This window comes from Sylvia atricapilla, chromosome 3 (assembly GCF_009819655.1).
Source record: "Sylvia atricapilla isolate bSylAtr1 chromosome 3, bSylAtr1.pri, whole genome shotgun sequence".
Lineage (NCBI taxonomy): Eukaryota > Metazoa > Chordata > Aves > Passeriformes > Sylviidae > Sylvia > Sylvia atricapilla.
In genome coordinates this window covers 60,778,933-60,923,111 of record NC_089142.1, presented here as the reverse complement: position 1 = coordinate 60,923,111, position 144,179 = coordinate 60,778,933, and the positions used below count along the sequence as shown (strand labels likewise).

Below are 144,179 nucleotides of genomic sequence, written 5' to 3'. Positions count from 1 at the left end.
TGACACTCCTACTGTACCTTCTCTGTGCAACCAAAGTCAGCAAAGAAATTTCTTACTACTTAGCTTAGAAACAAATTGCTTACCTTCTGACTCATAGTCCAAACTTGAGAAGTCAAAATTTTCTTCCAGAAGATGGGAGTTTGCCGTGGGGGACATGGGGACAACACTGTCTCGTTTTCGAGCAATTTCCTCTTGGAGGCCCTTTAGCCAGTCCTTAGTCTTGGGCTGGATCTTCACTGTTCTGCCTCTAACCTAAGCACAGAAAGAATTGTTTCCCTTTGCAAAGCACCTTCACAAAACAAGAATGCTTGAACAGAATAAGCAAGTGGTGCCAGCCTGTTCAGAATCACAGAGATCACAGATTCTGAGTTGGAAGGGACCCAGAAGGATCATCAAGTCTAACTATTAAGAGGATGGCCCATGCAGGCATTGAACCGAGGACCCTGATGCTATTAGCACCATGCTCTGACCAAGCTGTACAACTGCTTCACTTCAGAAAAAAAGCTTCACTTCGGAAGCTAAATGGAAAGTAAACACTCTTACTACCCCCATAACCATGTTTGCAGACTGTAACAATATTCTTGAAAGAAAATGAGCTTCAAAGCTCAAAAGCACTGCTGCTGCATTTGGAAAATACTGGAGAAATAGCTGAAACATCAAATATCATCAAAATGACACTGGAATAGCAATATTGGCAAGGGAGGGTGCCATTTTTGAGTCAGCAGTTTAAAAAACACAAGAGTTTTGTACCTGCTGCCACCTGTAAGGAGACTCTGACCAGATAATCTCATGTATGATGTACATGGAAAGTGTATTTTCAAAAAGATTAGGACTTCAGCAGCTTATGTGTGTTGTTCTATGACATTTGGGGTGAAATGCAGACAAGCCAGCAGCTTTGACTGGAAAATCAGTTTGAAAAGTTCCCAACTCAGATTCCCAGCACCTTCACATACTGTGCGCATAGAACAGTGTTTCGGTCTGTGCTATAAATTACATCAATGGCAGGAGTCAGATTAGAAAATAAAACTGCAAATATGAAAGAAGAATGGGAGTTAAATCCATTACTCCAGTATTAAGTTTACAGGGCAGCCCCACAAACAATTTTTTCCACAGGGGGCTGATGATTTGTAGAGTATGTGTGTGGGAAGGAAAGCAGGGGACGGGAAGGTAAACGCCTACTGCTAATGCTGGATTTGCCATGGAAGCCAATGAATCATGTTGTTAACAGCTCAGCACCAGGAGCCTATTTGATACACTGGAGAAACAAAAAATCTCCAAACCACAATCAGGAGAATGCTTTGGCAACAGTATAAAGTCACACAGAATGTCAGGGGGACTACTTCAAGTAGCCGCAACAGATGAACAAGTCCATCTGTTCTGCAGTGGCATCAGAGGCCAGATCCACAAAAAGCCAACTCATGCCATCCCGAAACTAAAATATTTCATTAATAGCCTCAGCAGATGTGAAAGTTAAGGACTTCATGAGTACTGACTTCTTTTGAAATAATGCTACTTGATTTAGGTAGAAACTCAAGTACCTCATTCTAAGCAACCACTTTCGAGAAATTTGTTATGAAATTATTATTATTAATATATGTTTGAGAAATTCTTACTTTGGCACCATCTATATCCATAACACGAAGAGCTGACCTGCTGTCGGCAAATGTCACCAGCATTTGACCTCCACAGATCCTAGTGAAAAAAACGAGAGGAGAAAAACCATTTTATTTCACCATTGAATGAAAACCCTTTGAAGGCTAGCATGATAGAAAACTACCATGTAGATCTACATATAGGATACATATGCAGTGCTATGTATTTGGTTTTAGTTGTATTTTCCTTCACAATTCTGTTTTTTTGAGGATGAGCAGGTGATCTATAAATCTCAGCTGGGCTCCTCTTCTCTCTAATCCTCCCTTGTGTGACCTCAGTGCCCTGGTCTTTTCTGGATCACCCCTGGAACAGCAGGACAACATCTCAGGGGCTGTTGACAGGATACCCAGTCCAGTATCTACACTGCCTCTGGACTAACTTCCATGGTTATGCATATCCTTCACCTCAGAGGACATGTGATGTTCCCAAAGATTAGTATTCCACCAAGATCCAAAGCAATTAAAAACAAAATAAACCAAGAACTATCCACCAAAAGATGTTCTTTTCTTGCTCCTTTTCTTCACAAGCAAGGTTGTGCCACTTTTCCTGCACGGCTGCTTTTGAACTCTCCGTTTATATTGGTGCTTCATAAAACTATACAACAGGTCATCAGCTTTCTCCACTAATGAATAATCAAATAAACATGAAGCAGTTTTTGGTAGTGTTTCTCAGAGGTCAACTTTTAGGTCTTTTGCCTGTATTTCTCAAAACAGAAGTCTCACAGCTGTGCTGGAGTCCTGTAGAGAATCAATCAGAATGAAATTAAGCTGCTCTGCCAGAAGGTATCACACTCTCCCTCTCAAACCCAGCGGGTGATAGCTCTGTGAGAAGCTGTACTGTTAACAAACAAGCAAAATGACCCCCAACAGGAAGGGGAACCAGCCAGGAAATCCAGCCAAGTGTGAAAGAGTGGTGGAAGAGAGCAGACCTCACCCCAGAGGAGGTGAAGCAGGGCCCGAGGATCCACCAGAAGCAGCAAATGCTTGGAAGTGAGGCCTGAATCTAAAGATGATGGTTTGCATCAAAGTCTCTTGCTTTATGATGTTGCACTGAATAAAATTCTCTTCCACTCTGATAAGAGAGCTGTTTGATTATTTCTTTAGAAGGCTGTTGAAAGGTATAAGATATTCAAAACACTTGCATTCAATTTCTAATGAAGATCTGAAAGTGCAGTAAAGGAATTTTACACACTTCCTTCCAATACAAAGTTAACTCCGTTAGGACAAAAGGGATCTTCTAGTCTGTGGTTTTTAACAGATGGCATGCCATTTCAGATCCCAAACTCACCTGACCAGAACAACAGTGCCATAATCCTCGAACATCTGCATAAGCTCTGTACGCAAGTCTTCAGGAAATTCATTTTTCTCTTCAGCTGTTGGTGATAGCAGATTTACCACTACTGTGGCATCCAGTGGTCCCTGGAAAGATGACACTTCTCGGAAAACACTGTCACGGGCAGCTTCATTAACCTCCTGAACTTCCACTTCTACAATAGCTAACACTGGCCTACACAAAACACAGGAAAAATAGTTTTAAAAAAAGAAATGCTTATATAAAATTAAAATCTATAAAAAGAAGGAGGACAGATAAGCTTCATTTTTTCTGCAGTGGTCAACATTATTCCTTGAGCACTATTAATTATATTTCCCAGTCCTGCATTAGCTGAATATAACAGTGAAGACACAACATAAGTGAATTGAAATAATTGTATGTAGCACTTACAGCTAACCTACAGACTGAAAATATCAGGATACTTCACTCATTATCAAACAGCTGTTTGATAATGAGTGAGCATCTATAAATCAGGATGGAAATATAGTATTTTCTGTTAGACAAGGCCACATTTCTTCTTCCAAAAACTAAGGACAAAGTATTTTAAATATGCAATGTTGTCATGTAGCAAATATGTGCCAATCCATTACGTGACAAGCAGCCAACACTGCAAACTTGCCTCTTGAGCCATTTCTTACAAATTACTTCTCTGTCTGTTAGATATGAGAGAGCTGCCCGAAAGAGCAAAACTCATCTCATCTCAGTGGGTGCAATACACAATCTCAGATTTTCACCTGCACATACACACAGAGCTGGGACAGCTGCTCTTACAACTGGGTCAAAATTGCTGCCTTCTACTTGCAATAGACCTGGCTCTTGGATACACATTATCAGAACATACGAAAACAACAACAGCAGGGCTAGAAAGGGATAATAAAAGGGGAAAATGTATGGGAAGCATTAACTATTTCCATAAGCATTGTGAATAATAATGCATTTCCATGTCACAAACATACAGCTATGCCCTTTTTCTAGCACAAACCTTGGGAAAGCAAACCTGCTGACTGTAATTAAAAAGTAGCTTTTGGAGTCAAGTTTGCTGAAGTAGAAAACCATGTATAACAGTCATGTTTCACAGATTGCATCCTCAGGGTCCTATATAATGAGAGCAGCAGCTCCACTGTGCTTTGCAGAACACAGCAATGTCAGAGCCTTGACACAGAGAAATTGATTGCAAGAGGCATGTTCTTCCATTACTATAGAGGAATACAGAACAGTCCTGGCATGCAAGAGCACCACCAGGAGCACAGACAGCTACTGGGGGTCACTGAGCACTGCTAGGAGGAGCTATACTGTAGCATTTCTACAAAGCATGAAAGGGGTGAGACAAATATTCTGAATATAAGAGACCTTTCAAAGTGTATTTATTACAGAATTTGTTTCTCAGAAGTGAAGCAGAGAACAAGTTCATTAAAGATAGGTCATTCATATCACTAAAGAGAAGTTAATGATACAGACCAACCAGAAGCACTGGCCTTTGATTTCTCTGCCTTCTCCCATTTCCATTTTAAAGGAGGCACAGAAGCCCCACACTTGAGCGCTGTGAAGAGGCCAAACTTGTCCCTGTGTGGCCTGACTTACACCTCTTCAGGCCACACAATCCCAATCTCCTCTTCTCCTGCAGCAAGCTGAGTGGAAATCCATCAGAGCACCTTCTTTAGGTATCAGGGCTTTTCCAAAACCAAGCAACAGAAAGCTCTGTTTTCTATACCTCTTGCTGCAACTTATCTAACCCCTGCTGCAACCACTGTGCAGGAAAAAGAAATACATGACTGTAGATACTTGCCACTCCGGTATGAAACTCACCATGAGAGGAAAAAACCCATCAAGCAGATACTGAACAATAAATAAGGATGTAATTCCTCTTTTAATCAGACTTGGTCCCTCACTCTGAAGGTGTAATTCAGCATGACACATTTTCACCTGGCACATTTTAAGCTCTCTCTGATTGGTTAGTTACCTGTGGTCAGATGCTTGCAGCTCTGCTCTTCCATAGTACATCAAAGCTCCAGGGGTCCAAGTGTGCCTGACTTTAGTATCAGCACTCAGGTCACTGTCCAGAAGATTGATCTCTCCAGCTATGCAGCACAAAACATGATTTAAAACTCACTCAAATCTAGTTTTACTAACAGTTAAACACTATTTTATTAGGAAGCTAATAAAGACCTAGTAGTGGGAGGTTTTCTGTTCTTGTGTATATATAATTCAAAGAAGAGCTTGTATCCTACAAGATTTACAAATTAGGGAGTAAAAGGAAAAAAAAAAAGAGAAAGGACTGGGAGTGCCACTGAGACAGCTGTTCAGTAGAGTAAGAAACCTGCAAAATTGTTGGCCTGAATGTCACCCAATAATCTGTACAACACGGGTTAATAGAGTATTTTTAGTATTTTAATATTAGTATTTTGCCTTCTACCTGAATATTACACAGGATTGGAGAAATAATACACAAGAGATAGGACAAACCAAACCCATCCAAATCCAACCTCCAAATAATTCCATTGCAATCCATTAAGGTGACAGAAAGTGCTCCAGACATTATGCTAGTGACATACTCTACTGTTGTTAGTAACAAGGAAGTGTTTAGGTCACTGTTTGAATAAATGGATAATGCTGTCCCTCTTTCCTGTGAAGCTGAAAATTAGTTAATATGGAATATGGCATTTCTTCCTAATCACTCACACTGAGGCTACACTTTCTTCTCATAAAGCGTATAACAGCAATAAGAAAAAGTCATTAAGCCTTTAACAGCAATAAGAAGCAACATAATAAGAGCTGGGAGGCAGAAGAGCCTTGCCAGCAGTAAAGGAGAGGAACTCTGGCAGCAAACTAAGAAAGCTTAGCAGGGCTGGGAACATATGAGTCAGTTATGGACCCATGTGAGCCAGCTGTGGGAGGCCTACAAACTCTAGAGAAAGGGGCCTGCCTTGACTCTTGGACACCAGCTAGTTAGGTCCTATGTGCTGTATGTATGTACTCCAGCTGCTAAAGATCCCCAGGGGCAGGTTTTGCCGTGCAAAATAAGGAATATGCATCAGAAATGCTGAAGGGTGTTCTTTCTCCTAATGAAAACAGCACAAGAGGGCTGTTTTAATTTCATTATTATGTCTCATACAGCTTTTCTTTCCTGGACTGTATCTCTCAATGGTTTAAGCTCCTCATTTTACTTTGTTTTTCATTCCTTAGATAAAAGTGAATAACTGTATCATGATGGCATGTACTCCCTAATAGCCCTGGTTTTGCTGTGTAGTTTTTACACTTAACATAGTCATGGTATGACTTAGATTCCAAGCAGAAATTTCCAGGCATGTGAAAAACCACATCTGCCGGCACAGACCAAATTATTTCTCCAGCAATTACAATTTTAACATGAATTTATTCAAATTTTAGAAATTTTATACTGATGTTCTTGCAGACTGAGAGAATGATTATGAAAACTATCCCTGGATATGAAAATAAATACTTCTTATTTCTTAACTGTAACTTCTGAATAACAAGTGAAAACAACCTTTCTGTTGTGTTGGCCACTCATGAATTCAAAGTACTTTATAAGCACTAATTAATGAGACCTGTCCCAATTCTATAAACTAGCAGAAATAGTCCTAAGAATTACCAGTACAGAAGAAATTACGGAAAAATGTTTCTATATTTACTGAGAAAGCAGTTTTAACAACCTAGCCATTATAACACAGAAACTTTATGTGGACTAATAATTCTGTTGAAAAACGACAGAATTATTTCTGTATTACTACAGCTGAGCTGTTTTCAGTTCCTCAGTGAGCTCCCAGCACCTTTTCGATCTGTAGCATGAAGCCTTTGTTCACACAACAAGAAGAAAGGGGCTTCTTTATCTCTGACACTTAATCCAGTGAAGCTGAAAGAACATCTGCTTGAGTAAAGCCCCATTCAATACAGTAAATCCCCATAAGTGGGTTCTAGATGAATTCTAAAACAACTTCCAGATAAGGGAGGATCCTACGCACCTGTTTTTTCAAAGGGCAGTTTCTTTCTCCACCAAAGCACTCTGTCAGTCCACGCTGGGGTTCTGCACTTATCACTTGTATCGTAAGCCTCCGAGCCAACGTCGTATTTATATGTTGGTCCAAAATTAATAGTCCCTTCATGGAAGTCTTTAAAAATCTAATTAAATAAAGAGCATCTCTTTAAGTTACAGATGAGGAAGGCACCACTGTGACATACCAACTTCCTCACAAACAATGTTCGGATTTTTAAACCAATTGCTACATTCAAGTGCTACAAACAAGGGTCAGAAAACACAACTTCTTCACTCTCTCAAGGAACAAGAAAGACACATCCAACAGGCAGTTATTCAAGAAAATGCCTTACTTTTCCACTGGATTTTTGCTGCTGCAGTTGATCAAATTCCAAAAGTGTCTTCCAGTCTTGACGTTTGAGAAAATAAAAGACTTCTTCATATGTTAGATCAATGCGATAGTTAAAATCACCACACCAGAAGACATAGTCATGGGAGAACATGTTCTGCCCCTAGTTTTGAGGTACAGAATACTGTTAATGTTAAATCACATTCATGAAAACACCTTTAAAATGCACTGAAATGTAGCATTCAGTCTCTCTGAATTACCAAAATACTGGACCTACTCATCACAATTTATTTATCAAAAGTAATTTTGTGCTAAAATAGAATAGTTCCTTCACTGTCTTCAGCACCCCACCGAGCAGAATTTTGTAAACAAGAATGTCAGACTCTGACCCCTCTTTCCTGAAGGTATGTCTAAGCTGGAACCTAGCTTTATATTCACAACTTGTCTGTCATGAATATTCAAAATACATATTTGTTTCTCTAACACATTTCACATGCATATATTTGCATATTCTAAATATAACACAAAATGTGCTTCTGGTACCAAGGCAAATTTAGCAACAAGCTCCTGAGTAAGAACAAGCTCCAAATTCGACCTTGTGTGCACGTCACAGTTTTGTAAAGGTATTGAAATCAAACGTCAATGAAAATCCACTCCAGTTCTAAATTTAGCATCCTACCCTCTAAACAGTCTTTTTTTTTCCAGTTCAGCTATAAACGTCTAAACCCCAGAGATTCCGAAGGGAAAGGTTCCAGACTGTGGCTGTCACAGCGCTAGAGGGCACTCTTTATATGCATTATACACACAAGGTACCTTCAACTGTTCTAAGTGTAAAGGACATCAAATACTTAACGAGGAATTAGAGGGAAAAACTACCATAAGCACAACTTTATGACCATTTGGAATAGATCTCCTTTGCAGGACGTCCAGTCTGTCAGCATTAGCTCCCACATAAACCAACTGATTGATAAGCTGCATGTGCCAAGCCTCAAAACCTTACAAACAACAGGAACGTAAAATTTTATGCTTTGCAACCTAAATGCCATTTTTTGCTGACTAACTAGAATACACAAACTGGCCCAATCCTTTCCTGGCTTAGGGCCTTTCCAGAGAGGTCCAAGAAACAAGGTATTGTGTAAATTAAAGCAATCAACATTAAGAGAAACAAAGGAGCCCTGCTACCAAATCCCATGGGTTGTCTACTGGCCTGAGAAGAGCTGGAATTAAAACACTAGGGTGATTGATTTGACACAATTTAGGGGAAAAGTTATTCATGCAGACTGGTGGTGCCTACTTGCCATGCTCTGAGGGAAGCCGGCAGTTCCTTGATAGTGACACATTCCCGAGGACAAAACTAAGGGAACAGAGGGTACCGTGTCAGTGCCCAAGAACGTATCTATCACACCCGACCAGAAGCAGCCAAGGCACAGCTGCACTGAATGGCATGGATGGTCTTTCAGGAATTCTCACTAACTAGAGCCAGCAAGAGCTATCAATATCATGCCCTCCAGTTCTAACAACAGTCATCTAGAGATTAACTGCATAAAGCCAAGGACTTTTCAAGCACTGGGGCAACTCTATTTTTGAAAGGATTAGTACTTTTGTAAAGAAAGTGCTATACTGGGTGGCATCTAGTCTTCTGTGAAACATGCTTCCCTATTTTTTATTTATTTATTTGCTAACATTTTCTTTAACATTTTCTTTCATGGTATTGAGATTCCTTCTTTGATGACCTGTCATCAAAGGCAGCCCGAGAGCAGCTTTCATGATGTAAAGATACCACCTTTATCTCCAATGTTTTTAGCACACATACATCTACACTTACCATTGGGAAGCTGAGTTTCTGTGTGATTTCTTTATAATCTTCATTCCTCTCTTTCACCTGAGTCTGCCCAGCAGTCAAGTGACTGCAAATAAAGCAGAAACTGGTACTATAGAACTGAAAACGAATGCTCACTGCCCCTTTATTCCCAGCTTTTCCTCCCATTCCTGTCTTCACGGTGTCTATTGCTACATCCCTGCATTAAAAAGAAAAAAAAAATAGAAAGAGAACAGAGTAAAGGGCTTCAGGGACAAATATTCAATTAACTTTGACTGCAACATAAAGGGAAAAGCCAGTTTACAATGCCACACCTTCTCCCCTCTAGAAAGTTTGCTGCTTTTAGACACATCTTTTAGTTTCTAGATGTTCATGTACTTGTGTTTCAAATTAAGTATAGTACAACAATACAGAAAAAAAAAAAAACTATCTGAAAATATTTTTCTCATTTTCTTGTCCCTTCCAAGCAGACCAGCAAGAACTTATTTCTGAAATACTGGGAATTTCTGTAGAATAGACTTTCCAAGTTCACCTCTACCATGATCCTTAAAATAGTGACAATAACTAAATTTACTATTATGCTTCCTTTTTCTTTTGAACATATGGGAATCTGCTTTTCAGACAGTTAACAATTTATAAATATGAATTTACTGTTCATATGTGTTGAAACCCAACTTCACAACTCATGATGGATTTTCCATTTAATTAAAGAGCAATAGATCATAACCCATAATTCATTAAATCAGATGTGATAAAATCAGAGATGATTTGATACAACTATTTATATGTAACTTCTCAAATGAATTCTGTGACTGATGACAAATTGCTTAAGGTCTCCATGTTGCTAATTACTTAGTATTTCAATGTGATGATTAGCACTTACTTCACTACAGAGAGATAACTTGATAAAGCAGACCACCTGCTCTCAGGGTAATTTCTCCCTGAAAATAGCCAGGCTACTCCAAGAACAAAGCACGGCTGTCTGATCAGATAAGTAAATGATGAGATCATTGTTGTAGCCAACCCCAGCACCATGCAAGTCTTTCCCAGTGAGAATGTTTTACTTTCCAGAGAAAACATCAAGCAGATCTGACTAGAATATTACTGATTTTCAGAAGGGATGTGCAGAAAACTGCTAAGTCTTATTTGAGTTATTCTCAGAAATTCGTGATCTAAATGATATAAGATGTTACAGGTCTCCTTTCCTCATCCCCTTAATTTTCTTCTCTCTTCCTCCCCCATCTTTTGTGCCTCCCTCTTTAATTTCCTGTCTTTTCCAGACAGCAGCACACCACTAGGAGACACCCTCGGGGAAGCAAAGGAGGAACATCAAAGTTTTCTATGAAACAATGAGTTTCAAGCACTTCTACAGAAGCACGTGTTTTCACTCTAAAGTTCTCCCTTCCTGCTGCCTGCCTACCCACCTCCTGACTGGTATTTAACTGATTTTCGTTCATGGCAAAGGTTATGTGAGATAACTCACTGTAAATTTAAGTGCTTGTATTTCATCAATCCTTTCACTGATCTATAAATCTCATTATTTATTTATTCTTGATCTTTTGTCTAAACCTCTTCAGTATCTGTGAGCACGGAAGCTTTTTTTTTGGTACTTCTGATAATTTTTTCCTTTCCTTATCCAGACATGGGAAAAAATGCAAGCATACCGGTTGGGTTTGATTATGCTCACATAGCAACACATTTGCATTAAATGATGAAACTTGGTCACTAAAATCAAACCCTTCCCTTTTTCTCTTGCGTTTCAAAGGGCTACATCCAATTTCTGGCAGTTTGACAATTGCAACAGAACCACTTTGCTGTTCTGCTTCTGATTTCCATGAATTTCCTACTGGATTACCCAAATATTTTGTAAGCTGGGTGAAAAGTCAAAAACTGAGAGAAACACTTTCCTTTGGACTGCTTCATAGCAGCAAAAGAAGTATTATTTAAAATCATTTTGAGGAAAGATTACTGGAAAGCAGCAATGCAAGACCATCAGAGTTAGCTGGATTGCATTGCTCTGTCGGGCCTACAGCACCGGATGTTGCACAAGCTCTGTTCTGAGGTTTTCAGTGGATATGAGATCACAGGGAAGAAAGAGGCAGCTTTTGATATTTTAATCACAAAATGCAGTGGGCCAGTCAGTGTCCTAATATGGGGCAGAGAGGAGTGTTTAGATCTCAGGGCTTTAAGGTAATACAGACCCAAAGATAGTTTTGGCTAATCATTCACTTCCTAATCATTTACATTTAGCCTGCAGAATTCTTTTACACTTAGCCTGCATAATCCTTGTCTATAGCAAAGGCATTTTAATGCAAGTATTTCCAAGAGTTGGCAATCCTCTAGGAGGAGTTTGGTCACTCTCTAGGGACAGCTGAGCTAGTAAGCAGAGGACACACAGCTCTGCACCCTCCTGACTGGGCACACAGTTCTGGTTCTCATGACTTCCAGGAAAGACAAACACTTCATAGGTTCTCTTACATCTCATTTCTATAAAATCTCAGAGGTCAAAATTAAGTCTCTTTCCACTATTATTTTCAGGTCTAGAACTACCCCTGTTTCCATAAGGAAACATCATGGACGGAGCTAGAAATAAAACCTGCTCTTCAGGCAGAGGTGGCACTTGCCTTTATTTGCTGCAGACACTCTTGGACTTACTAGCCCAGGTCATTCACAGAAAGATAGTACCCAAACAAGGTGCTGCACCCTGCCTGCTCACCTGGAGCATGCCTGGCTTTTCAGCTCCCTGGAGGAAAGCACTGAGGCTGCCTGGCCTTTGTGCTACCCAGGGAAACGGACCCCAGCCTATTGTTGTCTGGAAGCATGCTTCCTCTCCATGCTGAGCAGAGACCAGAACCCAGGTACGCACGACTCCCACCAAGATAAGCAATCTCCCGCCATGTTCTCTGGCCACACTCTAACACCAGATGTTACTGAAGACACAGGTTGGGTTTCAGGGGTTTGGGGTTTTTTTTTGTTTGGTGGTTTTGGGGTTTGTTGTTAGATTAGTTTTATTTTGAGGGTGATTTTTTGGGGGTTTTTGGTTTGGTTTACTGGTTTTTTTGGGTGTGGAGGTTTTTTTTGGTTGGTTGGTTTGGTGTTTTTTTTACCTGATGAAGGGGACATGATATGGTCGCACAAAGATGAAAAGACAAACACCAACAAGCTGTGCTGATGTCAGTTGAATGTAGCGATGAGTCCTGGAAATAGCTTTTTGAAGCTGCTCTCCCCACATTTTTCTATTCGTTGTACTGGAACAAACATAAAATCACTTAATGGAATCAAAACAAACCACATACAGTCAATAAAATGAACAGACTAACTGTGCCTTAGGTTTACAGACATCCCATTAGGCTGTAGAACTTGAAGTGCTGTAGAATGCATGGCAGAGACCAATAATACCTCCTTGTAAGCCATCCTCGAGTCAGCAGGGTCAGTGAGCCCAGGTACAGCACACAAATACAGTTATTCTGCTTATGGATGTGTGAGGGATTTTGTCTACTACACTTATAAACATCCACACTCACATGACACTGGATACACCCATTCACTGGGGATAACTGGAAGCTGATTACTGCAATCATAATGATAAAAATAAATTTCCATGTCAATCTCATGACTTGTAAGATTTCCTATGCTCACAGCAGAGAGAGCTCAGGATTTCCTGAGGGGAAGGTGACTGGCTACTCACAGCTGTTGGCTGTTCTCAGCTAAGGTTTGTGAATAGCTGCATATACCTTCACTTCAGCGGATCTAACGTTTTCCTTTCTCCAAAGTCAACATATCCATGCACATATACTGCCAGCCCAGCAGCCACACTAAGCACTGCTGTAACTTGTCATTCCCAAAACAGACAACTAACTGGCCAGCCTGATGAATCAGCATGGGAAACATGATCTTCAGCGCTCCACCTCCATTCAGATTCACAAGGACCAGTAAACACAACACACCCTACTGCACATGCTGACATGCCAACCTTAGGCTTTGCATTTAACTTCTTCTCTAGCCACAATTCTCACAAATACAATTAGCCACAGAGACATTTATAGACAATTTTAGAATTCCCACATGAATGTTAATTAAGTTTGTGGTCATTGAGCACATTTTTCCAACATCAAAAAGGGCTTTAAGGACAAGTGTTAAATCAATCACAACCATCAGAATTCTTCTCTGCCAACATAAAGATTTAAAAGACTTAGCAAACAGTGTATTTTACTGTACAGAGGTTGCCAGAGAAACAGCACTTTCAACACCATCCCAGTGACATTTGGCGGTGGGAAACATATTTCCAGCTATGGTTGCAAGCAACAGATCTGGAAGGGAGTATTCAGTACCAGTCACCATAGAAATTACTACGGCCAGTTCCTTTTGGGGAAGATATGTTCTTTGTGTTGGGGTTTTGTTTGTTTGTTTGGTTTGGTTTGTTTACAGTTGTAGGGTTTTTTTGGTTGGTTGCGTTTTTAGGTTGGTTGATTAGGGGGTTTTGTTGGTGGTGTTTTGTTTGTTTGGAGGGTTTTTTACATACCTGGCATTCACAATATTCCCTGCACTTAACTCAACCATCTCTTCAAATCCCACTGCAAATATGTCAGGAGGGCAGCTATCATCATCTGTTGGCAGGAAGGAAAAGTCATAACAGAATTACTATTTTGTTTTTTCTTCTAATGACTTGTATTCCAATTTCTGTCAGAGATCCTTCCTGTAGTTCTATCTTGTGTATCCCCTACCAAGCTATACATATTCATAGCTCCTTTAATCCAATCTCATAAAACATCCCCTGCAGTTCCTCTGAATTTTTTCCTGCTTTTCTCCCACCAGTTGGTCTCCATCTTTCTTGCAGGAAGCAGTTCAGAACAGAACATTATATTGTAGCAGTGTTAAGATCTCACTCCCGCACCCCACTCATCACTAAAGCCACAACATCTCACTACTCACCATCTCTTTTCTGCTTGTCATTTTACCCAGCGTGCTCTTCCTTTCTGACACAGATTCCTATGTAACTGAACTTAACTGTCCTTAATTGTGTATGTGTCACATACACACCAGTATGTCACCTCCATCCCAATGCCTTTAGTAAATTTATCTAGTTTAAGGACGCTTTTGAAGTTTTTCCTTGCCTTCTTTCTTCCAAGTCCTTCTTAGATCACCTCTATTTAAGGTTAGATCACCCTAGTGCACAGTGACCCCCACCCTCCCTTTCCTGGCTATGTGAATATTACTCTAAGGAAATACCAAAGATCAGATGCTCTCATAAAATAGCGTGAAGCAAATCTGTTGACTCATTAGGTCTGTCCATTGCCTAAAGAGTCGGGTTTGGTTTTTTTTTAAAGTATCATATGACCATAGTGACAGTAACTTAATTCAACATGAAGATCTAAATATAGACAAACACAGGAACCTAAATAAGATCTCACTCAGAAATCACAAATAAAAAGTAAAATATGCAGCAACTCTGCGCAGACACAAGGGTGAAACTAGCATGACAGCTAGCCTCCTTTACTGGTTTAACCAGACAGGCACTGTCACATCTATTTCCCATTAATAATATTGGAAATCTGTCTTTGAACACTTGTCCATTTGTGTAGGCACCACACTGACATTAACATGGATACAGATATTTGCATGGTCACACCCTAGCCCTGCCCACTCACATAACTCAGCTCTCTTCCAGAGCTGCTCAGACCTACCATGTCACAGCTGTCTGTTCCATGTAGCCCTGCTCCTCTGGTTCTCTCAGGGGACGGTCTGGCAAGGCTAACACATGACAGGCTCTCAACAAATTTTAGTATTATGGGCACAGTCATGTACTAACACATCTGAAGTGTTTCTGAAGCAGACTAGACTGGACTAATCACGTACCTAGGCTGCTTGGGATACACTGGTCTCCACCTAACCACATACCACTCAGGAACTAGGGGTTCAAATAAGACAACTTGTATAGGGAGCCAAGGACTTGAGGAATATATTCCTGAGCTACAAAGTTAGGTACAGGACTATGCTTGCGATGCCTGCAGGAAACTAAATGTTCCACTGTAACAACAAAATCATGGATTTTGCTGTAGTTTTGCAACCACTCAATTTTTAAATGACAGAATGTTCCTTTTTCATTTACCTTAATAATAAAAAAAGAAATCTATAAATCAATTACAATACCTGACCTTGTTCCCTAAATAAGAAATTCAGCAGCCAATTTCATCAAGCCACAAGCATGAGTTTTTTATACTGCTAAAGAAAGGAAACATCACCTACAACAAAGTAAATATTTTTGTCTGAAGGCTTTGATAGTAACATTTCCAGAGAAACTCATAGTCCAGATTGTATAGATACGTTTAACTCCAGATGAAAGACCAAGGAGATGGTTTGATGGCACCTAAGCATGTAGCTCCTACTCATGATAAAGAACAAAGAACAGAGATATGGAAGAAAAAAATTACATACAGGGTGCAGAATAGGCAGATACATCCCACAATGGCATGAAAGAGAGCTCCAAATTCTGACCTGCTGGAGGTTTGAAACAGTCACGTGGACTGTTCAAAGAACTCTGACTGTCAGGAGCTACTCATGCACCATTCCATTTCTGCAGGGCAGCAGCAAAAGCATGGAGGGGCTGAACACACCCCTAAGAACTGACAGAAAATGCCCTCCAAAATGTGCTGCCTTTGAAAGGCTGATCAAGTCTTGTGTCCTGACTCACTGTCTCTAGAGATGCCAGCAAATACTGCTTACACATTTTGACTGTGAAGTCTTACCTTGAAATTCTGAAACTCCTGAGAGCTTGGGAGAATCCAGAAGCCAGTCTGTCAGCTCACTGGTACCAAGGATGTTGCTTCGAAACTGCTTTCCCCCATTCACATTCCAGGTCCCCGTGGCAATACGAACACGCTTGGAGCTTGTGAATTCAAACTGACGCTCTGACATGGCCTTCAAAATACTTGGAGTTACTGACAGAAGAGGGGAGAGAGAAAGATGATGTGTAAAAGAAGAATGTGCTGTAAAAGGACAGAAATCATCCACACTGCAGCAGCACAGTCACTCCGAAACAATAACAATATCTCAGCACCAATGATACAAAAACATTATCCCAGCAACAATGATACAAAAGGCAGGGAATAACTCCTATGGAAATGGCAATAGCTACAAGGTAACTGGGGTTGATGTCAGCAATTTCTCTTCCAGAAACCAGGCACCCTTTGGAAGCTAGGAAATGGCTGGTCACTCGCTTTCAACTTATATCTTTCTGTACTTCTTCAGGTAATAAGCAAAAAATTCTTTTATCTCCCGTAATCTTTTCAGTTTAGTCTACAGCAGTGTCATGGTTTAACCCCAATGGGCAATTAGTGCTTAGTAGTGCTTATCCCAACCACTCACTCACTCCCTGCCCCCACAGTGAAATGCAGGAGTGAATCACAAGAGTAAAAGTGAGAAAACTCATGGATTGAGATAAAGACAGTTTAATGTGACAGAAAAGGAAAAAAAAATAAAAAGGATAATAGAATTAGAATATACAAGTGTGGCAGAGTGCCCAGCCAGTTCCAAAGGAGCAGCTCTCAATCAGCTTTCCCCCCTTCCAATTTATATACCAAGCATGGCATCATTTAGTATGGAATATTCCTGTGGCCATTTGGAGCCAACTGTCCTGGCTGCTTTCCCTCCCAGCTTCTTGCAGCTCTCCAGCCTTCTGAATGGGAGAGCATGAGAAGCTGGAAAGTTCTTGACTTAGCACAAACACTATACAGCAACAACTAAAACCCTCAGCATGTTACCAACCTGCTGTGGTTTAAACTCAGCTGGCAACCAAGTACAACACACAAGTACTCACTTGTTCACTAGTCTCATACTAAATCCAAAACACAACACTATACCACACCACATTCCTGGGACCAGGGCAAGCAATCAAGCATGTCAGAAGTTACAACTTAAACTAAAGCCCTTAGAAGTTTGGAATGTGGAAGGAAAGATGGAGAGCAGCACAGTCTCACACCAGTACAAATCTAGCACTGCCATGGCTCTCTAGCCTGGTAGGAACTCCTCAGAAAAACCCTGCTATAGTCACTTATTTTGCTGAGTACAGAAAATAAGCAGCGTGCTTTTGCTGTCTAAGCAAATGAGGCAGAGTTAATCTTTAACTACTCAACTTGCATTGGCAGTCAGGCATAGAGAAGTAATCTATATTTTCCTTGTGATCAACATCAGGCAACAAGCCCAAGACTGAAGTGGTGCTGAATGGTTCTCTGGAGTAAACTGACCACCAATACTTGTTGTGGGTGAAATTATCCAATATTTTGCACATAAATATCTTCTCAGAGAGAGGTGAGTTTATTCTAGATGGGTGCAAACAAATGTGTCTATGCTATGGACTATACGGGGCCCAGAATAAAGCAAGAAATGAACTAGAATAGCAGAGATGTGCCTTTAAAGATCAAAATGGCTGAAAGTATGTGCAAACAGCAAAGACATGACCAAAGAGATAAAAAGGCTGGGCTGAAGAGACTTCCTCAAGACAAAGTCAGATAGGACAGACTGGGAGTATGGCCCTAAAATCCTTCCCTCTGGTCCAACTCTAAACTGTCAGACAATATCACTATCAAAGAGCAGAAAAACATAGTCAAAAGTTCAAAACAAAATATGAGAAATAAGCACAACAGTTGTGCTGTGGTCACTTGAAAGTGGTGCTTTAAACAACAGATTTGTGCAAAAGCAGCTTATTTATTGATTTATTGGTCAAAAGGGTACAATTCTGACAGCTAAAAGCAGATACAAAAGCAAAGGGAAGAGTTTAGACTGGCATTACCCAGCAGTGCAGTCTGGTCCATGAGCATCTTGCCTTTGTCTGCATATTCCTCACGGTAGAAGTCACCCATGAGCAGCAACTCAATAGCTTCCTGCTTTACTGTATCAAAGAAATTTGACTGGATGGTACGAGACACAGAGCGGGCACCATCCTTGAGCTTCCCAACCTACAGCAGACAGGAATTATGAATGCAAGTGACACTGACACATAAACAGGACCTTTTTTTTTTCTTGCAAATAAAGAGTTTTGCCATTTTTCTTTACCTTGTTCTTCCCCTCAACGGCACGACTGCCACTAAATACTCTGCTCAGATTTTGACCATTGAGAGTCCACATCTCCTTGTAAGATTCCACAAAGCGCTCAATTATAGGTTTAGAGTTCAAATCAAGGCTCTCTAATTGAGCAAACAGTATCTGGATTAGGTGCAGAAGGAGAAAAAAAAACACAAAAAAGAAACCAACATTGTTTTAAAACATGTTTTTGCTTTTTATCCTCAGTATTCCAGCCAGCACCATTCCGTACTATAGAACTGGCAAGACAGACCCACGTAACTGAAACTGACAGCCTCTTTCCTGTCTTTCCCATGGAACAGCCAATGTAGGTACTACAGGCGTCCCACAGAAGGCCCTCTGACAAACTCACCTCCTGTGCAACGAAAGACTGGACACTATTAGAACGATCCAGGCAGTCCAAGCAATTCATTCGAAAAGTACCTGTCTGCAGACTTTGGTAATCAAACACAAGAGGAGGGAGGAGAAAATGGTACATTTTAAAATAACATCTAATCATGAGTTGATTGAACAAGATCATGAAATGTTCAGCCTGAATATACCCACCCACATTTTGACGGTGCAAGCACACTGTGCACAATATATTCCATTAACACATCTAATTACTTGACTACATCTGGAACACTATATTAGCAAATCCATGCACCAGTACATTTGCAGATTTGAAACCATGGAGATGCAATTAAGTCAAATCATTGATTTAGCACCAAGACTACACTTTCTCTCAAAATTTTATTTCAAGACAGTCAATTTACGGCCATGGTCCAAGCACTGCAAGAAACCCGGGAAGGCCAGGACAAGCAATGCCTGGCTACACTGGGACAGAGGGGCAAGACACTCACCGTGGACTTACATGCTCACGCTTTACGAAGATTCCAAAGTCTTCCCAGTGCAACTTCAGCTGAGGCCTCAGCAAATTTTCCAGTTTCTCAGTTTTCCCACCTTTTGCAAATTGGTGATAGTCAAAGTTTATCATGGGACTGTCTTCCGCATGGGAAGAGGCCCATAGCAGTTTCTGTTCAGATAAGAGAATGAAGGAAAACAAAACCTGCTCAAGCCACATGTAAGGATTGATACCACCATGTTTTTATAATTAATAAGCCTTGACTGTTAATCACATAGTTCGTAGGGAAATTTGAAAGGCCAGACATGAAAAAAGCAACTGAAGTTCCCCGTTTGTTTTCTTCACAGAAGTAAACCTGACTGTAATAACCCAATTTTCCTGCAGGGGAACTCAAACTGTAACTGCAAAGTATACATCAGAATTGTGCCTTGGCTAGTGGGTGGGAGCCCTGCAGCAAGGAGCTGCTGCTACCTCTGTGCATGAGGTGGACAGCACTAGCAATGCTCTAGGCGGGCTCAGGGGGAGGAAGTAAGTAAGCAATTACATCCCAGGAAATGTACTATGAAGTGTTTGTGGTAAACTGTAGAAGTGAAAGAAGAGGCACAAATAGCCTCGCTATTTCATCTCCTATTTCAATGACCTCACACGCATTTCCGTAATCACCGCAAATTTCATTAAGGTATCTGCAACAGATACAACAGTAATACATCCTGTCTCCAGAAGAAAGGCAGAGAGGACTATTACATCAACTCAAACTATGCAAGCCTTTGTCTATTCCCTGCTGCACATTCTCATCCCAAGAGTTGGACACTTTTCTCCACTTACATTGTGACACATACTGGACAAAACAAATCTGATAATACATTAAAAGTGTACATGTAGCAGTTACACCAGCATAATTGTATTGAGTAAGCCATTAAGCCTTTCCTGCAGAAAGAAATTTAAAGGTAGTGCTTGGAAAGAGACCTGTAAAATGTATTTCATTAGATTGTTACTGTTGACACCCCAATCTGCCCTGACAGATGTTGGCACTAGTAATGCACTTGAGGATGACATTTACCCACTGCCACAGTGTAAATTATTGTCAGAGTATTTGCAACTCTACACTATGGCCCTGCTTTTACTGTAAACATAATTACATCTGTTATAGGGAATGCTTATGGAAGGAACAGCATTTCCTAGGAGCAGTATTGATTTTTGGTCTGGTCTGATTCAGGTAATGCATAATGAACAGTAAATGAATGGTAACCATGACATTCTGATTAAGAGAGCCCAGGAGCAATAATTACAAGAATAATTTGAACCAATGCCGATTAGAATTACTAAGGTTGAAGCAAGAATGGAGAGAAGAGAAAGAAATAAAAGCAAAAAAAAGATGGAGAAACTAATGACAGGAGACAAGCTTGCAGCCCTAATCACACTCCTATGAATTACTTTATTTTTAATTCAAGCCCTTTAAAATCATCAAAGTAAAATTGACTCTCTATTCTTTCCTAACAGCTGTTTCTTAAAAACACAAAGGTAAAGAAATGACCAAGGAGTCATTCTGAATTAATAGAAACCTTTGGTTTTCAGTGACTTCAGTATAAACTCTTTGTGCTCACAGGATATTTTTAGAGTTTATTTACCTTTAGAATAGACAAAAATGTAACAATTTAAGCAAAACAAAAGTAAATTAATCAATGCAAGGTCTTTATTCTAGAGCTGCCCGGTTTCCAACTTAATGTCTCGTTGCATGATATTGGCTAGAACATGATCTTCAAGAACGTGAGAGTTTGAGAAAATATCAGTATCAAATTATCAACAAATGCCATATTTTTATCTACGTAAGTTATTTTAGCATTTCATAACCGGTTATCTTTTACCTTTAAATCTCAGTGGGGTTTACAAAACAAACTAGAAAAACTATTTTAAAGAGAGGGAAACTAAAAGTTTAGAGAGGCTTAGCCGTGTCATGCAGAAATCCAGTCAGAAGCTGAAAAGAGAAACCAGGACCAGACTTCACACGTGTGCCTTCCTCTGCCTTGCAATTGTGCCTTCAACTGCCTTGCAAGTTCAAGTCATTAAACACTTTCTTTGGCCACATCCTGTGTACAAGGGGAGATCTTCACTTCAGCATTTTATGCTGGGGAAGTAGACAGTCCTTCCCAGCTCCTTTGCAGGAGGAGGAAATGGTCACACAGAAAAACTGACAAAAAACTTGACACTCCCTGTAATAGTTTACTATTGCAACAAAGAGGGATAGAAATTACGCACTATTATTTAACCACAATTTTTATTTTGCTTAGTTTCACATAGTAAATGTTTCAGCTCAGAACTGCTCATATAATTCTTTACCAATGATATATACATGGCACTTACTACAGGTGTGTACTTAAATCATCTGATCATCAGTTTTAGGAACATAATCTCTGAAGTATCTATATCAGTTTGCTAAAGCAACAGGGACTTAAGGAGGCAGACTTCCATCAACCCCTAGCCAGATTCAGGCAATTATAGCAAAATCTCACTCAGTGCTAATCTGTGGCTTTAAGTTCACACTAGTTTTAAAAAGAATACCACACTAGAAAGCAGCACAGCTTTAGTTCTACAATGCCTGACACCCTTGCTTTCAGCTTGTGAAAAGTTACATTAATTGTGCCTGGGAACACTTAGGGGCCAGTAAAATTTCTCTTCATATACCAAACTGCCATCTGGTGCTCAGGCAGCCAATTCCCAACACAATCAGTGCTAGATAGCTATTTCCCATTACTATCACAGCTTAGTGATGCTAAGTCACCGTGCTTAGTGACCGAGGCTCAGCGCCTGGCCCCCAGCCAGCTCTGGCAATCCCAGGGGGCCCCTGACTCCATAGCTGGCTACATACAATGTCAAAACTGGCTATGATTCACTTTTGCAAATGTGAACTATCCTTAGGAGTATTCAGGCAATTCCTTTTTAAGTTTGGTTAAAGAGAATGTATGCAAATGTATGAAGAAGTAAGCAGAAAGGAAGAGCTGGAAACTAAGCCATGAAACCAAGAAACACTACTCTCAGTATGTGACATGGTAAAGAAATACTATTCATCACTTCCTCAGCCAGAAGGAAAACGGAAGAACATGGAGGCTCAAGGGAAATCAGCAGTTAAAATGAAAATTATTGCTTTTACCTTAAAAGCTCTGTTGAGCACCTCCTCTCCTCCTCTGCTTCCCAATAGGTTAACGATCACTTGTTTTCCATACTGCTCTTTCAGAAGCATCATATGCCTACAGCAAAAGTAACCATAATAGGTACTAAACAAAACTAAGTTATGTAGCCTACTGCCATTTTCAAAATACAAAGTAGAGATCACTGGTTGTTTCATCCAGCAGGAAGTCTTAGCCACACCACCTGCAGACATCTTTCTCTGTTTCCTTGCAATCAATTATTAAAGTAAAAATGTTGAAAGTATGCAATTGACAGATACGGTATTCTGTATTGAACTTAAAGAAAGAAGTGTCTTAGGAAATAAGCCCCAAATATTTTATGTCACTGTTAGCTTGAACATTGCCCTTTACACTCCTACCTCTTGGCTGCTAGCCTGGGAACTACACAGAAAAGACAAGAAGAGAGGAAATGTATTGCACTTCAACAGGAATTGCCAGGCATCTTGCAGAGCTGAGACTACTAAGTGTGAGAGGCAGCAATGGGGCCTATGACTCCAGTGCCAAGGCCAGAGAGGTCCAAACACACATCACAGGTGACAGGGTTCAAATATCTCCGAGCTACTGCAACATGGAGACATTCACTCTGAACTCAAATCAAGCAGGAAGATGAGTAATCATAAGAACTGCTGCACTGGATCAGAACAAAGGTCCTTTTAGCCAAGCTGTCTGGCCCAGATTCTGCAGGAAAAGCACAAAATAGGACAAATAAAGTGGGCTGGATTTTTTGTTCTATGCCATGAAAATCTTGAAGCTTGACATTTAGGGACTCTCAAGTTAAGAGTTTTTAGCCAGATGCTGACACACCCATTCTCCCCTCAATACATCTTTTTCAAGTTAGCATGCATGGTCTGCAGAAGCTGTGCTGGCTCATCAAGAAAGAATTAGATCTTAAAAGTTGATTTCCATCATGTACAGACAATGCTGTAGTAGTATTTAAGAGGAAGCTGGATGGAAACAGATAAGAAAAATAAACACTCACAAAAATGAGAAGTTACTACATGCTGCAAAGTAGTGTGTACTGGCAAAGTGTGAGAAAAACAGCAAGCACACATCTTCTGGCATTACTCTTCAAATCCTTCAACCAGAAATAAATTACACAGAAAACCATGGAAGGGGAGAAAAGAAAAGTCACCAGCATAGCCTTCAGGTAACACAGCTAAATATATTTTCTGGTGCATTCTTGATTCTGCAACCAGTTCTCTGTATGCCAGCTCATCCCATATAGTTGCACCCCTCTGATCCCAGCATCAACACTCTCTGCCAGTGTTATTTCCTTACAGCTACTGAAGCTCAAGTCACCTGTTTGGATACTGTAAGCAAAGCTCCCTGTGGATTTCTCAGGGAGAGAGACAGAGGATGAAGAAATATCTAACAAGATTACCATCCATTTCTCACAACATGGTTAAATGTAACAGGCGAAATGAACGTGTCAGAAAAACTGTAGCAGGTTGTTAAATTCCAGTGTACTTCTCCATATAAGCAGCCACTTATTCCTTACCCATTTTCAAGGGAGTGCCTTTTGCAGATCAGTAAGCAGAGAGATCACTAAGTTCATATAACTTACAGGCACAAGGGAAAGAAGTAATAATGCAAGTTTATCCTTATGTTCACCTTTCTTAGGAGAAAGCTATTCACCAGTTGTATCAGGGTCAGGGCTAAAAAGTCTTACAAAGTTGCTCCTTCCTGAGGTACTCCCAATTTCATGGGCAGTACAAGAAGATGCTAAATAAGTTACCACTTTCTTCTTACATGAAATACCTCTGTTGTGGAATGCAAACCTCTAAGGATGGAGCTTCAGGGACACTGGGAGGGCAAGTTATCACAGCACCAGATGGCCATGAGACCAAGAGTCTCAAAGGCACTTGAATTCAGCAGGATTTAAGAGCCTTAAAAGCTTGGAGACTGTAGGCCAGGAACCTCTGGAGCAGAAACTGCTCTGGTGCACAGCCCCTTTAGATTCTAATCCCTGTTTGGGGTCTCCAGTGTTGCAAAACCATTAACAGTCAATAATGTCCTGTGCTAACAGTTACGGTAATAAAGAGGCCTGACTCAAAATCAACATACAACCTGATTTATCAAAACCAAACCAAAACAGAAATTAATCACTTGACCAGCACTTAAAAGGGGAAAATTTCCCACAGACCAAATTCTTCATGTGCTTTTCAGGCACTGTTCCCATGAATATCAGTAGAAATACACCCTTAGAGATAGCATTTCCTAGTCAGACATTCAAAGGAATCAAGCTGATGCATGTCTTTTTCTAGTTTCCAGGTGACAAACAGAGTCTTCATGGTTTAAAAATGTTTACAAGCCAGTATTTGCATAAAATAGAAAACATCAGCATAACAGCATCATAGAATACTGGTCACAGAATAAGGCACTGCTATTTCTGTGTAGGAGTAAAACAATGAAGAGAAGACCAGATCTAGAACAGACGGAAAGCAGTGGTTACTCTTTAACTACTTCTGTTAGAGTGGTAAAGCACACATATTCTGTGTGCCATAAGTGTAAACTCACATCTGTTTGCTGGCAAAGGTTTGCACAAACCTTTCTTTTGCATATCACTCTGTATTTCTAAACTTTTACAGAAACAAGCTGGAAGACCAAATTATTTCAATTACCACTGAAAACAAGGAAAAACCACCCAAAATTAAGTAAAAATTTAAATTAAGTAAATTTAAATAAATTAAGTAAACAAATTTAATAATCTGCCACACCTGGGGTTTTGCCATATCATCTGAGAGATGTTTCACATATCAAGATTTTCTAGGAAGACAAAGCTGTGGAACCTTGGATACATGCCAGGCTGCTGTGTTGATGCCAAAGTGGAATGAAACTTACCTGTCAAAGGCAGGTGCATTGGCTTCCAGACCTCTGTTAAGCCTTAAATGGCGGGAACCAACCTAAAATAAAATATTAGAAGACCAAGAAAGAGAAAAAACTTCTTAAACAGCTAGAGTCCTAAGTCACTAGATGTCTCCCTTTTTCCTTCTGAGAAAAACATTTTTTTAACAGCACCAGACATCTCTAACAGACTCCAACCACCCCCACACATAATATCCTTAACACAAAAGCCCCAGCTTTTATCAGACAACATTTACAATTACAAGTGAAAACACAATTACCATTAAGCAAAGGGATACCTACACATCTTTTTATGGCCAAACAAATCACATCTCTTTGCCAGCTTCTTGCAAACAGCACACACTGCCTCACATGAGTATGCTGCAAGCCTAGCATTTTCACTGCCCTTGCCTTGGTAGAGAGGGCTGCATTTATGCCAGTTCCATGGGTTATTTATTCTGACTTCTTTCAAAAGTGCCAGAACAGTGACTCAAAAATATGAAAGACGAAATTCCATACTATCAAACTAACAGGTCTTCTGATATGGATGTCAACAACAGTAGCCTCAAGTTCCTTTTGAATTGTAGCTACTGTTACCACATTATTACAGAGAACTTCTTTCCTCTCCAAAAACCACTCTCCTAAATATGTATAGGATCATGCATTGTTTCCCATACTTCATCACCTTTACTTGTTTTTCATGAGGTTGGTTTCTGCAATTCTTTCTAACGCTAGTGCCAGTACATTTATAGCCAAGGAGTAAGAGTACATAATCTAATCCAGATTAGGCAAAAAAACCAGGCCAACTAAAAAATGGAAAATTCCATTTAACTAGAGATATTACCCACTACCCAAAAATACTTGAGGGAATGCTCGATGGCTCTGTAACATACAGAACAACAGTGCTGGACACAGCTACACTATGGGCAGGACATGCACAATCATAAGGACAAACTTGCTTTATTAAAAGGAGGAAGCATTGCACTGGATGATGTTAACAGACAACAGCGATCCTTTAGTCATTTCCTTTTGTGCTAAATCCAGTGCCTCTGAATAAGTAAATCGGTTCTAGTTTAATGATAAAAAAAAATCACATAGCCTTTTGAGTATCTTAAAAAAACAGTTATGTGATGTACTTTCTCTACTAACACACACAAATATTAGTGCATACTCATTTCAGTAGCTTATCCCACTGTTAAAAGAATGCAAAGTGTGCTAGGAAGATTATTACTTGGGCTTACAACTGTATATAAACTGCAAGTCATAGACCATATGTAACCCACAGAATTTGATGCAATAATCTCATGATGAAATGCTACATCTCTGCCTCACAAAAGATCAGATTAGATTATTATCACCCTTTTGACTTAAATCTCAAAAACACATCATCCAGACATTTCACTTCGTTTCAAGGTACCATGCTCCTATAGTGCACTGGTATCCCTAGATACTCCAATTGTATTGTGGAGGTGAATATCATCAAGCCAACCAGGCCATTTCAGAGGAATAAATTATTCCAAATGAAACTGAAAATGTTACAAAGATATAGCTGTAAGCTTCAGTTTATAACATTAGGTCCCTTACAAACAGGCCCCTTTAGAGGCATTCAAACACACAAAAGTGTTAAACTTCAATCACCTATAGCCATTTGTCTGGTATAGTTCTGTTTATCTAAACCCACAAAATTTCCTACAAGATAAACCTAAAATGAAAGAGCTCAGCACTTTCACAGAATAAGTTTTGAAGCTCATTAAAAAAAAACCCACCAGAATTATGTTAATTCAAAATTCTAAGTAGAAAGAGAGAGAAGCAAGGTAGACTTTCTGATTGTTTACCTGAAGCCCCGTTTGCTCCCAAAACAGTGGAACAGAACCTCTGAGCTGCACAAAGGAGGAGACATCATCATCCAAGTAAATTGTCTGCAAAAACAAAATAAAGGAAAGGAGTTCTGCAGTTAGATCTATCAGCCTGTGGCCCCTTCATCAGCTGACAGTTAAAGACACTGAACTCAAAGGGTAAAAAAAGTAAACCATGTATCTCCCGGTATCCACTTACCACTCAGCCTCTTTTCCATGGTCTCACAGGCAGCGGAACAAAGCACAACGTATTTGCTTTCATGTCATCACAACAGATTCAATTCACTTCTCAACAGAAACAAGAGAAAACTTAAAGCACCACCACATCTTTCACCTACAATCAAGACAGATTTGATCTACTGGTGGAGACACCCGAAAAGACCAGGCAAATACTCTCCTGCTGTCCCTCTCACAAAATTTAACTGTGCAAAATGTCATTGCTCCTTGTGACTGATGATGGGTAACGTCAGGTGGGGGATAAGCTTATCTCCTGCTGTATTTACCATTTCTTATTTCACTGCGTGCTGTGCCTTGTCAGAGAATCCAAATAAAACTCTGTGAAACCAGCAGCTTTGCCACTCCCATCCTGAGATACAGTGAACAGCAATGTGATCTACCTCCTTCCCAGGGGGCTTACAGCAAGAGGTTCCAAATTCTCCACTTCCTTTCCCAACCAGACCTCAAACTCTCCCTTTATGTGTTCTTATGATCACTTAACAAGCTGATTTTGGGTCAAACCTATATGAAGTAAAAAGAGTGATTTCCCCATTTGCCTACCCCCATCCACAGCCCCAAATCGAAGTGTTACATTATGTCAACTGAGCATAAAAGGTACTATCTTCAGATTCAGTATGACCACAGAGCAACTGTGCAAAGCCAGGCTCACTCCTCTGGCCTATACTTAGCAGTGGAATCCTGGCTGCTCTCCACAGGGGATACATGATACACATGATACACATCTCCGTTATCTCATGCATGACAATGACTGTTCTGCAGCCCTGGGGAGGAATGGTATCCAGGTTATCCAGGTAGCTGCACTCACCACATCATATCATTTGGCACAGCTGCTGCCAGCTGGCTAGTAGCTCTGAAAATAGAATAGAACATGAAAATGGATTTCTCTACAGCTTTAGAGGTGTTTTGTCTTTTTGGACTTGCCAGTAGATGTAGCCAATGGCTAGCTCAGGGAAAGTGTCTGAACTTGACCTCTCCTCTTCATAAGCATTATCAATTTACAGTTTTTAGAGCTACATGTGTGAAAAAAAGAAGAGGTATTTAGATAAAATTGGTGACAAAACATTTATCTAATATTTACCATATTTTTGCAGAGCACTTAAAACTGTCTCCATTTCACTAAGATGAAAGATCTAAGTGGCATCATCATGGACACAACATCAGTGCTAGAAGGATAGCCAGCCCAGATGTAGTGCAAAACTATGTTTTGATATTTTAACCTCTCACCAAAGCATTAAGAACCCTTTTCTCTGTTACATTCCATCCTAGCACCCTGCTAGCATCCTAACCTAACATTCCATCCTAGCATCCTAACCCCCTGCAAGAGACAGGCTGCTCAGAGAAGCTTTCTTGCAAGGCCTGTGTCACAGTTTGAGTAATGTGGCTCTAAAACATGCTCTCCCAGTAAAGTTTTCTGAACGTTATTGGCAACTGAGTGCAGTAGCTAATTACCATGGCAACACACTGGTGTGTCTTTTCTTTGTACATTTGTGCTCAGAAGAGTTCATTCCTCCTGCAGCTGGACTACGAGAGGAATAAGTAGCCCCATCTTCTTCTTCTTTATCCCATTCTCCCTGAGATTGGTCGTGCCAAGATGAGCAGAGACCTCTATACACTTGAATCATCTTTTCACTCACAGCCATGGACCCATATAAGCTCATTCCAATGTAAGGCAAATTAATAGCACTACTACAGCCCCAGCATTAGCCTGGCTAATACTAAATGATGATGAGGACATGAATCTGTGCAAAAAAGAGATTCAGGACTGGCCTGGTTAAAATTTTGACAACAATCATCACCTTAGCAATTAATGAGCAGAAATTAAACATCTAATGATGACAAATACAGGCAAAGCTTTACCTCAAGTACAAGGCAGCCACTCAAACACCTTGCTATACAGAGGATCAATTTTCTTTACAGTGTTCTGGGAAGTCCCTGTTTTCACACCTCAATGCAAAACTGACAGCTCAAGTACTATTTTGACCAGCTCTTTTAGACATCCAGCTGCAAATCTCTAGACCCACTGATTAACAGACAGTAATTCTAATTCAGTACCTGCAGTTAAACATCCTTCTGAGTTACAGTTTAAATGGAAAGCATTTCCACAGTTACAGACCATGAACATATAACCTACTTTCTTCTTGCCAAATACAGAAGAAAAATACTGACCAAACATTTATTTCTGCGTTAACAGATGCTCTATTTCCACTTACTAGTGAGTTAACAGATGTTTGTCACCAGTATCACTCATATTTTCTGTTCACTAGTTTTGACCCATTATCTCTTCTGTTTTCTGCTCCATTGAGCTGTCCACTTGGAGAACTGAACAACAACCAAAATACTGAAACTATTCAATCATTCCTGTAACCTAAACAGGATGCCTAAACCTTGATGTGATGAGCTGGGACACCCTCTGTCAATAGGGTCTAATACAGGACTCTCCCCTCTGATGGCAGAGCACTTTAAAGAAACAGGCATTTTTAATGTATGTTGCCATGTAGCCTTTAGAAATTACATGAAGTTTTTGAACTGGGAGCACAGCTTCTCCAACATAGTCATTCACAAGAAAGTACTTTTTTTTTCCTGTTCTCCTACAGGGCTCATCATTCTGTTTGCTGAAGCAATCCTCTGGTCTTTCACAATCTTTTCACCTCATTCCCATGACCCAGATGAATCCAAAATTATTTTCTTCCAAGCTGCCAGCAAGTTGGAAAAAGACCTAATACTTTTTTAATGAGTGGGAGACTCATTAAAATTACTTTTGGGCCAGTCATTCCTTCCTAAACAGAGTCTAACCATTTCATTAAGCATTGTAACTGTGCAAATCTTCCCTCAATTTCAGTAATGCCCACTGTTCTTCATTTACCACTCCAAGAAACATGACCCTTGATCCTTACACTGCCGTTTAGTGCACATGTCCCTTGATCTTACAATATCAGTGGCAACAGATTTCCTACCAGCAGACTTGTTAAGCGAGCAGTTTTAAAGATTTAAGACAACTTTCCAGATCAGGAATGGATATAATCTTAGCAGTCACACACACTATTTGCTAAAATCTTAAATAAGCACTGATCATACATTTAGATTGACATTACACTCATAAATAAAAGATTCCAACTTTGTTGCTTATGCATGGACAAGTGCAGTTTCTTTCCTCATATTCTTCACAGCCTTGATCAGTTTTTGTGCACAATGTCATGTTTTCTACAAGCACATATCTGTTCCACTTTTTGTTTTTCTAGTTTTGACTTTATTACCCTGTCCTCTGGCAGAGCCATTTCCCTTATTCTAAGGCAGTAGACAAAAGATGAACAGTTCTTTAAGAAAAAAAACTTAAAGAAATGTGAAATGCCTTTTGTCCCGAATTTTCCTGTCCCCTGCTTTTCTTTTCTCATTGGCAAGAAGATCATACTGGTTTTTCTCTAGAAGTTCAACAACAATCCGTTACTTTTGAGACAACACTTGGTCATTAAGATTCACACATACTGCTAAATCTCCATCTTTGTGGAGTCTTATCTCTTAAATCCAAAATGACAGCAAGTTGGTGCCTATGTACCCCAAGGAAAATGTTCATTCCTATCAAATCCTCAAAGCACTTGAGGACTACTTCATTAATCTCAAGGGTTCTGGCTCATACTACAATCCAATCCAGTCAGCTGCATGAACTTTCAGACCAGTCTCCCATCAGACAGCACTGTAGCAACTGGATAGTAAACCCATTTGGAAGACCTATTTGCCTTAACAATAGATCACTTGGCCTCTGACCTCTGGTGTTAGAATTTGCCATGTTTTTCTTTCAGCTTCTGTGGTCTTAGACTCTCTTTGTGGTCTCTTTCTCCAATTCAGGATCAAGGGTGATAGTACTGACAGTTAAACTGGACATCTTTCAGTCATTTTCCTCTGTTACATAGGGCCAGACCTTGCCCATGTGATCCAGGGATCTTTCCTGGTAAAAAAGCTTCATGCACAGGTACTGCTAGAAAGCTTCTGCGCAAGAATCTGTGCCAACCCACTGGTGTTCTAATCCCAGCATGATGTGCCCATTTATTGCTTGGAATAATTTATTCACTAATCTCCATCATTCAGTTTCATTAGAAACAAATTATCATCTGGTCACAACTTTAAACAGCAGAATTCATTGCAGACTGAAGGGGTACACAGAGACACAGTCCCTGATGAAATGAGTACTCAGATGGCTTATTTGGGGATTCCCAGCTCTGCCTCACAAAGAGTATGTACAGCAGATGGCCTAAACATACCTCTCTGTGAGTCCCTTTTGCTCAGACCATGGGACTCAAGGATATATTTGCCAAAATATTCCTTTCTGCCGTGCCTGAGGTCATACTAAAACTTGATCCAGAAATTAAATCAACCACATGATTGCATCCATTCCTCTCCTGGAGAGCTATCCAACACAGTCTAGGAGGTATTGTGAAATAGCGATAATTTTCCTTAATCCATGCCTGACATCTTTTTCTGAAATTGGAACAAAGGGAAGGTTAATTCAAATTCACGGTATTTCCTTTTAATGGTTTCTCAAGGCTTCAATTTTCTTTACTGAACAATTCCATGAAAGGGAAAAAACTGAAAACATTTATTTGTCTTTGGTTAGTTAAAATTGTTCCATGTAATCCACATACTAAGATTTTAGCATAACTCTTTGGAGGAAAACTGGGAGAAGAGATGAAATATAAACAGTAAGAGGCACACAAACTAAATGAAGAAAGCATTTTTAGTTCCTCAAAGCTATCAGAAGAAAAGAATTACAAAAATGCAACACAGTCTCAACTTCAAAGGATTACTGGGGAGGAAGAAAAGGTGAAGGGAAACATTTAAGCTACAACTGAGAAACAGAGACTGATTTAAAAGTTACTTGAGAATTATCTGCAATACTGCAAACACTGCAAGTAGAAAGGGTTACCATCCCATCACAAAATATTTGTCAGCACATCTGAAAGTATACATTGAAGGGATTACCCTCCTTTCCCTTCATTTTGTTTTTCCTTAGTGTTTCCTATAATATTTTCTTTCTTCTTTCTTTATAAAGACACAAGCCAAACGATCAAAAAAGCTTAAAGATAAACTAGAATGTCTTCCTTTTTTGTTTTTTTTAATAGAAAAAGTGAAGATATTTTATTTTTCTCCCTTCTCAAACACTGAGTCACAGCTAAGTGAGCCCACAAAAAAATGACTCATTGCAGAGCTGAAATGCCACAAGGCTAACTCAGTGGGAGACAAAAGCATACCATCTATGCATAAAAGAGCTGCCTGGAGATAAGATTAATTGTTTCTCTCTCTTCTAAAAACAGAAAAATGTTTGAAGCAATTCCTACAAAGAGGAGGAAAGTCCTTGGGTTTTTTCAGAATCCTAGGGTGCTATTTATCCACGCAAGCACATAGCCAGCATGCCATTATACTGTACAGGCTGCAGCAAATGGAAATATAATGTTATTCAGCCAAGATATTACCTCATAGGAGATTAGTCAGTCTTTTACTATGGAAGTAGGAGAGAGTTTATTCTTGGATTCTTCCTTCCTAGTGGCAAGGGGATGCCAGCTTGAACTGGATCTCAGGCATCCTAGTGGTTAGTCCAACTTGGCTTTCTTAGGACATGCAGCTTGGTATAAAACAAGTGTTTAGCACTATTAGTAATAACAGCAACCTTCTTTTTCTTGTTTTCTTTGGTTTTAGAAATCAAACAAAAACACACAACCCTTTCAAACTGCAAAGTCTTGCTATAATTTTGAACCCACTCAAACCTTTCACCCTAAAACCATTTCACTCTTGCACTTTTGCTTGCCCAGTTGAAAAAACACTCAAAAGCCTCCCACTTCAGCATCTGGCTGAATGGGAACAAAGCACAGCAATTTCCATGAAGAGCCTGACCCAAACCCAGCTAAGGGAAGCATTAGCAGTCAAGTACTGTTTTGCCACTCACCAGGAGCCAATCCTCAGGGTTTTGCTGGAATGCAAAGGCCACCTTATTTTTCATGCTAATCATTTGTAACATGATGTACTCCAGGAATACAACAAAATAAAATGAGTTACTTCTGACCCACCCAGTATGCAGGATAGCCAAAGTATTTCCCATAATAAGTCAAATGCTAAGTGCAGCACCACAAATGTGAGACTCACCGAAAAAAAGCTGACAACCCTTTCTAACATTTTCTTTCCCCTGCATTTTAGCAAGAGAACATTCTTCAAATCCTGAGCAACAGGATTAACGCTTTGCACTAATATTCATAAGAAGATACTCAACTAAAATAGCAGAATGCACCAGGTATCACTTAAAATGGCAGATCTCCTGTCCTCTGTTCCCAGGTTCCAGGCGAAAATTCCCCTCTTCAGTAAGCAGACATAGCTGTATCTCCCAATGCACAGACAGACTTTCTAGAAAGGTCTAGATGTTGCAAGACTTAACTTGCAATTGCTTTGGAGCAGTGGCACACAAGAGAATTATTAGCAGAGAATTTGGAGGCTGACATTAGAGACTGAAGCACTGCAGGGGAAGAACTTCACATTCAACAAGCAGAATTTGTGGGAGCCTGGAAACTGAGTGGAAAGCTGTCAGCCTCACTGAAAATGCAGGCAAACCAGGAAAAGGAGGGACATGAGCAAAAAGTCACCCACATCCCCAAAGAGAACTCTCACCACTGGACAGAAACTCACAAGTGTAACATTGTGCATGCTTTGAGCATGTCTTGGGAATCAAACCTCATCAGCAGGCTGGGGAATACCAGTCTGCAACTCCTTCAGGCATCCTCCTGAGGATCAAAGCACTGTCAAATCTAAGGCAGCTTTACAGGGGTCTTTAGGCAGAACCAGGTGAAAAGGTTAAAGCTGTCTTAAGAAAGCAACATCTCGGAGGAAATCTGGAAAGCACTCAAACATGGCTGGATTTCGGTGAAACAGGTGCCTGAAGGCATGCCTGGCTCATGCAGTGGGTTAACAGGAATGAGCTCACTGGGTGAGAGCTGTTACATTCACACATCCCTGTGAGGAAATACTAGTGGTACCAGCCCACAAAAGTGCGGGCTCCTTTGGGAGAGGGTGCTTACCTCAGCCACCAGGCACAGGCGTTCAATGACACAGCTCAAGTATCTCTATGCTGCCCTCACTGTTTCATGCTCCCCTTATGAGCATCACATAAGGAATCTACTTTCATTGTATATACACCTACATATACAGACACATACACATGTAATCTATGCCACATAGCAGCTTTGTAGATATGCCCAGAAGATGCAAACCCAATTTTAGGAGCAAATCCCTGTTCTTCGTTGAAAACTACCAGGCATTTGTCTATTCCGTTTAAACAGCGATCCATTTCTATATGATGGATCTGACTGCTAGTAATTACTACTTCAGTTCAAAAAGGAAAAGGTGATTGTACTTGAGTAAGAAAGCACTCACTTCAGCTGGCACAGAAGACTCCACATTCTCCATGGTCCAGTGCTTTTTACTGACTTTCGAGGCAGCAAGCTAAACTATGCGCAATAAAACCAAGTGACTCTGTTGTTTTGTTTGGCTGTGCCAATCAAGGGAACCTGCTGAATGCATCTCACACACATAATTTGTCTCAGCATCAGCTGGAAATGAGGCTTTTACCATGTACGTACAAAAACTGTCATACCACTTCACACTGGAGAGAATTCCCCACAAACCACTGGGGAATATAATAACAGTCTCCTCCAAAATTAGTTGAACTGGAATTTGCCTGACTCTGAGGAGCTGTTATTTTTTCAACATTTTCTTTACTAGAGAAAGATGATCTGACAGGGAACTTTACTATGCGAAGATGAGGTCCCAGCACCTATACTAGACACCTTCCGGAATGGTGTAAAACCCCATGTCTACATTTCACTACAGTATCAAATGGCCAGACTTTCATACTCAGGAAAAAAATTAAAAGCATTAGTAAAAACCATATGAATGAAAAAGTCAGAAACAGAGAAAAAGAGCAGATTGCAAGGAAATCCTTAATGGACAAGAACAGATCTGCCATGCAATAACATTTTAAATATTCTTTAAAAAGTACACTTGCTGAGCTCCTTCAATTCTCGTTGAAAATTCTGCCCCAATTAAACACAAGTGGACTAAATTATGCAAAGCCATTGGATACATGCACTCACCTGCTCTGTCTCAACAAAGTTGGACACGTGTCCATCATCGTTGACCCCTCGGACATGGAAGCGGACCCCAGCCCGCTCACAGCTGATGCGGGAGATGAGGCAGGCTTTTGCCTTCTTGTGGGAAGCATAAACAGTGCGAATGTCCACGATCCCACAGACCACTTTCAGCAGCCAGTCAGAGCAGTTCACCTGGTAGTGTTTGAAGGGTACATGCAATAGCTGGTTCCTGAAAGGTTCAATAACATACAGACACATTACTGAGTAAAACAAACTGACGGGCATGTGTGCCACCTGACAACAATCACTAATTTAATCAATTAATGTTTTATGACTCTTTTTCTGCTGTACCTTATCTCTATCCAAACCGAGGAAATATCAGGAAGAACCCCTTGTGAATTACTACACTGAACTGAACATGGCAAATTTTAACCACAGAGCTACCACCAAGGTGCTCTCTTTATATCTTGGACCTGTCTTATAAATTCAGATGCAAATCTCACCTCTTTCAGCTCCAGAAATTTATACCTAGCAATCTTTTTCATAAATTACAGTGCTGGCAAGCTAATTACGTTTTTTGGAAAAGTACTGCCTGGACCTTAGCATTCTCTACAGAATGAAGAACTGGTTCAAAATCCACCAGGATTTTCAGAAAAAAAAATTCCAAGCAGAAACTGGATCTGTGAGTCACTGGAGACATTGCAAAAAGTACTACTAAAATGAAGCGGAACATTTGTTCTAACCTTCAAGGTCAACAACTCAAGAAACCTGCAATATCTAGTTAACAATGATGCTAGTCTCTTCTCTTATGATGGTTTTCTTTATTTCATGTTTCAAAATGTGCCTGTAGTCACATGAGAGGGCCAGAAAAATATCTTTTATGACCATGCAGGGCTCAATAGAAGATCTGTAAAGAGAGTGAAATCTCTGAAGAATTGTTCTTCTAGAGTACAGCATTTACCTGAAAAAGGTGCAAGCCATTATTACACTTTTAATCTAAATATGTAATGGAAAAAGCAACTCTAAAACAATTTTTGCTGTCTGTTCCACCTCTTTCTGACAGTTCTACTTGCAAAGAAGTCCTCACTCAGGCAAATTCCAGCAGAATTTTTCTGTTGTTGCTGCAGCTCAGCGGAAAAGCAGTTTGTGCTGCCTACAACTAAGGTCATCTTACACTTTTCATTGTACAACTATTTATCTCATTGCTTACTTTCCTCAAGCATCTGTTGTTTGGTCTGAAATTTCCCATATCACCTAACTACCTCAAGATAAATTTTCTTTAGAACATTAAAGTACTTTTGCCCTTAATGTAATGTTGTCACCATTTTTCCCTGTTCTACAACACACTGGAGAATGAAAACTCTTCAGAACTTACTTCTAGATTAGCCAGAAGCGGCAGAGAAGGAAGTTTCAAATATACCTTTCTTCCAAGAGAAAAAGTTACAAAAAGACAGTAGAGGGATAAAGAGTTGCCTTAAATGTTTTTCATTATGGGATATTGCCATCTTAGCAGTCTCATCACTGGAACACAACCCATTTCTGCCATGTGCCTGACTTGAGAATGCTCAGTGAGCTTTCGGAGAGGGATGCATCATTAGCACAGTTGAAAGCAAGTATTTATTATGTATCTTTCTTCAGTTTTAAACTCAAACCACTAGATCTTACCAGTCAAAATCACATCATAGCTGGAAAGATTATTTAGCCTAACTGAACTGCTCTCTCATGTTAATTTATCACCCATTATGGACTTTTTTGCTTATTTATTATTCAGATACTTTGGGCCACAAGCCTCACTGCACATTCTTGCAGCACATCCACATTTAACCCTGCCAGTTATTTTCCACCTACACCAAACCCTCATTTACTTTCAGAACAGCTATGCTTGCTGTGTGACTATCTTTTTGTTTAAAAAGAAGGGAGCAGGGGGTGGGGTGGGTATAGAAATGCAAGCATTATGCCAAAAATCGCAAAGCAAACAAACTGAATAACATCAACCCAGCATTGTGTTTTCTCCTTTCCCCTCAACCAATACTCAGTACAACATGATATAATTTTTCTTTGCTTTATAAGCACAAGAAAGTAAAAATCACAGAACAGTGCATCACGGGAGGTTTTTTTTGTGCAACTTATGTTTGCACTGAGCTGTAAACATATTAATATTGATGTTTTCAACATAAAAAACTAGGGCACATTACAGAAACAATGAACTACAGACTTTAAACACATACTTTTAAAAAATAACAGATACTTCAGTGCAAATGATGGGATTTATGAACAGTTCAAGCACAGGTTTCTATTAGATAACTTTAAAGAAAACTATTAAAAAGGACAGCAGGGGAACTATTCATGACATATAGAGACATGTTTCAGTAGTGTGAGCAAGACATATCTTGTATTTCACCTCTCTGAAGCATAAAATGTCATTTTATAATTGCACTTCACCATCAGATGCATTTTAATTAAACACAAGTTACCATTAATTGATTAAAGCCACCTGCCCTGTAAAAGGACTTGTCAATGAAATGAAAGGAGATGTACTTGAAATGCACTTGCTCACTTCCCTCTGAGAATGTCTGACCAAAGAGATACAGGTGGGGACAACAGAAGACTCGGGTATAACATGCAGTACTAACCAGAAGAACGAGTTACCAGACTGATAGCTGTTATCACCCTGCTTCTGAGCCCGCACAGTCAGGTCAAAGTTTGAGCCTGCATTAGGCCAGGAGAAATAGAACATCCCAGAGTTCAGTATTTTCTTCAAGGCAGTAACACGCTCATCCTCCTTGGTTTCTTCCTGGAGAGGACAGAAATCTGTTGCAGTAATTTTGTAAACTTCAGCGTCCAGGATTTTTCCCACCGACGTGCAGCCTGTCACCAGGACCAGGAAGTGCAGCCGAGTGTTACCTAGAAAATGACATTTACAAAAGGGTTATTTCCAGGTGGACACGGTTTCTCATCAGCCCTGTCACTTGCAACGCCGACAGGGCTCCAGCAGAGGCCAGCGTCTTTGCTTCACAGGAGAACAAACAGGAACAACAGGCATGCAGGTCACGTTCTTTACATTTCTGAATTCCTCTTAACTGCAGATACATGGCTGCAACTGCACAATATTCCACAGCACTTATCCATCGACATCCTTTGCTGCACTAGACTGTACTTTCCCCACTGATTTATGAAGAGCAATGTGCGTTCTGTTGAGACGCTACTCAAAAAATCAATTTCACTGTCCTAGAGAATAGACAGCAGATTCTTTACTGACTTCAGCAGAAGCTGGGCATGTTCAGACATTCGTAAAATTTCAGTATTACAAATTCTTGAGATTTTGCTTTTTATATCACTAAAACATGTACATGATTCAATGACAACCTCAGTTATTACTAAAACAATTACAGCTGCCATAGCTGTGAAACCATGAAGCAGCTGAACGTCAGGGCCTCAAAACTAAAAGATAAATTTGGAGCTTGAGAACATCACTGTAATCAGATCTCTCGTACACAGAACCATTTCAACCTCTGTTCGTTCTCTCTGAAATGATAATTAAGAAACAGTAGAACAATTTCTCTGGAAATGCTGGTTTTGCTGCAAACAAACTGTTTGATTCACTTAAATTGGCTTGTAATGGAGACAATGTCATCCTACTCACTCCAGTAAATAAGAAAAGGTGGAAATGTGCCAGGATTTATTAATTTAATGCAGCAGAACCAACAGCTGACCTGCCAAGAGCAAGTTAATTAGCTAAGGGCACAGTGACAATCTGGGACAGTATGGCTTCAGACAGCAAAAGAGAACACTTAGGATCACTTTTCAACCCTCCAGCGTGACCCACTGTCTGAAAATGCACACCAGCTCTCACACAACAACTGTTCTTTTTCTGAAACACCAGTAGGGGAGTCCTTGCTTTCAGATAACAGGCTAGCTACAGAAATTAGAGTTAGGGCTGGTTTTCAGCAGGGCCAGAATAATTGTGTAGGCATGTGGGACTGGAATGGCAGGACAAGGTGGGAGATTAGATCTTATTCATTCTGTTCTGCTGACTACAGCTTTGTATAAAGGCCAGTGTAGGTGGTATTTACTAAAAAGCTCTGTTCATCACATTTCTTTCTGTAACAATGCTGTGCCATGTTCTCCTTCTTGAGTGCTTTCAAGAAGTGTCTTCTGTGCTTGTGATATCACAGCAGAGGGCTAGAAATACTGACAGTTTATTCCTCCTTTGCACATGACTTTGTGTAATTATAAAGAATAAAGAGTAGGAGACACATCAGTTATCACCACAAGAGTTCATAACTGACCAAATACTGCCTTGCAGCTTCCAGAAAGGGTTAGGAGGAGTTAGCTGTCTCTCAGGATAGCTAAAAGCTTCTGTGACTTAGCTGAAACCATGCAAAACTGATCAGCTCAAAGTAAACTTCACTCACGAGACTTTGGAAGCAATATATAGAAACACCATTAGTATGCCTCAATATCAGTCAGCTTTGTTAGTCACAAAAAACCAGCAGTGAAGGACTTGGAGAGCTGCCTGAGTGCAATGCTGAGACAAAGGGTACACATACTTTCATTGCATTCCATGACCTTAAGAAATCTAGATGGTTCAGAAGAGATCAAATGAGAAAGTCAACATTAAAATAGCCAAAGAGAGCACAAACTTAATAATACAGGGCTTGTTACCTGTGCTTCTTTCCTTCGAGGAGCTTGTAACCAGTGGAAAATCACTGGATCTGAACAGAGTAATCCTTTAGTTTAAGAGGACATTGAGTAGGAATATTTGGCTTACCTAGAAACTTGCTCTTGCTTACCAGAGACTATAAATTCTTTTTACTACCTCCTCCACTCAACCACTCACCTCCAAATGGGATACTCATCTACACATTCAAAGATCCAGCATCTCTATTCCCTTAAATCACTAGCTAATAGGCTTCAAAAAAGTAATCACACCTAAGAAGGTATTGCATTGTCCCTGAAGTATAAGGAGATTGGTTTTCTAAAGCTGTGATACTTTTCTGCCACTGGGCAGTAACTCCACATGAAAGAGTCAGGATTGTTCAGCCTGGAGAAAAGAAACCTTGGGGAAAACCTTATTACAGCCTTTCAATATTTAAAGGGGAGGCCTATAGTGAAAGATGGAGGGAGACTTTTCACAAGGGCTTGTAGTGTTGGGACAAGGGGCAAGTTTTCTACTGAAAGAGGGCAAGTTTAGATTGAATACAAGGAAGACATCTTTTACAGTGAGAGAAGTGAAACAGTGGAACAGGTTTTCCAGGGAACCTGTGGGTGCCTCACCCCTGGGAAGTGCTCCAGGCCAGGTTAGAAGGGGCTTCAAGCAACCCTGCCATGACAGGGGCAGTGGGAGTAGATGGTCTATAAAGGCCCTCTCTGACTCGTGCCATTCTACAGTTCTAGATACACAGAAAAAGTCTCTCTACAGTACTCCAAATTACAGAGCAGCCACCACACACTTTTCATGATATCTTTGAACAGAGACTGGCAAAGGAGCTCACACTCACAGCCCAGAAAACTGGAGAAAAAGGATGAAAAGAAAGATTTATGGTATGACAAAGCTTTGCCACTTGGTCCTCTCAAGGCTGCTCTGTGAGCTGAGGTGGTCTTCAGACCAGGTCTAACCTCTCTTGTTTGCTTTAATCACTCAGGATATGCTGCAAAACAGACAATGCAGAAGCCCTATAACACCACAGCTCCAGCTTAACATGAATCTCTCTAACTGTACCTTGGAAAAAAGTCTCAAGCCCCATCCTCTGACAGCACTTTCATTCCAGGTGGTATTTGGACAGTGTTCTTGGGAATGAGCTCTGGGCTATCACTGCACTGTCTGCAGGAGGAAGGAAGATCCTTGCCTGATGTGTGTGCCCTCTTGGCACAGGGGACAAGCTAATCACAATATTCTATTGACAGTGCTCTGCACCTCTGTCCTGCCCATTTTTATTCACAGCACAGATGTAGCCATGGGGTTCTGAACAGAGGTCATGCTCCTGTCAACCTTTCACCCCTTTAGAGCCTCACACAGCAGAATTAATGCTGCCAAACATTGCTCCACTATTCATCTTTTAGTCATGTCTCCATTAAGGTGTAGGAAATTACTCACCACTAAGCTGTACAGCTACACACAGAGAAGGCTTTCCCTGTCTTCCCTTCTTTACCAACAACACCTAGATGGACCTACAGTTTTAAACTATGACATGAAAATCCTTCAGATTGCAGTTGCCTCTACAGGTCAGTTTCACTTGCTACCAACCACCAACCACACCAGCTGTAGACTACCATACCCCACCTTGGAAAATTTTTTTTTTTTTTTCCTTTAACTTACACCAAGTAGTTAAATGTACAATCTTGATTCATATTAGCCTTTCTAAACTGTACACATAGATGAAAGTGATTTAGGAATGCAAGAACTGCAACTGAAGGTCACAACTGTAGAAATGTCTTCCTGTCCTTGGGATGCAATCTGGAATGTTTTAAAGAACTCTGAAATAATTTTAAGGCAAGAAGTGAAGTGTTCCTTACTGGTCATGCTTTCTATAGGAACACATTTATGAAAAACCAAGACCCACATATAGCACTAAAGAAAAAATTATTTCAAAGCTTATGGACCAAACTTTGATCTCAGATAAATGGGTACAAATGTTCATGCATTGATGCATTGTGACCAAGATCATTATTTTGCCTCATAACAGCTATCAATCTCTACAACAATCTGTAAAAAACACTTTTGAAGAAATGTAAGAAATGTTTTGCTCACAGTGACATGAGCTGAATACCCTTTTATTAGGTTGCACAAGAGAGGCAGAGGATGAAGAATATTTAGCACAGAAACAAGACAATAATAATTTCCATCCATTTTTTCAAGTGCTCTTGTGAAACCAACTGCCTTTATCCAAGTTGAGCAGGAAATGCAGTTCTGGTGCGTCACACTACACAATAATAAGCTGCAGTTTCTGTATTTAACCTGTTTACATGACCCAAGGCAATTGTTTCCCCTGCAACTTACGGAATTATTTCAATGTTGTCTATTTTGAGCCACAGTGAAAAGGAATCAATATTCAATTCTTATTTTGTCCTTAACTGTAACTATTTCACTTAAGACTGCCTTTTCTTTACAAAATGGATTTTCTCCAATTTTTGCTTTCTCCATTCTATCACAGTCATGCCATTGCCTTATGTCCCCTCAGACTTTTCTATCTCCACTCCAAACATACTCGACTCCATTCTATAGTCCACTAAAAACCAATTTTGCCTCTCATCTGTCTTCAGAAATAGCAACAGAACACAGCAGAGCAGTTCATTCTAACCATCTAGCTGAAAATTCCTGAGGATATCTACAGCAGAATTATGAAAAGAGCCAAGACTTTCCAAACTACCACTCTAGTCTCAAAGATGCTCCTCCTTCTTCCAAACACAATTGCATTTTTAGGAAATGCGCAAAAAGAACAGAAGACTGGTACTTAGTTGTCCTTTTTGACTCTGAAATTTTTTCCTTTCAGCTACACACTGTATATGTACAAGAGTGAGAGAGTATATACACAATCAAATGAATTCAGAATGCCTCCCCCAACACAGCAGTTGTATTAAAGCAAATAACCTATGTGGTGACGGTGTTAAAATATCCCCTTATGTATGCATCTCTTCCTGACATCCCAGTATCTGAAAAAAACACTGTAAAGCCAGCTCTTCTAACACTTTGCTTAAGATGTATTTGTCACTGCTAGATCTTCTTTGGCAGCAAAACCTTGGCTGAGGTACAGCTCACAGACACTGTACAATTCATTCTGCTGCCATCCATCTCACAAAAGAAAGCAGAACTTAGTGAGTCATGTTAACAGACATAAGTACATAGAAGTGAATGTTATTACTGGTGGGAAACATTAACTTTGTGAGTCAGTTTCACATATTTCATCTACTTTCTTGTAAAAAGCACGATCTACTTTGGCAGGCATACAATGTGATTTATTTGGATTTCTAAGTAGCGATATTTACAGATTAATTAAAATGTTCAGAGACGTCTTTCATGTCTTGGCAAAAAATTTCCCCTTCTGCTCTACAAATATACTCTTAATATCCCAGTGGAATGTATTTTCACAAATACTCTCGGTTAATTTAACACTTATGGTCTGCAAGTTTCCAGCAGTAAAAAAAAATGCCGATACTCCTCAACAAAGACTATGCAACCACTGAAGCTCAGTGAAGAGCTGGCCAATTATGCCTTTGTTTGTGGCTGCTAAAATACATTATACTAAAAAGGAAAAAGTTACATTGCATTCCTCTGGCCTTTTGACTCCCCCTGGCAGGATGCCAGGTGCCCACCAAAGCTGCTCTGTCACCCCCCTCCTCAGCTGGACAAGGGAGAAAAAAAAAATGGAAACAAAATGAAAGGCTTATGGGTCGAGAGAAAGGCAGGGAGAGATCATTTAGCAGTTATTGGCAAAACAGACTTAACTTGGGGAAATTAGTTTTATTCATTGCTAATCAAAACAGAGCAGGACAATGAGTAAAACACCTTCCTCTGCCCCTCCCTTTTTCCCAGGCTTAACTTTACTCCCAGTTTTCTCTTCCCCAGTGGTGCAGGGGGATGGGAAATAGGGGCTGTGGTCAGTTCATCACACATTGTCTCTGCTGCTCCTTACTCCTCATGGGGAGCACTCTTCACACTCGTGCCCTGCTCCAGCATGGAGACCCTCTCATGGGAGACAGTTCTCCTTGAACTTCTCCAGCATGACTCCTTCCCATGGGCTACAGTTCTCCACGAACTACTCCACCATGGGTCCCTCACACAGGGCAGTTCTGGAACAAACTGCTCCAGGGTGGGTCCCCCACGGGGTCACAAATCTGGCCAGCAAACCTGCTCCAGCATGGGCTCCTCTCTCCATGGGTCCACCAGGAGCCTGCTCCACTGTGTGCCTCCCAAAGGGTCACAGGCACCTTCAGGCATCCACGTGCTCCAGCATGCAGTCCTCCATGGGCTGCAGGTGGATCTCTGCTCCACCACGGACCTCCACATGGGCTGCAGGGGCACAGCTGCTGCCCCGTGGTCTGCTCCATGGGCTGTGGGGGAATCTGAGCTCAGGCACCTGGAGCATCTCCTGCCCCTCCTTCCTCACCGGCCTTGGTGTCTGCAGAGCTCTTTCTCTCACATGTTCTAACTCAGCTCTTCTCCAGCTTCAGCTGGGCAGGTTTCTTCCCCCTTCTTAAATCTGTTATCCCAGAGGCACTTCCACTGCTGCTGATGGGTTCAGCTCATGCTCATGGACCAGCAGCACATTTGTCTTGGAACCAGCTGGCACTGGACACAGGGGAAGCTTCCAGCAGCTTTTCAGAGAAGGCACATCTTCAGCCCCTCCTGCTAGCAAAACCTAGCTGCACAAACCCAGCACAATTCTTTCGTAGTGTTAATCTTTTACCTGAGCAACAGCTAAAGGGAGGGAACTCACTCAACATGTAAGATGGGAGGTCTAAACCAGACTGTGACAAAAACCTGGGTTATGTCTTGAATAGTGAGATAGCAGACAGGCATCTCTGCTTTTTTAAACATGTTCAGAAGCAGAAAATGTTTGCTTACCTTCACTTACCATTACAGTATGACTCTCTGACTTTTCACTGAATTTTAACCATCCTTTCCAAAGCAACTCCTGTACCAGAACTTGTAATCTATGCCAGAACAAGGCAGAGGTACAGTGACAAAGCTCAGAAAGGAAAAACCTCACACTTTCAGAGCACTGAAGTTAAGCATATGTTTTTCAAGAAGAAATAAGGACATGAGAAAAAGGAAGGCTGAGAATATTTCACACCCCATTTGAAATCATTCACCTTTTAACATGAAAATGAAAATTGGATATATTTGGTTCCGACTGCATACAAAAACTGCTCTTATCTGTAGCTTGAAGAGATTGAATTCAATAGCTACATTCCTTTACCACAACAGGATTCCTTAGACTTCTATGAAGAAAAACAGACCCAATGCCAAGAAAAACTAATCACGAGCCCTCCATTTTAAATTACATTAGCAAATTGATATAAATCTCCAGAGAAATGTCTAATCAACTCCACAAGAAACAAACAAGAAGTCCACATTCATTTAAAAAGACTAGATGGACCTACAGCTTTAAATTATGACACAAAAATCCTTCAGACTTCAGCTGCCTCTTCAGGTCAATTTCAAGTCATGTTCCTCAGGCTGCAAAATGGTAAGCAGGGTATTAAAAGGCAGAATTATATCTACTGGCCTAAATACACCAGTCCTCACACCACCACTGCCTTTGGTAGACTCCTTGACCCAGCATCAAGTTATATGGAAAACCTCTTGTTGTTTCTCAAAGTGAAAATTAAGGCTCATTTTAACAGCTTGGGAACAATGTGTACAGTGCTTCTTTATTTATGCATCTAAATCAGTGATTTTTAAGTACTGTGTAAGGTCCTATTATCTTCAAGTCAATCACTGCAGTTCTCTTCTTAAAACATGTTATTTCCATTAACATTCCTGCAGGCAGTGTAATAACAAGTCCTTTGCTAAATCAGGATTCCCAAACGGTACAAAAATTTACATCAATGACAATAAACATTCAAACTATAATAATTGAAGCCAGCAGCCTTCTTCTGCAAATCCTTATCCATATGAATGATTAAAGGCAATTAGGCATTACAGCAAGAACTGGCAATCTGTAGTACTGCACTCTCAGATGACCATGATAATCAGTGTCTAAACATGAGCCTTAAAGGAGAGAAGAATTCGAAAATCATAGCTTGCCTTGGAGAAATGTGGTAGGGAAAGAAGAATGGCAATTATCTTCAGGCAGCTAAGAATGTTAGACAAAACAAACTAAGAAAAAAATCCATCCATCATGTAGTGATAACGGGTTTGGCCCAAAATAGGAAAAGAAACAGATCCTTTCCAGACTGTATATGACAAAGTGCAACTAGCTCTCACGATTTAAGGAATTAGACAACTTTAGCCACTTATTGTCATTTAGCATTGTCTGGGCATTTTATAATCTCAGTCATACAGATGGTGACTTACCACATTTAAGCTGAAGCTCTCCTAAGCAGCCATAAGCATCCATGAGTTTTTCATACTGTCCTTTAATTGCATCCTTTTCTTCTGGAGCTAAGGAACAAAGAAAAAGGCAGGAAACTTAGTAATCCAGTCTTCATAAAATTTTCAAATTGCTATTATTCCTATTGCATAGGAACCAGTGCCAGCTTGACTTTTCTCAGTCAACAAGACTACAGTACAAAGGTAGGGTTAAAATGCTGTAAGACCATAGAGATTAAGACATGATGGGACAGAAATGCACATCTCCACACACCATCCTAGAAGAAAAAAGAGCACTTTATTTTCAAATCAACCTGATTGTTAGTAATAATTTTATTTTATTATACAGCTGCCACATCAGATCCAGAATATAAAAAATACATGAGCACGTGTAAAATTTACACTGTTCTAAAATAAGAACAAAAATATCAGTCAGTCTTGCCACAAGCTAAAATAAAATATTTTTTCTTCATGTACAAAAAGACAGAGTTTATACTTCCAGACTCTCAGTCTAATTTCAGACAGAACTGGATTTTTTTTATGCAGGATAACATGATTTGATATAGACACTGCACCAGATGTTGATTTCAAGAGGGATTAAAATTATTTTAGTGAAGTAAGAATTAGTTGATTAAATAAAGGGTCAGATGCTTGTGTTATATTTATGCATTTCTGCAACAAGCAACTTCAACGGACACATACTGAACATTTAGATATTAAGCCAGACCACTGAACAAACTCGTCACTGGCTACTTTAACATAAAACCAGCATATTTTCTGAATTAGTAAGTCTGCATTTTGTATATATTTCCCAATGAGGAGCAAGGTTAATCTCTCAAATGAGGAAAATAGACTATAACCCTCAAATGTCCTTTTACTTCTTGAACACAGATAAACTTTCAGAAATTTGCTAATAATATGCAATCTTCTCCTTCTAATTAACTTCAGCAGTTTTAAAAAAACCTGAAACCCCTGGGCATAAAAAGGACAAACTGAACTGCTAGCAATGGATGACAGAAAAGAAAGGGACTTCTCTTTATAAATCTCAAGAGGCAAGGAGCTCAGTGAGGAGCACAGAAAACAAATAAATATCCCACATATTGCTGACACGTAGAAGAGAAATGAAGGACAATTTCTCTTGCAAAATTCCTTAACAGAGGCAACCCCCAAGAGTAATTAAAACACATTCATCTAAATTTTTGCACTTGTGACAAATAAAGAAGACTTGTTTAATTTTTTTCTTAATTTTGTTCTTACCACCATAGTTTCACAACTTACATACTCTCTTAGAACTCGGAGTAAATCAGGAGAAACTAGCAAAATATTGATACCACACACACCAATGAAGCAAAGCATAAGCAGCAGACAGAGGATAAAGCGATTTTTATTAGGTAACAAAAATCTCCGGACAATAACGATTTAAATACTCATTAACGGCATATTTTAAGGGCTGAGACTCTGCAAGCTCAGTTTTCAGGCACTTAAAAAAACCCTCAATTTCACAAAGCAAATTTAGATATAACAATGTTTCAGCCTTCAAAAAAAAACCCCTCCCTGTCAAGGCTTTCTTAAGTATTAAAAAAATCCCAACAGGTTAAAAAAGGTGATGTTTCACTTTCCATGGCATCTTTACTAAGTAGAAAAGAGCAGCAACAATATGCAGACAATTTTTTCTTAAATCTGTTTCCTCCTTTAAAAGCGATCTACATTAAAATAACTGTGCTACTTTAAAATAAAAAAAAAGTGAAAACGAAAATCAAAATTTTTGCTCCAAATATTCCAACTTTAGCAAGAAATCTAAAACAAGAGAAACACCAAGAGATTCAGATCTGAAACAGATGCGGGAGCTCATAAAGCTGCAGGCCAGGCACAACCTGAAAGCATTTTAAAAGTCACTTCAAAAGCATGGTGATACTCTTCAAAATAGAATTACAAGTTGGAAAGTTGGCTGTTAAAAGTGTCTGGTAATAGCACAATCCAAAAGAATGGAATTTATTTCAGCGTGGAATTAGGCAACACACAGCCCATTCCACTACTGGCAAGAAGTACTTGCCACTGGCATGTATGGAACCCGCTGGAGTTCCCCAGGTCAGGGCAGTGGCATCACACACATGCTGGCTCCTGGCAGAGGACCTCTCCAAAGAGCTGTTTTGTGCCAGTCCTGGTACAGAAATGCTGCCATTCTGGGCAGGCCACTTGTCAGGACCTGTGCCTGCACAGCAGCATCAGTCGGGACAGCAGCACCAGCAGAGCTGCCTGGAAGGAAGGAGCAGGAAAGGAACGTGCCAAACTGACACAGCTATGTCTCTGGGTCATGCAAACACATAGGCCAGAATGTTTTAATGCCTATGGACCACATCTGGGGACGTGGTATGTGTAAATTCCCTTTGCTAAGGACACCGATGGACATTGAAGTCTCCTGTCCTGTTATACTCCTTAGTGTTCCACAAAGGACATTATTGCAGAGGGCTTAAGCCAGGTTCATATTCTGTTATTAAATAGAAGTATTTATAAATCTCAAAATCTTACTGAAATCTCAAATGACTGTCATCAAACCCTAAACCATCTCACAGAGCGTTCAAGGAGTGCTAGGAAACATGAGTCAGAATCAGAGTGTTGCTACACAGAGAACAAAACTTATGTACTACTTTGTTGGATCAAGAGAGTTAAAGGGAAAAATTTCTATGAAACCCTTTGACCCTTGAAAAACAAGAGACATACAATAATTCAATGAAACTAAGCTGCAATAAAATCAATTAAAAGCAACCTTTTCCATGCATACAGTATTTCAGAGCCAAAAAACCCCACACCATGAAAAGACGTACAACTACATTACACCATATGTCTTAACCAAGTGTGACTTCCTGCTTGTAAAAGCTGCAATTTCAATTTACCAGCTAGCAGGAACTGGCCAGACATACGCAGTTTCCTTCATTCAACCCCTCCTTTAAGGCTGAACCCCCAGACTTCAGCAAGAATCAGCACAACTTTCAAGCATATGGCCCCAGAAAGGTCAGTGACTGGAGCCAGAGGGTAGAGAAAGGAACCATAATTCCAAGTCCAACACTAAGGACAGACACAGTAAAACCTTCAATTTAAAGATAAAAATTAAGGAAAAGTTCTTGAAGAAAGAAAAAGAGTCTGAGACGGGGTTATGGATTCTGTTTCTCCCTTGTGGCTTTTCAGCCTTTGGAAGTATTTCGGAAATAGACACCTGCTTGGCTGTAGGTACTGCTATACAAATGTAATCTCAAGCATATTTCTAATGCATATTTCTAAGCACTTTAAGAAACATAGGTTTGGTGTCATGGGATGACTTTATTTGTGTCATTTAGCATTTGGGAGAAAGAGGTGTGAACTTTCCCCAGAAACAGGGGAAAACTATAATCAAACAGAAATTTCATACCAAAACTCCCACATACACATTACAATAAGCATCTTACCTGGAAATAAGTCCAATGTCTGGTATTGTGTAAGTTTAGACAATTACCTCCAAACTGTGTCTTCAGTCATCTGCAGACACATTTCAAGTATTTGTTGTATTTTCAGTATCTTTCACCACTAAAATATTCCTGTTCACATTCAATCCAAGCTACACAGGCACTATGAAAATCAGACTGTATTCAGAAACATCATATAGGCCAAGCAATACAGAGCAGGGAAGAAGTCTGTGGTCAGAGTTACAGTTAAGAGAATCCAAATATTTAAAACATTAAGCAATGTATTTACCAGTTTTCTAGTAAGATACATTTCTGGTTGAAAACACAACAAACAAAACAGAAAACTGGCATTTTGAAAAGATCATTTCCCTGGTTTTCTATATTGAGAGCAATCTGCTCCTAGTGAGAGATTGTTTGCATACTTGCATGCACATATATGAATATATTAATTCACAAAGAATAATGGATTAATGAAAGTACCAGGTTTCTACTGGCTAGCTCCATGCTGCTGCAGGCAGTAAAGGAAATAGAAGGGAAGTCCCTAAGTGGTTGCTCTGAAGTTTGGCCATTATATTTATGTGGTTTCTGCCATATATGACTCATATTTACACAGAAACTTGCAGCAGTCACTACAAACATAACTGCTACAAAGAATTCATCCCTCACAACCACTACTTGTCTCCTAGCATAGAAAAAAAACACCTGTAATCAATACTCTACACTTACACAAATACATCTTCCCTCTTCTCTGTACCCAGTTTGCATTTTGACATCAGTGAAAGTGCAACACACACTTTTCCCTACGGTCTAAAGCAGTGAAATTCAGCCTGAGAAACCGCAGCTTGCAAGTGCCCACTGCCATCACAACCAAGCAAGGCAGGACTTCTGCTCTGTAAACTGCTTCCACAAACAGAAAAGTCTGAACACTACTGAACTTCACAAGAAGAAAAACCTCATAAAAGTTTCTGCTAGCTATATGAATATTCTGGCATAAGAGCAGAAATGAGCCATGCTGGAGGGCTCACTGTCTTTGATAGCTCAGAAATACATTCACAGTGTGCTGTGCACAAGTATTGGTGTCTGACTTCCACGCCCCACTCAGCAGCATAATTGTTCACATCAATACAAAACCAAAGCTAATTGTAAACAGTGCATGTACATACAGATGCACAGGTAAATAACTGCTACTTCCTGCTTTTGGAAGACTTTACCCTGATTTCACTCAGCTGCATCAGAGAACCACACACACACACACACACCTGAAACTGAAGCAGCAGAGGAGGCACAGAGCCCCTCCACAGAGTGTACACACACCTTAACTCTATTTAAGTTTGTCTCTAGTAAAGGCTAACTTCCCAGATCTGTGGGTAAAAGTCAGGAAAAACCTCAGACATATTTGCAAAAACACACATTGTATCAGCTTTGGACTTCTGTGCTTTCCAGACACCAGGGTCATTTAGGATTTAACATAACAGGTGATGTAACATCCTTTATAAAAGCAGCTGCAGAATCAAAGAGCTTGTTAAAAAAAAAAAAAAAAAAAAACCACAAACAAAAACCCACCCAAAAAAACCAAACCAACCTCTGCACCCTTTGGCTCTGCCTTTGAGAAAACATATTATTATGCTGAAATTCAAAAGCAGAGCACTCCTGTTGACAGCTTTTCACCAAAACTACCTGCTATAATAAAGTTAAATCACCATATTTTCAGCACTGTAGCTTTAGTTTAACAACTGCCTTGACAGCAGTCCAGAACCACCTCGTGCAGTTTACTTCATCTGCAAACCACTGAAACTGTACTGTGTTTGAAGTAGGAACAGCATCTGAACCTATACTGCCTGTTGTATTACGCAAAAACTTCTAAATCAATGACAACTTTTCTTCATCCTTCATGACTTCAGGTTTTTTCCACAGAATATACTGATGTTCTCGTGCAGAGAATTCCTGGAAGAACTGTTTCAGGCTGTCATCCATCCTTCTGGAGATAACTGAAGCTTTAGGATTGCCAGTGGCAAAGAAAAAGAAAAAAAAATAAAAAAAGCCTCCAGCAAAATGTGTCATTCAATTCAAAACAATGACTTTTACCCTCCACCCTACAGTGACATCATGAGAAGACAAACTCCCATCCTCAAAAACACTATTTAACTTACCGTAGAACAGTAAACTGTTCTGTTGATATCACACCACTATACAGATTAAGGGGTTCAGGGACATGGAACTAGGTTTCCTGCAGTGATTTTTGATTTCTTGATTTTTCCAAAAGTTTTTTTAGTTTAGGTTTCCATTCCAGGACAAGTGGTCTCATTTTACAAATTGCTGACGTTCAGGCAATTTGAGATCTTTACAATATTTTTCCACTACTGATAACAAGGTTGCAAATGCTGTTCAGGCATTAAACCTCTGCATGCAGTAAGGTAATTGTGAAACGTAATCAATTTGCAACTAAAATTGTCATCATTACCTTTATAACACATCAAGAGAGGAAAAAGTATAAAGTCATCCATTCACAAGAGAGCATCAAATTGTTAGCTTACGTATTTGAAAGTGTTTATTTTAATGAGGAGTTTGCCAGAGGTTTACAGCCTGTATTGGCACTGTGTCTGTGCAAGTGTGTGGTTTTTCAGATTTTTTTTTTTGTAACACCACTTCTTCTAGGACAATTCCCACTCCCTTCTGCCACTTGAACTAGGTTAAACTCAACATTTAAGTTTCCTCTAGTACAAAATTATTATAGAAGCAATTAAACTTTCTGCAAGTGCAGATGTCATGCCTGTTCAAGGGCAGAGATACTTGGTAACTATGGGAAAAAAATGAAAAATGTCTAAAATTTGTTCTCAGGCCTTCACTGTCCATCTGTGATTATTCCTCTCTATAGTTCTGTTTACATGAGGGTGCAACTGCAAAACTACATAAACTGTTGTATAACTTAAGTGCTCCAGGTATACCAATGTACTTTTATTTAGTGTGGAGGTTGGCATAAGGCACTGTTGCCTAACTCCTCCTCACCACAGGTATGCAATTTTTAAGGAACTTTATTTTAGAAACAGAAAACTAGACAGAGAGGCCAAAACTAACACAATCCTAGGACTAGTATGTCTGAAACCACACATACACAAAGTTTATGTTAACCTCCCACTGTTGTGTTCTATGGTTAGCAACAACCTAAAGGCAAGTCAAACAAAACAGAATTAATGTTGTTTCTGTTACCACCCTGCTGTGAAGCTTCCTCTTCATAATTCTTCTAAATTCACCAGCACAATACCTACTACTGGTCTTCCCTCCTTTACTGGTCCTCTGCTGCATAAACAGAAGAAGTTATCTGAACAGGCTCCACTGGACAAACTAGCTTTTCCTACAATACAGGAACCAACCCAGGAAGGAATAAAGGAATCAAATGAAATAAAACGACAAAGTTATTACCATGGAGTGGGCTGAATGCCAACACAGACATGGTTAGAACTGTCTCAAGACATGACACTGGACTTCCAAGAGGCACGGCAAACAGGCTTTTTACCCTACACAAATAACTGCTTCAGAATCCTTCTAACACATTTTAAGAGAGACAGTATAAATTCTATAATCATAGAATCATTAGGATTAGAAAATATGTCTAAAATTATTGAGCCCAATCATTAAACTAGTATCTCTGTGTTCATCATTTAAACCGTGTTTCCCAAATTCCAAATCCACACAGTTTTGGATCACTTGCAGGCACAGTCGTTCCACCACTTCCCTGGGCAGTCTGATTCCATATGCCTGACCATCCTTTCCACGAAGAAATTTCTCCTAATAGCCAATCTAAACCTCCCCTGGTGCAAGTTGAGGCTATTTCCTCATGCCCTGCCTCCAGTTACCAGGGAGAAGAGGCCTGGCTACACCCTCCTTCCAGGCAGTTGCAGAGAGTGATAAAGGTGAACCTTATCTTAACCTGAACCTCCTTTTCTCCAGGCTGAACAACCCCAGCTCCCTCACCTGCTCCTCACAGGACCTGCGCTCCAGATCCTTCACTGGTTCCATTGTCCTTCTCTGGACATGCTCCTGTTTTGAGATAGACCAGGATGCCATTGGCCTTTTTGTTCACCTGGGCACACTGCTGGATCATGTTCAGATGGATGCTGAGCAGCAATACCAGGTTCTTTTTGGTTGGTAAACTTTCCAACCACTAAATCATTTCAGGTACAGCAATACAAATGGGAGATGGCCACACTGAGGGAGAAAAAAAAGTACTCTATGTTGATGATTCTTTTAATTAGCGAGATTTCAAATCTTTCCAATCACTGGTCACACAGGTGGCTCAGGGTCGGCTAGATGAATACTGGACTCTCCCTTTTATTCATGCACATTGGCTTTAGGAAGTGGAGATGCTTTAGGTTTTTATCAGAATAACAAAATACAGACCAAACCCCGCTGATATCAATACAGAGTTTTAACTTCAACAGGTTTTAGAATCAAGGAAAGTGAGTAAAGTGCTGTTCAGTACTAACTGACTTCACACTTCCAGTTCACTGAAAACTGACACAAAAACCCCCTCTAGAAAAATGTAACACATTTATGTCCACTATTACCAAAGAATTGAGCAAGAAACAGAATCCACAAAATATTGCACAATATAAAACTCCAATAAAATAAAATAAAACAACACATCAAACAAAAATCCCCACAAGTGTGGCAATAACATCTTTTCCATGACTGGTCAAAATTTTCCCACTATCAGAACTATTCTTGTGAAAATCAGCTGCCCCTTGATGACCTTTCTGGCTTTCATCATTCCGAAAGTCCCCAACACCTAAAAATCAAGCATTTTAGTCTGCACGTCCTGCCAGTGTAAATTGTGGAAGACTCAGATGGGTGGACCCAGGTCCTGAGGTGACATTGGGACTGACATTGTACAAACCACAATGTACACACAGATGTTACTACCACAGTTTGCGCTGCTTGAACACGGACTCCTACAACACCGTGAACAGCAGCCCGATTGCAGGCACAGGTATTGCGCAGACAACAATATAAGAACACAGCACAAGCATGTGTTCCCCTACTGCGCTTTTTGCCCCTTACATTCCCAGTCACCTCATTTTTCTGTGTCTGTCTCAACATTAGCAGCATTAGCATTGCATTAATTCAGGTGTAACAAGTACCAAAAACACAAGGTGAGACAACCCTGAGCACGTTTACGAGATTGCTCCAGTAAGGGCCAGACACTCAAGCAACCAAATACCCTTCAGACCAGAGGGGCACCACAGCAAGAGGCCAGGGGTTTTTTTACGGGAGACAAATCTCAAGTCAGTCATCCCAAACCATCTCTGGTGTGAGCTGGCTGTCTTCACTGGTGATTAGCACCTGATGTAGCTGAGTAGAAACTTCCTCAAGAGGCAGTGGACCTCATTCCTTCACCCGGGCCTTCCTCTGCAGTCAAGGCTGTGGAGGATAAGTCTTGTACATTAAAGGTGCCCCGTGCCGAGACCGCACCGCCACCAGGCAGCCTGGGGGCCGATCCTGCTTCTCCTACCCCGGCTGCTGGTGAGGACGCTAAAGCCACCCAGAGCAGCGATGGGACACGGATCAGGAGGAGATGCTGGCCAACCCTCCGGGCACGGCACTTACCGGGGGTCACCCAAATGCGCCAACAAGTGGCCGAGCCTGAGGGCGGTGAGGTGTAAGTGAGGCGAGGCGCTCTCCGCAGCCAGCATCCCACTGGACGTGAGTCTGCGGGCTCCCCTTCCTCACTCCATGGCACAGAGGAAAGTGCCCCAATGCTCCTGGGCATCGCCCGCTGCCGTCGCACCCCAGCGTCCCTCCACAGCAGAGGCGCGCACCCACGGACACGCCAGCTCCGCGCTCCCACGGGCCCCAGGCACTTACTGAGCGCCGCCACGGTGCCGGCCTCCAGCAACAGGCAGTCCTGGCGGCTGCGAGCCTCCAGCAGGGCGCTCGGCCCCGGCTCCTGCTTCCAGAGCAGCCGCAGCCCTTTGCTCAGAGCCATGGGAGCCGCCGGCCGCGGGGAGGAGGGCGCAGGGGTCCCGGCGGAGGCGAAGGAGCTTCCTTGTCGTCGGGCGCTCGGGGGCCCCCGCGGGAGCTCCTCCAGGCGCCCGGCCCCGGTCCCGGCCGCTTCTCGCAGGGAGGCGGGCCAGGAGGGCGGCCGTGCCCCGCTGCCGCTCTCCGGTCACCTCGGCAGGCCTCCGAGTGCCTCCGCAGGGCGAAGGAAGCGGAGCGTCCCCCGCGGGCGGACCCGCCGCTGCGTCCGCCTCCTCGGGGAGCCCCGGCTGCGGCCGGCGGGGCGGGAGCGACCTTCCCCTTTGCTCTCCGCCCTTCTCTGCCCACCCGCGGTAAACTTTCCACAGTCAACTTTGTCCCTCTGGCTCCGCGGCTGCGGCTCCTCCTCCTCCGGGACAGGTAGAAGCCGCCGGCGGGGCGCTGCCCCCGCCCTGCCCGCGGCTGAGGGGAGGAGCGGCGGCCGCCGAACCCGGCAGCGCTGCGGGCCCGGCCCGGCGGGCTGCTCCCGGCGGGCTGTTCCCGGCCCGGCTGTTCCCGGCCCGGCGGGCTGTTCCCGGCTCGGCTGTTCCCGGCGGGCTGTTCCCGGCCCGGCTGTTCCCGGCCCGGCGGGCTGTTCCCGGCCCGGCGGGCTGTTCCCGGGCGGGCTGTTCCCGGCGGGCTGTTCCCGGGCGGGCTGTTCCCGGGCGGGCTGTTCCCGGCCGGCGGTGCCGCTCCCCACCCCCGCGGCTGGCGAAGGTCGCCGTCGAGCCGCCGGCAGCGCGGGCGGCCCAGCAGCAGCGCCCTGAGGCGCCGGAGTCGTTCCCGGCCGGCGCGGCGGCTGCCCGGGGAGAAGCCGCGCTCCCTCCCGCTCGCTGCGGGGGCGGCCGCCCGGGCTCCCGGCGCCGCGCCCCGCTGGCAGGAGCTCCCCTCGGGGCTGCTTTCCCGCTGTGCGCTGTCCCGCGGTGTAAAGAGTTTCAGGGAAGGGCGCAGTGCACGTGTTCTGCTGTTGCAGGGTTCCCATCGCAGTTCCCTGGTGAGTCTGTGTGGAGTGAGTGCTTTTTTCCCCCGGAGTTCACCCAGGCGGGGTGGATTGAGGTAGGCACAGGTACGCCAGTGTGTTCGGATGAGAGAAAAACTCGCTGTAGCCTCTAGCAGAAAATGTAGTCCTATTCGTACAGGGGTAAACCAAGCAGAATTTAGTTTTCTAGCATCACGAATTATAACTTGGATCAAGATGCAAAGTGCGAAATTCAAAATGCCCAAACTACCTCTGACATTATTGTCTCACATTTACGTTGAGCACGTCAGTCACGGCCCTGCGCTGCCAAGTGGAATGTCACAGTCCCTAGCTGCTTTGAACGTGATGGAAACAAACTGAAAAGGAGGTACTGTCTTTCTATCACACACATCTGGCTTATTTATTTTATAACCAGCAGTAATTCTAAAAGGAGATTGATTTTACATTTGTTTAGGGTGCCTCCTTAAAAAAAGCATTTTGAAAGGATCTTGTATGGAAAGTGGGATTGGTGTTTGGGATTGGCTCTTTTCCCCCCCCCGATCCTAAACTTTGATTATAATACGTAGGGTGAGATTAAAAGTACTGTGTAAAGCAAAAGAAATGACCCAGAAAGTGTAGAGATTAAGTGACCAGGATGAAACAAAGCGAGACAGCATGTAACTCAAAGTTTCTGAGTTTTAGAGGATGTGAGAACATAGATTAACCGTGCTCAATTTTAAACAGAGAAGGAATGCTTTTCTAACTGCTACCTAATGTGAATGGCAGGGCAAAAATCGGTTTCTGTCTTTGACACCTTTCACTCTTTCCCTAGAGAACTTAATTTCATTTGAGATGAAATACTTAAAGCATTGCTTAATCGGTGCTGCCCAAGAGAGTTGTATCACATTACTTTAAAAAGTTGCCCTGGATCATACACTTATGTGTTTAAAAATAGCAGAAATAAATTTTTTTCGGGGGGGAAGGGAGGGGTGCAGTGTGTATATGTCTTTGCCTTTGAGGAATAATTCTTCACAGTCCCATTTAAACTCCATCGTGAGAGCAAACTCTCAGTGAGAGGACAGGAGTACGTCCCTCTCTATAGCCTGTGTTTTAACTCCTTAGTAATTTTTTTCGTTGGTTCTTTTCACTGCAAATTCCAAGAACACACAATTTAGGATTGTTAATAAAAAGTTTACAGTCAGATTTGTTGGGTAAAATACTGAAGAAAGGATTGGTGTAACTGGGATAGTATTTTTTTTAGCACCTCAAATTACTATGAGGGCATAAGGATGTGAGAGGAAAACTCAGATGAAGGTATCAAACTGGAAATCTTTAGCAGTGTGTATGACAAAGCACTGCTTCATAGGTGGCTCTCTGATAGAATCTGATCTAATCTGTTACAAACAGATCTCTTCAGTGTGTTCCAGTTGCATGCAGGACATCCACTCAAAAAGCAGTAGGTCAGTTAATTAGGCTTTGCATTAGAAACACAAGCCTGAGAAAGCAACAATCAGGAAATGGTAAAGAGTAGCAGTAAATAAAACCATTTTACAAACCTCCTTCACAAAAAATGACATCCAAATTTAGGGCTCATATAGGAATATTCGTTGATAGATTTGGGATGTGTGCAAAAGTGCTCTTTTGATCAGACTTACTCATCTAACCCATCTGTGTTTCAATGCATGGAAGTCCATTGTTATGGGAAAGTGTTGAGATTGACAGATCATCTGTAGCAGACATTTGGAGTTGAGCTGTCTTGCTCTGGTCCTTAAGTATGTGAGTATCATGGAAGCATTAATTCCTACAGTCATTTGAGGAGTCCCTCAGGTGAACTCATTCCCTCGTGCACAGCACTTGTTTCCACCCAGGCCATACATCCTCATTACCTCCTCAGCAATTTTTCATTTCATCCTCCTTTCTCTGTGGAGTTTTCCTTCCTTTTAATCTCCTGCCTTGACAATTTCACCATCCTAGCTTCTTTGCCCCTCTTCATCCATCATTGGTTCTTTATCACTCTTTCTACTTTTGAGCAGTCGCAGATATTTTGCATTGCTTTCTGAATGTTCCCACAGCTAAAAAGTGGGAGGTGATCTGCTGCTGCTCCTGCGGCCTTCAGCTGGGAGAAGCAACAGGTCGTGGGCTCTCTCTGCTATTCTGCATGCATAGAGTAGCAGGACTGTTTTGGAGGGTGGAATATCTCTTGTCTGCAGCAGCGTCCCTTTGCCTGTCTTTTCTCTTTCCCACTCCTTTTCCAGCTACTGTCTTCATCGGGGCAGGGAGATCCTTCTCCCTCTGTGTCAGAAGGGGAGGGATCCTTAAGGTCTGATGTTTGCTGACTGTGGAACTATTCGAAACGCAGTTCAAACAAAATTGCAGCAATGGTATGTTAGGGGCAGCCTCCGTGGTAGGAGGATCAAGTTCAATTCCTGTTAACTCACCTGTGGCATAAATTGTGTTGAAGACAATGTCTACACTGTGTTTGTGCAGATTTTTAAGCATTCAGCTGTTACCTCAGTGGTAGAAATCACCTCAGTGCCATTTCTGAACACTTCTATCTTTTTCAAAGTCACTCCATTTGCTTGGAATTTCCAATCCCTTCTCCTCCTCTGCCCTTTGTTTACCTTGGAAGCATTGCTATGCATTATAGCGACTCCTGCTCCTAGGTCCTTCTGGTAATAGATGTTTCCAGGGTCCAGATAACTGCCTCCCTGAAAAAGAGTCCTGCATGCTGATCTTAGCAGGTGTCATTGCTTGTTTGTCTAAAGACCATCTGAAGAGGAACAACAAGGATGTTGCAAAACAGAGTTTAGAAGAACTGGATAGAGCAAGGAGTATTTGGCTTATCTGTCTGCTCTGTGTGGAATAGCTGTGTGAACCCCATATCCTAGACTTTGGGGTATAGGATGGGCCCTGTAGTAGTACTTGTCTGTCTTTATTGAGTGAACTTTGCAGTCTGGGCTCTACGAAAACCTTTGGTGGTACACTGTAGAAACAAACAAAATATACTTTTCTTTGTCTAATATTATGCTACTGAAATAGCTTTTTCAGTAACTTTTTGAAGATTAAGTTTACTTATGATGGCATTTCCTCAGGATTTTTGGCCACTTGCACATAGCCTCAGTGGTCACAAATTCCTCAGGAAATGCGTGTGCTTGAAAGGTCATTGAAAACAGTTTGGATTTTGCCTTTTATGACAAACTTTTGACTTTAGCAAGTAAAGAAGAAAAAGAAATATCTCTGCATATTTTTTCCTGCACATGGCATTCAAAACAAGTTACTGCTGCTAATATGCAAAAACTTCTATGATGTTTCCACATTTTCTAGTTAAGATTAGAACGAATTTTATTCACAGCTGAATTTGACACAGAGAAGCATTTATAACTTTTAGGCTAAAGTGCTCAAAATGTTGCTCTGAAAGTAACTGTGGGGTTTTAATGTCACCTCTTACACTGTCAGTGAAATTGAGAGATGAGCTTTCTATTCTAGTAGGTTACACTTCTTCTGACCTAGTAAAGAACTTTGTGTGCAAAAGGCATCTGGTACTTTGTTACAGAGACAGTCCAGTATGGTTTGAGCTAGGTCACTGTTACTCACCAACATCAACTGCATTTCCTCAAAAATAACTGAAGAGCATGAGAAACATTGAGTGATAAATGTGTGCTTTGTTTGTTTAGATTTTGACAAAGAATGTTTGACCTTGCCATGAGTGTAAGAGGAGTGATATAGGGACATTTTCTTTGCTTCAGTTAGTGACAGTATTTTCAAATTTCTGCTCCTGTTTATAACTCTTCCTGACAAGCTCCCCTTATTTCTTGCCATTTGGGTCTGTGATCCTTACAAGAGGAAAAATAAACTTTTCATGCTAATTAATCTGTATCATATTACTCTTTAACCAATTATTTGGAAGGGAGAGGGTGGCTATGTGGGCTCACACCTGATCTTCTGGTTCAGCAGGAGCTAAACAAATCCCTGACTTTAAGTATATCAGTAGCCTAAATCTTGCAGCTCCTTGCTTGGGTGAATAAACTTCCTTCTCAAGTGAATAAACAGTGCAGGTTTGGCTGCTCAGGGTGGTTGGACTGGAAGCAAACTAGCTTTAGGCTCAGACCGAGTCAGGGTCTACCTGGCTGCAGGCTGTAGCTCCAGATTGGCAGAAGACCTGGGCTGTGAATTCGAGCTCAGAAGGTGTACCAGAAGTGGCTGAGTGATGCTCTAGTGGAGTGCTAACAGTTTTGGAAATGCTGCTAGTGAAAAATTGTGTTGCTGGGAGGTCAGTGGAATTTCTCGGCTCCTCTTCCACCTATATTTCAACTCTGTGTGTGCGAAGTGAACGAGGTCTCTCTAGAGAGGCAGACCGGCTGCATTCACAGCCACTAGCCTTTTCTTATTAAGAGACTATTTTCGGTAACAGCAGCTGTTTTAAAGCTTAACATTCTTCATCCCAAAACTATGTGCAGAAGAGCAGCATTAGTCAGATGGCGTTTATTTAGGCAGTAGGAACGACTAGACAACCAGATAAAATTTTTATTCTTTCTTTCAGACTGACATTGCTTATGATTAGTTGTAGGTTTTCCACTGCTCCTTGCCTCATTTTCTGGAACTCCTGAAAAACAAAATGCTTAATAAAATAAAAAATTTGATTTTAAAGTGACTGCTTAATATCTGCACAGGAAGAGCTGCACTTTTTCCTCAGTGAGCACATGCCTCACCATCAAAAATTGTGCACACCTCTCTTGTGTATCAACAGAGAAAACAGATTTTATTGATTACCCCATATCCAGGGATATGGATTTGATGAGGCAAAAGAAACACCTTCCTTTTGTTCATGAATCAGCTATGAAGAAAACTGCAGGAAGAGGCAATCCCAGATTGCCATTTATGGAATTACAGCAGGATGTAGTGGCCCTCTTTGTGACCGATGGTGTGACACTAGACTACTGGGAGAGACTGCCTGCAACAAAGTGTTTCCTAACTTCATTCTTAAATAAGAATTTAACTATTCTGTTGATGCTCAGTATCTGTAAGAAGGAAAAACAGAGTATTCATGGTTATTCAGAACTCCTAAGTTTCGTTGTCTGTTGAGATGTTGTAATTAGCCAGAGAGTGGACAATGCAATAACACAACAGAAAGCTGATTATGATTCAGACAATGGATCTGAAAATGAAATAATTTAAAATAATAACACCCACCCTTGTATTTTTAGAGTATCAAATCATACAAAAATCATAAAAGTCAAGGACAAAATACAGTTGGGCAAGTGACAGCAAGACTTCATCTGTTTCTGGATAATTTTGATGGTGCACTCTATTTAGGAAAATGTTAATTTTGATCCCTCTTTACTATGATTCATTTGTTAATGAATTCTGTTATATAAAAATCTTTAGTTGTTTTGTCCTATTGGGTAACACAGACTATACTTGGGGAAAAAAAGAAAGGAGCTCACAGGGTGGATGAGACCTATAATGAAGCATTTAGAAATGGGGGGGATGGAAAGAGAGGGCAAAGAGAATGGCATTTCTGTCTTCACTTCATAACTAATTAATATTAATTCATTTAAAGCTTCTTGAACTCTAGTTTGCCACTCTAGTGCCCTCAGTGATCCCTGCAGTGGGATCAGATATTCAAGGGAGAGTATCTTTATGAATCTTCTGTGTGTAAACATTAGTGGGAGTTGACTGAACATAACAGGACATGTTAACTGAGTTTATATCCAGTACTGTTTATTTACAGTTGTAGTATTTTCTTACAGGATTTTGTTAATTACATGAGCACATGTTCTGTGGTAACAGAAGTGTATATATAAACCCAATGGAGGCTCATATCTTAAAGTTCTCTCACATTCCAGTTCTGTTTTTTATATTTCTTGCATATAAAACACAAAGCTAAGTAAAACTAAGGAAATTTTTTTGTGAAAAAAGTGAATGTCTATTTAACTTGTCTATTTAAAAGTTTCAGATTTATTCAAGTATTTGAATTAAAAAAGGGTTAAAAATAGTTTTCTGTTTGGAGAACACCTCTTTAATACAAGCAGATCAGCCGCCTCAAAACCAGTACCACCATCCTGCAACTACTGAGAAAAGCCCTACATCTCTGGAATGAGTAGGTTAATTTCTCCAAAATCTGAAGTACAATCCAGAATTCCAGTCGGTACATCAAAATTCAATTGGAAACATTCCCCAGGTTTAAGGTTTGGGATTTGTTTGCTGCATCTTTCTTAAGATATAGAATTTCTAGTTCATGCCTTTGATAATGGACTACTGGTTGTATGCCAGATACTAACCCACATGGCAAAAAGAGTCATTCAGTCACTGTCTAAAAGGAACACTAAATGTCTTGCGTGCATAGATTTGCTCTTCTGTGATCAAATGTTCAACATTTTTTCCATTTGAGCTGTTTCCAGTACAGCATATGTGGTGCTTTTAATACAAAGTTAGGATTCTTTCATTTCATTTTATAAACAGATGCTTTGTGGTATTATGCCTCCCCATGCTTTAGAAAGCCCTGTCCATTAGTTTTCAGATTTAGGAGGGTTTCAGACCAAAGAGCAAGGGGAGCAATAGGCAGTGTAATAACACGTTCCTATGGAGGGAAAAAACATATTTGTTTACCCGAAAGACTGAGGGTTTGGGTGTTTTTCAGCTGCTTTTTGTAAAGATTAAATGGCACTGGGCAATAAATCTCAGGTGTTCCGCTGCTTCTCAGCAGCTTTATGGCAAGATACTTTAGATGGAATAGTTTGAGAACACAGGGAATATGAGCTAGTTCAAATCAGAGTACTTAATGGAGTTCCTCGGTTATACCACCAGTGTTGAACTGGACAAGGTTAAAGCAAAACTAAAACAGTAAAATAGAGCAAACTGGCTAAGGAGTCGAGCTATTTCACAGCCCCATTTATGGTGAAGGCAGAGTGAATAGCATATGTTTTTCTTGCAAGGAAAGGAGGACTGTAGAATGAGGTGTTACCTCTCAGTTCTGCTGTAAATGGGTAGCTGACAAAGCGCAGTATGTGAATGAGGGGAGCAGACCAGAAAGGAGAAGAACTGAGGGAACACCAAGGTTCAAAGTTATTTGAACAAACATTTTGGTATGTTACATTATTACTAATGCATCAATTAAATCCAGAGACTATGTGTATGTGCAAGTAAACATAATTAGGCTTGCCAGTCAGTGTTTGTTTTTTGACAGTTTTACTTGTTTATTTAGGTGTGCCATTCTGCTTCACTAAACCAAGATTTTTGTATTGCTTTTACAGAAAGAATTGCCTGTACTTCTAACTCATGCCACATTCACTATGAAGATGTAAATCATTATGGGAGTCTGAGGTTGACTGGAATGATACATTCCCACCCCCGGTTGCAGGTGGTTTAGATTTCACTATGCCTATAGATGTCATGCAATCTCTGTTAGGCTCGGGTTGGGTCGTGGTACATGTAGCAAAAATGATTGCTCCACACAGGTGAGGAGGCTAGGCTAGGGCTCACTGGCCCAGCTGGTTGAAGTGGCAGGAATTGCAGTAAACTCATTTGCAGGCTACTATTCTTGTTTTTTTCTGCGCCAAATATGTGTGTGTGTGTGTGTGTGTGTGTGTGTGTTTATCTCAAAAGTTACCTGGGTGAAAGAAATGAGAAACCATCTTTCTCTACTGGCTGCACTCAGTTCCTAGGACATTTCCTCACTTTCAGCCACCATTACAGGCACCCCAGTAGTACCAGCGACCTGGGAATGCTGGTGTGTGTGGGAAGGGGTGAGCACAGAGTGAGGGCAGGCCAAAATAATCTCATAAGCTTGGCCCTGTGGAGTGGAAAGACCTTGTGTGGGTGTGGCTGGAAAAGCTCAGCAAAGCTGTGGGTCTGGGAGAAAGCCAGCTCCTGGGATGTGAGAATTACTGGGCCGTGTAAAACTAACTTTGGAGGGCAGGGAAAGCTGGAGCATGACACCAGTGCTCATATCATCCCTCTGAAGCCAAGAGTAAGAGCCCTTCTTTTGTCTCATACGCCATCCACTATGATTCACCTTGTGCAATGTCTGTTTGCTGCTGTTGTTACCTTTCAGTAGCTCTTTGGATTGCCTTTTTTGCTGCCTTCCTGTTACCCTTCCTCTTCTCTGTCCCTCTCCCTGCTTCATTCTCTGATGCGTTTTGCCCAGTTGTTCCACTGATGGCTAGATTCTATAGTTAGTGACACTGATGCATAGAGCTATTGCAATTACTTCTCATGTCTTTTAAAAAGGTGGGTGCAGTGATATCTCCTGTGCTGCTCTTACAGAGTAGCTGTATTGAATAATGTTTCCTGCATATTTTGGTGAGAGTTCAGCAGAATTCTCTCTTTACTTATTCCAGAAATCTGAAATAGACTTTGTCTGGTCTTGGAGATTTATTGCAAACTACATGGAAGGGCCAGAGCCAGTGCAGATCCTTTCCACATGGAAACACTGATGCACAGAGTTCATAGTATGCCTGAATAAAAGCAGAGATGCTATGTGACTTTAGAAATGTCTCTGCGAAGCCAGATAAACTATTTTCAGTTTAATTCTAGAAGGTGCTGCTCAGAATGGATGAGTCAGGATGCAACATATTACAGAGAAGTCTTTATGACTACTTTTAAGCAACCTGTTGCTTTAAGAGGCACATCTATGCATGTTGGGAAGGGTAATTACATTACTTTTTGTTTATCTGCACTTGAACTAATAGCCTAATGCTGGCTATTGAGTTTAACTTAGTGGTGGCTGGAGTCCATAGGAGAAAAGTCTAAGGTATCCTGAGACAGATTTCTCAGCATGTTTCCTTACCATGCCAGAAATCAGCAACACTCACACTCACACTCACCACCTTCCCTCTCTCTAGCACAGTCTCTTTGGCAAAGCACAGGGCAGAACCACTGCTTTGTAAGATCTTAGCTGGCTGCAGAGGCTCAGCTGAGGTGTCGTTGCATCCTGGGGCTGAAACAGAACCAGACAGTGACAGTGCACATCTGTCCTGTCTTTCTCCACGCTGCAGAGTCCATCACCAGACCTGTGTACCACACACACACCTGGACCCAGGCAGGGCTCAGCAGTGGACCTGAGCTGATTCCTGTTCTCTGGCTCCACAGCAGTGAGAAGCAGCCCAGAGCCTGGGTGCAGCTGCAGCATCTGCTCCAGTTCCCTTGTGAACACCCAACACAATGTTTATTTGTGGGCTGGATTTTGGGTTTTTAACGTGACAAAAGATCCCCTTCAGAAAGGGCTGTTTTATTTTACTATTTAAAAATTACTTAAGACCACTAGTCATTTTTATTAGATTCTAACACTAGATTATTACAATATGAACTTCTGGCTCAGGAGCTGTGCCAGACAGCACCTACAAACAACTTTTCTGAACTCCAGTCTTACTTTAGGAGCAGCCCCTCGATCTCCTGTGAAACCACTGCAGTCCCTGCAAGTTGCCCTTTTCCAGTGATAATTTTAGAGCACACTCAAATAGATCCCAAATCCTGCAGCCATCCTGCAGACCTCTTTTGTAGTATAGCAGTCTGTGGATAGCAACCTCCTCTTACTGATTGTGAATTTGGTTTAAATTTGGAAGACTTTCATAAACAGTTGCCTTGTGGGCTTATTTGTTTGTGAAGCTTTTTAGGATGTTGTTTCCTTTCTGCCAAGCATTAAGACGGTGGTTGTAAGCAGCAGACAGACTGGCACAAGTTGTTACCCCAGTAAAGTTCACCTATTGCCAAACAAGCATAAATATGCTCAAAGTAGGGAAGAAATGTTCTAGACCTACCTCCTTCCCAAGGGTTTGGGAAAAAAGTCCTTACTTTAAGTTTGGTAGGTCCAATTTGTAACCAGGTAGAAAAGTGTCACTACTTAAACAGGGAAGACACATGAAGAGTTTTCTTACTCCTCAGTTTTCCCTGGTGGCATAACCAGTCTGGAATGGTGCAGTCTTGGTAAGTGCAGTCAAATGGGAATCTTCTGGGGCAGTGTGTCAAGCTCAGCAAATCCATCGCAGCAGCAAGCAGCCTGGTTTATATTTTGCTACTATATTGCAACAGATGCTATGTTTAAGTTTTCATTTCTCTCCCAGCTGCTGAATTTTTAAACAAAATCTTTTTTACTGAGCTTAAAAATAGAACTCAGCTAGTCAGAAACTAGTCTACAGTTAGAAAAATGACCCTCACCCCTGTTTGGCCCTTACTTTTGAGGCAGCTTTTCCTTTCACAAGAGTTTAACTTGATGAGTTACTGGATACACCAAACTTGACAAGATTCTGTGTCTGGCTTGGAAAGAATTTGATTATAAATAATAAAATCTAGTTAGATGAATAGATTGGATAAACAGCATCACTCAATTTGGGCTTTGGTTCCAGCTTGTCATTGGACATTATAGTGAGATGTTTAAAAACCCCAACCAAACACGAAGTCTTGATTCTCACATAAGAATTTTCAGGGACTTGAAGAAGTATCAGTAGGTATTTCAGATTCGTAGTACAGCTGTGAGTGCTGGCAGTATTGTGAGGGGGCGCTGTGCTTGCCAAAGCCCTCAGGACAGTCTTACACCATGGCAGGAACACACCAGAGTGACCCCCTCCTGCCCTACAGCAGATACAGCGTCTCAGAGATGCCAACAAGGTGAATGTAGTGCAGTGTATGTCAGGAGTGCAGTAAATTTGGATGGCTCCAGAAAGGTCTTGATGAGCAGGCAATGCACAAGGATCACATGGGAGCAGGGAGATACTCTTCCCCCAAAATGTGAAGCAGAAAAGTAATGAAGTGATACATTTAATCTTTTCATTTAATAGGATTAAGAGATCAACTTCTACCTAGATTTACAGATATTACAAAGAGTTTGTGTTTGTTGGTCTGTGTCTGAAATGGCAATAGTATTTGCAAATTATTTTAGCATAATTATTATTCCAAATAATTCATAGTCCTATAAACTGATACTATTCCTGTATACCAAGGGCTATAGAGTACAACAACTAGTACCTTAACAAACCTAAATCTTGATGTAATTACAGCTTGAATGAAGGCTGATAAATATTTAACTTTGCCATTGGATGTACTGTTATATTTAGCATCCAGTTTCATCCACAACTGTTTTTGTTTTGGTTTTTTTTACAGACCAATTTTCTTCAGACGTGCTGTTATAAAAGGTCACAAATAAAAGGCTTGTCTTGTCTTCCAATTTATTACTGCCCTGTTTTCAACCCCTTTATTCTCTCATTTGGTATCAAAAGGAAGAGAACACGTTCTTTACAATCCTCATTCTATAAACTTCAGTCTGCTGTCCCACTATTTTTGTGTCTCCTGTGGGTGACCAAATTCATTAGTCATTGAGACATCACATAATCACACAGGTGGGTGTGGGAGGATGCTCTGACAAGCAATTTAATAGGGACAGGTCAATAACTAAGGTCAAATAACTAAAATACAATTCAAAAGAAACCAAACCACATAATAGTGTTTTTTAAAAAGTTCCCACAATCTTTCTATATCTTCTGTTATTTTTAAAATCCTAATGTTTGTTATTCCACTAAGATAACCTCTAACAAACTTCTTGGAACTAGCAACTTAATTACATCTTCAAAACTACATGCTTTTTAGGAAAGCAGTTCATCAAATATTTGGGTTTTTTGGGAATGACATTTCACAAGACTAAAAACGAGTGAAGAGCAACAATTTTAGATTTTGATCTACTGAGATTTAATTGCAACAGAAGGCAATGTGAATTAAAAGTGACCTTGAATTGACAAATGTGTGCTATGACAAGTTTATTAGCAAATATATTTTAAAAATGAATAGTTGTTGGAGATAGTAGGTATAAAGGGAAAACAAAGGGTAGCAGAAGTTTGTTGTTAACAGAAAATAGTAAGTATTACACTTACTTGCTTCAGCCCCGACAGAAAACTGTGACATACAAAAATGTATTTTAACAGAATACAGCCACAGGTTAGAATAAAGGAAGAATAAAGAACAATATTTAGTAAAAATGAGAAAGCTGGCTTCAGATAGACAGGATCAGTTCAAAGAAACTAATAAATCCTACTGTGAAGCAAACAGCTTTTAATCCTGTAGATGAGAAGAACCTAGAGTTCAGCAGGAAGTCAGTAAGAATACTAGCTGGAATCTGAAGGAACACAAAAAATATAGGTTAGTTTAAGAAAATCTGGCCAATCAAGCAAGATTAAAAGCCCCAGAGGATAAAAAATAGACGAAGACAAACACATTCTTTATAAGACAAGGAAATTAAGGCAGTTTAAATTCAATATCCTAAGGATACTGCAAAGATCTCACAACTCATGTGCAAAGAGCCATGGATGGGAAAGGCAAAAAAAAAAAAAAAAGGGAGAAAACAGCTAATCCAAGTTTGTGACTCAGATGTTCTTTCAAACAGTATGGGTGTAACTGACATTGCCACATGACAGCATGGGTGGATTGGTCACCAGCCAGTCAATATATTTCTAATTCTATAAGGTTGTTTTTGTTAGGGTTGTTTAGATAGAAAAATGTTGGTTTTTTTTTTTTTTTCTGCTCAAGTGGTTACTTCAGATATTAGCACTAATTTTATCAGAAGAGTTATAGGAAAGTATGTGAAAAAAACAACTGACCAAAGACCGCCCCACCTCTTGCCAGCTAACTGGCCTCTGCCTGGTGCATGCTCATGTCTTAGAGGGAAGCCCTGTGAGAGGCAGAAGCAGCAGAAGCAGGACACTTTCCTAGCAAATGCTTTCCTGGTTGCTGGACTACACATCCTGAGGCTGTGGAGGGATAGTTTTGGCCAATCCAGACTGGCAGAGCATCTGGTGTATGTCAAACTAAAGCCACAGCACAAGAGATGCATCTCTTCCTTTGTGAGAGTTTTCTTTCCAAGGCTGTTAGTCTGAATTCCTTCTAAGAGCCTGAACTAGACTAATTTTGATAGCAGTTAAATTGATGTATTAATTAGGATCAAGTGTCTGTTATGGTAGTACTTTCTCAATTATCTTGTCACAGAAAACAGGAATTGCTTGATTGTAAAAATTTCCATACTCATGTAAAGTTCCTTTACTTACCGAAGGACCCTCTAATTGTATCAACAGTACTCCTCCAAAACCACACCTATAACCAAGTCTGCTGCTGCAATCCCATATTGGATTAACTGCAAACAAGAAATGCAGGTAGCCTTCCTCTCTGTACAGCTATGTTTTTATTTTTAAAAAATGGATGTAGTTGCAGTAACAGAACAAGCAATTAAAGTATAAAGTTAAACCAAACAGCTTGGGCAGTTGATGTCTTTTATGAAGTCACTGGGCTAATGCCAGTGTTTGGATCTCCCTGGAAGGAAAACATAAGCCAGGAAACAGTAGTAAGGCTTACTGGTGCTGCAGACACTAATTATTCAGCTATGACAAACAAAACACAGGAGACCACTGCTCAAGTCTTGCACTAACTTCCTATTTGTTTTACAACTACATCTCTAGTGTGCACATTTTCTGTTGCCCCCAGCTCATGCAATTAAACTATACCACTATTCATGTCTAATTTAAAAACAAATATCAAAGACAATCGAATTTCTATTCTGGGTCAACACCATGCTGACACAAAGCCAGGAATACACAGTAGCACTGTGCTCTACTACTTATTTGCAGTCAGGAGGGTTCCATCCACCACGAGCTGGACTGACCTGAATAAAGAAAGCTTACAACATATGCGTAGCCTTTGCTGGTTTGCAGTCACTAGCACTATTATACCATCCAGTTGGGATGCCTGCTTTACAGAACACACATGGATGCTTCCTCATTCCTCAGCTGGCCCGTGTGTAAGCTGGTGAAAAGCTACAGGCAGGATTTGCCTCATACTGCATTCAGCCTGTTAAAAACCAACGTGATGATTTCAAAGAAAAAGATAAAATAGTCTGGTGGATATACATAAATATTTATTATCAGTTTAACTTCATTTTACTAGAAATCTTTAAACAGTTTGGGTTTTTTTGTTTGTTTTTTTTTTCCCCCAAAATGTTGTATCTGACACAGTTGCGACTGTTTTCCTGCACTGGGAATGCAGAACTTACACTTAAGATTCCAAAACAATCTATTCAAGATAAAGAGCTTTCAACTTTAGTGCATATGGAGCTATTTAAGGATTGGTAAAAAGAACCCCCTTCCCCCTCCCAAATGAAGAGTCTGTTACAAAGAGATTTCATTACCAAAAAGTGAATATACAAATGCTAAAAAAATGCTGGCTTGAAAAAGTGATTTCAGAATTTACTGTACACATTGTAACAATTTATTATATAAGCTGCTTCTACATGCAAGCAGATCTTACATTTGGTGTAAAACATTTATACACATTCTTTACAATTTGTACATATTTAAATGGCTGTATCAAACAACGCTGCACTATGGAATTTTGGAAGCAAACAACTAAAATTGGGAGGAGAAAAGGACAAGGTTTATAAAAGGTGAACAAAACTCGTGACACTGAGAAGCATCTAGACTTAGGCTTAGTCTCGTTTGGTTTGGTTTCAGGTTATTCAGGCAGACCCAGATTTTCCTTTTAGCACAGAAAAGTAACACCGATGCAAAACAGAGTAAGGCAACTATTGAACCAGCAGACTATACCCGTCACTTAGAATGGCTTATTGGTAAAATGCCTTTTTTAGTTGTTTTTTTTAAAAACTAAAATATTTGTTTTCTAGGCACATTTTAGCAAAAACTGCATTTTGGCTTTCCTGCTTGCCTGTGGCAAGAAATGAATTACTGTACTTGGTGCCCATTGTGAAAACAGTCGGTGGTGGCTTTTTTGGTTTGATTCTGTGAAAAGCCAAGGCCTCATATGGTATTTCAGTAGTATGGAAAAGGATACTTAGTGACTTGATAAAAGATGATGATCAAAGAACAGAGGTTGTGTGATAGCTAATGATGTCATTCAGTACTTTTGTCACCTTTGAGTTTGCATTAGAAGGCAACAGAAAGTCAACCTGAACCAACAGCACACCATACTAAGACCTGAGCTTAGTTGGAATTTGGGGATGTCTACTAGTTGGGGTAAGATCTGGCAGTGTCCCCTCTGCTGAAACACTACAAACTGTCAGAGGGGAAGCTGGCCCTGTACAGCACTGAGAAACACCAGTGCCTTATGGCGTAGCATTGGGGGTGTCAAAGTGCTGGTATGGAAAACTGTTTTTCACACTTTCCTGAATGGCTCATTCCTTATTTGTACTTTGTCTTCTTACACAGTGCATAGTGAAAAAGTGAGCCTGACATAAGCTCTGAGGTGGTGCACCACAAGGACAAGATTTAGTTAGAAGGAAAAAAAAGAGAGGGAAGAATGATTTATATTTACCAGAAGTCATACTGGGAGCAGGATGCCATGGCTGCATATGGGAAGCAAAACTTAAGAACAAAGCGTTCATTCAGGAGATTATCACAAACATGTGCCAGAAACATACATGAATATAATTCCTCCTGGTTACTGAATCGCTGGAGAGCTCAACAGAATATAAATGAATATTAAGTCATTTTCTTAAGTTTGTCTGCTTTCCCACTTAAAAAAAAAAGCTACAAATGTGTCACTCTGGTGTTGATCCAGAGTTTTTGGAAGAACATCTGATAAACAAGTCTTCGTGAAATCCATGGCAACATACCAGTTTGGTAATTTAGATCCCGATAACTGACAGCATTACCTAGCTGTTTTTATTTAAATAATGACACAAATGGGAGAGCTTTCAAGACAGGAGAGCCTTATTGTATGATTTAGGCTGATAAAGTAAAATTTTAAATAATACTTTTTTTTACAACTGATTCTTGTTGGTTTGGGGCTTTTTGGAATTTCTTTTTGCAAAGGCTAACAAATTTTTATTAGCATTGCCCCCACATCAGAAAAACACTTTGGAGTTGTTGTTTATTGTTGAATACTCCTTCTTCTCTACATCACAGGAAAGCGGCTGAGTGCCTGCCTCAGCTTCTGTGCAATCTGAAAAAAAGAAACAGAAGATATTTAATATGGAATCACTTTACACTGTGCAGAAATATGATGACAGGCTAAGGAATTAGGTGTTCCCTTGTAATGAAAAACTGCAGGCATTACTGCAAGTTTTGTGTATGCAGGATTCTCAAAACATTCCATTATAAAGGCTTCTCATATATACACTTTCTGCCTTGTTAATTTGGTTAAGGCACTTTTTGCCTTGTTAACTTTCACTGCTCCAGTTGTGTTGGAGAAAGCATTGTAGGCAGAGCTGTTATTCTGCCTGTCTGTTTATCTAGCACTGCACTGCACCATAGAGCTACAGGAACAAAGCCAGATTTTCCAGGAAACCCACCTCCCTGCTGAAGTAAGGCTGAAACATCAGAACAGAGCTCCTGTGCGCTCCCCACAGTTCTCATGGTAGCTATGACCCTACATGTGAACATGTACTGGGGGAGAGAGCATTTGCACAAGAAAACTGGTGAGGCTTCAAACCAGAGGGATTGAAACAGACTGGACAAGAGGCTGAAAGAAGGTAAGGGGAAACCTAAGCCTAACCCCATCAGATGTGTTAAGGAAAGTAGGCAAAGTGACCTGATGGGGGACCTATAGTTGTCACCTACTAAAGATACCTCTGAAGCTCCACTGGCAACTTTTACATCTGTGAAGGGGCACCAGTTACTTATGAGATTACTTTTAGTGATAGAAGTCAAGTTCCAGCACATTCAAACTCAAACGTTTTACCAGCATATCATGTTAGAAAACTTGTTCATGGTTTATTTAAAAAAATCACAAGGAATACATGCATGAGAACACTGTTAAATGAGAACTACAGTGGTAGAGAGATTGCTCAGATTTAAGATATTTAATGTCACCTGAAACATTCCTGTCCCTCCTGCCCCACACTTGTACACATCAGGCTTTAAATCACAAAAGCTTCCCTTCTCACTCCCATCCTATGAGAGGAAGGTTTTGTGGAAATGTTTTATTGTTCTGTTCAGTGCAGCAGGCCTTGCTTACCGCACATTGGAGAACTAAAATTCTTTGTAACCCTAGTACAGGCATTAGGACAGGGGAAAGTCAAGCTATCAACAATATGGTTTCTGAACAGTGGTTTTTAGTTCTACTAGGTTTATTGTAATAATCATGTTCATAGGACAGTGTCTATAGGAAAATACTATTTTAACTCACTCTTTCAGTTTTCAGGATTTTTACAATTCCTTTTACAATTTTTTGTACAATTCTTCAAATATCTGCTCTGTGGGAGCATGGATTATTTCCTATAAAAGCAGCAGCACAGTCCATGCCAAGCAAACAGCGCTGAAGCCCTGTCCCTCACCGTTTCATAGAACTGTGCCTGCTGCTCCAGATAGAGACGAATGACGCTGTTGTAGTCATAGATCCGGTTACTGTGGAAGTGATTCATCTCAGCTGCAATCAGACCCGGGAGACAAATTATTTAACAGAAGCACTTATAATTGGGAACAGTTTCACTCAGTTCAAGTTAGTTACTCTGCAGCAAGCTCAGTGTCCAGACCTGCCAGCACAGTTACTGTTCTCATGCTTCCACAACCTGTTCTGCCTGCAGCACTCAAGTTATAGTGGAACTGTTTGTCAGATTGGTAGGGGTCAATTATACACCAACCTGGACACTTCCTGGACAAAGCCAGGTTCTTGTGTTACAATACTCAGGTGCACAAAGATTTGATAAAAAACACAAGCAGGATTTTCTTCTACTGAGATAATTGTTCCTTCCTGAAGGGTTTCCAATGGAATTTTGGTTAGGACATTCAGATTTCCAAGAGTATGGATATCAAGTTGTAAGCCCCAGCTGTAAAATACTTAGCTAAAAAAAAAAAAAAGATACAACTAGTAGTGTCTGACCCATTCTCGGACCCATTCCTTACTTAGGCTGTTTCAATAGATACCTGAGAAACAGTATTACTGAATCTGTAACACACCAACTTCTACATCTCTTCTCAGATCACAGCTTATGGCTGAAAGAAGTAAATATATTTTGGGATATCAGTGGAAGAAGAAGAAATATTCTACACTGTAAAAGTCATCCTAGAGGTCTCTTCCACAATTACCACACATAAAACACAATCCTCTTGTGTCACTGTGACTAAGAAGAAGGGGGTGGGGAGATATTTTGGTTGCTTTTAAAACGAATTTTTTGTGCTGCTCTGACTTCATCACATAATATATCGAGTACTCTTCGCTTTAAATCATCTAAAAATGATGCAACCCCCTCAGCAATGAGTAATCTCATTGAAGTCAGGAACAGGATGCACTTAATGGCTTGATATCCTGCAGGACTGAGCCCTGACTCCTCACTTCCCCCATTTTTCTAGTGTGGTGTGCTGTACCTTATATTTACAACACCTCTAACCTAAAGAGGAAAAAGTTCATTCAAAAAACATCCAGAAAAGACCTTATCTAAAAGGACATGAATCTCAGCTGGGAAATGGATTATGTCTGACTAAACTAAAACTCAGAAAAACACTTCTGCTCATAATGACCTGCTTCTTGCACCAGGGTCCATGCTTTTGATTTGAGACATTACCAATTCCAAATCAAAGAATCAGCCTGGGGTAGTTGTTCTGGGTTTTTTTAATTGAATTTTTAAAATACGTGTCTTTTGCAGCAGTGACACAAGATTTAAAAAGAAAAAAGGGGAAGGCAAAATAACTGCAATTTAAAAAAAATCTAAGCAGGTCACAAAAAAGCCTCCACAAACAACCCATGGATGGCCAGATTTTATTCCTGGCAGCAGCAGATTTTCTTTAAAAGTACACTGCTTAACAGAAGTCCTTCAGAGGTCTACAACACTGCCATTTAGCTCAAAATTTGGTTTACCTTGTAGTGCATAAGCCATGGTGCTCACACGTTTCACCATGTTCTGTTTGTCTTGTGGCGTTATTTTACTGGTTGCAACTAACTTGTCACTTTCCTTCACTCTTTCTATTGCTCCCTGTAGAAACCAAATGCAGAAAGGTTAAAAGAGTACTCAACTTAGGGGTCTTATCTAAAATGCCACTAGCTACATTTTGAGTTTTCATTCAGTAAACATATATACACAAAATGATTGATTCTGCCTTCTCATATTTTCATCCAAAGTTTGTTATTTCACTTTATTTCTTCCAGGAGTCCTTGGAAAAAGTGACTTCAAACACAAGCATGATCAGAGTCATCAGCAAGTTGAGTTGGATATAGGCAGTAATACACAATGATATATATATACTAAAAGGACAAATGGACCAAGTTTCAAATTGCAGATGACCAACATAACTGACATCCAAAAGCCCGCAGAATCTTATTTGCACATTTTACAAGATGAGGCAACATAAAATTGTTTTTCAAGGGACTACAACTCATTGCAGTGTATAGCCACTGATTCAGGAAAATCCTTGAGTCACATAAACAACAAGCATAAAAAGATATGCCTCCCCTACACAATGTATTTGTGTCAAACAACATGCAACAGAATCTATTTACATGTCTCTTGACAGTGGGCTTATGTTTCAAGTTTTAAAAACATTTTTTCTTCTTTCATGGTATTTTCCCCCAATGATTCTGTGGGATGAGGGACTGTAAGTGTCCTGAAGACAGAACACACAAATCTGATATGCTTTTATCTTTGTTACTCTCAGAAGTATGTTCTTATGTCACTGTTCTATACATTTAACTTCAAGTGATCAAAAAACCACAACCCCAGATACTTGTGCACTTGTTTTAATACTTCACAATATTTAGTTTCCTGAAATACATTGCAGCAGACACATGATCATAAGGAAAACTCTATGACCAAAAAAAAAAAAAAAGGCAGCATATCCAAAACCATATACCATGGGTTTTGTGTTACAAAGTGTTTGGGTTTTGTTGCTGGTGTATTTTCTTTGTTTTTTCTTACCCCCAGAAATATTAGAGCTTACACACAGTGCATGATTATTTCTCACATATCAGCAAGCTGGCCATGCAAGTGTACACAAGTCTTCCTACAATACTTGTATGGTTTTATTATTAACTATCGCACAAGGCTCAAATGTTATGAATCTACACTACTGCTATTCACTCCACTAGGACATAAAGTCAACCTGAAGAAAATCATGAACTTCCTACTGCTCTGCTATAGCAGAAAGTTGTGATATTCTTGAGAGGAATTCTAGCTTTTCTTCCGTCTACTTTTTATTTCAAAACTCAACACAGCAGTTTCACAGAAACTTCCAGTGTTTCAGCAGCAAGGGCCAGGCTGCTGCACAAATGCAGGGTACCATACCACCACTTTTGCTGCCGTCCCCAGTGCCCAGCTCTTAAAAAGAAAGGCTCTTCACATACCTTGTGAGCTGCTATGATGTCAGGGAAGCAACCAAGAAATCCCTTATATTCATGATTTGTTTCCATCAAAAAGTGAAGATCTTTCTTTGGCTAACAAACAAAGCATAAGTGTTAGTCAAAGTATCTGCGGCAAATTAACATCACAGAAAAGAAACTATGATGCCAAGAAAGGGCAAAGGGGAAAAAGAGAAAGGAACAATTGAAAAAACCCAAACCAAAATATTGTTTATGCAAGTTTTTCATATGAGGGAAGACTTTTTGAAAAAATATAAGCTTTTTAGAGCAAGGCACTGTGCATCATTGTGCAGATGCCTCTGTTCTTTGTTTCGTTTAACACTAGCTCATGAAGTGAGAGGTTTTGCCTTAAGTTTTCACCCAAGAAGAGTTTCCAGTACAGTCTCTCATCATATACAAGTATGTACATGCATAGGTGCATCTCCTTAGTTGTCAGTGTGGAAAGATGTTTTAAGAACTTTCAGACTCAACCTTGAAATAAAAAGGATCTGCTTTTGGAGACTTTAAGCATAAATATGCTAAAAAGCATAAATAAGCATAAAAATGCTAAATATCAGTGTTCAATACCAATTCAATACCAATCAAGGTTTATTTAAGCCACATTTTTCTGAAGCAGGCAACTGCATGTCAAGGCAGTGGAACAGGTTTGATACACAGGTATTCCCCCATATGGAGCAACAGCAAAATCTGGATCCTGTAGACACTTGGGGAATGTAGAGGGAAGGCAGAAACTCTGTCCTTGACTAAATATAATTCTTTTGTATCAGTAATGGAGACAGTTCACAGACATCAGAAAATGAGCCCGTTTAAAAAGCAAACAGTCATTTTAGTATTTTATAAACCAGAACATGGGCTTTCTGACCAACAGAAATGCCCTCTCATGACACTCCCCCTGAGCTGACACAGTGTAGAAAAGAAGATGAAAATGCATTTAAAATTGTTAATAGCAATTTCATTCAACTGGTCTATAGCAGTAGCAGCTATATTTTAATCAAAGAGGAAAAAAAGAAAAGTCAGAAGTAATCCAAATAAGTGATATGTTTGTACACACTGTGCCATTGCATTCGTAATGGTCCTACCTGATCTGCTACAAGACTGGCAATTTCTTCATAAGTTTTCCCTGCTTCTGTTATTGCTCCATTGAGATCAGATTCTCCTAGAAGCAAACATCAGTGTTCAAATTACAGTAAGTCAATTGAAACAAGAAACTTGCCAAGATTCAAGGCAAATTTATAAAATAGCCTATTTTCAATAATAAATGCCTAGCCATCCTTTTATAACCAGCAGAAATAAATAATTTAAAAAAAATTAAAGGAGGAAAACGGAAGGTTCTGTAGAAAATTAATGTTCTACCACAGTATTAGCACTACTTACTTGCACATTTAATAATTTTATGTAGTTTAAATACACAGGTATTCCTCCACATGGGGCAACAGGAAGTCTACCAAGATGGGAAGGAAGGAAGAATGAAGAGGGTTACAAAAGGCAGACTGGCAAAGCTGATGTGCTATTAGCCCTGAGCTCTCTGACAGTCCTGGACCACAACTGTTCAAAGGTCAGAGAAGCAAAAGGAGGCTCAAGTCCCTTTTTTCCTTGATAGCAAGACTTCTGATCCTTTAGGGAATTATTAGATAATATTTTCAAGCTCTGTAAAATTCACTGGTTTTCAGAGTGAGTTTCTAACTTTCATCCTCATATGAAACAGATCAAAGGGCCCTACAATCTACACTTTACAATACAGACATCACCATAAATCCTAAGCTAGACAACATCACAAGCACTCATAACACTGTATTACTAACAGGACAGGCTACGTGGGACAAAGATGGAAACAAGCCTTACATTCTTGTATGTTTCATGCCACTTCACCTTCCCATCCATGTTAGCTTGTCCAAAGCACGTAGTCAACAGTACAGAAAGCAAATTGAGGTAGACAGCAGAAAGGCAAAGCTATAGTTTGCAGATATCAAACTTTAGTTTAAGAAAAAAAAAATTTCTTATGCTTTCATCATGTCGTGATATTAGGCAGTGGTTAGTCTTTTATGAACTTTTTGATTTTATTCTATAGATATTAATCAGTGACTTAACTGAAAAGTACCGTAGATTTCATTAATGATTAATCTGAACAACGAAGTACCTTGTTTTACTACAACATATGGTCTAATCTACATTAGAGATTTATTACATAGGATTCCTTCATTTTAGCATGTCCTAAAGGAAACTAGGTAACGACTGAATGTAGCTTCAGTTCCATCAATTGATTCCTACTTTCCATTAGACTGGTTTCATAAAGTGAAAAAGCTGTGAGGCAAGGTCCTAAGAACTAGTAAGTCCAGTAACACCAACACTGCTAAACAAATCATTATTTTTCTTCTATTTGGGCCTGTTAGAATAAAATTAAAATAAAATCAACACTAATTCCCATTTTGAGACTCAAGAGGTACACAATTCATAAGATATCTTCAACTTTTTGTGAAACAATAAAAAATGGAGAGTGATCAATTTTATTATTTTATGCTTGAGTATTTTCAGTACTTCAGAATTCTTTTATCTGCTCAGAAGTATCCTTGAAGTAACTGCTGCTTAGGCAACTGACTCCTAGATTTTGGAATAAAAAATGGGGTGGCTTCAGAGTCAGAAGCCAGGTTGGTCTAGATGTTGCCATTCATTTTATAATGCCATAAAAGATGGTAAATTTCCCTATCTGGGAACAAATCTGGGGAAGGAAAGAAGAAAAAAAAAAAAAAAAAGGAAGAGTATGTATAATATGTATAATGTATATTTAAGTTGACTAAGTACAACAAAATCCCTCCTTTCTGTGCCAAGCTCACTCAAGGAACCTTCATAGAGCTTCAAAGGATCTAGACAAACCCTCCCAACACCAATCATTTTTTATTCTCAGCTTCTGAACCAATGCAAAGCTGGGAATTGCCTCAACTCAGTCTGTGAAAGCTGAGTTGGGTCCCAGTGCAAGAATACATCAGGATGTCAGGGGTTCTTTAATCAATGAAACAGCAGAAAGCCCCAAATGTTGCTAACATTTATAACAAAATTATGTTAGTGTTCAGTACAAATATCCCCAGAAGAAACAGAGGGGGCCTAAAAGCAGTGACTGAAGGTAGCTACAAAAACAGCAGTTAAAATGGCCAGTAATATTCCACAGATATTTCAACCCAACCACAAGGAGAAACAGATATTTTCATTGATTTACAGGCTGCATATTGTCACAAGGAGATGAAGAAAGATGTAAAACTACAGAGCATCTCTTAGCAGTTCAACTACTTTGTAAATGCCAGTGATAATAATTTCAGAAGGAATACACCAGACGTATTGGGGGAACTAACACTCCAAGTCTTGACTGGGGCAGACAAATTTTTTGCCAGAAAGAATTTTTGTTTTCTTTTCTTTCAAAGTATATTTTAATATAATTCAGTAGGAAAAACCACAAAGTTTGATGTACTAGCAGCAAATACTTGTAGCAAAGCTTTTCTTGATAAGTTCACCTCAAACTGATGCGTTCAGCACACAAGCAGCTTGTAAAGCAGGATTTGCCTGTTGCTAGCTGACAGGATAGTGAAACTTGCATATAACTGCCTAACAGAATTCCTGATGGGTGATGTATGATTAGGAGATCTTATCATGGTTGAATGGCATACCAGTCATTCACATTTTCTTAATATAGGATAAAGACTCTTCCAGATTTGGTGCCGCGAAAGAGAAGCCATGCTATTTAAGGCTGTGTTAACCTTAGAGTATCCTATGATCCAGTAACAGGCTGCAAGACACTTCCAGGCATGTTCTGGTACTGTCCAATATGCATTTTTGGACCAGAATCATGCTCGCACAGTGCTCATGAGCCCACAGGCAAGTTAAATCAGAACCCTTTAAAGGTACCCTTGCCTCTGCAAATACTGGGAACAGATCCCTAACACACACTGGGGCTGGCAAAGAATAGATAAGGCTCATTCTGTAGACAAAAAGAGCTAGAGTGAGTCAGATTAAAAAATGTATCTTGCCTGGTACAGTCTTAAATATTTTAGGCTAGAAATTAGAAGAGAAGGCAGTAAGCATGACCACACATTAGGCTTTGCAGAGCAAGCAGGCATCACTGATGAACATGCAGTGTTCATCACTGATGAACATCCTATCCTAACTATGCAAATGAACCAACTAACAATAAATGCAGTATGTCAGAAGTCAGCTACCAGTAGCTAGAAATGTTTGTCATCAAATCAGTCATTGCAATCTTCAGTGGCCTGTATGCTTAAACTTTCAGAACATTCATATTACAAAAAATCCAAAACACCAACCCAATCAAAACAAAAAAATGAGGATGAAGAGATTCAGCTCCCAACAGAAACTGAACTGAGCGTCCTTAAGCATGGCTGAATGAGCCATTCATCTTTACTGACAGTCCAGAAAAATCATACATCATACTCAGTCTAGCTACTAGTTCTTCATTGAAGCAATGTGTCCTCTTTTAAATACTGAGCTCCAGGGAGCTGTTCCCTATCAGTTTAAATCCAGGTGGCTTACGTCTCTTGCAGAGAGTCTGCTTAATCCATAGATTGCACCTGATGGAATGATCAAGTGAATCCATACATTAGCAGCAGGCAGGACAGAGTGAGAGAAGCAGTGCTGGAGCCATTTAAAGCCACATCTGCATCATACTAGCTCTCTCCTGGCAACTCAAAAAGCAAATAATCCCATATATTACTAATTTGGAAATAATACAATGGTACAAGTTATTGAAAAGAGCAAAATATATGGAATCAAGGCAAAGGCATCTGTAGGAAGGGCATTTTTCTCAACAAGATACAGGTGCGACCAGCTATGACTGGGCAAGGAGCAAAGACATATGCTTGCCTTGTTCCCAAACTATTATGGGATCTATTTTTTTCATCCCATTCAAAAACGCTGGAAATCAAATCGAAGCTTTCCTTTCTAAGGCTGATTTGCAATTTTGTATACTAGCTCTATGACATACTGTTTTCCCTTTACCCAGGCAAAAGAATGTGCTAGAGCCCAAGCAATTTTCAGTCCTTTCTCAAGACTTCTTTATCCAGGCAGGATTTACAGTTTTCTAACCCATGCTAAGAATATATAACCATGCAAATCCCCTACTTCATTCTCACATCCAAAAGTGACTTTTTAGGGAATACGCTATGCTCAATTCTAACTAAGCAGTCATCCTGCTGAAGTATAGGACACAGCATACAAAAAACTATGGGGGCAACGGCTATTTCCAATACTGCCAGCAGCAGACAATCTGTGGTTCAGAACCTAACATGACAGGCTCTTTTTAGGGCTCTTGAAGGAGAAGCAAAGGTGAAGGACAAGAAAATGGTACAGTATCCAAGCCCCCAGCCCACTTAATGGATTGCAGAACACTGTAGTAATTTTTCCATCATGGTGTGGAGTTGTTATATCATGAAGTCGCACAATAGTCCCGTGACAGCTATTTTCAAGGCTGCATTTCTCTCCTTTCCCCTTGATATCACGAAAATGCTACAGCATGTTTGGACAGTCAGGTCAGCAACCAGATTCTATATTAAGAGATCAAACTAAACTTTTCCACCACCACTAACCACAAGATTATACAGTGAGAGAAGACAAGATTGCAGACTAGAACATAAAAACCACATAACATACACAGAAGAAAGGTTTTAGTATTTTTCCAGAACCATGTTTGACACCTAAACCTCAAAGAGGAAAGCATTAAGATTTTCAGAAAAAAGAAAAAAAGAAAAGAAAAAAAAAAAAAAGAAAGAAAGTAGCATGATGTAATTAAAATACTTCTTTTTAAGCAAAGTACAAATGAAGCTATAGAAGTACCTTGGTATCCACTAGTGCTGAAGACCAGTGCCAGGCTCTGCAATGCTTTTCCTATCTTCTGGTATTCCTTGGGTAGTGCTGAAAGTGGGAAAAGGATGAGGAAAAGAGGGGAAACAAAAGCAAAAAAAACCAACAAGGGTAAGTGAGACTGAATCTGCAGCATTTCCAAAACGTGACGAAGTAGATGTCAAAAACAACTAGGTTTTACATTTTCTCTAATGACACCTTTATAATTATATTCTTTACCCCCTCCCCTGCTACACATGATCCAAAACTGGACAAAGCAATTGCAGTCTGGATTCTTGAAAGGTACAAACAGTTGGGGAAATAGTGTGTGTGAATCCTATTAAAAAAAATTAAATCTCATTGCATTTCTAGCTCAGTCCTTCTATGCATACAGTGAGATTTTTTTCCCCTCCTCCTCATGGGAGAAGGAAGAGGGGAAAGTGCTGCAGTGTGATATGGAGAATAGGTCTCATTAATATTTTAAGATAGGAGATTATTATACAGACACATAACACCTAAACTCTCCTCAAATCATGTATTTTATATTTAAAGGCATTAGAAACCAAGATATCTAGGTATAAAAATTATACAAGTATCTGAATAACAAAATCAGGTTTTATAATCTATTTATTGAACATGCATGCATAAATTGCTTCATCACAATTAAATCAATCAGCTGTGATTTATGAGTGCATTCATTATTAACACTTTGAACAGCACCACTCCAGAGGCCTAAAAAGCAATCTGAAAAGCAAAAGCAATTTTTTATATGCTGTCTATGCTAGCAGAAAAAACCCCAAGTAGATATGGGTTTTGTTATCAAATATTTGTACTCAGAGGGTACACTGCCCAGGCAAATAGAAGGCGTTTAGCTGCTCTAGCATCCCACAGAATCTGATTTTTACAGAAGAACCCCTTTGTGTGGTATAAAACACCACCATAAAACCCCCAAATCAACCCCCCATCCCAACTGCCTAATTTTATTGATTATCTTTGATCAAGCTCTTCTCCAGAAGTCAGACTATTTATGATAACTGCTATATCTGACACAACAAGTACAATTTAGCGTAGTAGAATTCTGTTATCAGTTATTACACTGATACTGAATCTCCAGTGGAAACTTTAGTGAAGAATCTTTGGTTTCTTTTCACATGTATTTAAGAAGTTTCCACTGTCAGTCATTTCAAATCTCACTGAATGGAAGGCTTGTAACTATTGCTCAGGAAGTGCCAAAAATACTTCTGTTTAAGAGTCAAGTCTAGAGCATACAGGAAACTTAAAACCTAAGAGACTACTAACATTTCGCATGTTCCATTTTACCAGTCTCTTTTTTTGTATTCAGTATGAATGTCTAGAAAATGAAAAGTTAAAATTTTTGACACAATCTCAACTGTATTGCTGCATCTATGCTAACTAATTAATAGTTGTAGGCATTAGAAGAGTCATTCAGTATCTAAAGCACTAGTGGTTTTAGTTTAGGAAGACTTTAGCTGTTAAAAAAGTACTGAATTTCTACTGTAAGCAGAAGTCACAGCCAGCCCTTGGTTTGATCATTCCTTTGCAGTGCTGGTTTTCTAGTCTCATCTGAGAAACGTTATTCCTTCCCCTGTTCTCTACTTTCCCCTCAGTATAATTTGCTAGTGAAGCAAGGTCTGTACCATGTTAGAGCTCTGTCATGTGTTAGACTATTTTTGACCAGCAGGAGGGTCAGTGGTGTGTAGAAGGAAACTCTTTCATTCAAAGTTGGGAAATGTAAATAATTTAAAGTTAACATCCTACAAATCCTGAAGTCTAATGTAATCACTTCCATGAGAGATGGACCTTCTGCACTTCCCATTCTCTCTGGTCAGTCCCAAATATTCAGCTGTAGTGTTAGATTAGTGAGAGGCAAAAACATAACTCAGGAGATATACTTCAAGTTCCGGGAACAATGTTTTGGGTTTGGTTTCTTGGGGGGATTTTTTCTGTGGAAGTTAAAAGGAGAGTAAAAAAAATTAAGGCGATTCAAGGAGATTTATGTGATAGGTTTTTGGTTGCCAGACACTACAGCCTGCCCTGAAGTGTTTCTTATTACGATCCTCAGCTGTAGTACCTGCTTCCTTTCAATAGCTGCCTTGTGGTGGCCACAAACACTGAACACTGCTGTGGACTAGGAAATTAGAGCCCAGGCAGAGTCATAGGGACTTGGTGTGAAGTTCTGCAACCCTAAATATCTGTGGGAAGGAAGAGACAAGATAGGAAAAAAAAGAATTGGGCTAAAGATTAAGTTAGAATCAAGTTGGTTTTTCTTTTCTTTTTCTCTTAAACTCATTTCATCTTTAAATCACTCCTCCTAGCATGCAAGGATCCTAAATAAGGGGTTAATAAGATGCAATTATTTGAAAATATGATTTCATCAAATAAACAGGTCTATTTTGCCCATGTCACTAATTTAAATAAATGACCAATATATGAGAACAGCTCCAACAGGGGCTTTAGCTGCATTACTAGAATTATTTAACTTCAAGTATTTTTAAACCTATGGACAAGGAACAGATATTTCTAAGATAAAGAAAAAACCCCAAACAACCCAACAAAAAGCCCCATATTAAACATACTAACAAAAAACTTGCACAATTTATACTCTTAGACTGAAAATAGTAAGAATGCCATACAATTTCCATGATAATTTAGGGGTTTCTTTAAAGATGTGCATTGAATTATACACATTCAAAAAAATAAAAAAGAGAGAGAAAAGCACCACAGAAATGTCTGCTGAGTTCAGAAGACACTTACGCCCTGTACACCTCTTCCAGTGCTCCTGTCCCACTGTCAGCAGCTCTTTAACTCCATCATCCATTGCTTTGGTGAACCTACCCACTGCATCACATTTCTGTTCTCTGTGGCATTTTGAAAAAGCAGAAACAAAAAGCAGTTTAATAGATGCATAATGCTAACTTTAAACACAATACTGAAATGCTTTGTGATGTCAACTAGGTCTTAAAAAATACGAGAGATGTAAATCAATTCCTTGAAATTTCTGCCATTTCACTGAATTCAGCATTACCCTCTTTAAATACAGGCATTATTCGTTCCATTTTTCCTCCTCTGTTAGACTCACAGACACATGGCACTGGACTAGCACTCTTATTACAGTGTAATAGACAGTGAAATTCATACAATGAAAAAATAAAAAGAAAATAACTGTGTCTAATATTTTGATAGAAGCCTAACACAGGTGAATAAAAAGTAATACAGCAACTCTCCTAGGGAAATATATATTCATACTTTCATATTATATTGTCAAGACCATTGTGCTAAGTTGCATTATAGGGAGCAAAACCAAAAAAATCTGTGATGCTCAAAAGAGAATTTTGAATTAGCATGTGCCTTTTTACTCCTCTTTAACCATGTTTCCATGCAGCTGTCAGAGTTTTCCATTAACACAGCACTGCATACACAGCAGTGATTTGTGAACTCTACAAAAGAAAACTTAACATATAATTTATAATTTCCAATGAGATTTACTTAAACTGCATCAGATCTTACAAACGCTCTTAGCCGAAGCCTGCATGAGACAGCTGTCACAGCAAGGGGACACTGAGTGACTCCCCAGAGCCAGGGCAGCAGCTCCAGCTGTGGCCCAGCAACCTAGAGGTTCCCACTTCCCCACCAGCACTTCCTTCCTCAGCTGTTACAACTATAACACAGTTATTTGCATAAAACCAGCACCTGGGCTTTCTAAGACGCTCTTGCTTTACTCCCCGTACCTCAGAAGGAAAACATCCTTTAATTTTCTGAACTTCATACTTTATGGTATTAAGATCACCAAAAATGCTCATGAACCTGTGCAGGACTCTCAAAATACTAGCAAAATTGTTCAGTAAAGAACATCTTCACACTGAAGAGCCTAAGAGTTATTGAACAAGCTGGTTTGTCCGCTTTGTGATGGCTTTCAAGACTCACACACACTTTTAACAGCATTCCCACATGCTAGAACATGTGGACATCTGAGATGTTACAGCCACTCCTGCAACTGCTTGGAAATAGCCCCAGCACTACTCCAGGCTGCCAGCCCCAGCCCAGGAACCCATAGCCCTGGTGAGCATTCTCCTTGGGCTGGTGTGCCCTCCCTGCTTGGCACGAACTTTAGCAGAGCACATGCTCTCTGCCAGAGGTGTGTATGTAGCACATTCCCTCTCCTGCACCCTGGGTACAAAATCCTCCTCTCATTCACCCCTTCATCTTTTATGCCACAGGGATATAGGGAAACCACACCACTTAAGCAAAGTCGTCAAGGTTGAAATCCCCACGGTTGAAGTGTAAGTGACCTAAAAATGTGCATGTTTTTCTGCTGGTACAGAGCTTACAGAGCTGCTACTACACAGCCATTAGATCCACTCAGTATGCACTGCATCATTTGCATAAAGCCTCTGTTGGGTGCAGATACACCATTGCTTTGCTACTAAAAATACTTCTATCCAGTTTATCCACATACACAAAACATTATCCAGGTTTCTGTGTTCCACAACATCAAGAAAAGCATGTCATCTTCTAAGAAAAAATATCAAGCCTAAAGGAGTGAAATAAAGGCTGCATATCCAGTCTTTAACTCTGTGAAACCCAAAGGTTTATGACTTGTGGAATACACATTAAAAAGTGTATATGTATATATGTGTGTATATATATATGCGTATATGTAATATACACATATATAAAAGAAATATATCCATTTGCACTTCCAGAATGGAATTTGATAATTTAGGTCACTTTTCATTTTTAATAGCTTTCCATGGATTACAGATATTCAAATGTGCATACATTACATACAACTATTTTACAGAAACCTTGTTCTGCTTATTGGTCCATCTGCAATTATCCTAAGCGAGTTGGTAAGTTTAGCATGTTTTGGAACTGCTGAAGGATTAAAGACCAAAATACATTTCCATAGCAATATAAAATGTAACTCCATAGGATCTGACAATACTCTATCCCATCAACTAGTTTTACATAAATTGTTTTAGGATTAGTATTCAGCCACTGAAGTCACAAAGATGTCACATATTGTTCCACCAAATATTAGAGGGGTTGATATGAAAATTTCATTATTTAAACAATTTTTCAGCTCTGCCTTGATGAATACCTCTTCAAATCCATGAATATATGTGCACACTTAGTATCTGAGTTTTGGATTATCTCAGCATCTGTTGTATACCCAGATGCATAATGCCCATACAAAAAGCAATCATCTTACATTTCTACCATGTCCAAGTCAGGAGCTTCTGGTTCCATTGTAGAAAAGATCATGACTCCTACAGTTTCATCTTTTTCTGCCTTCCGCTTTCCAGTTTTCCACTCCTTAAAAAAAAAAGAAAAAAAAAAAAAAAAAAGAGACACAAAGTTTTACCACCACTCATCCTTATTTAAGGGCATGTGCTTAAGGAACGAATGAAATGCTTATGAGAACTGTTAACCAACAGACCACCCCTGAATTAAAACCTTTCATTAAAAAATGAAAAATTCAGAAGACCCCAGGCTTTTTACAGTTTTCCAAAGTTCTCCCCCTTCTCCTTTGTGCACTTTGTTGCCTAAATTCTGGGGTCAACAGACTCTTGTGTGTTACTGAAATACAGTGTAAGAAAAATGATATTCAGCTGTCTCCACACATAGGATAAGTCTCCTAACAGAAGCCGCTCAAGAAGATCATGAAACTATTATGCAATTATCAGACTAAGTTCTTAGTGGTTAAAAATTCCCTATGTATTGCAACATCTGTTCTGTTTATACATCTATAAATAAGAAACTAAGAAATGCTGACTAGTTGGCAGAATTATATAACTCCCCACTAACCATCCAACCAGCATTTCACCAGGACTTCTACTCACTATGTTATTAAGCCTCTGCTTACAGAACCACAGATTAATTCTGGTTAGAAGTACCTCAGGATGTTTCTAGTTCAACCTCAGACCCAAATCTGGTCAGCTGTGACCTTAGTCACAGGAGACTTGAACCCTGGGAATTTTTAAGACCAGAGTGGATATTTACTTTTTCATATACACTTAAATACACTTAAAGTGTATTTAGAAGTATGATTATTTTGAGGAAAAAGCAGCAGAGTTTTTCTGTTTATTCCCTCATTAGTAACATATCTGAAGCTCAACCATGAAGAAACCACTATTTACTGAAGGTTTACTTACTTTATGATTTACAGAAGATATTAAATCTCTTTTATAAAAGCATAATAAAGTGTGTGTGAATAAAAAATGGCTGGTCACATCAGGTAAGGCTGCAGCATTGTGCTATTACAACCCATTTCAGTGAAAAACTGGTTTTCAGGGGTGGGGATGGGGCAGGGGGTAGTTTTTAAATATAATACAGGACCAGACAAAACCTAGATATGCAGTGAAGTAGCTCTTGTTTTCAGAGCAGCACCACTCAGAGGATCACAGTGATCCAGCAGAGACAGAGCAGGACAGCAGCCAAAAGAGTTTTATCTATGTTCCTATTCTGCTGGAGGATATAAACTGTCCATTGAAAGACTGGCAGCAAAGTTACTTTGAAGAGCACAACTGTGTGGGAACGGTGTCTAGAATTTCACAGGAGCAACTTTATGCCTTGTTTTGATCAATCAGCTGAGTTAGGAATCCCAGCAATTTCCAGCCTGTCACTACTGCCCACAGTGGGGCAGCTACAAAGCTGAACTCTTGGTTTGAAGGTGAACTGTGAGGGGACACCAATTCTTCAGTCTCAATCTGTGTGTGAACTTGATTTCATTTTCTACCTTCTCATCTCGGAAATTGAGAAACTGCTGGAAAACTTCACTTTCTGAGACAACAGGATGGCGACACATTCTCGTCATCCAAGCCTGCAGCCTCTCCATGCGCATTTTGATAAATTCCTCTTCAAAGCGCCCTGTTACACATTGAACAACAATTGTTACATTTACAGGCTAGCACCTTCGAATTCCTTTTTTCAAATTTAAATTGAAACATCCTGTAATTCATCTGGTGAGTTATTAAAATTTAATATTAAGACTCAGAACTTAAAAGAATCACAGAATCCTGAGTAGGAATGGACTCACGAGGATCACTGAGTTCAACTTGTAAAGAAATGGCCCATTATGCTAACAAATCAAAAGAACCCTATGTTACAGTACATTGATTACTGATCAAGAGTTTTCTCCTCTTTTTTAAGATAGCCAGAAAATATTAAAATACCTAATACTCACCCACAATTCAAATACTTTAAAAAAAAAAAAAAAAAACTAATAAACTTTTAGATGGAAAAATTAGGTATTCAGACAACCCAAGTAAAAAGCCAGGAACAGGCTTGGAATGCAGGTATTTTCTGGTACAGTTTAGTAAAGTCTTGGTAAATATGAGGTTCAAAAACATTGAAGGAAAAGGAACTACGACCTAAGTTGCCTTGTACAAGGTAACAAAGCACTGAAATTAAACTGCTCAAAAAACATTGAAATTGGATTGCTCAGAAATATTTGAAATTACTCAAATACAAATCACAGACTGAAAAAGCAGTGCCTCCTTTAAACATAATTCCATATACGTAAACTGGGGGGAAAAAAATCAAGAAATCATATGCATAAACTGGTTAGAATATACACACACATGTAAGACTGTAACTGATTTTTTTGGTACTTAAGGTATTTTTAATACAACCTAAATAAGTAACCATTTTTTCTTAAAACAGTAACACAACACTGTGTATTCATAAGAACAGTTAGTATAGAATCTTTTCTAATTTTAAAAATGCATGACATCAGACTTCTAAAGCATATAGTGAACAGGATATGAAAGGAAAGGAAAGGAGAATCCTCCAGCACCCAGCTCTTCTGATTTCCATAGCAGCGCAGATGACAAGCCTTGAACACATGTACTGTTTCAATATAATTATACTGCATAGTTACTATGGCAGCAGATCTACAAAATTGAGGTTTTTGTGGTTTGGGTTTTGATTTTTTGGGGTTTTTTTGTTTTTTGCAAATATGGAAACTAGCAAGATTAGCAGATAAATAACAGAACGAATGAAAAATTAACTTTGTGTATGGGTATTTTTCCTGCAAATTAGCAAAAAAACCCACAAAACAAAACCAACAAAAAAACTCCAAAAAACACTACAGAAGAGATCTTCTATATGATTCAGGATATCCAATCCTTTGTTTAATTTTTAATCTATACAGAAACCTCCACAACATTCCTGCAAGGAGTGCAGAAAAACAGAACAGTAGCAATTGGAAGTTACATGCTGGTCATTTAAACATATCATCACAAGTATATTGTCAAAACCAGGGTCCTGACAAAGTCAGTCTGGAATCTTGTTTTGTCAAAATCAACCAACAGAAATGCTTTTGTAGACAGTCTTCAGAAAGAATCCTCCTAAACACAGTTAAAGATAAGCATCCTTTTCCCAGTTTCTTCATGTTTCAGAAAAAGAGACACCATTTTGTTTGGCTGTTTTTGTTTTAATTATTATTTTTTGCATGGGGCAAGGTATTCTCTCCCACAGATTCCAGAAGACAGAAATTCACGGGCAATGGATTTTGTCAAAATGTGATGCCAGACTTTTTGGATCTTTTAAGATATAGTTACAATGAAATCTAGAGACCCCGTCATGTCTTCTGCTTTCCTTTTAGTAGACATGCACAAGTTTAAATAAAAATGCCGGTCAATTCTAAACACGAGGCTAAGGGGAAGAAATCACTTCCTCACTTTTCTGTTTCCTCGGCATTTATCCCAGCAACTTCATCAATGCTGAGCTTTCTTCAAACACAGCAGAGCTGCTGCATTTTGAGTGATGCCCACAGCCACGTGGTTGGCAACAAGCCGATGCTTGTATGTTTCGTTTTGGCTGTTTCTCTTAAAGGCTGTCTAATCTTACCAGAAACATACAAGTGGAAATGGGCTAAAGTAATACATTTTCCTCCTACACAGTTGTCCATTCGTTTCTTCACATGCACTCTAGCACATACTGGTCAAAAGGAAGCCAGTGACTACTGAAAATGCATAGGCATTGTCATATTCTGCTGCAATGACTAAATTCATGTGCGTTTAAAGAACCCAATCCCACTTTTCTTGAAGTCAGAACAAAAGATTTCAACAAGCTTTGGACAGTTTGGTCAAGCTGAACTGACATCATACCAGAGCAGAATGCTATATGAATGCAAGATGCTCTCTAAATCAAGTGTGAAATCAAGCAAGAGGTGAAACAGCTGCAACATTTCACTTGGAAGCAAAAAAAACCCAGTTTGTCAGGGGATGCTCCCTTTCCTCTGGGAACTTTGTGTCAAAGCTCCTACATAACATAACAAATGTACAATCAAACGCAAAGAGAAAAACCCAAACAAAACCAAACACAATGTGTGCCCCTCCCCAACCCTCAAAAAAACCCCATGCAAAAACATTTGTCCAGCCAATCACCAAATACAGAATACAAGTAGCTATCTCTTCTCTCCAACAGTCATTGTTATCTCATGTAGTAACTAGGGGGATTTGTTTTGCTTTTAATTACCTTTTTTAATCACTAGACTAGGTAATTGAACCTGAGTTTTGAAGTGATTCTCCTAGTACTGATCTGTTATTATCAATCAGTCATAACATTCATCCTAAGTTTTGAGTGGTGAAAGCCTGGAGTTTCTTTGACACCTTTTTTAAAAAATAATGGGGAAAACAAACAGTAAGAAATAACTGAACCTTATAAAAAACTGATTTCTTCATTTCCCAATCCATGAATTGAGAACTGGGAGCAATTACCTGTTACTTGCTTGTCTGGAAGAGAAGGGATTGGAATGGCTAATCCAAATTTAACCAGGAGCCGCTCATACAACCAGTCAAAGTGCTTGTATCTGTGGTTGACAGACCGATTAGTGTTCTGTAAGAGAAACACAACTCTGAACTTGGACAGGCATCTACACATAGTCACATGAAACAAGCATGACCAGAATGGTAACCACATGGAATGTAAATAAAATTTATGACTTAGAGCCTTAATACAGAAGAACTTGAAATTCTAGAAAAAAGCAAATCCTTGGGGTAAAAAAATATGACAACCGCCACTTACTCTTACAATGCTCTTGCCAAGTCACACAAACTTTTATTTATATGTAAAAATGACACATACTTGTGAGACAAAATATCCTGTTTCAGATACACTTACAGTGCAGGTCAGCTGATACTCAATGTAGCTCTTGAGACCATACATTTTAGAACCTTTTTTGGGATCTGCCACCACACAGTCAAATGTAGAGGTAGGATATACCCACATTGGGCCATAATCACCAATCTGTAAGAAATGGCAAATATTATCTTTAAATACATCATGTTGCACCAGCTGCAAACAGGGAGACAAATATCTTCTCTCTTCACTTGAGAGTTTCTATTGATTTCAGTGAGAGGCTGAGAGTCTGGAAATAGAGAGGTTTCTTGCAAGCGGGGACGAATGACCACAGTTGACTTTATCTTGTGCATTTTACAGTTTTTGTCAAATAACAAAGAAGTGGTGAATTCTAGGGCTATTTCAACCACATTTCACTAGAAGAGCATATATACAGAAGAGTTTGTTTTTTAGATCAGAAAACGACCTGATCATCAGGACGGAATATTGCAAACCTCTACAAATGTAGCTCCTACATGTAACTATGTAGATAACAAATAGACAGTGTAATGCATTTGCTCTGCATCCCAGTCCCAAAAAGGCTTATGTTCATCACAAGTAATGTACATACAGCATGACGAAAACAGTACTGACAATAATCATCATCATCACACTTACGATTTTCATTATTAACAGTTCTATTTCTAATTATATGTTCAGTATCAGTGTCTTCTGACCCAAACATATATAGTAACCTTGAGGATAAAAGCTCAGCTGAAAAAAACAGGGAAAGGTAAGGAGGATTATAAAACCCAACCAACTATAACAAAAAAAACCCATACCACACATACAGAAAAATTATACACAACTCCAACTTACAATTATGGGAATTTTTTCTTTGGGTTTTGCTAGCTGCTTTGCCAACAGATACTGTTCCATTCCAGGCTTTGCAAATCCAGGAAATCTAACAAAAAAGTGAAGTGATAAATTAATTCCAGATTCTCCTTCTTTTGACATATGCAGAATTACCTGCCATTATAGGAAAAAAAAAAAAAAAAAACCCTAAGTATTTCTAAAGTATAGAAAAGAGTTTATGTGAATTACTGTAACAATCAACATTTTGCACTGAAAAAAACAGAAAAGTTTTGACATCCAGGGGTTTTTATGTGTCTTGTGTGTCTGTGTGTGTAGCTATTCCTGCCCTGCCATCCATCATACCAAACATAACAGGAGGACACAAACTAGTATCTATCACTGCTCTGCAGCCCCACCCTCTCTGGAAACACTACACACACACAGATGTTCATGCACCTGAGATTTCAAATTATGAGAATTCAATCATCTGAAAGAACGATAAACAGAATATCTATCAAGTGTTTCTAAACATGAATTATCTTAAATAATTTATCCATCAACTAAAAGAAAGCCGAACAATCACTATAATGTTCTTCAAGTCTTACAAAGTGCCTTATAAAAAGCAAATGGTGGTTCTTATTCTAATTAGGAAGATAATTAGCCCTCAAAGTATTGCAAACCTGCTTGTAGAAACACAAAAAGCAGTAAAGTAGGACTTACTCCACAGACAAAAAAAAAATCTCTTGAATAAGGTATTTTTCTGAGTTTACAACAAGTAAACAATGATGTAGAGGTACTCATACAACACTGGGCATAAAAACCCACTGATAAACAAAATTAATTAGTCATGCAGAGACAGTTGGCTTTAGTTATACACCCAAGGAACCATTATTCTACAATCCTTTTGCACTCTGCTTTCATCTACTTAGAGATTGCTGTTACTCTGAGAGCTAGTGTGTGGTAGTTTTAGAATAAACAAACATTAAGCTGCAACATGAGATAATGTTATATAGCCCTGACAAAGCTTGACACTACTGTAAGATTTTTATCTATAAAATCAAACTTTCTGTGGCTCAAGAATCAACCTGGATGATTCACACAGCAGAACAGAACTTAACCCCACTAAAAACTCAAATTGCTCAAGAACTCTGGGGCAGCATCTCTCATCAGTTTCTACTGTATGAACAAGTCATCCACCACCTTTGACCTTCATTAAGAACAAACTGTCAAAGACAGTTAAATTTTAAAGACTTGAAGTTAAGGCATTGTGAAAGTGTCATCTGCCTGTATGACACCTCCAAGAACTGTACAGTTTTGTTATGTACTTTCAAGCTTTCAGGGATCTGTGTCCTCTGCTTGCTTAAGGAATGCTCTGAACTACAAATCCACCTTCTCTTCTGCCCCAAAACCGTTACATTTACATTGCTTATTTCAAGGATGTTGAATTTACACATCTTGACAAATGCCAATTCTCTTCAATATATACACATTTCCCCTGCATTTTCCATTACTTGTTAAGTGGTAACTTCATAGCAGCTGCACGAGAATTTCCACGCTGGACTCCCCCTGCCTCTGATGCCTCAGTCTCCTTGTAACCAAGGTAAGATGGTGAAGTTGATTTTGGGTCATCCCAGTCATCATCCCAATCATCGTCATCAGCAGCTGCTGAAGTACAGGAGGGATCAGGGGATAGGGAAAGGAGAAAGTTACATAATTTTTGTTCAAAAGCAGAAGCAGGTACTTCAGCACTCACATACAAATAATCAACCAGGTCAATATATTAAAATCTCTTTCAGCCTTCTACTTTACGATTCCTCCTCAATTACCACTATCTCCATCAGATACAACCTGCAAAGCAGTGCACTGGAAATCCACTGAGGGAGAGGGAAAAAAAAAAAAGAAAATAAAAAATAAAGAACAGCTGATGGTGCGTTAACAGTGTTCCATATTCACAAACTCCAAGTTAGCATTGCCCAGTCATGGGTTCTCCCCTTAATTTAGGTTGTTATTCCAAAAAGGTAGAGAAGCCTTCTGAAAAGCTTCTTAAAATTAAGTATTTAAGAGACTATTCCTTCAAAGGACTGGGAGCACAAATGCAAGAGAATTTAAAAGTTCCAGTTATACAAGATGAACAACATGCCTGAAAATAGATCATGTATGCACAAGAATTTAGCTTGTCAGATTTCCATAAAAGTTTGAGGTATCTGTTACTGTGGATCCAATTTTTTAAAAATTATTTAATTTTTAAAACTTCTATTATTTTAGTGTCCAGATTACCCCCATGGCAATGTGCTATTAAGAAACTGGTTTGGTTTTGTTTTTCAAATAAGCCATGGTCTACAGCTATGAAAGATTACATAATTCTTACCTCTACTCCCCACCCAGTCTAATTTACTTTTTTAAAAAAATAACAGTATCAGCACACCTGGTCCTTGATATGCCTGTGGATGGCCAAATGCTGCTGCTGCCTCCCAGTTATTTGAAGCACTGTTTCTCTGCCCAGCTGCACTTTCAGGCTTCGTTGCCCAGCTGTCAACAGCACTTCCATTATCCCAGTTCCCAGACTTCCCAACGTTCCAGCTGGACCAAGGATCATTGGCGATGCTTGCCTAGATTGCATAAAGACAAAAGTAAAGAAGAATTGCTGAAAAAATGAGCAACAGCCACGTACTTTCTTCTTGAAGTCTTTTATCTCCTGCTGGTAGGCTGAGTTTGCATTCAACACTTCACTCGTTTGATTTAGAAGCAGCTGCCAAATCTTGCATTTCCAGCTACACAACTCCTGCATGCAGCAAGCATGTGGAAGAACTGATCAGCTTTCCAGCAATGTGACACCAATACATACTAATAAGAGTGCTTCTCCTCAGGGTAATTAAATTATTTGTTGCAACAGTGTTAGGAAGCAATCTCACCCATGGTAATTATTTTACATTGACAACTTAGTAAGTATGGTACCTGTGAATTATTAATTACCTAAAGGCATGGGCTAATTAGAACATTTAAAACTGGAACTCAGAAGTCATTAGGTTTTAGAAGTCAACTCAGAAGAATTGGGTTTTAGCAAATACTTATTTTATCAAACTCAAACTAGTGGCTTTACTAAAAGCAAATAATAAATGCTGCCGACCCACACCATCACTACTGGTGTGGCAGTTAGGGAGTTAAGGCCTAACCTGCTGAGCTTCCCTGTCAGGGCTTAACTCATTCACAGTGAAGATGGGGAAGGAAAACAGATACCAGGGAACAGCCTGATATCTCCCTGTAGACCTACTCTCTCAGTATGAGCTTGTGGTGAAGGCACTCACACACCCCCTTCTGCTAATGCTGTTGTGGAGGTGGAAACCTCAGTGAAGGAGTGCAGAGCAGACATGTCTCTAACTACAGCATTTGGCAAGTTCATCTTGGCTTAATAGCTTAGCATCCTGCTCAGCTCCTTGATTTTAACGGTACACTTTGAAAAAAGCATTGACTAGTTAAGTGTAGTCTACTCCAGACACTTAGTGCAGAGACTTGCTGGAAGAAAGAAAAAACTGCACACATATCGAAACCCACACACTCAAAGTGTAGGAGGAAGAAAAGAAGAGGAAGGAAAGCAAACAAAGCCAAGAAGGCTTGTCTTGTTCAGCAGAGGGAGAAACTGAGTTTTGTAAAAAGAAGTCTCAAATCCTATTGATCCTAGTGCATTATTTTTATCATAAAAAAGCATATAAAAGAAGTGCCTTACATAAATTAATTACTATTAGACTACAACATTTACATATATCTTAGAACATTTGCCAATACAGGAAATTTAATAAAACTCCCACTAAAAACCAAATTATTATTTGCAAAAAAGTTGCATAAGCATCTTACACAAAAAAAGTACAGCTATTCCACATCCCAATTTTTCTCCACTAAATAGTCTTTCCTCTCATTTTAACTTTGATATTCTACTTAGGAATAAGAATTCTTCCTTCAGTTTTTCCTCAGATAAATTCATCTGACAGTCAGATTTCACAGATACTATCAAACCATAAGGACTCAAAAATTATTCTATCACGTAACACCTTTATATATTTAGGTTCACAATTTCTTCCAGGATATGGAAATTAAGACCAAACCCCCAAGCTAGGGAGAAAAATCACCATTCAGAAGGCTCACAAGTGTCAGTGGGTCTCTAGGAATGGACAGAGAGAGACAGATTATGTGGACAGCTCCTATAGTGATACCTTGGGGAGACTTTTTTTTTTTTTTTAATGGAACTGGTGCAAGAACACTACTCCCTGGGGGAGCAATATTCTTGGATAGCTGATACCCAGTGCTACTTTGAGCAAATTACAAAGAAGTTGCCGGTAGCTTATACCAGTCTGGTCTCTTCAGGTATGAGTTTATGTAAAGAGAAATAACCACACATGGAAATAGTCAGAGTTCATTCTTTGCTAAATGAAAACACACAGGGCTGGGGCCCAATCACATGGAAAAGCATCCTTACTTCTAACACAACTTGGACCACCTAGAAAAGACTGGTTTGCATAATATTAATATACCTATATTTCTGCAATATATGTTTTGCTGATCACTAGCAAATGAAAGCCCAGAAGTGGCATGATCACCAAAAGACTGAGTAAAGTTTTCCTCTTTTCTGCAGTAGTTCATTTGAAGTCTTGAGTACATGAGTAAATGATAAAGAAACCTTAAAATTTGCTGCAAAAAAGATAAATGCAATAATATTGACACTACCAAAGAATGACTGTCAAGAGCAATCGTCACACTCACAGACAAATGCTGAAATACACAGATGCTGTACAGCAAAGGAAAATGTATTACTTAAATTGTGCTCCCAGAAGTCTTATCTCCATGTACCTATATGGAAGCACTCTTCAAATCAGAAAATTTTACTTCTGAGGTGTCCAAGAAAGCTGTGGGGTAAGCACTTGCCCCTAGGTGTAGCACTTACAGGCTACAAAGGGGGTGGAATATGCTACTCTCCCCTCTGTTCCTTTCAACCAAAAGGTCCCCATTTCTTTCTGAAGCACTGGGGAAGAGAGTAAGAAATGGCTTAGGAATCCATAGATAACAACTTTCAAAGAGCACTTACAAGACTCTCTTCAACTTTCTTGAACTGTTTTCCTATATGCACACATACTGTGGACACACCTAAGTGGCAGTCAACAATCAGTAAACAATGGAGAAGGGCTCAGGAATCAAGCCTGCCATGCTCGAGGTACTAGAGCAACATGGAGGACCAACTAAAGACATACCATTTATTAAAAGGGTAATCTCAGTTCCAGTGAGCAGTTCTGTGGATCTCAGCAGCTGCAAATCTCCATACAAGAAGCCATTTATGTGGCCTAGCTCTGGCTGAATAAACCCTAATTAAACTATCAAGTATTTTGCAGGTGATTAAAAGCCCTGTTCCTACAGCTTTAGTTTTCTATAACTAAAATTGATAATTCTCTGATCTCTCCTTAGTGATCACAAAAAAGGTGAAGAGCCCTTGCAAGAAGCTGATATTTAGTCAATATAATTTGATACAGCACCTCAGATACCTAATATCTGAGTATTCAAGCCTTCTCAAATGTACACAAAAAGAAAAAAAGAAATGCCACACCACACAACTACGAAACTGATCAGCCTTCAAATGAAGCATTGCATCTCCTTGCTCCCCAAGGTTACATTAAACAAGTACATTGAGATTAAATTCAAGGATAAACTCCTAAAAGGCAGCCAATTCTGCCTTTTGTAGACTACTAGGGACTTGCTCACTCCTACTGTCCTAGGAGAAAAGATGAGACAAAAGGGCTATGTCAGGAACTGACAACAGAGGGAACCATTACTGAAATGTTGTAAGAGGATTCCACTAAGGGCAGATTCAAACTCACTACAGAAACAGATCATTACTGGTGGGGCCTGGGGGATGGGAAGAGAAGCCTAATATGTTTTTAAAGATCTAATAATAGTTGAATGAGAAAAAATTCCACCACAACAGAAAAATCCTCAGCTTGGAAGTGGAATGTCAGTGTCTTCACCAAATGAATCATGAATTAAATAGGAGAAGTGACATATTTGCTATTTTCCAGAGAATCTAAAACTACAGACAGTTAAGCTAAGCCACTGAGGTGTCTCTCTGCCCTGGCTAAAAATCTTTATTTGATCTCCTGGCCAACTAATTTGTTTCTGGCAGGCTCCTACCTCACACTAATGCATGCCCCTGATGGGCAAATAGATCCATTCTACTGCTGAAGGACAAAAGCCAAAATAAACACAAGGTTCAGATGGTAAAACTAATTTAAGTACCCAGAAAGACCTAGGTTAACCGTGCCATCAAAAATAATGACTTCCAACTGTAAGAAATACACCTTGAAATCTACTCAGACACAGAAGCCATGCTGAAGCAGTGAGTAGCAAAAGTAAGCCTGATCAGATCAAGGGAAGTTCAGGACAGCCAAAGCTGCAATGAGAAGCGTTATGCTCTTGAAGAGAGGTTTAAAAGAGACAGACAGCACAGAGCAATGGCAGAAAACACAAGAAAAGTCAAGGTGACTCAGCTGAATAGCTCACAGGAATGAACATACCTCTCCAGTTTTATAGCTGCCTTAGTTACCTGCATGGAAACAAAGCCTTAAGCATACTCAGACATTACACTAAACTTAAGTTCTTTGGATAGCAATCTCTGATAGATACATTTAAAAAAAAACCAAACAACTAAGTGAGTATATAGACAAACACCTTAAAAATCAAGTGTTTTTCTCCAGGAAGAAAGATGAAGGGCTAAAAGCCTGCTCTGCAGCGATCACAGAACTGCATTCACCATGCTGTTTAAGACAGAAAAAGTGCGCAGATTAGCAGGTAACTGAAGCAGCTGCCATACGCACAATATTTTATGGCTAAGCTTTCTTCTTGGTAGATCATTAACTCAGCATTGTGGTCCATGAAATTTCTTCCATTTCTGAAGGAAGGCCCTCTTTTTTATGGTACAACATAAACATCCTTGAAGAAATTCTCTTGGAAAAGCAAAAGTGGAGATGGGCTAAATTCTTAAGAATAACCAACCTCATGGACTTAGACACTAGAATGTTCCTGCAGATAAATAGTTGAAAGCAACATGACCTCCAGAAGCAGTTGGCAAGGAGGCTGTAGTAAGACTGTGCTAGGAACCCATTTGTCCCTTGGCCACTCCTGTCTTCTCACTTCCTTCCAGAGGAAACCATCGTCCAACACCTCCACTACCGATCCCACTGCCCTCTTCATAACTCTGCACAGGAGCTGAGCTTTGCCTGCTCACAAACAAAACAAAGCCCAGACACACCCACTGGACACTCCTTGTTTTCAGCAGGAAATAAATCTAAACCACCAGCGAACAAACTGAGATACTACCATGAAGAGCAGAACCATTAGGTTTTTTTTATTTTCCTGTTTCAAATTCCATTTCCTTACCTGTAAAGTTATCTGCAAACTGGGCTAGGAGATGCATTACTCGTGCACAGTGCAGGCACAGAATTTCTGTCTATCATCTCCTGATTCAGCTCAAAAAACCCCATCTTTGAAATATGGAATGGTGTTTCAGAAAGATACATAATTTAGACTTGAGTAAAGAATAATCTAGTGATAGGATGAGGAGAGGGAAAAGACATCTATTGTCACCCTGACTGCTTCAAGGAAATTATTTCTTTTTAATTAAAGTTTACTTAGTTTTAACTTTCAGACACTAAAAATCCTACAAAATTTATTCAATGGAGCTCTCTCAGGCTTCTGTTTTTGTTACTCACACCTGCACATGTAAATGGCAATCAAGTCACTTCTTTATATCCTTGTCTTCTCTTGAGCTGATTTCAATTTTTTCTATGGTTTCTTATTGAAACACAGATGAGAAATTTCAGACAGTTTTCTAAGTAGCAATGACAGCAATGCCAAAAAGAGAAGAAAGACTCCTTGTTCCTCTTTGATGTTGTCTAGTGTAATCTAAACATCCCAGGATCAGGCTACAAAGATTAAGCAAGGTTTTATCCTTCCTTTTTGAGAAAAGCACTCTACTTTTGTTTGGAAACAGAGGAGAGGGGTTTCCCTGGTTTGTCTCTTTTGTTTGTTTGTTTGTTTTGGGTTTGTTTGTTTGAGGAATTGAAGCATATTACTGACTATTTTCAGTTTGTCACTTGCAATTACAAGTGCCCATGATTCCACTTTAAAACAAGTGCTCAGTGAACAAAACAAAACAAAAACAAAACAATAAAGAAAATCAGAAAGGAAACTGCTGTGGTGCAGGGGACCATGCAACACATGTGTGCCACATGGCACTATAAGTGTGCAAGTTAGCAGAAATGCTCACAGGAGGGTAGTCAATATTATCACCATCAGCAAGTTAAAACATTCTGTGTCCTGTCAGTGCCAAACTAGACCACAAGGCTACCTCAATGAAATATGTAAATGAAAAGAAAGGTAGTGCAGAGTCCTGGGGAAGAACAACCCCAGGCACCAGCACAGGCTAGGAAACGACCTGCTGGGAAGCAGTTCTTTAGAGAAGGACCTGGGGGTCCTCGTGGACAACAAACTGTTCATGAGCCAGCAGTGTGTGGGCAAGGGGGCCAAAGGTGTCCTAGGCTGCATTAGGAAGAACATTGCCAGCAAGCTGAGGAAGGTGATCCTGCCCCTCTGCTCAGCCCCGGTGAGGCCTCATCTGGAGAGCTGCATCCAGTTCTGGGCTCTACAGCATAAGAGAGACATGGAGCCCTTGGAGCAGATCCAAAGGAGGGCTACAAAGCTGATTAAGGGACTGGAGCATCTCTCCTGTGAGGAAAGGCTGAGGGACCTGGGCCTGTTCAGCCTTGAGTAGAGATGACTGAGGGGACCTCATCAGCGTCTGCGAGTATCTGAAGGAAGGTTATCAAGAGGATGGAGCCAGGCTCTGTTTGGTGGTGCCAAGCAATAGCACAAGGAGCAACAGACAGAAACTGACGCACAGGAAGTTCCACCTGAGCATCAGGCAGAATTTCTTTACTGTGCACTGGAACAGGATGCCCAGAGAGGTGGTGGAATTTTTCTCACTGGATATAGCCAACAATCATCTGGACACAATCCTGTACCATGTGCTCCAGGATCACCCTGCTTGAGTTGGGAGGTCAGACCATATGACCCACTGTGGTCCCTTCCAACCTGTCCTCTTCTGCAATTCTGTGAATTGGACAAGGAAAAAAAGCATACCAACACTGTAAATTGTGGAAAACTATTTCAATGGTCAGATTTTGCCTGAGGGTATGGGTGTAGATGAAGGCAAGAAGTAATCACAGTATTACACTAGTATAACAATTTCCCACCTAAACCTTTGCATTCCACAAAACAGTTCAAGACAACCCTGTAACTGGAATTGATAAAATCACTATCATATGTTGGATGGTTATTTTTTAGTATGTGAATGTGATTAATTTCAAAGCAAGCAACCCTCTGTTTCCAGTAATGTAGAGACGCCATTGCTTTGTACTTTGCTTAAATGAGAGCTGGTCACAAATTCCTGTTACCAGTCTGAATGCAGTATTGTGACTGAGATGGTGGAGGGAAAAGAGTTGCTTTCAAATCACACACAGCAATAGAGGATTTTATAGTGTCATCATCTGTAACAGGAACTAGAAGTTACAATTATAATTGTAACTCTCATGGTGAAACTACCTGCATATTTTATATGATAATTTAGCATACTGGTTTAACAAGACAAACTGGACCCAGCCAAGTACAAGTGAGTTACATTTCCTGTGATGATACTTCTGCTTTACATGCACAGAGTTATCAGAGAACAGAAAGTGTTACAGGAATTTAATAACATGCATGTCAGAATTTCCACATAAGTAGAATACTGCACTCTTAATAGAAGCACTATATTTATTTTCTTCAATCTTAGCTTTTATTGCTGCTCACAGCATTTCAGGGAGGGGCAGTTACAGCATGCAAATTTAACATGACAATTTGCCTTTCCAGCAGCTCATTGCAAAAAGCCTGAAAGATATGAAGTAAAATTTTGGGAATAGCTTCCTTAGTCTTCTCCTTATGCATGTTCAACAACTTATGTCTACATACCAGGTAACATGAGTTGCCTCAGCTCCTGGACATCAAACTAATTGTTTTTGCTAACTACTTTTTCATCCTGTCCATACAAAAGTCCCACAGCTTTCAGAAGGGAAAAACACAGCAGTCCATTTATCTTTTCTTCAGTGAGAGAAACTATCCCAAGTGATTTCACTCCTACCACAGGATAAAACAATACAAACACGAGAGGTTTGTTAAATGCTTCCTGTACCTACCCATGGGGCCCTGCTGCTCTGGCCACAACTGAAGACACAGAACATGTGGATTCTCTAGGGTCAAAAGGAATCACTGGAAAAATCCGTAATTCACAAAAATGCCAACACTCAGAATACTTATTTTCTTCCAAACTAAGAAGAGCTGTACCGTCATCTTCATAGAGAACTAGACTTGGCAGTGATTAGAGAATCAGTGTCAAAAAAAGGGAACAAACTCCTCTACAAATGCAATTTACAGTTTGGTACAAGAACTATTTTTGTATCTTAGATATAGGGAAGCCACATCTACAGCTCTTACGTCAATATAGCTGTGATCCACTTCCACCCTGAAAGAGACAGGCAGTACTCCAATTTATTTTCATTTATATATTTCTAATACTAGATTTCTATGCTGCAGAGCAGGGGGAAAAAAGAAAGAAAAAAGGCTCTAGAAGAGAGCTCTAGAAGGGAGGAGAAACTATACAAACTAAAATATACAGTCTACTAAAATTTATAGCATTTCTATGTTCAAAGCTGCAGGTTACACAGCTGCAGGCTGTGAACAGCTGGACTATGTTCTGGCTAGTTGTACATGCAGTCTGCTTACAGAGCACTAATGAAATTACTGTACAAGAGGGAGCTTTAACTTCTCAGTAAGAAGAACTAGCTTGGGCTAATATAGTTGTAACAAAATCTAAATAATTCAGATAAACACTATTATGAAAAGAGAGCTGATGCTTGTTCACAACTTTCAAAGTGTCTTAGGTTAGACAGATGAAAAAACACCACAAGCTGTGGTTCAGAACAGAGGAAGAGAGACCACTGCTGTTAAAACAGCAGCCTCTGAACCTGAAACACAAGCAAAATAAATGCAAATACATCTGTACATAGATAAGCACTAGTCTTGACCACCACAAAACCCCCCCAACCAACTCAGCTAGAGGAGACATCTCAGAATGAATTTTACATTAATGATTATATTTCCATATATACTTAAATTATGAAGGCTCCAAATGCCACCAAGATAATGAAATCTTGGTCAACTGCAGTAAGAAGCACTATCTAAGAGTGTGAAACAGAATATCCTCTATTGCTACAGCCCTGGAAGAAACTCAGCATCAAAGAAATACTGTAAGAGAAAAAACGTGATGGACCTTACATCAAAAATGACAATCTTTTTCTTCACTGTATTTGTTAGGTTCATTTGGTTTAACCTGACAAAATTTATATTCATTTCAGTGCCATTATTTCCAGTATTATTCCAATACCAACAGAGTCTACAGGTAACTTACTGTAAGATATATATATAAAAATATGCAACTCTAACAAATAGAAATAGCATAAGGGCCGATATACTTACTCACTGGCTGTTTCAAATGACAGTCTAAAATTAGCACCTTGCATTACTGCTCAGAGGAACAGTGGACTGACAGAGAAGAAAGACTACTCATTCTCTCCACTCTCTATGTCCAAGGGCTACCAGGTCAAAAGAGCATGAGACTCATTGCAAAACCCAAGCCAAGCCTCCATCCCTGGCAACTAAGGCTTCCTTAAATTGTATTTTCTTGAATATTTTTTTAAAGCTTTTCAGACATTAAAGCACACATGTTATGGGCAGATGCAACATTAAATTCTCCTATTTGCTTATCTTCTTCTGAGTGTGTAAATAGTCACCTTGAGTCAATTTTTTCCCTCATTTTGTGTTTAACTAGCTTCACTGCTTCCTCTGATTGCTTCAATGTCCTCAGCATCTTCTCAGATAGCTCTTTAAAAGAGCAGCTGCAAACTTTACCAAGGCAGCCATTGCTGGGTCACTGCTGATGCAAGCAATGAGCTGGAGAGAGTAAACTGCCAAGGATCTTCTCCTTAGGAAGCATCTCTGTACCCCTTTTCTGCTGTCACTTTACATCTGTGGCAAACCCAGGTAGGGTACAATATCAAAGTGTTGCTGTGGTTACTGAGTCTTTCTCACTAAAGAAAAGGAAGCAAAAGAAACAGCTTTTAATTATTGATTTTTAATTACTAATCAGGAAATTATTTACTGAGCAACAACAAAAACCTTCTTAGGAAAATAGACAGGGAACAGAATACTGTTTGAGTCAGTGATGTTCTCTTAACACCAAGAGGTGATGGTTTCCAGAGCAGGAAACCAAAAGTCTCTTGTTTGACTGGAAAGCAAAAAGGGATGGGGAAGAAGAAGAGTTGAGTGGGCATTTGTCTTCCCAAGTAATGCTTACTCATGATGGGGTTTTGCTTTCCCAGAGATGGCTGAACACCAGATTGCCCATGGGAAGCAGTGAACGAATTTCTTATTTTGCTTTGCCTGCATGTGAAACTTTTGCTTTGCCTATTAAACTTCCTTTATCTCCACTCAAGAATTTACCCATGTTCACCCTTCTGTTTCTCCCCGCCACTCCTTTGAGGGGGTAATAAGCTACTGAGCGGGTTGCGCTGCCTACCAGGGTTAAATTACAACACTGTGGTTTAACTGGTCTCCCAAAAATAAAAAAAGGAAAAAGCACCACACTGACATTTTAACTGAGCCAGATCTATTATTTTTAATAAAGCTTGGTACTGAAATATTACAGAACAACCTGGTTTGGTGTTTTTTACTTACTGTGAGAAGAATGGAAGGAATTCTAAGAATTAAAACATCTTCTGACTTACTGAATTGGGGAGTGGGGGCGTTGTGCAACCATGTGTATGTTAGAGTGACAATGTTTATAGAAAGCAGTTTCTTCAATACAATAGTACTAAGAAAATATCCTAAAATGTTCTGTTTATTTGGAATTGCTTTTATAAAGATTTCTTGTAACAAACTTGCAACCTCCCTGTGTTACTGCAAAATATAATAGATACTATCAAATGTCAGCATTTAGGAATATTGCCGTTTCTTAGTCTACCAGACTAATCTATCTACAAACATTTTAGTTTTCACTGCTGTGCCACCTCCAGCATCTATTCCCCTTACATTGACACATAACTTGTCACTTTTCTTAACTCTCCACAGCCTGGATGTGAGTTTAATTTAAGACTAAAAGCTTTGTATATTGACCTAGTTGGTCATTAAAGCACTTGAATAGGCTGCAACTTGCTTGCTTGCAACTGTGCATCTGAACTCAAGCCAAGTGCCACAGTGAACCTCTGCTGAAAAACATAAATGTTATCACAACCAAATTCAGAGTAATACATATAGGAAGAGGGGCCATACCCACAGAGTAGGAGATTGTATTCCTGTTGAAAGTGGCTCAAAGAGACATGTCAGGATGCAGGGAATGAGTGACTCAGCCTGACCTGTAATGCAGTATTACTGGAACCAATGCAATCCTTCCCTCTATCAGGTGTTTCTACACTGGCGCAGCAACGTCACACCTGTTTGACACCATGTGACTGATGCACGCAGGAGCAACACACGTGCCTCACAGACATGTCACAACTTCAAAGTCACTGCAGAAGAAAGCTTGCTTTTTTCCCCACAAGAGCAAGAAAATAGGGTCTTGCACCACAGAGACAAAATGAACGGACAGAATTTCTTAATTAAGACAACAATTAGTCATAGAATTTTTGCAAGGAGAAAATGCCAGCACTAGAGAGCTCTCTGATCTGAGAGAAAGGCCTAACAGCCAAAAGTGGAAGCCAGAACTGCTTCTGGACTGCTCAGTATACAAATTAAAATCCCACCAGCAATAAGCCACTAGAAAAAACACCCAGATATATGTGAGAAACTGAGGAAACCAGTCTTCAAATCACGATCTACAATCTTCTAGAAAATGCAAACAGCAGTCACTGAACTTTGAAAAAAAAATAAAAAAAACTTGAGAAAATGAAAATAACTTCTGACATAAAATCCTGACCACACAACAGAATGGTTCCTCTTATGAAAAAAGCCACGAAAACTGAAGACCCAAAGACACCGGCCTGATGAAATCTGCTCCCTTGATTCTTGCACGGCCTTGACTGCACCAGGTGCACACTGTCCTCCTCTGTCCCCATGCCAGCAATGTAGTTTTACCATAATGCACTACAGTACACTGGTTCTCCCAGCTATCTCACACCGCATTTGCAGGATAACTGAGAGGAACAGGACACTTATAAGAGTAGGGCACTGATGCAAATGTGACAAGCTGTTTCCATGATGTTACTCTTTTCCAAAATCTATGAAAAATCCTGCAATCTGTAAGTATTACAGGGACAGCATACTGTTGGTCTTGTGTAAACTACAGGGTAAAGTGATCATATTTTCAAGATTTTCACTCCTCTAGAAATGCAACTTCCAAGACCAGATTGCCTGAGCAATTGTCTATTATTTAGACTATAAGAGATATCTTTATTTTAACCTCTCCCTTTATGCAGGCAAGACCACCTTTTTTGTTTCCTTCTCCAAGATCAGGCACCTTGTGTTAAGCACAGAACAAGCTCTGACAGATACCTCTATAATTCAAAATATTCTGTGTATTACATTAGTAAGTAATTTTTCCTAGATCAGATGAAATTATGTTTCTCCTCTGAGAAACACTACTCTCTGATTTGGCAGCAAGTAACTGCTGCAAATATCTCAAGCCTCCTCAGATGCAGAGTTTTGCTAGAAACACTACAGCAGGAAAAAAATGGGGCAAGGGTAACAGACAGCACAGAAGTGGAGTTCCCCATTTTGCACTCAAATTTCTGCAGTATTTACTGAGGGAAAATTAACCCATAATCAGTGCCTTTGGCTCAGTCTGACAGGAAAAACTCATGAGACTTTTCAACAGTTCTGTGTTTAGCTTTATATATTAACTGGGTATCAATTAAAAAAAATAAACACTGAGAGAGTCACAGTGAGGTTTAGAGTCCTCTAGTGAGAACACATGATCACAGAAAAACAATCTTGGCATTGTCCAGCTGACTACAAGGAAGCCCAAATCCAACACTACATAGTCAATGAACAGCTACATTTACTGTCATACAAAAATGTCCCATGTAGAGTTTTCAAAGGATTTCACTTCATGTCAAAGTCCTGTGGTGCAATTAAGAAAACTAATAGGTGATATTTAACTGACCTACAAACCAGGTGTGTCCCCCCAGCTGTTTCCATAAGTAAAGCATGTACTTTCCAACACAGAAGACCTTTGCATGCTGCTGGTGGAAAAAAGGCAGATTTTGTTCCTCTGTTGACCTGTGGACTTCAAAATTGTTAACTTCCTACATGTAGGATATGCAGCAGTCTGTAGACCATAATGAACAGCTTGTGTTTAAGATAATGTGTCCTCAGATACCTAACCTGAAACTAAGTATTTGCTGCTTAAGGAACTGGTGCATTAGGCAAAAAGCTATGAATAGAGGAGACAAAAATATTCTTGCAGCAAACCCAAAGTCAGCCTCTTCTCCAACTGACAATGCATGAATCTGCTTCATCTTTTTTAATCCAAGAAACTACTCTTAATCAAATTCTGAGAAAGAAATATATCCATTCGCTCTGGCTGCTGATGTATAGATCACCTAATTGTATCAGACATCAAACAAGAAAGCTGTGGTTCCTTAATAAGGTTAGCATAATAAAACAAGTAGCCTGAATATAAAATAAATTTGCTAAGAGTGCACTTACAGAGACTGAAGTAGTCACAGATTTATATCACTGCAGACTGGAAGGAATAAAAATGTTCCATTTCTGAAAGTGTTAGGACTACTAAACTTTTCCTGCAGTGACAATATCTGAGCAGTCATACACATCATTAATATTCAACAAAAGTATTCCCTAATGAAAACACAATTACTTTAATTAGTACTTTCATGAAGATTCACAAAAACAGTACAGCAAGCAATTACGTCAACCAAACTTTCCATGCCCACAGTGCCCAAAAAACCACAAGACATACCTGATTACTGCTTTTGGCAGCAGAGTTGGTCTGAGCTGTATTTGAAGAAAGGGAATCAAAAAAGGCTTGGTCAGCTAATGAGTTACCGCAGCTAATGCCATCTTTTGAACCTTCAGTTATAATCTGAAATGGAAAAGGTTCAAAAAGATTTTTTCATAGTTCAATTAATCAAATTATGCTTTATCATATATAATCACTCTAACACTCATATCACTAGACTTTAGGATGTTTGCATATAACCTTTTAAAATTCACATTCAATTGAATTTTTTACAATAAACTGACTGGATGATCATACTCTGGATGATTTACTTCCACACCAGATGGAATTAGTTTGCCTTACAACTACAACATGCAAGACTGTTGTGGCAGTGAACACCTATCTGTAAATTCCTAAGATCACTAAGGAAGGTTGCTAACGGCTGGAGAGTGCTCAGTGCTCAGGGAATGGATTTGGGACAGTAAGTTTAGAGAGCCAAAAGCTACTAGACCATGTGCTAACCAACTGGAGCAAAAACACAAGGTCATGTGAGCCAGCATGATCCTGCTTTCCCTTCCCCTCCTCCCCCTTTGTTTGTTTTTTTGTTGTTGTTGTTTTTTTGGTTTTTTTTTTAATAAACACAGCACTGGTGAAGGAAGAGAGGCACATGCCTTAAGAGGCTGCAGGAATTACACCCAAGGTCTTCACCCACCTAACCAGCAACCTGCACAAGTGCAGATACTGGGCCATCCAAGAGTGAGCAAGACTCCAGTCTTTGCACTGAGATCCCATTCCATACCCAAAACAATACCACTGGTCTTTAAACAAAAATCAGACCAACACACACACAGACATCAGAGGGTCTCAGTAAGAAGAAAAGCTGAGTAGTCACTGGATTTGGTAACCCACATCCTGAGTCCCAGAAATGTGGCTTCATTCCAGACTTATGAGCATGTGGCAAGTCTGCCACAGCAACACCAGTATAATCTTGCATTACTCATTTCAGTTCCATATTTCTATCTTCAGACAGGAAAAACCCAATTATTGGATGATGAGACCCCCAACACCCAAATCAGGTTCAAAACAACACATGTTCTGCAGATCAGCAGTATTTACTATAGACAGCTTCCTGTTGCATTTCTTGGGAAAACACTAAGAAGCTGAGGAGCTTTGAATATCATGTTTGCCCTGGTTTCCAAAGCCAGCAACAATTGCTACAATGAGATTATATATTCCAAGCTTTCTGTTTGAGCATTTCAGTCTGGTCAGCAAACCAGCAGATGGCCTTTTGAGTAGCTCTGCTTTATTAGTGCAGAGAGCAGTGTAGTCACTTACCTCAACATAATCTGTTGGAACAAGTCCTCTCTCGCCTTGGCTGTTTTTTCCTTCTAACCAGCCTCCACCAACATCCTAAAAGAAGTAATATAGAAATAATTTTGCTAGATGGATCCCACAACATGCTTCAAACAGCTCAGCAGGAAGCGCTGTCTTGTTATCAAATGTCAAATGCTCAGCAGGAAGCACTGTCTTGCTGCCACTGTTCAAAACACAGTTATGACTGTATAACTGAACAAACTAGCCAAAGCTGCTGAAGCAGCAAATACTCATTTAAACACACCACAGACTGTGCTGGTTTTACACAGCTATTCTGGACTTTGGCGTTTTCATAAGCATGAAGGGGAAAATGGTTGATTTTTCAGCACTTTTGATCATTTATGAAACCCCAGTCAACTGTCTGGCCACAAACTGCACAAAACCACAGCTATTAGTATGTCAGTTTCAATTAATTAATTTTAATCAACAGACTATGAAGAAACAAGACTCAAAAAATTAGGCTGTTGGTGATATCTCTAAAATCTCTGCGTCACTTATTGAACGTGCAGAGGCATGTGATGAGTGAGAGCTATCACCCACAGAAACGTTAAGGCTATTCTCATGATTAAAAGAGCCACATGCCATGTAAGGTCTGGACTCATTCTTTCTGCTTCACACTTCTTTTCAGAGGCAGTCTTATGCTATTAATCTAGAAACAACTAACACAAGTTTGGCTCTCATCTCAGTGGGACATCCTGATACTGTTTGGGGTTTTTTAAACACATTCTACATACACTAAAAAAACTGTAGACCTTTGCAGTTAAGCGAAGTTAATTCCAGGACAACATTATCTGGAATAAGCCAGCTGTGTTTTAAATCAAGCAGTTTAGCGAATACATAACTATATGTCAAGCTAGTTCACAAATTAAAATTGGACACATATGCTAGACAATGATTACTGAATTTCAGGTTTTCTTAATTTGTTTTTAATTGATGTATTTGTTTATTCACAATTATTTTCTTTCTCTTCAAAATTTTATGCAATCCTGCACTTTACAGGCACTCCAATAAGAAGAAGCCTGCTTATGTATTCAAGATTTTATGCAGTAAAGATCAAGCAGTTAGTGAAATAACAACTTGCATTCATTTTTTCTTACATACCTAAAAGCTCAATACTCAAGAACACAAAAAAAAATAGACATCTCAGATTATAAATTCAGCTAGCTTGGTTAAACTGCAAGAGCAATGATGTCTTGAGCCAGAAGTCATATTTGCACCGCCACACTTAAAAGCAATCGTCAGTGGACTCGCATGACTTAAGCTATTGCCATCTAAACATCAAGAGCCTTTGTGGCAATTTCCCATGGACAACATAAAACAAAGTTTTGAGTGTATTGCCTTAAGCCACAGATGTTGGCCAGTGAGAACTAGCTTAAAAGTGGTGATCTATTTATTTATATTTAGTCTTGTTTTTGTGAAATAGCATTAAGCTCCCGAATTCACAGAGCACACTATCCAAGAGGGTGTCTCTATTAAATATCTGCTTCAAGTATTTAAGATCAGTGGAACTAAAAATTATCAGGATTACACATGAATAGGATCTTCAAAGAATTAAGTTTATTCTGCAGAATCCATGTTTTATACAAATGGATAAATAAGACCTGGTTTCATGATCAGGTGGGTTTTGTTTGTATTAGTTTTAAAAGGTAAGTCTATCCACTAAGCCATACCATTACACAAAAATTAGTTGATTCAAAGTAGAATTAACTAATACCTTCTTACCAAAGGTAAGAACTATATAGGACAACTAAATCCACAGAAATTCAAAATGTGGACATAAATCAAATGTCAGTGCTGTAAAGTCCTATTCATTTAACAATGCCCTGATAGCACTGTGATTGTATTGTCACCACTTCTTCCCTATACCTTGTCCATGTCTCTTTAATCATGGAAAGACACAAAATTTCAGTAAAAAGTTTTTGTTGTGAGTTCTCTCCTAAACTTGGGACGCTGAAGTCATTGATTAAGAAACTCGAAACCTAGAAGTGAGCTGGATGTCACATTTAAATGCAAGTAGCAAGCACCTGAAAGATCACATCCATACAAAATATACAATATTAGGCACACCAAAATAGACAAGGCATTCCAATGTAAAGGCTATCACCACCATAAGTTCCTTCCTCTTACTTGTTTCTCAGCTCTGCTTAGAGGACAGCAAAGCTGAGTGGATTTTTAAGTCTGTGGGCACAGTTTGAGAAGGCCCCATCCTCCAAAACATTGCATTTGTTTCCACAAGATTATTAGAAAATTCTTTGTATTCTGTTTTTTTGGGTTTTTTGCTAATTCTTCAGGGAAGGGTAGCCAGGGCTTTCAGATGTCATCAGCACCATTTTCCATCCATCTGCTGGTAGAAGTAGATCAGGAAAGTGCACTGAATCCAATCCCATCTCGGTTTTCTTACCGGGTTGGTGATTGTGATGATCTCCCCTTCACTGACCGTCAGCTCGTTGTTTCCAGGCTCAGCAGCAAAATCATACATAACACGAGCCTGTATGTGGAAAAGAATGTAACAGTGAGACTTTCAGCTTATGCAGAAGATTACATTAAGGAAGTATCAGCACAAATTATCCTTAACTTACAGAAATAGTACGTACGGTAAGGCTGAGTGTACAAAGAGCAACTCAGCACATAGGAAGCTGAGATTTCCTAGATTTGAACTGCAAACTCAACAGTAACAACTTTAAAGATAAAAATTTCATGTGGAGCTTGTTGAAGAAAATTTACCATAAGGATTTAAGACTTGTTCTCTGTCATGTCCAGAATCATATGCACGTTTTCCAGGGGAAGAAGGAAAGGTCTCTAACTTAAGAAAACAATTCAATTTCTTTTTTATATATGACATATTCCAACTCCAATTTGGTAAAGGGAAGTAGTTCATAGAGCAAGCAATTCAGAAGAAGAAAAGCAAGTAACTGCAGATGTAAGTAACCACTGCTGTGCACAAAATGTAAGATTATGTTTTGAGAGTCTATATGGGAAGAACTATACAAATGCAGAAACAAGCAGTGAGAGCAGGCTTGCTATATCTGGCATGACGAGAGAGGGAAAAACAAAACCTACCTAATTTTTACGTGTTTAGATATACAAAGGCTTTGCTGTGCACTGACTCTGCTATTACATTACATAAGGAAATGTTTAAAACATTTTATTTTACCAATAACTTCATTCAGTATACAGCAATGGGTGTCTTCTTGTACTTGGAGGGTGAGGGGAAGAAAAAAAAACTAAGCAAAAAGTAATATTTTATGTCAAAGGAAACAATAAAATAGTTTCTGTTGAAAGTAAGCTATGTGATAGGAAAAAAATACCAAAAAAACAGACATTCACCATCAAGTCTTGCCTGCCTCAAAACTGCAGGTTGTTATGACCCTCACCCAGACACAACTTCTTACATAAAACCAGAGGAAAACAGAACCTCCCACCCCAACATCTTAATTTCATGAGTATCATGTGGAAATGCTTCTGGCTGGTCAAAATATACTTTACTTCAGTGTAAATAAAAACAGCTGAGAAAAAACACACGTTTCAGCTGTTCAGCTGACAAATCTAATCCCAAACCATGTGCACAGCAAATCAAACACCTGGTCTTCTCCACAAAAGCAGAACAACATTGCAGAAAACCATGTGTCCTAAGCACTCTGAATGCTCCCTTGCATGCAAACTTTTCCCTTTAGAATGGAGGCTTTCAGCACCCTGAGATTATGCCATGCAAAACAGAGACAAAGAGGCAAAAACTGTGTTCAATAACACTGACTGCTTTCTTTCCAGCAGCACATCTGGCCTTCATGGAAATATAAGAATAAGCTGCCTTACTTTCCTGAAAAAATGAACTGAAGAGAAGCAGCACAGCACACCGTTTGAAATACCAGAGCATTTTAAACAGGGTTGTAAAAAGCACCACTCTCCAGAGCTCTTCCCTCAGCAGTAGTAGATGGAGGTGTTGAACAAGTCCTTTTTACAGCATCTTACCAAAATTTATCCACTTTCTGCAAGTCAGTTTAACAGCATTCAGATGCTGAGCATCTGAATCATGGGAAAAGCAGCTTTCTTAACCATTTATTAGGAGGGAGCCTTCTTAGTCTTTTTTTCAATCAATACACCATAGTATTAAATTCTTACTTCAATTCATAGGAATAATGAGAGTTTACCAAGACGAAGGCAACAGACAAATTTTATCAGCCTTCAAAAAAACTGGGAAAACATCCCCAGTAATGACCAGACTAGAAAGGTAAAATGTATTTCTGTCTAATAAAAGAACAGATGCAAATACTAGATTCTCCAGATACAGCAGTGAAATAAAAGTTACTCAGAAAAAAAAAAAAAAAAAAAAAAAAAAAAAAAAAAAAAAAAAAAAGGAAGCATTCAGCTTTTAGAGAAGGAAAAAATAAGAGATATATAGAATTTAATAATGTCATTATGCCAAAGTCCACTTATTCACCAGCTCTGGATGCCTGTTTCAAAAGTTAGAAAAAGCAGAAAACATGGAAAAAAATTACAAACAAACCTTGCTAACTACAGTTTAAGAAATTGAAAAATAAATTTTAAAAAATTTGCAATGCTACAGAAATGGATTATTACAGAGCATTATGAATTTGAGGTACATCTGAAACCTATATATCAACACTTCAAATACATTCCTCATCTTTTTTTCTGGCAGTACTCTCCATTTCACCTGCACTTCTAGGGTCACTTGCCTAGGCTGGAAATGAAGACCTTAAGAACTTCGGGCATGTAAGCTTTAACACTACCCTCCTACTATTGAGATTTAATGGGGAAAATAGTATAAACTCAACCAATTCCAAAGTAAAACTAAGTGACTAAATGTGTTTGCCCCAATTAATAAAGGTACAGTTAACAATGGAAAACCCCCATGCCCTTCCCTGGGCAGATACATCAGCCCCAAACCTAACTCAATTTCTGACCATCAGTTCCAAAATACTACAAAATGGAAAATGGTTTCATTTTTCAATAAGCTTTTTCCTTACTGGCCATAAATATTGTGTCCAAGTAGCAGATAGAACTTAAAAGACAGATCTTTGCAACTCAATGCAAAATTGCAAATGAGCACGGAAAAAAACATTGAACACGGAAAAAAACATTGAACACGAAAAGGATTTTAGCTCCTTGGCACTGCAATACACTCACTGAATATTAGAGCTAAGCTTAGGGACACCTGGAATATACAAAAAATGGGAATCTGTGATGAATTCCAGATCTTGTAATGAACACCCCAAAGAGAACTTCTTAAAAACACAGCTTGGAAAAAAAAAAGTTACAGTAACTGTTGTGTTTCCTATTTACTTCTGATCATATACAAAAGGATCAAGCAGTCCAAGAACTACAGGAACTTTAGAAATTAAAATATTTTGTTAGTGGAATAAAGGCCACTGCTTCATTTACAGAATACTGCAAAAATGCAAAACAAGAAGGAACCATTAAGAAATCTATTAGCTATAAGAAAATTAATTTCTTCTACTGGTTGCACGTATATCTCCCCTCTCCCACCACCACCTCTGCTCTACGACACAAATAGTTCTGGATTCTGAAGTTGTTTTGTCAGTTCCTTTGAGAATACAACCCTGCTAACCCAAAAAGCTTCAACTGATTACATTGACCAGAAAGCAGGCCTGGTTGTTTTAAGGACCTACTGCCTCCTTTTGCTCAGGTGGCAACAGAGCATCTCCACTGGGAGTCTGGAACACATCCTGACGTTCATCTCATGCTCCCTTGTGTGAGGAAAAGCCGGCACGGATTAAGCAGAACCCTGCCACAGCACATGCCAAGAGGGAAAGGGCTCTGTGATCCCCAGCATCCCTGCACCTCTGGGACATACTGCAGTTCCTCCAGAATGAGAGGGAGCCAGCAGTGTCATCTACAAATCCAAGATGGGGGAAACCAGTAAGAGTTAAAGGAAAATTAGCTTTTCAGCAGTATGGCTGTAGAAACTTAGACGGTAATAAAGAGAAGGAAATGAAAAGGAAACTGGCAATTCTCAGTGTTAATATCAGGATTCCTCGGAGCTGGTTCTCCCTGCTGTAGTTACACAACTGGACTGTAGTTTCCCAATTTACAGATTTACTGACTTACTACCATGTGAAGCTTCCCAACATCAAGAAGTTCTAAACACTGCAATCAATAATTATTACTGTATTTTTAGAGTTATGATAGAACCATGCCTAAGGATATTATAATACCAAAGATTCCCCACACTGAAAAGCAGTATCTAGATTAGTGAAAGTATATTCCTCTGCAGGCCTGGAGCAGACTTAGTTTTTCTCCATTACTTCTGTTTGAATTGAGTACTTCCTTCTTCTTTCTGTAATATTAAAACCAAAAGGACAAAAAACCCAACAAAAAACCAAGGGCATTTGCCAACTTATTTATGAAAGCAAACTTAAGACTATGCAACTCTAGCTGTCAGTGTTAAGGCTCTTCAGTGTAAATGAAGCGGGAAGGAAATTGTCTAGAAATGTAATTAAAATAAATTTCCAGTGAAAGGTTACACTGTTGCTTCACTAAGTTACTAGATGAATATCTAACATCTCTGCAGACATCCTGATCCACTGGCTCCTGCTGCATGCCCCCCAGAATCTTGAAAGAGGTGACAAAGCAACAGAAACACTATTTCTCATGAGAAGGATCTTTCTGCCTTTTCCAAGTTGTTTCCCTCAAGGCTCAGACAGAAAAGCACTGATGGAAAAGCACTTTACTCCGAAACGGAACAATCCTGATGTGCACAGGGCCACACTCTTGCCTGCATTACAGTTCAGCTGCAGCAGGGTAGCTCTGTCCTGGAGAAGGACCCTGAAAGCCCCTGTGTATTCCTCACAGCCATAACAGACAGGCTAGCAGCTAATGCACATCAACTGTGCTCAACTTTTTCAACAGCCTCCCCGCCTAAGCCTTCCTTGAGACGAATGATCAATGACCCACATAGACTGACTACTGGTTTGTCTTTATGTTCACACTTCTGAAGCACAATGTTTTTGTAATGCTGGACTTCCTCACTGCAAAGCAACAGTTCTGCATCAAAGGATGCTTTATAGCACAAAAATTGGAGAAGCCCCTAAAAATTTGGACACAGCTTTGAAAATGCACATCATACGTATACCATGCACAGGACTTCATATGTATTAAAAAAAGATCTAGTGTTATACCATGGAGTGATCTGTTTCAACCACGTGTTACAATTTAGGAAACTTGTACCACAACTGCTTTTCTTGGTCAGCTGGCAGTGGCAGATAGTACAAAGGAAATATCCATAGAAGTTTCATAGCATGAAATTCCCATTACTGCACACATTTCACAGTTAGCACTTCAGCAGTTCAGTGCTTCAGCCACCCTGCACTGCTCTTGCCAAGAGACAGGGATTCACAGGTTTAAAGTGCTTGGTGCCACTGTAAGAAATACAACTGCTGTATCACAGAAGCAAGATGGCAACACCTTTTACAGGTGGCAGCAGTTCCCATATTCACAGAAAGAGGATCATATTCTGGATTTCTCTTTTGGGAAGTATACAAGGCAGAGAAGTGCAGGTTTCTCTTAAACCTGGTTCTACTGAAGGAGCAGAAACCAAAATTTGGGAAGTCTTGCAGAATGCCAAAAATTATTACCATTGGCTCTGAACAAGTCAAGTCCTCACATTTTAAACTGCTGTGTCAGTAAGAGGACTTGAACTTTTTTCTAGGACAGCAGCCTAAGCTTTTAGCTGGGATGAACAACAAAGGGCTTTTGGTCACCTCAAGTAACTCCAGCAACACATCTGGTATGAATAAACTTCAGAACAGTTTACTGTAAAAAGTGCTTCAGTTAGTACAAATATTCCTCAGTAGGTCTAGTAAAGCATAAGCCTTTGGAATCCACTGCTTGTGAAATACTGATAAGCACTATGTCGACCACACCTGGAAATACAGATGAGGGAAATGCATTTATTTCTTCCCAGACTTCATTCTATTAGTTATTGAATGTGAGTTTGGTTTTTGGCTTTTAATACATTTTTTGGTGAGGTTTCTTTCATTATTTTTTCCACGTCTATTGTTTTTAGAAGTAAAATATTCATTCTAAAGGGCAGTTCTAAGAGAACTAAACAGAAATAGCACAGCTGGGATACAGGTTGGGATCTTAGGATTAGAGAAATTAAGAAAGCAGAAAGAAAATAATAAAGACAAAAACCTAGCTGCAAATACATCAGAAATTAGCAGTATCTTTTGATTACATCCAAAAGAATGGTTCAAAATGAAGTATTTAATCTAAAAAGTGAAAATACTCTTCCACACAAAAGGCAATCAACTCAAAACTACTTTTGCATTTTCTTTTCCGACCTGATCTTTCATATCAATTTGCCCTATGATTACTATCTGTAAAAAACTACTGGTTTTTAGCTATTTTACTGCTTAGAACAAGTGTTATCAGCTGAAGCAGAAGCCTTTAAAAACCCCCCACTGTCTTCACTGCACCAGTGAAGCTCCAGGGAAGACACAGGGTAGGCAGGGATCTAAAGGACAGCTTAGCCATTGTTTTGTCTCGCCATTCACAAACAGACTACTTATGTTGCCATGTTTAATCAATGCATCTTTGAAAAAACTCTCCACAGATCAAAACACATGCTAAGTTACACTGTGGATATTACAGGGAATACTGCAAGAAGTTTAAAAGGGCTGGTGCCCAAAACGCTGAGAAAAACAGTAAAAATACAGGAATACAGACAGGAGCCCATCATGTATTTCCTACCTCAGAGGACTGAGAACACCAGCTCTCTTCCAACAGTGGCTAACATTTAGGTAGATTTAATAATTTTCCTACCCTTTATCCTGAAATCTAAGCTCATTCAAAAGCTAAGTGGCCCAAGCCTGGAGAGATTTTTCACTGCATCATCTGCAACATTGAATCACAAAATCATAGAATGGTTTGGGTTAGACAGACCTTAAATGTCATCTTGTTCCAACAACCCTGCCATGGGCACAGACACCTTCCACTAGACCAGGCTGCTCAAAGCCCCATCCAGCCTGGCCTTGAAAGTATAAAAAGCATTTATACTACCGATAAAGGAAACATCTGGGGCTATGATTTGACAAAAAAATGCCTTTTCATTTTAGTCCCTCTATGAAATTGAAAGGCAAAGTGTGCATTTGGATAGCCTATGCAGAAACATCAAGTGGCTCTTCAAGTGCTCTGACTCTCAGCCTGGAGTGGCAACTACTCTCTGTCCTGCCTATGGTAAAAAAATGTCTACATGTTCCTCTCACAGGCTTTCCTAAGAGACAAGAAACAAACAAAAAATTGACAATAGAAGCATCAGAGGACACAAGGGACACTGTCTTCTAAGACAGACTCCTATAGAAACAGTACGTTAGAAATTCAAGAGATTATACATTATACTAGCAATTACCAGTATAGTGATAAAGATTTATTATGAAGCAGAAGAGACACCAATGTTTATCTTTTTAACTAATATAAAGAAACTGGAGAAAGTGTATATTGTTTGTATTACGCTAGGCATCACTTCTTGTGTATGTGCTGAACAATATCTGCCTAGAAAACTGGCTTGAGGAAACTGGAACATTTTATACTGTGATTTTTATTAAACAATAAGCAAAAAATAAAATTCACATGTTCAATTAAAACTTTCCTATAGTATTACATTTCTTTTCAATACATTTTTGTTTTGCTTTGAGCAACATCAGAATTAAAGCAAACTCATCCAAAAAAGTGAAACTAAGTTCAGTAAGGAACTCCACTTCTGGATGAAGAGAGGCCACAATATTCAGGTACTCCAAGTTTCCTCACCAGCTGTAACTGCTGGATCCTCATATTACTCTACAAATTTGCATTAAAAATGTGTCTTGACCCACTGGCTCACTTTTCCTCTGAGCAATTTTTCAACTCTAAAATAACTTCACTAGCCTGCAGCTAATCATTTGAAGTCAACAGTACTGACTACAGGCATATTAGAAGCAAATTAAACACAGACAAAAATCTCAGAAGCAAGGACTTGCATAATTTCTTCCTGCTAGTAAAACATGCTTGCAGACAGATGCAGAACTCAGAAGCTGGCTGTGCCTACAATATTTCAGGCAGTTATTTAATTAAGTATTTACACTGGATTAAAACGTCTATCTCATATTGGAATTGATAAAAAAACATGAAGAGTTTCCAAAAAGTACAAAACACAAAGCCTGAAGCCTTTTATAGGGTAAGGTACAGGAATGCAATACTCAATTCTCACCCATATGCATGTGGTATAAACCACTGGCACTTCTAGAATTAGAATCAAAGTGCAACAAGCTTACCTTGAAACCATTTCTGTATGATTTTGTGTAACAAATAAGTGTCTAGGCAAGTTTTCAAGTGTTAAAGAGACTTGGAAATGTTTCCTGTAGTAATAAAGACAACAGCTTACTAGCCTCCTCGGCAACTTAGGCTTTCCTCAGTAAGGACAGATTAGCTCTTCGGATCTACCACACAGGACTTCACTGTCTTGCTGAAAATCAGTTTTTGGTCACGAAAAACCACCTGAACTCAGTTCAGGCTAGTCACACTCTTTTTTTTTTTTTTTTTTTTTTTTTTTTACACATTTTATTTTTGATTTACAGAACATGAGCTTCTTTACAGCTGTCTACGTGTAAGCAAACATCAACACACCCCAAAGCCCACCAAAATATGCTCCTTACCAGCATTACAGGCAGAATGCGCACCAAGAACTTGCATTCAAGTGAATTTCTAAACAAGAAGCCTCTTGTTCAACTCAAGCATCTGGGACTAAAAGTCATCGATGCAGAACGAGGTCTAAAATGTTTATATGACTAAGATCTCTTAAAAGTGTGAGAGTATAACAGATCTTAAAATCTTAAGGTGTTAAAACAAATTACAGCTTCTTTCCATGCAGCTATAAGCCAGGTGGCTTATATAGATAACCATACCACAGAGCATGAAAAAAGCAAAGAGAAACTGTGATGCTTTCCAGATTTACAGCACTGCTTAAAAATTATGAAGTCAGAGAATTATCTATAAGCAGTTCAGTGGTTTTAAAAAAAGCAGTATATTTTCAGAATAACTATCATGCATTACTAAAACAGGTGCTTGGTTACATTTTGGTGTGTTCATACTGACTTATTTATGGGGTATTGTCAGACCCAAGAATAGAATCTCCACACACCCAAGCAGTACTGAAGCAAGGGAAATTCAGTTGCAGAAATACATTCAAGATACCCATGTGATTTAGAGATATTTCCAAATACTGAGTCAGATACTCCCCTGAATCACATCGGAGCATTCAGTTGGGTTAAGCACCTGAAAAGCTTTTTTCTTGTTTAAAACTTTGAAGCTAGTTATCAGTTAAAAATGTACTGCAAAACAGTGCAGTGGAGCTCCAGTGACATCAGCCCTTTTTCAGAATCAGTTTACAGCATTGCTCCAGGTGCCCAGCCTTCCCCATATTTTCCTTGCTGAATACCAACCTTTTCCAGACCCTCAGATAAACTGAGGACATTAATTCCAGCTTCACCACAACTACAGAAAGTAATAAATGTAGCAAGTACAGCATGGGTTTGTATTTACGGATGTCAGGCAGAATGCATTTATCTCAAGTGTGATTAAAAACTCTGCCTAGACTAATCATTACTGTGTCTCTGAAATCAAACTGCAACATTTGCAACTGTTTGCTGAACCAATATTTATTGGCGTGCTTCAGCAGCCTGCTGTGCCAAGTCCCCTGATGTTTGCCTGAAACTTTAGGGCCACCACTGTTGCACCCTCACAGTTCTGTTCCCCAAGAACAAAGCCAGTGAGATGTGAAGGTTTCAGAAAAAGCCAGCAGCATTCACCAGAAAAATCGCCACATTGTGACCTACTCATTAGGACAGCTTGTAGTCACACAATAGTGCTGCCTCAATGAGAGCAGAGATTAGAAAAAATCAGTAATTATACTAAAACTGGAGAGGCACAAAGTTTTGCTAAAGCTATCTAGTGAATTTCAAGCCCTTTCAGACTCAGCATACCATTATACATTGTGGATCCCAAGTACCACATGCACAGGCCACTCCAGAAGCAAATGAATACCAGGCAAAGCAAACTAAGTGCATGTTAAAATTATGCTCCTTCAAATACAACTTCATCTGTAAAATACAGGATGGAGTAGCTGTACTACTCTGAACTCCCAAACACTGGGAAATATTAATTAGGAAAACATGTGCCCAATAGCATGCTCACTGAAAGCAGCTGGGAAGGAATCTGAAATACAGCAGGGTGAGCTCTCCACATGGAATTCTGCTAAATTCTCCGTTACTTGAGTAACCAACATTAATTAATATATTAATGTTTTGTTCCCTCTTAGTTTTTATTAGAAACACTACTTTGTGAAAGCCTATGTTTACTTTTATTTTATGAACACAAGTGAGGAAACTGTTACATCAACATAAATACATTACCATTTTATCAGAGGAAGATTCTTGACTCTAGAAATGCACAAGTTCGCATTTTTGAGGTTCTAAAGTATCCAAGCCCACAGCTATTTTAGGCTTTTCCACTGGCAGTGTAGAAAAAGACACTGTAAGGTTACAAACTTCATTTCATAATAAATGGCAGCTCAAATAAACAAAGCTCAGTCATTAGACAGAGAACACCCAGCACTTGAACTGGATATTAATGACCTGCAATTTAATGCAATGTGCACACTAGCAGCGTCGACATTTCCCACTTAAAGACAAAGAGTTAGAAAAAGAAGAAAAAGAAGGTCTGGACAGATACATTTAATTAAAAACAAACAAACAAAAAAACCCACCAAGAGATACAACGAATGACAGAACTGGATTAAGTCATGCAACATTGAAAGTTTGACAGAACACCTCACCAACTTTTCTTGTAGCAGCAACCTTTAAAGTGACAAAAAGCATCAAAGAACTCTGAAAAGAAAGTTAGAACTTATGCTACCTTATGAATTACTAGAAAATTTGGCAGCTTGACAGAATGTGACAGAGCTGTTGATAAAAAAATTGTAATTCAACAACCTTCATACAATTTTCCAAGACTGTGGTCTAGTTATCTGCAGCAAGGAAGATGCTTAATTTTGTTTTCCACAAGCAGTCATTTTCAGAAGAAAAATATAAGGCTATTAAGGAAGGAAATTACAGTACTGCTGAAAGAAGTGTGCTTTGACTAGGTAAGCACTAATTACATTATATTATCATATGCAATTGCAACATTCAGTTACTGAATTAAACTTTGACCCCCCCCAAAAAAAAGAACCAATGGGGTGGAGGAAATAAAACATTTAAGCTTCACTCTCAGATCTGATGAAGCTACAAGGTGACGTGAAGCACCTCATCAGTCATCACCTTACTGCTGCAGAAAAATGAATTGTATAGGCTGTTCAGTCAATGCTAGAATTTAAATAAAAACTAGGAAAAAAAAAGTAAGAGCCTTATATAAATTGTCTTTCTTCTGGAAGCCACTTACATAATCACCGTAGACAAAAAATAAAAAAAAAACAAACCCGTCATAGAGAAGGGAGGTACAGTTTAAAGCTATTCTAAGGGAATTTTTAAAGCTGTTCTTGCAAACTAGCCATTTTGTTCTACCAACCAGGAAAGCAAATACTTTGCTTGAATTGAGATGACAACTTATTTTTGCTCTGAACATTGAGAACTGTAGTCTCAGAAGGCTGGGAAAAGCAAAGCAAGTCCAAAACCTACTGAGTTTAAACAGAGATACCATATGAACACACAAAACGAAAGCACAACAGTTCCCTTGCCAAGAAGGAGCAGATGGCAAGTCAGAGCAGAAGTCAGTAACTCAATGACAAGTCATAAGAAATAAGATCCATCAACCAGTTCTTCACCAGTCCCCACTTTTTCACAAGAGTGGGACTGAAGGATCTCACCCGGGCCAGTCCCCCTTGCAGAAAGCCCAGGCCAGATGTGGCTGCCTCTCCCCAAAGGCAGCTGCTCTGCTGGACTCCCCAGAGACCTGCCACGAGCTGCACCGGCCGCCTTCGCACCACCTCCTCCTCCTCCCAGCCACCTATTTTGCACATTGGAAACCCCTCCGGTACAGTGGCTTCCTTTAAAGGGCAGGGCCTGGGGGAAGAGCTGCTCCAAAAGACAGGAGGAAATAGAGCTTTTACCGACAAAAAACATGCTCACACAGAGTTGCTGCTTTGAGTTTACCTGCTAAGAGCACACACCCTGTTACCAGCAGCGCCCAGGATGGCTCATGTGCCCTTCATACCATGCCGTGTCCCCAATGTCCCCTCACAACTCCACAAGGGCTGGACCAGGCTGTGTAACAGCAGCTCCCTACAGGAAGAGATCTTCCTTGTGCCCTTCTCCCCTTACTGTGGGTCTCACAGACAACTATCTGTCAAAGTTAAATGAATGATTCTGGTCTTAAATGTCTTTCAAATTTATTTATGTATTATTTCATTTTATTTTTATTGTTGACACAGGTTTCCTATTCATATGAAACTCAAAGATAAAGACTGTTTTGGAAAGAAAGTGATAAAGCTCAGAGTTTAAATTAAATTTTCCAGTAAGCAATATGGGGTTTTTTTCCTCTCTTCAGTAGCACTTGAATTTTGCTTATTGGACTACTACAAAATTGCTCTGTTGTTTGAACTTTCTCTTACTTGGGAAACTCCTTTCCAATCATAAACTGCTGAGAAGACAGCAATATAACTAAAGAAAATAAAAGCACAAGCTCTGATTTTCAGCCCTCAGAGAAGTGTAAAGTGAATTTGGATGAAACTGTAATTGTGAAACATGCTTTTAAATAGAAGAGGTTTAGCTTTAAATGCTGAACACTGCAATAGCTATTTATTTGAAATAATTCTAGATATCTAAATGCTCATCTGTCCTATGGTAGGGCTGGGTGAAACCGATCCCTCACACTATTTTACAGTCTTTTCTCTATTACCTGCTTTTAAATTGTTTTGCTTCCAATATCACCAATGTTACAACTGCTTGTCAATTTAATACAGGAGAGAATCCACATATTTGAAATGGTGAAATTCTCAAATCATTTTTACCTTGGTGATCTCTGTAAACTCTGAAATTTGCTAGGTGCCCTAATCAAATACGGAGAGGTTTACTGAATATCCACACACTCTTCTAGCAGTCTTTTCAAGACCTGAAAGTCTGAGGAGGAAGATAATTCAGTGGAAAACCTTGAAAGAATGCAGTAAACCAAACCATTTTATGAAGCTACAGTCAACTGTAAAGCCTTATTGCTGAAAGAATACCAATATATGGAGAAATTCAACCAGGGTTAACACCTGAAACTTTGAATCTATAAAGCAGATGTAGCTTATGACATCTGATACCAGACTTCCTTCTCTTTGGCTGCTGTAATCATGTTTTCAAATGATGACCTCTGGTAATGAGTCTCTGATGACTCAATGCCTAGGTGCTCAAAATAACTGAAAAACTGAGTCAGAGGAATCCTTACTCAAGCACAGCATCACACAGAATCCTACCAGCTCTCCAGCTTTCCAGCATAGAAATGAGAAGGCTTGAACTGGTAATTGCTGCAATGTAACATGAATCATGTATCATTGAACCTTTAAAAGACTATAAGGCCAGACAGAAAGACAGAAGAACAGAAAATCTGTCTTCATAAAACAATTGTATCAGTTCTCATGCTCATCCTAACATCTTACTTCTCCAAGAGGTCAGGAATCTGTGACTAATATGCATTTTCACCTTCTCTAGTCATCTTGTTGTCCCTTAGAAAACAAACCCATCAAACCAAGATAATCTAAAAAGCCCCAGGAAGTATCACTACGTCTACTTAATACTAGCCTAAAAACCCCAAACAGCATCTCACATGATTAGACCATAAAATCAAAATTATTACTTCACCTAATTAATTTTGTTCCATCACATCCTACATATATAGATCAGCTGTGATCTCATGTTTTGTACTATGACTTCTTTTGCTGACTTTAAATAATGGAATATGTTGAATGGATTATGACATGATCTCCACAATAGAGGATCACACAAATTCACAGATGTTTTAAGATTTATTTACTGAATCTCTCCTTAAGATGAGATTTAATAGAGGAGTCTATTTCGAGATTTAGGACAACACAGAATGTTGATTAACAGAACACGAAGTCTGGGTATTTTGGAGGGTTTAGCACAGAGAGGTGCTTCACTTCCCAGCTGCAAATCAGAACTATTTCTGACCAATTCATGATGCAAACATACAGATTAGTGACGGTATAAAGGAAAATGTGGAATTTCTTTGGGAAGCCTTATACTGCTGAAAACAACAGAGAATGAAAAACAAAGATAAAAGGAAGAATACACACTTCAGGATAATAATCTTTAAGAATAATGTGTTGTTTCTTTTCCCTACCTGAAATTTTCATATGTAAAACATGACCTTCCCTCACCACAACAACCATGGTGAATTCAACTCCACCTGGCCAGTGACATTCACAAGAGAAAATCCAACATGATTAGATGGGCAAGAAAGCCTTGAACAGCATTTCCATATTTTAGAAGTACTGCCAAGATGTATCTTCTTTAAAGAACAGAGTATTTAGTCTAAGCTTCCATCTCAAGGGACTTCCTCCCACAAAAAAGGGCCCAGTCCTAAAACCAGATAAATGCGTCCTCAAAGTAGACAAACCATTGGACAATCAAGAACATAATGGTGGGATACGAGTGCCCCTGAAGTTATAAAGAAAAAAACTGTTGCTATTGACAGTAAGAGAGGCCTAACTTCTTCATGAAGCTGTTTAACAGCTGCCTTATGAAATATCTCTCTTGGGAAAGCAATGTCACCAACACCAACGATGTTACACCAATATATCAGCTCCTGGTTTCAACTTCTAAAAACTCTCACCACAGGTTAGCAGCACAGGCTCCAGAAGAACTGGAAGAACTGTCCTGCATGTAGCCTATCCAGTTCTCTCAATAACATCGCTTCCTTCCAAAATCAGGGCTTAACAAATGGCAAGGCATCAGCTTTTTCAAGAAACGAACTTGCCTACATTTTAAAATAATAAATAAGTTTAAAAATAGGCTAAGGTAGGGCGAATGTTATTTAAAAGCCAGCATAGTGCTTCCTGACATTTCTAGCTCTCTTGATTCAATGAAGCTCAAAAACAAAAGAAAGGACATGAGTAAAGCTGGGACTTGGCAAACTCTAGTGGGGAAAGAATAGGAAAGGCCAAAGAAATCACAAAGGAACATATCGAAGGATGACAATCTCATCTGTGGCTTTTGTAAGCAACTATGACAGAAACACATTTACCAAACTGCATCTTCCTTGTGACCAAGTTTTGAAAATGTTTTAGGCTCAGGCACTTTCTGCCATTATTTGTGACACAGTTAAAAATAAAGAATTAGTAGGGTTAACTCTGTTTCTGAAGGAAGTATCTAAAATAAAAGTATCTAGCTTAAACTATCGGTTCTTCAATGTGGTCATGAAATTGCTTTACCTCTGAAGTCAGGTTCAGTTAAAAGACTGTGAAACTCCAGAATTCTCCTAAACAATTTTTTTTCCTTATTTTGATAGAGTTTAACATTTGTTTCAGTTTTTGGAGCGCATAACCTTGAGCAAACCACATAATCCACTGCCAAGCTCTAGTAAGGATCTAGCTAACAAAAGAACTACTTCCAGAAGCCTCAGATCCTCCATTTCCCATTTATATTTCCACCCTTCTCCATGGAAGTCTCTCCCTCCCATCTATATCACCCCATCCAACCTTCTGTACCATCTTTGAGCAAACTTCCAACTACTGCAACTACCTAGAGCTGGAGAAATGACCCCTCTGTTTTCATTCAGTGAATATTCAGCAACTTACTGTAGCTAAAAACAGGCCTGACAAGTGCTGGAGTAGACTCCTGGGATGTACGTACAGCATGGGATGAGGAGTGAGAAAGGAGAAGGAGCAATGGCAGCTGCTAGTTTAGCTCACAACATCAGACACAGCCTCCCCAGTCTTAAGAGCACTTAAGGCCTACAGCCACCCTGACCTCTTCTGACAGAAGACTCCCAAGTTGCCAGCTAACAAATATGCTAGGAAAGCATCAGCAAAGGTTTTTTGGTATGAAAATAGTAGTCCTTTCCTCTAAAAGCTTTTACTGTTTTCAATAAGAAATGCATTGATTTTGAATGGGACAGAGAAGAGTCAGCACATTACACAACTGTATACCGCATCTTTAAACATGGAAAAACTCTAAGAATTTAATTGCTGTGGTTTATCAAAGTGGGAGCAAGAAAACTAGCCAAGGATTACAAGCTAGCTATGGAAGAAACCCTTATTTGCATCCCCCATCCACATGAAATCTAACACCTTAATTCAAGCATTTGGAAATTTTGTAGAGAAAATGATAAAGGTGAAAACAAGCTGGGCAAGCTCAGATTCAAAAGAAATAAGCATCAACAGCAAGAGAGTTGATGGTCTAAAAACAAACAAAAAAAAAAGACAGACTGGATTTGCCATCACTGAAAGCATTCAAATCAAGACTGAATTTGCCCCCAGCCTTCCTTGGAAAGTATATTCTAGTTTAAACAGGAATCAATTCAGGAAGCTCTAACAGCCTGTGCAGCACGGGCCAGGCCAGACTGTCAGTCACCCTTATCAGCCATATAGGATTTGACACCATTAAAGTTCAAAAAATTCATACTCCAGACAACCATTTACAGTTTAATTTTGTTAATATTTCACATAAAGTACAAATACACCTTGCATATTTCCTTTAAAAAGAGGCAATTAGTGAAGGAGTACAAGCAGAAGGTGAGAAATTAGTCTACAATGTAAAGAACAAAATTTACTTTCCAAATGAAATGGTGACCGGTTAGTTGGCTGAGCTCCTAAAAACTGTTTTTTCAGCCAGTTACTCCCTTACACTGCTCAAAAAAACAATGTATCCTTTACTATAGCTGACCTTAGCACAACGTGAACAAAATAAAAACCAAAACAGGGCGGTTTGCAGAGGGGATCCCATCTCCTGAGTAGAGCTCATAGAAAATAAAGTATGCTTCTCTTTGCTACTGCTCACAGTTACCAGCCTAACAAAATAATAGCAATAAAATGCCTACTCTTTCCTGACTACCACTTACGAATGTTAGCCTTCAAGTTAAAGTACATTACCATAGCTTGCAATGTGTAGAATTTAAAAAAACTGCACCACCTGATTTCAAGCCAGTCTGAGTTAGGAAGTCAGAAATTATACGCCCTTCCGTCTGGGGCCATAATGTCTCCAAAAAATGTTTAAAGAAAAGCAAAGTGAAAGTTTCCAAATGTATGAATAAAATGGATCATGTGTTCGGCACAGAACACAGGATTCCATGAGGATACTGCACCTCAAAGTGAGTAGAGGAACTGTAAACTGGTTTAGTACAGAATGTCCCAAATATACTGTGCATTATGTAGCATATATACTATGTATATATGTAACTTTCTTGCTACCTGCAATAGTGAGATTGATTTAAAAATATTCATACACACATCCCATGAATTACTGGAACCACCAGTGTTAAAACCAAGTCTATCAAAAATATTCTAAAAGCTCAACAGAAACATAAATTTCACCATACCGACTATATTCACTGTATTTTTAAACTGCCTTAGTGATTTTGAAACCTAAAATCAAGTTCTCTGTGCTTGGGAAAAAGTTTATTCAAACATGTGCCACCATCAGCTTACATGGTTATAGAGACAGCTACTTACACATTAAATCTGACACGTTCAAGATGTGGAATTTCTTCAGCACTGAGAAGCACAACATAAATAGTGCACTGTATGAGAACCGCCTCAGTCAAAGGAAAATTTTTAAACTGCTGGCCAAGCTAATGGAATCAGGTGACTCAAAGTAATACTTCAAATACCAAAAAAAGTCTTCCTGAGATACTTAGATAAATCACAGATGAGTTGCTGGTGCGTGTTAAATCACACCTACACAAGCAGAGATGCTTTCATCAACCAATACAGTAAACAAATACTGTTTCTTTAGAAAGAGGCCACTTTCAGATAGGATGGGCTAATTTTGACAGTTGCATTAGCAGCAGATACTATTGAAGAACTGAACAAAACAAGTTAACTTCCTGTCTTGTCTTTTTTTTTTTTTTTTTTTTTTTTCCCCTCTTGTGTAAAATCAGAGCTTCCTATTAAGAGGTGGCACAGTGTGGACTCTGGGCTCCCACCAGAGGCACGGCACAGCCACCCCCGGCTGGCCCCGAGGGGTCGGCATCAGCCGCCCTGACGGCCGGGGCTGCGGGGCCCGCCGGCGGCCGCGGCCTCTCCCACCGCCCCGCCGCTGCCCGGGCTCGCTGCGAGCGGGGCCAGGGGCGCCGGGCTGCTGGAGCAGCACCCTCGGCCTCCGGCGGCTCTTCGACCCCTACGCTCCTTCCGCCGAGGAGCGGGGACGGAGGGGCACAAACACGGCAGAAAAACAACTTTCGCCCGCCCCAGAGTCGCCGCTGCCCCGCCGAGCCCCGAGCAGGGGCCGGGCAGCGGCGCCGAGGCCCGAGCGCGGCGCTCCCTCCGTCCGTCCCGCGGCCGGCGGCCAGGGGCAAGGTCCGGGCAGGGACGGGCTCCCCCGGCACGCAGCCCGCCCGCCCGGGACCGCCGCCAGCCCGGGACCCCCGCCCGCCCGGCCGGGCCCGCACAGGGCGCCGCGGCGCCGCCTCCCGACCCCCGGGCGCTGCTCACCTTGGTGGCCATGGCGCTGCCGGCGCGGGCTGCGCTGCCGCTCTGCCCTCCCTCCCGCTCTCCGTGCCGCGGCTGCTCGGTGGCTCGGTCGGTGTGTCCGGCCCGCCCGCCGCCGCCGCTGGGCCGCGCAGGCGGCTCCTCCTCAGCGTCCCCGCCGCCTCCTGGGGGCCGCCGTGCGGCTCGGCAGCCGAGCGCCGGCGCTGGGCGGGCGGGGGCTGCTGTGGCCGCGCCGCGATGCCCCCGCCTCGGCCGCCCTTTCCGCCGGCCGGGCTCGGCACCCGGAGACGGCGCTCGCCCGCAGCCTTCCCGTCGGGGCCGGGGGAGGGAGACGGCGCTGCGCGGCGGCGGTCCCCGGCGGAGCCGCCCCGGCCGTGCCGGGGGCCATGGGGGCGGACGGGCGGACCTTGCCCACCCCCCGTGCCCTCGAGGGCTTTGCTCTGCAGTCAGAGTTCGGCCTCAAATTCTCGCTCGCCTAGGGGAGAGAGCCCTCAGGAAGGTGGTATGTGCCCCTCGGGTGCCTTTGGACGGAAATTTCAAAGCAATCATACAGCAAGAAAAGCAATTTTTTCCTCAGCCAGGCTCCATCCACGGCTGTCAGGGCGGTGTACGTCGCCCCTGACCTGTTTCGGCCGGGCCTCGGTGAACAGCAGTTATGAGCAGCAGTAAAAAGCACCAAGGAGCTCCTCAAGGTCGGGAGTATTCCTGTTGGGCACTTTATGGCCATCTCATAAAAACTACCTGCTACCCCACTTGACTCCCAGCCTGCAGGAGAGATGAGATGGGGGGTTAAAAAGGGAATTTGAAAATACAGTGGCAGTGATCATGCAACGTACTGCACTATCCAATCTTCATCTATATCTCCTTGCCCATAGAATTACAAGCTGCTTTTTTGTTCGCTTTTTTTTTTTTTTTTTTTTTAATTTATTGCTATAGTTTCTCAGTGAGAGCTTTATTAAAAGGGAAAAATACGTTCACAGGTTTGGTTGGATTTTTCACATTGGAAAAGATTTTCCTTGTTGGACCTGTGAAAGAGTTTCCATGGAAAGTGAGGATGAGGAAATAAGAGGAAGCTGGCTGTTCATTTGCCACCACTGTTTGCGTGATTGAACTGATTAACTTCAGAAGTTCTCGAACTCATTTGCTTCTCTTTTTAGCTTTTTCAGCATATAATTAAATATAACATTTCCAACTTCCTACTCTCTGTAACAGCAGTACCTGAAGTGAAACCTTTGTGCGTGGCTCACAAATGACGTGGTAGGATGCCACCTTTAAGTTGAAGTATTGTATTTAGCATCAGCTTTGCTGTGTGGTCCATCAACAGATGGCATTTCATCTACCTTACAAACAAAACTCCTTCATTTGTGTACTAAGACACCCTGTTCTTCCACCTTCTCAGCAACAATCCTTCCAACATGGCATGTTTTGATCCAGTCCTCTAGTCAACATCTTGTAAAAAGGGGAGAGGTCTGAAAACCAGAGACTCAGCACTGTCTCCTTTAGGGATCCCCAGCTCATAGATGTGTGAAGCACACTCTGTCCTTTCTGCAGATGCTGCTCTGCTATGTGAAATATAAACTTGTGGCTTTAGCATAAGCTTGAGTCTGTGTCATTCTTTACCTGTGGTCAGCACAACTGCCAGAAAAGTTTCATATGCAGCTGCTAGCCAGTGTGCTTTAGCAGAGCTCTGCTTGCCATCTGGGGAATGAAGAACACAGTCATGATTTGTTCAGCTTCTCTGTGTGTTTAAAGCCTTCACTTCACAGTTTTCCACTGTGAGGTAGTCCTGAAAATAAGTCTTACTTGACAAGTTTGAGGGATAAGGGAAATATTACCGTTTCTTTCAGTGCAAGAGAATATTCTGAGAAAAAAAATATTTTATGGGATCTTTCCAATACTATTTGCAATGAATTGCTGTTAATTCTTGTCTCAATGAAGATATTCCTTGGAATCACTTTGGATCGCAAGTAAACATATCTCTTCTTAGCAGTCAGCTTTATTATTTCTTAACATAGAGGGCCCAATACCCACAAATTTCTAAGGAAACCACATAAAATTTCCCAAACTTCCAAAATTAGTTACCTTTCTGCTACCAAGCTGTGTCCTAGTTAATTAGGACTGGATGATTGCTTAGCATTAGACATAAAAGAAATCTCAGTGGCTTCAGTGGGGTTGTTTACATATCTAAGCATTTGGTAGTTTTGAAATGTAGAGCTGTGTGGAGCTTATCAGCTTTCGAACACAGTTGACTCATTATTCACTTTGTACTAAAGCCTCAATGTACGCTATAATAAATATCTCCACCTCAGAAAAACCCAGTCAGTAACAGAGGAAAATCCCTTGCTCAGCACATAAGTGAACTTCTCTCTACAGATTTCTGCTAGGTGTGTATTTTTGCAGCTAGCTGGTCTGCAGTGGTTCCCAGGAACTCAGAGTTCACAGAGAAGTGATCTTGTGCAGAGCCCCATCAAATGAAAAGCTCCTGCCAACAGTCCTATGCAGATTTTTTAAATTCACGATGGACTCTGAGAAGGGACATGGAGAACATTTACTGAATATGTTCTCTGCTCATCAAGGCCTGCTTGTAGCTTCAAGCTCACAGGAAGTCAGTGACCTTGTACGTTCTGACTTATGCAAACTTGGCGGGGAATGATAAAGAAACCGTGTTCTTCAGATAACCTTCAAACTGAAAACCATCTGGAGAAAGAACTACGTTTTGTGTTTGTTAGATACTGTCCTCTGGAGCTCCTTGAGGTGGTGCACCTTGGATTTGTCCCTGCTGGGAGCCTTTAGCAGTACCTGGGTGATGCTCTGCGGTGACTGAGCTGGCCCTGAGGCGTTTACCACGGCTGTGAAGCCTTTTCGAGCAACAATTATCACTAGTGGCAACAGCTTTGCAAATGAAGCAGGCTGTTAAATACGTGTTTTTGCGAAGTCTTTGCAGGAGGCGTACAGAGATTATATTGTCCCTAGGTTTTTATTTTCAAAGGTGGTTTATGAAGTAAGAAGTGATTGAATTTTTTCCTTGGTTGAAAGCCTAACAATGTGTTGAGCACGATAACATCAGTTCCACACTAAATGCTTTTAGCTCAAGATTTCTAACTACATTAATCAGGAAAGCCTAACAATGACTAGGGAGCAACTACAAAAACATTCCAACTATTTCTTATTCCTTTTAATTATCATGTTTACCTTAGTCGCCTGATACACACCTCTTGTTTTAAGAAGGGGTAGATATTTTTCACATTCTCAAAGCCTTGAAATTAACTGTAGCAGCAATTACTTGGTTTATGAATCAAAAGGAGAAGTACTGTATTCTTCACCTTCAGAAGTCATATCTACACACTTCGTCACCCACTTCTCCCCAGGTTCTTTGGGTGTCATGTTTCCACTCAGCTGAGCAGCAGTTTCTTTTTCAGAATTGTGTTGACACCATTTCTTCAATGCTCCTAAGAAGTTTGCCAGATGAAATATAAAATATTGCTTCCTCCTGTCTTGTGTCTCCTTCCCTCCCCAGATTTGGACAGAAAATGATGGGAGGTACCACATGCAAGAAACCTAGTGTTATCTGCACAGAGCAGGAAGGGACCAGCTGCTGAATTCCATTTCATTGATGATTCCATGCATCACTCTGTTCAGCAATGTCCAGTGGCATCACTTGCAAATGTATCTGAAAAATACATTTCACAAAATGTGTTCTGAGGAAAAAAAAATGAATATTTTGCTCTTTTTTTTTTTTTTTTTATGTTGGGAGCTTTTGGGCACAAAGGACATGAAATCTTGAATCATATGGCATTTGTAGGAAAGCATGATTTTACCTCTCATTTACCCAGAACTGTGTGTGGCAGTTTAAAATTATGCTCAGGAGATTACAGACACACTTTCCAATCTCAGTCTGCACCTGGTGCTGGAAGATCACCATCAAAACAGTAAGGCAGCCAGTCCTGAAATACTGTTGGATTTTAGGTCCAAACTTTCCTGGAAAAGCTGCTTTAGAAAATTGCACCCAAAATTACACCCACATTCCTGTGAGTTTTCAGTCTCTGATTTTCTCTCTGAATAAGCAGTTCTGAGAAAAACTGTATTTCATGCATTTGATTGTGAATTAAGGATTTTATCTTCTTAGAGCTGATAATCCAATACCATTATTATCTGAACTATGCATATAATGTGGGCCTTTTTCAAGGTAAGTTCTGGTTTTATATAGTTACATTTCTAATACACACACAGCCAAGACTGGTTTTGTGCCATGTATGAATATGCTGTTTTCTTTACACTGTGGGAAAAGTGCAATGCCATGCTATTGCCAAATTCTTTACTCTCATGGTGTTGGGGTGTTGGGGTGTTTTCAACACATCTTTGTGAAGCTAACAATTTGGAGGCATGGTGGACTCAATTTTCTCAATTTTCTGTTAAAAATCTAAAGAAACAGCTGCTGGCCGTTGAAGATGTGAAAAGGCTACTCAAAGAAGAAGAAAAAAAAAAAGAAAGAAAGAAAAAAAAGAGAGAAAAAAAAAAAAAAAAAGAGAGGGAAAAAAAAAAAAAAAAAAAAAAAAAAAAAAAAAAAAAAAAAAAAAAAGAAGTGTGTTCCAGAGACAAGATGTAGTTGCAATGGGCTTTCAGACATACTCAATTTTTTGAAAGCACTTTTTATTCTTTTCTTTTTCTTTTGTGAGGTTGATTGCAAAGGTCATGTTTTGGTGCAACTTTGATCACACCCAAGGAAGAGGGAGATGTTTGGATTAAATACCTAGCACAGATCCTTACGGATGAGCACCGTGGCAGCCACAGTTTGAAGCTTGCTTGGTCATGATGATCTATTCTTTCTTTAGATAATAGTGGGGGAACCAGGTTTTTTCTCCCTTTTTCCTTAACTGCAACCAATGTTTTGGGCAATTCTGGTATTCTTTTTCTCACTTTTCAGCAGAATAATCAGTGAGAGATGTATGTAATTTTTAGCAGTATAAGCTTTGAAAGAAATGAAACAAACATCATGCTTTCTTGTGCAAGGGATAAAACATTTCTCAGAACACCTGACACTAATAAAATTCTTTTTTGTTTTGTTTTGTTTTGGGTTTTTTGTTTGTTTTTTTGTTTTGTTTTGGTTTTTGTTTGTTTGTTTGTTTGCTTTTTGTATTCTCCCCTGAGCTGTACACTGTTTGGTATTACAGATGCTTGCAACTGAGATAGGATATTTGTACCTGCATGTATGTCATGCACCTTAGGTGGTTTGCATTTAGATTTTTTGTTCATATTTTATGTTCATCTGTGTTTCAATGCAAGGGGTGCTGGGATCAATAGGTTTTGAACTCAGCTTTCCTGAAAAACAGAATACAGTTCAGTGAAAAGTATATTTTAAAAGGGATAAATGTTTCAATTTTTCTTCTTGCTAGCTTTAGTAAAAGTGATATACCATTAGCACTATTGATTCTTACCACTACTGACCCTTTCCATCTGGAGTGCTGACTGCCTGTGGCTTATTTCCATTTTTCCTGTTATGGTGGAAGGGCTGTGCCAGCTGCTGTGCCCTCACATCTCAGGGGACTGCAGTTTGAACAAGCAAAGCAACAGGAGTGAGATCCACTACGAATTCACCTAAATGTACAAGTATATAAAGGATGCGGTCCTGTCAACTTTAATAAGCTTTTGTTTCTCAAAATTGCAGGCAAATTGTCTTCCAACACACAAGATAGGTGATTGTGCTAAAGATGTAATTGGTTATTCTCTGCTGACATGTTTAGATGAAGGTCCAGCTGTTTGTCCTCACTGAGTAGCTCACTGAGAAGAAAGCCACAGAAGGCTGCAGGACAAATGTGGTCTGAGCCTTCTGTATTGATCTCTGAGTTTCTTTGGAGGAGAGCAGTGGCACACTATGTAGCACCATAGGCTGCAGTTTTTTAAGGCAGCTTGATGAAAGTAGGATCAAATCTATAGGCATTTATATCTAAATTCAAAGGACAGTCAGTATCCAACCTTTGTATGGCATTGCTTTGCTCTGCATTGTGACAGTGAGCATGCAGAGCTGCAGACACTGTGGATAAATGCTCTGTCATATGTTTTTATATGTAAATATACTAATTTGTGTGCTCTCTTATGAAAATAAGAACTATCATTTCACCTGACCAGCACGGATTTCAAATTTATTGTATGCCTGGCTTACTGTTTGCTCCCCAGTGTGCACAACGTTCACCCACGATTTTTCCCCATGACACAGACAGATGTTCTGGAGCAATACAATCCTGACTTTTCAAATAGTTTGTGATTTTCCATTTCTAACAGTTTATTACTTCATTACATTTTTTTCTGTTTTCTCATGGAAATTATGGGCATTTCAGGGTCTCTCATTGATTATGTTTCCATACACAAGGAATACAGTCCTCGAGCATTTGTTTTATGTGATCACCAAAAGACAAAACCAGGCCTTAGTGTCCTTTACCCCTCAAATATTATTTTGAGCCACTGATCCCTTTAGAAATAATCGACAGTGAAATTATTTCACAGGAAGAAGCTGCTGATCAGTAGATCTCTCTGCATTCATAAACCCATCTTTAATGAACGCAGGCCAAGGTGATGAGAAATGCTGCAAAGGAAAGGCAAAGCAATATTGATTTCCACTACCTGTTTTCTCTAGTAGGGTTAGGATGTCCTGCAGCTAGAGAAAGAGCTATGGAGCCTCTTTCTAGTGTGTATATATTTCTCATCGTGTCAACCCCTGTTAGATCTCCAGTGCATAATCTGTCTTCTAACCCAGGCAATCCCAGAAGGGGATAAAATAAAGGGAGAAAGTAGAAGCTTTCATGAATTTCATTATGCTATAACTAGAAGTAGTCCTCTTATAAGTTTATCCTGTCTTGCAGGAGGATCTTGGAATCTTAAGGTCCCTTTGATCCTACTTTTTGTGATTTGTTTCTGTGCATTGTAGCCAATAAAGATCATGCTATCCCAGACATAATGATGTACAAGAGGAGAAAAAGGAAAGCTTATGGCTAGATGATGGGCTACAAAAGAGGCTCTGTAGGCTGCATATCTTGCATTGCTGCTGAGCAAATTATGTGGCTGTGGGCAGGTCAGAAAATTTCAAGTATCTGTGGGTCTTTTTGTAACACTGCCTCATATTATGTTTTGAAGAAAAGCATTTTTCTTTGGTTGCAGGGTACAAGATCATTCATTAGTAGGAGTATTAAATAGTTGTCACTTCCGAGTTACTTTATAAAATTAAATATTCAAACCTATTTTAAAAGTCCAGTATTACTAGCAAAACCAATGAGTCTACTCAAGCATTTAATTTATTACCAGTGTTAAAATAAGTATGATACCCTAGAGATTTATATGCTTCACTTCTTTCTGAATGTAAGATATTCACACTAGCTGACACTTGTTTTCTTCAAATTATCAGAAACAGCCCTAGCGATAGCTCTAGCTACCCAGGAAAGGCAGATGTCAAAAACCCTACAAATATTTCCTGGAAATCTGACTCTTACACTGAGGTCAAAGAGAGAAGACAGAGGGGGGCAAAATCTGCTTCTCCCCTTTCGAGAGTACAGATTTTCTATCTTTCGTGATACAGGGTAAAATTTGGAACTTGATTTGATGAGAAGCTCTAAACACATTGTGTAAATTGAGAGTTCCCCTTTAAATTTACAGAGTATGCTTGTTCAAATTGTTTAAACTGAAGGGGAACATAGCAAACGCAGCACCACTCAGTCATGTGTCCTGTTTGTGGTTAGTCACACAAAGCCAATTTTTTCAGATGCTAAGCTCTACTCTTTTTTTTTTTTTTTTTTTTTTTAAGTAAGAAAGACTGAACACAGCTGCTCTTGACATCAAAGAGTCACTGAACAAATGAAAAAGCAGTGTGCTATCAAAGTAACAGCTGAGATTTAAAAGTTACTGCAGTGGGCTTACCTAAGAGACACTGAGGACAAGACCTGCTACATGATGAAGTACCTTTTCTCATTTTCTTGAACTCAACCTGGGCATTTTTCTCAGCACATCACATCATTCAGTTTGTCTCTACCCAAAAGGTGTTCTTTATCACGAGGTTGCTGGTGTTTCCTATCATTGCTACATCAGTCTAAGGTGTTTAGAAGAATAAAAAATTGCTGCTACACACAATGTCACAAAATTAAATTAAAGTTAAATTGAAAAGAGACTCCTTAAAGTTATGATAACAAATGGAAGAGGAAATGTGACATTTTAAAACACCCAAACAAACATAAAACCCCTTAAGCACTGCAGTGAGTCATGAAACCTAATATTTTTAGTTCTTTTTTGTGAATCTTCTATTTCCAAACTTTATTTTCCACCATAAACAATGCAGGATCCATCCGGCATCTGTGTGAGACAGCACTGGTGGCAGTCTCTGGCCATCCAATCTACAGTCATGGCCTTCTACGTGAAGGACTGTACCCACACCGAACAATTTTCCCACATTTCTGAAGAGTTCACCTGTCTGTCAGGTTTCCTAACCATCTCCTTTTTTGCCATACAAGGCAAATTCAAAGCTTTAATTTTACATCAGCTCCAGAGATTACCTTCCCCTGGAATTTTTAATGGCAACAAAATTGAAGAGCTCCCTAGCAGCTTTTCAGGCCCACAGTGTCTCTGCAGACAAGTGAGCCCTGGGCACTGCAGACTGCCATCAATGAGGCAATCCCTACACAGATAAAATCTGGGCCTGCCTTACCTCATCCCAGTCCCTACAGGAGGTTCCTAACCTGCCAAGAAGTTTTTCACTGCCCTCAGAAACTCACTTTTGATAGCACTCTCCAGGCCACTTCTCTCACTGCTAACCTCTTCACTGTTTTCCCTAGCAATCCTCAACCAAACCCTGCTGAGTTTCTGCTTTGGCCCCAGCTGGCAACAACAATTTATTGGATTTTTTTTTTCTCAGACTACAGCTGCTCTGCAGCTTCCTTGCACAAAAGCAGTTCTAACTGCAGACTTCTCCTCAAGGACAGATGACTTAAAGAAAAACTCTCCAGCCTCTCAGTCACATGATTTGGGGGAGGATGGGGTCAGGAAAAGCGGAACTTCTGCAAAAGGAGTGTTCACCTGGAGCTAAGAGACGTTCCCTAACACAGGCAGATGTATTCACGTGTATCCTATGCACAGTGAGATAGCCAGATATGCTGCTTTTAAACAAAAACGACTGTTCCTTTAACCCAGCCGTCAGATTATCCTGATCCGATCCAGCATGGATATCTCTCAGCCATGTAGATGCCATTATTCCATTCATATGGGCTGAGTGCCTGGAAACATCTCTGCAGCCAAATCTACAGTGGTGTCCCCCTGCAGCAATTGCTGCTGGCTCCCTGTCCTCAGCCAAATGCCTCTGGCTGTGTTACAGCCTTGGATTTTGTATTCTGAGTCATTTTCTCTCATTTGTTTTTATGTAAGATGTTGAGTCTCCCTTAGGAGTGTTTTTTTCTGAAAGGAAGTCTTGACTCCTCTTATGTTTAATTACAGAGCACGTGAGAAGGGACACTTCAGATTGTTTTCTACTGAATTCCTCTGACACCATCCCACCTTCAGGTATTCCCATTAACTGGCAGGTTTTGCTTGAAATGTCTTTCCAGTATAACTGAGCTGTTATTCCAACCAGTTGGCTTCTGGGAAATAAATGCCAACAGACAGTTCAGAGTAACCTAATAGTGCTTATTATTTCTCCTACTTGTTTAGTAAGTCCAAGTTTCACAGTGTCAAAATAACTGGAATGTTACCATCCATAGGAGAAGTTAAACCAGCAGATTTTTCTGTGGGCTTTCGGTGAGCCAGTCAAACAAGGAAAGGGGGTACAGTCTTGTTTTAAAGCATTGGTAGATGAATTGCTGTGCAATGAAAGTCTGTTTTGGCTCAGTGACAACCTGAATCAGCAGAGAGCTGGGGCCTGGTGGGGGTGATGCTGCCACTGCTGCTGTTGCACTTTGCTCTAAGGCTCATCCTCTGCCACCAGTGGCAGAAGCTTGTGGGTAAGTGGCCATGGCTGTTCTAGGGGCTGAAGGTAATTTTAAACAAAAGTTGAATGTGTAATACCTTTTCTGTGTCAGCTTTCTGTTCTTGCATCATTATTTGGCCATTTTTTCCTCTCAAGTAGAAAGTTGTCTCCACTGATAAAGGATGTCACAGTGTATTTCTGTTTAAATCAAATGAGCATCCTATTTGTCAAGCAAGATGAGAACCACTTGTTTCACTGTGTAATCCTCGTGGCAGAACAGCTCGTGGGGTTCCCCATAACTTCAGCACAAGTGGTCTGAGCGACAGGTGCTGATTCTCCTTTCTAATACCACATGGTCACAAAATCTCCGGAAGTGGCACACTGCTGTTGCTCTGAACATCTGTCTGTGTAGAAAGTACCTGTGCTAATGCCCACACAACACAACCAAGTGTCCACAGTACTCCTTGGATCACCAGAAATCCCAGCAGTTTGCTGGTCTTCTGTGACTGTGTATTGGTAGGCTAAAGGCAGTCACTGACACTGATAAACCATGAGGTTTTTCTCTGGCTCCATTTTGGCCTGAGGACACCCCCAGGTACACTGGCTTTCCTAGGGCATACACTGACTTTACTGGCTTATACCAGCATACATAACCTACCATAGCAGGGATCCTGACCAGGAAAACCCAACAAGAAGCCTGAGTTTAGACAAGGAGTAGGATAAACTTCTTGAGTAGTCTTAGAGCTTTGCAAGAGTTTGGGTGAAACTGCTCACGTCTTAAATATTTCCTTGTTCGACCTACTGCATTCTGACTACCAGAAATTCCTCTAAATAATATCAACTAATAAAGACCTTAGCTGAAGAGATAGAAACAGAATTTTATGCTTAGTGGTGAAGGAATAAGTGAGATTTGTCTAGTATGTCATCTGAGTAGTTTGAAACATGAAAACCGGGTGCTTATTCTATAGGTCTTGATAAGGTAATTATCTTGAAAGTTATTGTGTGTAAAGACATGCAGAGGCCTTTTGGACTGGAGATTCTGGATTCAGCAACTTAGATTTTAGATTTATAAACTGATGGATACAATTAACAGGAACAAAGCGTGGGAATGAACGACAGGATTTAGAGCTTCTCAAGGCTGACACTGACACAAGAACTTGAATTGGCAAAATGAATATGTGTCCTTCAAAATGTCCTAGGCTAGAAAGTCAAAAATAAATACATATTAACAGCTATGCTTCCACAATAACTCAGAACTGCTGTTTGAAGTGCTGGATATCTATTTTCAAACACATATAGTTCAGTAGATAAGAGTGTATTTGCCAAAGCCTATGCAAAAAGCTGGAAAATTATTTTGTAAAGCTGTCCTCCTTTGAAATAAATTTTAAAGGAATAAATTTATAATAAATTAAAAGGGAATAAATTAGTATTAAATTACAAAGGAATGGTAATTGTCACATTTTTATTACAAAGCTTGGCTTGGATAAACTACCACATGAAATAACTTAAAATAGCTTTTCAGTCATTTCTTTGGTGATCTGAGCTTTGAGACCTGCATAATTGAGTAGGAAAAATATGAAAAGCTGACACATAATTTGTTTTAACTAAGACAAGTTCCATAAATTTGCAGAGCCAATTTTTAGAAGATGCTAAGATTCCGAGGTTTTGGGGGGTTTGGTTTTTTCTTTTTTTTGGGGGGGATTTTTTTCTGGGGGAAGTTTGAAAATATTCACACTAAATTCTGCCAAATGAGCAGTGATATCTGACTTTTTTTGTAAGAAAATGTTTCTGCTTGTAAGATTTTGGAGACTTCTCAGCTTCAAATCCCTTATAAACTAAGAATTTCCTCATAACAGGCTTTCAAAATACATTCTTAGCAGAAGTTTTTGAATCCGTGAGTAGTGTTGTTGGATTTACATTTTCAAACGCTATTCCACTGATAGAAATGGACAGGAAAACTTATGATGCAGCTACTTATATATAAAGGAAAATATACTGGAGCAATAAAGGAAATCTTAATATTTGGGCTACTGAGATAAACAGGGTAATAATAATATTTAGCATAAATGTGGAGGAAGTCATAGTTCAGAAACAAGGAGGTTGTATCTATTTTGGGTAATAGATAAGCCACAGCCCAATGGGAAAGGAAGAAAATGTCGATTCTTTACTATAAAACTTCTTATTTTGCCTTTATTAAGCAATGTGCTTACATCCCCATAGCTTAGCATTTCCTTTCACATGTGTCCGAAAACAGGAGAGGGTGGGGGATGAGGCTTCAGGAGATAGGAAGAAAGGCTGTGTAACGCCAAA

General features: G+C 39.9%; 2 protein-coding genes across 3 annotated transcripts in view; both read right to left on the bottom strand.

The window, feature by feature from the left end:
* SYNJ2 (synaptojanin 2) overlaps positions 1 to 55,830 on the bottom strand; it is a 65,881-nt gene extending 10,051 nt beyond the window's left edge. Inside the window, exons 1-21 of the mRNA XM_066315533.1 lie at positions 55,652 to 55,830; positions 46,335 to 46,421; positions 37,948 to 38,218; positions 35,318 to 35,543; positions 26,931 to 27,014; positions 25,093 to 25,154; positions 22,215 to 22,311; positions 19,065 to 19,237; positions 18,575 to 18,656; positions 18,196 to 18,345; positions 17,933 to 18,098; positions 15,891 to 16,082; positions 13,667 to 13,751; positions 12,252 to 12,392; positions 9,151 to 9,343; positions 7,330 to 7,488; positions 6,966 to 7,122; positions 4,946 to 5,063; positions 2,941 to 3,159; positions 1,614 to 1,692; positions 84 to 252 (exon numbers count right to left, since the gene is read on the bottom strand). Coding sequence (XP_066171630.1) covers positions 84 to 252; positions 1,614 to 1,692; positions 2,941 to 3,159; positions 4,946 to 5,063; positions 6,966 to 7,122; positions 7,330 to 7,488; positions 9,151 to 9,343; positions 12,252 to 12,392; positions 13,667 to 13,751; positions 15,891 to 16,082; positions 17,933 to 18,098; positions 18,196 to 18,345; positions 18,575 to 18,656; positions 19,065 to 19,237; positions 22,215 to 22,311; positions 25,093 to 25,154; positions 26,931 to 27,014; positions 35,318 to 35,543; positions 37,948 to 38,218; positions 46,335 to 46,421; positions 55,652 to 55,772 — 3,031 coding nt within the window. The 5' untranslated portion in view covers positions 55,773 to 55,830. The remainder of the gene's footprint in view (positions 1 to 83; positions 253 to 1,613; positions 1,693 to 2,940; positions 3,160 to 4,945; positions 5,064 to 6,965; positions 7,123 to 7,329; positions 7,489 to 9,150; positions 9,344 to 12,251; positions 12,393 to 13,666; positions 13,752 to 15,890; positions 16,083 to 17,932; positions 18,099 to 18,195; positions 18,346 to 18,574; positions 18,657 to 19,064; positions 19,238 to 22,214; positions 22,312 to 25,092; positions 25,155 to 26,930; positions 27,015 to 35,317; positions 35,544 to 37,947; positions 38,219 to 46,334; positions 46,422 to 55,651) is intronic.
* A 14,803-nt stretch (positions 55,831 to 70,633) lies between these two features.
* Positions 70,634 to 132,252, bottom strand: SNX9 (sorting nexin 9). 2 transcript variants are annotated; one of them, XM_066315529.1, is made up of 18 exons: positions 131,936 to 132,252; positions 113,675 to 113,761; positions 111,235 to 111,309; positions 109,921 to 110,043; positions 96,244 to 96,427; positions 95,330 to 95,483; positions 93,843 to 93,927; positions 93,027 to 93,152; positions 92,624 to 92,741; positions 89,638 to 89,768; positions 88,111 to 88,214; positions 85,653 to 85,756; positions 82,872 to 82,949; positions 78,116 to 78,192; positions 77,022 to 77,111; positions 75,543 to 75,657; positions 74,023 to 74,114; positions 70,634 to 72,689 (listed from the first exon to the last, which is right to left on the bottom strand). In XM_066315529.1, exons 1-18 carry the CDS (start codon positions 131,945 to 131,947, stop codon positions 72,642 to 72,644), a joined length of 1,803 nt encoding a protein of 600 aa, XP_066171626.1. In that variant the 5' UTR covers positions 131,948 to 132,252; the 3' UTR covers positions 70,634 to 72,641. The 2 variants fall into 2 exon arrangements, with proteins under 2 accessions (XP_066171626.1, XP_066171627.1); XM_066315530.1 differs by having other exon boundaries at positions 95,330 to 95,480.
* Between the last annotated feature and the right edge of the window lie 11,927 nt (positions 132,253 to 144,179).

Coding starts and splice junctions, on each gene's coding strand:
- SNX9 (XM_066315529.1), bottom strand. Junction 82,950..85,652: donor CTGGAAGAGGTGTACAGGGC/GTAAGTGTCTTC, acceptor TCCCACTTTCAG/CACTACCCAAGGAATACCAG. Junction 78,193..82,871: donor CAGCACTAGTGGATACCAAG/GTACTTCTATAG, acceptor GTTTGCTTCTAG/GAGAATCTGATCTCAATGGA.